The sequence below is a fragment of the Dromiciops gliroides genome, chromosome 4 (genome assembly GCF_019393635.1).
Source record: "Dromiciops gliroides isolate mDroGli1 chromosome 4, mDroGli1.pri, whole genome shotgun sequence".
Lineage (NCBI taxonomy): Eukaryota > Metazoa > Chordata > Mammalia > Microbiotheria > Microbiotheriidae > Dromiciops > Dromiciops gliroides.
The window spans coordinates 436039432-436159822 of record NC_057864.1 but is presented as its reverse complement, the minus strand read 5'-3'; the positions used below and the strand labels follow the sequence as shown (position 1 = coordinate 436159822).

General features: G+C 41.2%; 2 protein-coding genes across 2 annotated transcripts; both read left to right on the top strand.

The window, feature by feature from the left end:
- Positions 1 to 20558: 20558 nt before the first annotated feature.
- On the top strand, positions 20559 to 40312 carry PSMA5 (proteasome 20S subunit alpha 5). Its single transcript, XM_044005518.1, has 9 exons — positions 20559 to 20935; positions 23730 to 23796; positions 26263 to 26389; positions 28244 to 28311; positions 29405 to 29512; positions 29620 to 29678; positions 31789 to 31891; positions 33927 to 34013; positions 40055 to 40312. The coding sequence occupies exons 1-9, from the start codon at positions 20907 to 20909 to the stop codon at positions 40130 to 40132; spliced, it is 726 nt and encodes a 241-aa protein (XP_043861453.1). The 5' UTR covers positions 20559 to 20906; the 3' UTR covers positions 40133 to 40312.
- Positions 40313 to 45245: 4933 nt separating this feature from the next.
- On the top strand, positions 45246 to 118786 carry SORT1 (sortilin 1). The gene is given in 24 exon segments (XM_044001550.1): positions 45246 to 45665; positions 76835 to 76894; positions 78276 to 78349; positions 83485 to 83587; positions 84220 to 84384; positions 88140 to 88213; positions 95001 to 95050; positions 97555 to 97658; positions 97660 to 97686; positions 100810 to 100954; positions 101537 to 101614; positions 101617 to 101691; positions 105047 to 105156; positions 106823 to 106925; positions 107245 to 107413; positions 108081 to 108271; positions 109615 to 109631; positions 109633 to 109680; positions 109682 to 109806; positions 111290 to 111406; positions 112057 to 112165; positions 113450 to 113556; positions 113991 to 114114; positions 114328 to 118786. Coding segments are annotated over 24 exon segments (2508 nt in total). The 5' UTR covers positions 45246 to 45347; the 3' UTR covers positions 114343 to 118786.
- The last annotated feature ends 1605 nt before the right edge of the window (positions 118787 to 120391 follow it).

The window sequence follows — 120391 nt, the reverse complement described above, 5'->3', positions numbered from 1 at the left end:
AGGGTCACACAGCCAGTGAGTGTTAAGTGTCTGAGGTCAGATTTGAACTCAGGTACTCCTGATTCCAGGGCCGGTGTTCTATCCATTGCGACACCTAGCTGCCCCCATTTCTCATTTCTAATCAATGACCAAATGCTGTCTATTTCTCATCTGAAATATCTCTTGCATCTATCCCCTCCTCTCTATTCCCATTTCTACTCCCCTAGAACAGGCTTTCAGTACTGCCTGCCTGGACTATTACAGTTGGCTGCTAATTGGCTTTCCTGCCTCCACTCACTCCTTGCTCCAATCCATCAAGCATACTGTTGCTAGAATAAGCTTTCTTACGCACAGATATAGTAATGTCAAGCCTGTGCTCAAATATCTTCAGTGATTCCCTATTGCCTACTGAGTAAAATTCAAACTCCTTTGCCTGGCACGGGTCTAACTTTCCAGATTTGTTTCCAGCTCTACTGCCCAGATAAATTGGACTATTCTCTGCTCCCAAACACACCCCAGGCTCCTCTACCTCCATGCCTTTATCTACACACTGTTATCTATGTTTGGAATGTACTCCCTCCCCATTTATGCCTGTTGAATTCTTACCCATTATTGAAAACTGAAGCCCAAGTGTTTCTCCAGTGAAATCTTCTCTCATCCCCTTGGTCGATAATGACTCTCATCTTCAGACTTTACAAAGCACTTTGTTTTGCAACCCTTTATTTTATCTCTATGTTACAAGCATAATTGTATGGACCATAAATATATGTTTGTATCTTATCTTCCTGGGAGACTACAGCTCTGTAAGAGGAGGGACTATGTTTAAGATAAACTTTTCATATCACTGAGTAGAACCGTTCTGCATTTTAACAAGTGTTTGAAGACTGACTGATAAAGGCAGGGATTGTCTTCTCTAAACTTTCTATCTTTTCCAAAGTAGTAGAGGAACCAGGGTTATTTAGCAGGAAGAAGAGAAGACTTGAGGGGACATGACAGGTGTCTTCAAGCATCAGAAGGGCTGTCACGTGGAAGGGGGATTAGATTTGTTCTGGTTGGCCCCAGATGGCAGACCTAGGACAGATGGGTGGAAGCGGCAGAGGAATATAAGCTCAAAGTAAGCAAAAACTTCTCTTCAGAATGAGAGTTATCTCGAAGCAGAATGGGCTACCTCAGGAGGGGATAGGTTCCCATTCACTGAGTGTCTTCAAGCAAAGGCCAGATGACCACTTAAAGGGGATATTTTTTAGTATGGTACAGCCTAGATAGCAATTGAGGTCCCTCCTAACTCTAAAATTCTGTGATTCTATGATCTAACACAGTGCTTTGTACCTGTTTATAGGCCTCTTTGTAGGGAAGAACCAGTAGAGAGGGAGGGCTGGAAGAGTCATAAGGTGGTACAAGGTCATGGAGGAAACAGGATGGGAACTATGGGTTCAAGGATACAGGTAAAAAGATTAGCTTTGGTCAGGTGGGAGACCAGTTCTTCCTCTGAGTCTGAGGGAGAGGAGCTAAAAACACTAGAAGGCATAGAGGAGGGAGGAATTGAAAAAGTTTACATCAATTGACCTCATTTTACTTAAGAAAACCATCTTGGGGCAGCTAGGTGGCACAATGGATAAAGCACCGGCCCTGGATTCAGGAGTACCTGAGTTCAAATCCGGCCTCAGACACTTGGCACTTACTAGCTGTGTGACCCTGGGCAAATCACTTAACCCCCATAGCCCTGCAAACAAAACAAAACAAATAAGAAAGCCATCTCTCTTGGGGTTTTTTGACCCTCAAAAAGATCACCCAACTTTTTCTTTTTTTGTCCATGAGACATGTTCAAAGCAGATTTTTCATTTGTAGAAAATTCTACCTAGCTAATTGATACTAACAAAATTCAAGCTTGGTGAACAATTACATTCAATCCAGCAGTCTATTAAGGGGACTTGCCCTCTGATTCTTCACAGAAGCTTGATTTCATTGGTGTGCATAGCCCCTCCACTGTCCCATATTGCATTCCTTCCATACTACATTCAGCAGATTTTTTGACCACGATTGCAATGGCTGAAAAAAGGTGCGCCATCTTTTTTTTTTTTGGCCCTCCACCTGGAGATGATCTGGAACACACAAATAACTCCACATAGGAGCAGTATATAAAGGAAGGCACAAAGTGATATGTGAGATCAAGAAGGGGAAGGTCATTATTACCTGAGCTAGGCAAGGGGAAATTTTTAAAACTTCATAGAGAAGGTGCCATTGGAGGTGGGCCTTAAAGGGTGAGTAGGAACTCAACAAGTAAAGAGAAAAGAAGCTGACATTCCTGGTATAGAGAACAGAGGGAACAAAGGTATAGAGATAAGACAACAATAGAGGGTAGTTTACTTACAGGCTATAGAACAGAGTAGGGACTCAATCTGGGGTCCACAGACCCCCCCCCAACGGGGCTTAATATAGATTTTAAGGGTTCCATGAACTTGGATGAAAAACAAATTATGCCTTTATAACTTTTCTTTTTCTTTCTTTCTTTCTTTCTTTTTTTTTTTTTGGTGAGGCAATTGGGGTTAAGTGACTTGCCCAGGGTCACACAGCTAGTACGTGTTAAGTGTCTGAGGTCAGATTTGAACTCAGGTTCTCCTGAATCCAAGGCCAGTGCTCTGTCCACTGAACCACGTAGCTGCCCCCTCATTAAGTTTTAACTGATTTTAAATTTCCTTTACCTATTTTTTTTTGGTGAGGCAATTGGGGTAAAGTGACTTGCCCAAGGTCACGCAGCTAGTAAGGGTCAAGTATCTGAGGCTGGATTTGAACTCAGGTCTTCCTGACTCCAGGGCTGGTGCTCTATCCACTGCACCACCTAGCTGCCCCAATTTCCTTTACCTATTGCTATTGCTATTATTATTATTATTATTATTATTATCATCATCATTATCATTATCATTGTTATTATTATTTTGGTGAGGCAATTGGAGTTAAGTGACTTGCCCAGGGTTACACAGCTAGTAAGTGTCAAGTGTCTGAGGCTGGATTTGAACTCAGGTCCTTCTGAATCCAGGGCCAGTGCTCTATCCACTGCACCACCTAACTGCCCCTCCAGTATTCTTCTGAGAAGAGGTCCATGACAATAAAGAAGGTGAAGAGCCCCTAGCACAGAGTATGTGGACATATGGCTAAAGGGGTAGGCCAGTATAAAATTATGAGAAACCCTAAATTTGAACTTTTCCTTATTAGGCAATAGGAAGACACAGAAAATATTTGAAATTGAAAAGAGCCTCATGTATTAAGATCCTATATTAAATAGTCACAGACTAATATATGCTCATTAAATTATCGTGTTGTTTAGTGAGGAAGGGGAGAGAGATTGTTTTAAACTCTTCTCTGGGTCATTGAAGCTGTTAGGTGTGACCTCCATACAAGTAAAGTGTTCATTGGAATCTGATATCAAAAAGGAATATGAGAGGGGTGGCTAGGTGGCACAGTGGATAGAGCACTGGCCCTGGAGTCAGGAGTACCTGAGTTCAAATCCGGCCTCAGACACTTAACACTTACTAGCTGTGTGACCCTGGGCAAGTCACTTAACCCCAATCGCCTCACTAAAAAAAAAAAAAAAAAGGAATATGAGTTAAAAATGGAGGGACAGAACTAAAAATTACAGCTGCAGGTGCATCATTGGCAGGTGGCCTGGCTTTCCTTTTAGAATAATGTAGATCATTGAGAGCTGGCCATAATCAAAGTTGCTCCATAACCTCATAATTTAGTTTCCCAAATGATGAAATAAGATTTGAATCATTTATGATTGTCCAAGGGAGTTATCAAAGCTGCTCAAACCTTTTAAGATACTTAAGAATGGGAGCTTAAGATTCTGCGATTGCCTCCTTCTCCAAATGGCTCTCTTAAAAACCTCAAAAAAAATTTCCATGGATAAAGTCTCTCTATTTTATTTCACCAAAATATTTGACAAAGCATTTCATGCCATCTTTATGGACAGAACAGGCATGTGGGTGATGATAGTAACAACAACAACAATAATACATTTGTGTAGTGTTTTGAGATTTGCAAAGCACTTTTCATACATTAGCAGTTTTGATCCTCACAATAATTCTGTGAGTTAGGTGTTATTATTGTCACAATTTTACAGATGAGTAAACTGAGGCTCAGAATGATTAAATGACTTGTCTATCACCATGCAGCCAGTAACTGCCTGAGACAGGATTCACCACCAGGTCTTCCTGACTTCAAGTTCAATGCCCTAGCCACTATGCCACGATTCTGGTCAGCTCTACTAGGAACTGGTTGAGAAAACTCAAACCCAAAGAATAGTGATTAATTAGTTGATGCCAGCCTAGAGAGGTTTCTAGTGGAGTGCTTCAAGGATCTATTCTTGGACCTGTCATCTTCAAGGTTTTTTATCATTGATTTGGATGAAAGCGTGCTTATAAAATTTGCATATAACCTGAAGCTGGAAAATCTAGTTAACACAATGAGTAATCGAACTAAGATTCAAAAAGACCTCAACAGGCTTAGAATTATGGGCGGAATGTGATAAGATAAATTTTAATTAACAGTGTAAATGTGAGTAGTTCCTTATGCAGTGACCAACAAGTAGACATATTTCTGAGGAAACTGAATCATATCAATCCTGACATTCTTTATATAAATGAAGCTAGAAGATAGAAAAAAAAAACTGTAGTTAAATGAAAGGATGACTCACACATTCTCCTTAGAGAAGAAAATAGAGTAAATTACAGAGTTGGTTTCATCATATGTCCAAAGGTTAAAAAAAAAAAGAAATACCATTTCACTCAGTCCTCTCATATTGCTATAGTCACAATAAGCATGTGCAAAAAGACCATCAGGAATATAATTGCAGCCTCTACACGGTTCATCTATTGTTAATTATGAAGATATAGAGAAATTCTAAGAATTCATTAAAACATCCAAATTAAATCAACATGCACTTTAATAGTTGGTGACTTTAATGGAAAAATTGCATGGAGAGGATGGCAAAAAAAATTTGAAAATATGGTTCAGGAGAGAAGAAAACAGAGACAGAAACAGATAGATATAGACAAGAGAGAGACACGGATGAAAAGACAGATAGTCACACACACACACACACACACATACAGAGAGACAGATAGAAAGAGGCCAAAACCTTGCATACTATACAGAAGCCTCATCTATAATATAATGAACAATTCCCTTAAGAAAAGCTTTGATAGATATTGGATACGACAAATGTCAAATAATATCACAAGTAACTAAATTAAGTATATTCTAAGTGACAGAAAATGACTAATTATTGGCACAAGAGTAATTTCCAAATCAAGCTACCTTATTTTTTAATATAAAGAGAATCTAAAGGCTTCCAACTGACCAACTCCAATCTGACCGAATTAAGCAAGCTGTTGATGCAAAAAAAAAAATGGGGAATAAATATAAGAACAGACATGAAAACAGACTAATCATCGTTTCCTAAAAAAGTTTAACTGATATAAATACATTGCTACAATGAAGAGATTAAAAACAGATAACAAACACTTGATTTTCTTGCTAAGTAAAGAGATAACAGCTAAGGACAACACTAGTTTAGCACTTTGCTTATAACAACTTACAGAGAATGACGGTGATGTATGATAAGCAATATTTCTTTAATAAAAACAGTGTATTCAGGATTTGGAGCTTGCCTATACCACCTAGGATGGCATCTCTCTATGGGGAAGATTTAAAGGAGCTGCTTCTGGTGGCGTCATTATGAGATATAAGACAGGCTGTGAAGCATGTGTAGACATTCAGTAACTGGTTCTGGTCAGCTAACCACATGTTGAAGAGGAGGCTCTTTGGCTGTGGAGACATTCAAAAAGACCTGTCAACTTCAGCTATAGTCTTTGTGCCTCATTCACTTTTTTTTGTTTGTTTTTTCTTTTTTGGATTTTTTTTTTTTTTTGGTCTGGGCAATGAAGGTTAAGTGACTTGCCCAGGGTCACACAGCTAGTAAGTGTCAAGTGTCTGAGGCCGGATTTGGACTCAGGTCCTCCTGAATCCAGGGCCTGTGCTTTATCCACTGCGCCACCTAGATGCCACCTAGCAGCTCCCTACCTCATTCACTTCTATGGGATCTTGGTGCCTCCTTAGTTCACCATGTTCAGAGGAGGAATTGTAGTCTCTGAAGAGATAAAGTGGGGTTTAGGCACTTTTAGGCCCTAGTACTTCTCTCTTCAGGTGCTAGCATACCTGGAGGAGTTGGGGCGGGATTGTACTGATAAATGTTTGACAAATGGCTCTCCTGAAAAGAAAAAGTTTACAATTTAATCTGCTTCATTAACATTTTCCCTATCACTTTCTTAAGTCTAGACAATCAACAAAGCAATCAACGGGTACAATAACAATCAACAATACAAATAAACAAAACTATTACCCAGGCCTTGATTGATAATGTTTACTGACATCTGAGGTATAAATGCTCACACTGAGGCAGCTAGGTGGTGCAGAGGATAGAGCACCGGCCCTGGATTCAGGAGGACCTGAGTTCAGATCCAGCCTCAGACACTTGACACTTACTAGCTGTGTGACCCTGGGCAAGTCACTTAACCCCCATTTGCCTAAAAAAATTATAAAAAATTTAAAAATAAATGCTCACACTGAAAGTGTGTGATTTAACAATCAGCTCTTTTGAGAGCTTGAATCCAGCATGCCCCCGGGCTGAGATGTCTTTCTTGCTATTGGCTTTAACCCCCAAAAGTTATATTTTCCCTGTTTGTTAAGGAATTAGTAACTAGGACCCTCAGTTCCATTTAATCACTTAATGTTAGATTCACTTAATGTTAAGATCCAGAAGATCTTAAGTTCAAATACCTACTCTGCCACTTACTACCTGTCTAATTTGGGGCAGATTGTTTAACTTCTCCAGATCTGACTTTCCTCATCTTTATCATAAGTGGATTGGGCCATAACAATGAAACCACGTGGACTTAAACATCACTGTATCCAATTTCTTCATGAAGAAGCAGAAATGGCACTAAATAGAACATCCTGGGCATGGGGGACAGCCAGCGATAAGGTACAGAGTCAGGAAATGGAGCATTATGTACCAAGAACAGCGAGGAGGCCAGAGTCACCGGATTGTAGATTAAGTGATATGTAAGATTAGAAAGATAGCCAAGAACCGTGTCATGAAGGGCTTTAAAATCCAAGCAAAAGATTTTATCTCTGATCCTGGAGTTTGATAAAGAGCCTTTGGAGTTTACAGAGTAGGGGATGACAGGGTCAGACCTGTTCTTTAGGAAGATCACTTTGATAGCCAAGTAGAGGATGGACTACAGTGGGGAGAGACCGGAAGCAGGCAGACCCACCAGTGGCTAGTGCTATGGTCCAGGTGTAAGGTGATGAGAGCTATGTGAATGGAGAGGAGACATATAGGAAAGGTGTTGAGAAGGTAGAGACAACAGGACTTGGCTACCGATTGGATTTGTGAGATGATTATGAGTGAGGGGTGAAAGATGACCCCTTCATTGTGAGCCTTAGTGACTAGGAAGATGATGGTGGTACCTTAGATAGAAATAGGAAAGTTTGGAAAAAGGGGGAAAGTTTGAGGAAAGAAAATGAGTGTCATTTTGGTCATGCTGAGTTTAAGATGTCTATAGGACAGTTGGATATATAAGACTAGAGGTCAGCAGAGAGGTTAGGGTTAGAGAAATAGATCTGAGGGAGCTAAGCGGTGCAGTGGATAGAACATTGCATCTAGAGTCGGGAAGACCTGAGTTCAAATCCAACCTCAGTCACTTATTAGTTACTTAACCTCTGTTTGTCTCAGTTTTCTCAACTGTAAAATGGGGATAACAGCACTTATTTCACAGGATTGTTGTGAGGATGAATGAGATAATATTGTATTTATTTATTTTTCCAATTACATGTAGAAACAATTTTTTTTTGGTGGGGCAATGAGGGTTAAGTGACTTGCCCAGGGTCACACAGCTAGTAAGTGTCAAGTGTCTGAGGCTGGATTTGAACTCAGGTCGTCCTGAATCCAGGGTTGGTGCTTTATCCACTGTGCCACCCAGCTGCCCCCCATGTAGAAACAATTTTAACATTCATTAAAAAAAATTCAAATCCCAAATTATCTCCCTCCCCCACTCCCTGAGATGACAAGCAATTTGATATAGGTTATATATGTGTAGTCATGCAAAACACATTTCCATATTAATCACGTGAAAGAAAACACAGAGTCAAAAAAAAAACCCATAGGGAAAAAATAAAAATAAAAACCACTATGCTTCAATATGCATTCAGACTCCATCAGTTCTTTCCCCTTCAGAATTGGATTTGGATTTTGGTATTGCTATGAATAGCTAAAACCATTCACAGTTGATCATCATACAATATTGTTTTTACTGTACGATGTTCTCTTGGTTCTGTTCACTTCACTTTGTATCAGTTCATGTAAGTCTTTCCAGGTTTTTCTGAAAACATCCTTCGGTAAAGATCCAGGAAGGACACCAAGAAGGAACAATCAATGGGTAGGAGAATCAGGAGAGAATAGTGTTAAGAAAATTTTTAAAACTAGAGGATCCAAGAAAAAAAGAACTATCAACAATGAATGTCAGAGCAGCTAGGTAGCGCAGTGGATAGAGCACCAGCCCTGGACTCAGGAGTACCTGAGTTCAAATCCAGCCTCAGACACTTAACACTTACTAGCTGTGTGACCTTGTGCAAGTCACTTAACCCCAGTTGCCTCACAAAACCAAACAAAAAAATCACAATGAATGTCAAAGGCAGCAAAAAAGTAAAAAAGGTTGAAGACTGAAAAAAAGCCCATTAGATTTGGCTATTAAAAGATCATTGGGGGGCAGCTAGATGGCGCAGTGGATAGAGCACCGGCCCTGGAGTCAGGAGTACCTGAGTTCAAATCTGGCCTCAGACACTTAACACTTACTAGCTGTGTGACCCTGGGCAAGTCGCTTAACCCCAATTGCCTCACTAAAAAAAAAAAAAAGATCATTGGTAGCTTTGGAGAGAGCAGTCTCAGTTGAATAATAAGGCTGGAAGCCCAGAATGCAAAGGAACAGGAAGAGTGATTCAATTATATCAAGTATACAAAAGAAGGCCTATGCTAGAAATGATGACATTTTGAGGGCATGGAGATATTGATTCTCAATATCTGAAAGAGGGGAAGATATATGCTTAAGGAAAAAAAACAGACCACAGACCTAATTATTACTGAAAAAGGCAATTGGGTGAATATCAATAACTACCAATTAATATGCCTACTTTTCCATCTTCATAAAATCTTTAAAAATTATTAATTAACAACCATCAACAAAGATAAACACTGAAACATATAAAGAACAAAGAAACTCTATAGGGATGGACTTCTAACACTATTATATTTCTTTGAGGCTCCACCAAAATGCTTTTCATTAACAGTCAATCAATAAGATTAATGTATGTGAACAGATAGTTCTCAAAGGAAAAAATTAAGCTATCAAAAGAATTATGAAAAATCTCCAGATTACTAATAATTAGAGAATACAAATTAAAACAGCTCTGATGTTCTATCTCACATCCATCAGATAAGCAAAAAATTACCCCAAAAGGGAAAATGACAATTGTTGTAAGGAGGGTTACAGGAAGGCAGGCATATAAATACATTTTGATGGAGTTGTAAACGGGTTCAGCCATTTTGGAAAGCAATTTTGAACTATACTAAAAATATCACTGAACTTTGCATACCATATGACTTAGAGATACCATGCTTAGGCCCATACACTAAAGGGATCAAAGAGGAAAAGAACCCATATGTATAAATACATTTATAGCAGTTCTTTATATAGTGGCAAAGAACTGGGAACTAAGAGAGTAGCCATCAGCTGAGGAATGGGTGAACAAGTTACAGTATATAAATTGTCTTATGGCACTATTTGGAGTATTTTGGAATAATTATTTCAGGAGCTCTGAGCACTTACTGCCTTTCCTCTGCCATCTTGGCTCTGCCTCCCATGGTATATAAATTAATGAAATATTATTACATCATAAAAATGGCAAAAAGGAATGGGTTTAGACAAATGTGAGATATGAACTGACACAAAGTGAAATGAGCAGAACCAGAAGGGCAATTTATACAATTATGACAACAACCATGTAAAGAAAAACAACTTTGGAAGACTTGTGAACTCTGATGGGTGCAATGACCAAATATGGCTCCAGAAGGCTGGTGTTAAGAAATGCCACCCAGGGGCACTTAGGTGGTGCAGTGGATAGAGCACCGGCCCTGGAGTCAGGAGTACCTGAGTTCAAATCCGGCCTCAGACACTTAACACTAGCTGTGTGACCCTGGGCAAGTCACTTAACCCCAATTGCCTTACTAAAAAAAAAAATTAAAAAAAAAAAAAGAAATGCCATCCTCTTCTGTCAATCATGAGATGAACTCAAGGCAGAGAATGAGACGTGTTTTTGGACATGGTCAATGTAGGGATTTGTCCTGCTTGACTACATATATTTGATACAAGGGTTTTGTCTTTCTTTCAGTTTGGGGGAGTGGGGATGAAGAGTTGGAGGAAAGAGGGGTGGGAAAAGGAGAAAAATAAGAAAAGTGAGCCATTGAAACATTTTTTAAAGAACGGAAGGAAGGTTAGTAGGAAACACAGATTAAGTATGACAGCTTTGAAAAAAAAAGTTAAATTGTACACAGTATCAACAACACTGTGTGATCAACTGTGATAGACTTAGTTCTTCTCAGCAATACAATGATCCAAGACAATGCCAAAAGACTCACGATGGAAAATGGTCTCCACATCAAGAAAAAGAATTATGTTGTTGTTTGGGGGTTTTTTGCTTATTTCTTCTTTCTTGTGCTTTTTTCTTTTTGTACTGATTCTTCTCACAACATAACTAATGTGGAAATATGTTTAGCATGGTTGTAATGTATAACCTATATCAGATTGCTTGTTGTCTTTAGGTGCAGGGAAGGGAGGGGAAGAAGGGGGAAAATTTGGAACTCAAAATCTGACAGAAATGAAAGTTGAAAACTACCTTTATGTGTAATTGGAACAAAATAAAATACTATTTAAAAAAAAGAAAGAAAATAATATGTTATTTGTTTCTACTTGGAAGGAGAAGCAAACTGTTTACATGGTGCAGATTCAGACTTTCTTGTGCAATTCTCTTTTTTTTACTTTGTTTTGTATGTGGAAATTCTCATCTTTTTGATAGTTATTAAGTTCATAATTTAAAAAAAGACTTAATTAGCTTGGGCAAAGGCATTTACTAAAACAGAAGAGTAAGAACAGCTGGTATAAAATATATCCTCCTATAAACCCCTCTCCCACAAATACACACATTGTCCATGTGAAGAGTGGGCTCAAACTTAAGAGTAAAACACTAGTGAGATTTACATTTAAGGACTGTATGTGGAAACAGGGCAACTTACCACTTCTGGTAATGCTTAAAGTCCTTTTTCCCTTCACAGAGTCCTCCCTCCCTTCCTAGGTATGTCTTTCTGGTGGGTAGGCCTCTCTACTGGGTTCTAAGAATAGGTTCAGTTATGGTGTCTGTAACTGGTACTTCTCTCCTCTGAGAGCAGGCACATTCTCTGACTTCCCTTCATAGCTCTCTTCACATCTGTCTTTCCTTATTTGCCTGTCCACCTTTGATGCAGATGCTTCCCCTGCTGGGGGATACTGCAACTGCTGCCTTGCAGACCTCTCAGAATCTCTGAACCTTTTAGAACTCAAAAGAGTGCCTGGAAACTCTGTTTTAAGATTCTTGTTCACTTGAAGTCAAGAAAAAACAAACACAAAGAGACAGAGATGGCCATGTACTCACAGCTGTCCTGGCTGAGTAGGGAAATGAGACCAGCTATCTCTCTTCTACCTAGCCCTTGGGAGGCAACTCAAACCAGAACTACCTTCCTTTCCCCCTCTCCAAAGAAATAGAGAACAGAGGGTCCAGTTGTCCTTTTTGTATATCCACCAAGTTCAGGATCAGAAGCCAATTAGGGAACTCTTTATTATCACATAGTGCAAGTCCCTATGTGTGGCTAGAAATAGGGTCCCCTCCAAGATTTTACATGGTAGATCAGAAGTAGGCAAGGGATAACTGTACATGCTCTAAGGACTAACCCCTAGAGGCCAGGCTACACACATTCCATTTTCTTTTTCTTTTTTTCTTTTTTTTAAACTTCTATTGTTTCCCACTAACACACTTTCCCCACCCAAATAGAAGCCCTCCCTTGTAATAAATAAGTACAGTCCAGCAAAATAAATCAACACATTGGCCATGTCTGAAAATGCATATCTCATTAAACACCTCTAGTCCATCACCTCTCTGCCAAGAAGCAGCAGGTATGATTATCATCATCAGTCTTCCTAAATGATGATTGTTCACTGCATTGATCGGAGTTCTGAAACCTTACAAAATTGTTTTCCTTTTTATTTTTCTACAAAAATGTTTGTAAGAATAGTCTTCCCAGGTATTGCGTGCATGTTTGATGAAGGTGTAAGAAGGGAACTCATAGGCTTTCACAAACAATATTCTACAGCAATCCACATCTTTATAGACAGACTAAAAGGTCCAGAGAACAAGGTCCCAGGGGGGCTTGTCATTTGCTGACTACAATAAGCATATTTGATTTAGTAGAGCTAAATGGCTCATCAAAGGCTCTTTTCCAACAATGTATCTCATACATGTGCTAAAATATAGAGGATTCCTTGAAAGATAGGACAACAGAGGTAAGTTTGTTTGGCAACTCTCTATTATTATCAAGCAAAGCATAAGACAAGGACATGCATGCTTGCCAGAAGTGTATGCCCCTGTTATGGAAAATGTCCAGCATATATTTTAAATTAAAGAGGGATTCCTTGCTGATGGTGTAGTCTTCCAGCAACTCCTGTTGGCAAGTGAAATAGCGGAGCTTCTTCAGTGAGATGTATAATTAGAGAGTTCGGCTTTGAATACCAGAGGACTTTATATTTTATCTTGGAGGTTATAGGGAACCCCTGGAGTTTATTGTGTAGGGTGGGGCTGATACAATTAGATATGAGGTTTACTTTGGCAACTGATTGGAGGATGGGAGAGATTTGCAGCAGGGAGACCAACTACTAACCTGTTTCAGTAGTATAGGCATGAAATAATGGCCTGCTTTAGGTTGATGGCAGTATCAGAGGAGAAAAAAGGATGTATTTGAGAGATGTTATGAGAATAAAATTGATAGTTCTTGGCAATAGATTGGTTATGGGGGTATGAAGCAGTGAGGAGTTGAGGATAACACCTAAGTTTATAGAGTAGGCAACTGGGAGGATGTGATACTCTCAACTGCAATATGACTTCAGTTTTGGGTGTGGTGAGTTTAAGAGTCTGTAGAGGAGATTCAGGGAGAGATGTATAATAAATAGTTGGAGATGTAAATCTGGAGGTTAGGACTAGAGAAATAGATTTGAGAATTATCAGCACAGAAATGACAGTTGAATCCATGGGAACTGGTGAGATCAGATGCAGAGAGAGTAAAGAGGGCCCTGACCAGAGCTAGTAAGTGTTAAGTGTCTGAGGCCGGATTTGAACTCAGGTACTCCTGACTCCAGGGGCAGTGCTCTATCCACTGCGCCACCTAGCTGCCCCCTTACTCATCTTTTAACTGAAACTTCTCTCCAAAGTTTCAGTTAAAAGATCTGGCCTCAGACACTTAACACTTACTAGCTGTGTAACCCTAGGCAAGTCACTTAACCCCAATTGCCTCACCAAAAAAAAAAAAAAAATGAGTAAGAGGAAAAGAAGTGGAAGCAATGATTATGGAAAATCTTCTTAAGGAATTTTTAGCCACAAGAGGGAGGACTGACATGGGTTGATGGCTAGTAGGGATGGATAGAGTGGTTTTTTTTTGAGGATGGAGACATGGGCATATCTATAGGCTGTCAGGAAGCAGCCAGTAGATAGAGATTGAAAATAAATACAACTGGGGATGATAGAGACAATCTGCTGGAGAAGACAGAATGGAATGGGGTCAGTTGTGTTGGTAAGAAGGAGGGAGATGAAAAAGTGAGAAAAGGAGGCTCTTGGTAAATGCCTTCAATTTTCAATGATATATGAGCCAAGGTTCTCAGCTGAGTGGGGGCGGGGGAGGAGAGGGAGCTATGGAAGGTTTAAGGAAGGATGGAAAGATTGGGAAGAGCCACTATGCTGAGTGAGATAATGAGTTAATTAGGAATATGTAAAAGTATTGCCTTTCTACAGTGAGGGCCCAGTAGAGATTATGTAAGATAAATTTTTAGTGGTCCCAGGCAGCACAATTTTATGATTTTCTCCAGCTTCATCCAATAGCACATGAGTGAGAACAGAGGCAGCAGATGGGGGGAGTAATCCAGAGCTGAGGCTTGGCAAGGCAAAATCGGCAATAGAGCAATGTAATAATTTGTAAGGGATTCAAGAGAAAAGGACAGTGTAAAGTTGAACTGGTTCACATTTTACAAAGGAATGTTGAGCCTAGAGAAGAGTGGACTTGGGGTGGGGGTGGGGGAACATAATGGTTCACTTCAAGTATCTGAAGTATTGTCATGTAGACAAAGGATTAAGCTTCTAATAGTTGGCCTCAGAGGGCACAATTAGGAGCAATTGCAGATTGCTAGGAGAATTGATAGAAGTTGCAGATTCAATTTAATTCCATTTGGTTACTAACAGATGGATAACTGACAGGTCTCAAACCCATTGGTGAATAAGAAGGATGTCTACCCCAAGTATATGAAGACTTTCCCTGGTGGAACAGACAAATGAGAACAATTTGTTCCAACAGTGGCTGAAGCAGATTCCGTGGAACAGTTACAGCTTGGTCTGCCATTGAAGATACCAACATCATTCACTGCATTCCAGGCCTTGGTTGCTCATCTTTACTTTTTCCTTGCCATTGGGCTTTTTTTTGGTTGTTGCTATTGTTGTTGTTTTGTGGGGCAATGGGGGTTAAGTGACTTGCACAGGGTCACACAGTAATAAGTGTCAAGTGTCTGTGGCTGGATTTGAACTTAGGTCCTCCTGAATCCAGGGCTGGTGCTTTATCCACTTCGCCACCTAGCCGCCCCCTTCCATTGGACTTTGATGACCCTGGAAGAGTAAGACTGACAACTTTGCATAGCTCTGCCTCACTTAAATCCAATTCACGCATAAGTCAAGACATCACCCCATGATACCATAGGTCCTCTGAAAATTAAGGACAGATGCCTGTTATCACCTCTATTATTTAAGATTGTACTAAAAATATTAGCTATAGCAATAAGAGAAGAAAAGGAAATTAAAGGAATTAGAATAGGCAATGAAGAATCAAAACTATCACTCTTTGCAGATGACATGATGTTATACTTAGAAAATTCCGGCATTATTGGTGAAGTTGTGAACTGATCCAACCATTCTGGAGAGCAATTTGAAACAATGCCCAAAGGGATATGGGGTTATGCATACTCTTTGACCCAGTAATATCACTACTAGGTCTGTATCCCAAAGAGATCATAAAAAAGGGAAAAGGATCCACAAGTACAAAAATATTTAGAGCAACTCTGTGGTGGCGAAGAATTGGAAATTGAGGGGATGCCCATCAATTGGGAGATGGTTGAACATGTTGGGGTATATGAATGTAATGGAATATTATTAACTGTGATAGACTTAGCTCTTCTCAGCAATACAATGATCCAAGACAATTCCAAAGGACTCATGATGGAAAATGCTCTCTACATCCATAAAAAAGAACTGTAGAATCTGAATGCAAATTGAACCATACTATTTCTACTTGTTTTTCCTTTTTGAGGTTTTCCCCGTTTGCTCTGATTCTGATTGCAGAAATATGTTTAATGTGATTGTACATATATAACCTATATCAGATTGCTTTCTGTTTTGGGGAAGAGGGAGGGCAAGGAGGGAAAGAGGGATAGAATTTGGAACTCAAAACTTTAAATAAAAATGTTTATTACATATTTTTAAAAAGAAAATGGACTAACAACAGTTATTTCTGATATATCATTCTCTCTCCCAATGGTCTTATACTATAACAAAGGAAAGTAATTAAGCAAAACCAATGAATACTGATCACTTCTGACATCATGTGCACCATTACATGCCTATAGTCCTCTGTCTCTGATGGATAACTTTTTAAAAATAACGTTTTATTGATTTTTTGTTTGTTTTTTACATCAGTTTTTTATAGCATCCTTTCCCCCTCTCTCTCCCAGAATGTCATTTCATATAACAAATGGTTTTTTTGTTTTGTTTTGTTTTGTTTTTTGGTGGGGCAATGAGGGTTAAGTGACTTGCCCAGGGTCACACAGCTAGTAAGTGTCAAGTGTCTGAGGCCATACCCGAACTCAGGTACTCCTGAATCCAGGGCCAGTGCTTTACCACTGTGCCATCTAGCTGCCCCCACAAATGGTATTTTTTAAAGACAAAAAAGAGGGAAAAATCAGCATAACTGATCAACACCTAATGATGTCCTAAAACATGTCCAATGTGAAACACCTGTGGACTCTGACCATCAGAAAGGTATAGGTTGGGAATGTAACAAATTCTTCCCAAAACAGTTGTACCAATTCACAGCTCTACTAACAGTGCATTAGTGTGCTTATCATCTCATTAAAAAAAATTTTTTTTGCAGGGCAATGACAGTTAGGTGACTTGCCCAGGGCCACACAGCTAGTAAGTGTCAAGCGTCCGAGGTTGGATTTAAACTCAGGTCCTTCTGAATCCAGGGCTGATGCTTTATCCACTGCACCACCTAGCTGCCCCCAAGATTTTAGCTGTGTGACCCTGGGCAAGTCACTTAACCCTCACCGCCCTACAAAAAAAGAAAAATATTTATAGCAGTTTTTTGTAGTGGCAAAAAATTCGAAGTTGAGGGGATGCCCATCAATCGGGTAATATTTGAACAAGTTGTAGTATATGGATGAAATAGAATAATATTATATGATGATGAGCAAGCAGATTTCAGAAAAACCTCTGACTTCATCAGGGTTCATCATGGTGTGGTGGTTTCCTGAAAAAGGGGTGATCGAATCATCATGAATCTGTAGTTCACTCCTTTGGGGAAACATACAAGCCTGTTGAATAAATTAGTTTTGATGGCAAAACCTACACTACCTTCACAGAGCTGCCCATCACGGTGGCTACTCCAGGAAAACAAACAAACAAACATGTATTCAGCTCTGACTTTGATAAGCTGGCCTTCATTTGCCAGCCTTGTCTCACTCAGGGATGCTATCTGGATGTGATACCTGCCGAGTTCTCTTACAACAGGTGCTTTTCATTTTTCAGGTCTACTGGATTTTACTATGTCCATAAGTGTGCACACATTCCATGTACCAGCAGTGAATGGAATCATCTTCATAAAAGTTTTTGCACTTTTTTGTGTTTCAGCTGTAGGTGGGATCCCGCCTACCACAGCAAGCAGACCAGGGTTTAGTGAAGCACTTTTAAAAGCCCCTTTTCTAGCCCCTTCCTCATCCCAGGAGGTGAGCAGTATAGACCATCAAAAAAGCTACTAACACACTCAGGGGGCTGCTAAATCCCACTGCTCCTTCACTTTAGTGAGGTGACACAATGTGTGGAGGGTTGTGGCCACAACTCTCATCATATCCATACCTGATGCTTCATCACTTGCCTGTTGCCACAAGACTTTGAGGTAATTAAAAATAAAATGGTATGGGTGATGTCTTTTAACTAACAGATAAATTGCATTTAAGTGAGGTAGAGTTGTGAAAAGTCATTGGCCTCACCCTCAGTCATTGAAGTCCAGTGGCAAAGCAAAAGTCAAGACAACTGGTCATGGCTCGGGATGCATCGGCTGACCTTGGAGTCTTTGATGTCTTACCAAGTTCTAAATGCTCCATAGCACCTGATTCTGCTGCCTTCATGGCCATTGGAACAAATTGTTCTCATCTGCCCATTCTGCTGAGAGAAGTCTTCACATGCTTTGGGTGGACACCCTCTCCACTCACTGATGGGCTTGAAATCTCTCAGTTACCTTAAACGTGGTTTAGGTCTTCTGTGGTGTGGCTATACACTACACATGCTACAGCTTCTTGTAGCCACAGGTGAGAGTTGGGTGAATAAGACACACACCAAAAGTAGAAAGCAGCCCTAAAAAAGGGCTCAGCTGCACCTTGCTCCCACTACTCTTCCCTGAATACCCTACTCTTCAAAATAGGACAGAATGATAGAATGGGGAAATATGACTAGAGGGTTCTTATGAAAAAGATCTGGGGTTTTTGGTGCGTTATAAGGTCAATACAAATCAAAATATGAAATGACGGTCAAAAGAGCTACCTTGATCATAAGTAGCATTTGATAAGGCATAATATCCGGAACAAGTGAGGTAAGAGTTGCTTTATATTAGTGTTTCATGGTGCTTCACATTTGCATGTTTTAGGACTCTTTTAATGTATTCACCAGTTGTGCTGATCTTTTTTAAATTAAAAGATACTGTTATATGAGATGGCTTTTTGGGAGACAGAGGGAAAAGGGATGCTGGGATTTTGTACTCTGCTGTACAAAGATTAGACCACATATGAAGTATTGAGGGTTTTTTTCTGACTACCACATTTTAGAAGGATATAGATCAACTGGAGTGAATATAGCAAAGAGCAATCAAGGTGGTTGGAGGACTGGAAATTGCCTTTTGAAATTGTTTGAATGAACCAGAGGTATTTAACCTGTAGAAGATTAGACTTAAGTTGTATGTTGTGCATCTACCTCACATTTGCAGAAGGGTACAATGTAATAGTTGTCTTCAAGTATTTGAACATCTTTCAAGAACATGAAAGGGAGATTAGACTTGTATTTGACTACAGAGGGCAGAACTATGATCAATAAAAAGAATTTGCAGAGGCAAACTTAGGCTTGATATAAGGAAAAACTTCCATCTAGTTAAGAGTTGTGTAAAAAAGTAAAATGGGCTGCTTCACAAGGTAGAGTTCCCCTGTCACTGGAGGTGATATACTCTGAGAATTTATAGGGAATGTTGAAGAAGGGATTCCTATCTGAGAAAAGATTGAACTAAAATGATCTTTGAGGTCTCTCGGAACCTTGAAATCCTACAATTTGGTTACCAGAATTTGCAATTTTGAAAATGACATTATATTTTTTTTTAAATTTTTTTTTGGTGGGGCAATGGGGGTTAAGTGACTTGCCCAGGGTCACACAGTCAGTAAGTGTCAAGTGTCTGAGGCCGGATTTGAACTCAGGAACTCCTGAATCCAGGGCCTGTGCTTTATCCACTGCGCCACCTAGCCGCCCCCCCCCCAAAATGACATTATAAATTGGTACAACCATCTTAGAAAGCAATTTTAAATTATTATTTTAAAAAGTGACAAAATGTGCATAATTTTGGCCTAAAGATCTCACTGCTAGTCATGTAGTCCAAAGAAGTCATAGAATGAAAGATCCCATATATATAAACATATTCAAGGTAGCTTTTTTTTTTTTGCAGTAACAAAACCAAAATAGAAACAAAGAAGATATCTATCAACTGGGAAATGGATAAACAAATTGTGGTACATTCATAAAATGGAATATTATTGTGCTGTAAGATGTGAATAGAAAAAATATAGGGAAGCATGGAAAGATTTATATGAACTGATGTAGAATGAAGTAAACAGAACCAGGGAAATAATATACAATGACTACAACAAATGCAAATTGAAAGTCAAAAGGCTAATGCAATGCTCTAAAACTCATCTATTAAATGGCACTTCTTATAGTAATGTGAATACAGCAATTTCACAATATTCCTAGGGGGTTGTGATGCTAGTCTCCCATCTTTCTGGATAGGCTACATCAAATAATGAACAAGCATTCATTAAGCACATAGATATATTGGTATCTTTATAATGTTTATATATACATGAATATATGTACATGTATATATATATCTATGTATATAGATGCACACATGTATATACACATACGAAATAAAGTATCTTTAAAATGTATTCAGAGCACCTAAGAGACAATCTGAAGTGGGGAGAAAAGGAAAGGAAGGCAGCTTGTCAGAATTGGTGGAATCTTGGCATTGTGGGGAAAGAACTGGATTTCTAGAACTAACGCTTGGATTTGAGTTCAAGCTCTACTACAGATGTAAATTGAGTACACTGTAGTGGACGAACTCCAGCTCTCAAACCCAGGAGCCTAAGCGTCCAGAGGACACACTTCCCAAGCCTGTGTCCCCCAAGGGTCTGCGGCTCATACCAGGTCTGCACAAGTTTTTTGTTTGGGCTCAAGTACCCACGGGGCCCAAGCGCATGCGCCATGAGTCAGCTTGGGACTAACGGGACTCGTTCGCCTTTAGCGACAGAGCCGAGCGTCCGACTCTTTAACGTCCCAAAGCCAGCCCCGGTGCCTTTTATCGCCGCTCCCCACTGAGCTCGTAGCCGGGAGGACCAAGGAGCCCGAGGCTCGAGGAGCCTCTCCCAGGCTTCCCCGTCCAGGCCTTGTTCGATAAACCATGGCCGGAGGAGGAGGTGCAGAACGAAGTCGAGTCCTGGGCATGTCACCGGGTAAGGAAGCCGCAGGAAAGCCAGCATGGGGCCAGCGAGGCACGCGGCACTTCGCTTCTTTCCAGGCCTGGAGGTTGATCCATCTTGGGCTTCTCTAGAGTACAGGAATCTTTCCCATCCTTCCCAGGCCGGGCTTCCCTTAGCAACCACCCGCTCCTCTAAGCGGAAGGACGGTTCTTGGCCCGCCCCTCGCCTGGGTTTCCTAAACTAATCGGAGCCATGCCGGGAAGACCGGGACCCAATCACGTCGGGAAGAACTACGTCCAGCCAATGAGAGGTCGGAATTAGAGGGCGGGCTGTAGGGGTCGCGGGCGCCTGCGCTGTTTGGGCCCAGGGCGCTCCGTGGGGGATTTCTCGTACGTCCGGGGCCGGTGGAGGCACGTTGGGCCTGAAGAGTGTCTGTGTGGCCGCTGATTCCTGCCCCTCACCATGTTCCTCACCCGGTCCGAGTATGACAGGTTCGTGCTGGCGGAGGAGTCCCAGGGGCAGACGGGTGGAAAGAGAGGCTCGGAGAGGGGCAGGCCCCGAGCCTGGCCTCGGTTCTGCCTTGTCATGAGGCTCTCCAGGAGCTGGATCGGCGCGGGCCCGGGAACATACAGGCCGCCGGCCTTAGGCTCGGGGCGAGGTCCGCGCTTTGTGCCTCCGGCCGCTGCTGAGTCATCGTAAGCTGTGCGGAAGTGAAAAGCCCCGGCTTGGGCTCCGGCAGCGGGGCAGAGGACCCGAACTAGCCTGTGCCCCGGAGGAGGGCAGCAGGAAGTCCTCCCGAGGGCCCTCGGCCCAGCGGGTAACGCGGTGGAAGTCGAAGTGCAAATGAATGAGAGCTCCGTGGGGTGGGCTGGGGGGTCCCAAATCCCTCCTCCCCTTCAGAATACAGCAGGGCTTTTCTTTCCTCCAAGGGGCTCAATGAGCCCCTCGAGCTGCACAAGATGGAATAGTGCATCCAGGGATCTGTAGTCCTAAGCATAGCCTTGTATCCGACTGATTTAATCTGAAAAGCAGGAGTTTATATACATGGTTTTCATCATGCTGGTCCTTTCCCTTTGCAACCTCTAAGAGTGGACTTTCATTTTAAAAAAGCTGTTTTTCCTCTAGTGAAAGTTAGGTCAGATTATAGGTAGGACACCTCACAACCTTCATTTTTACAATTCCATTTACTAGGCTCGGGAAATCGGGAAAGGGGATCTTAAGAGACAACTTAGCTAGGCCGAAAGAGGGAAGCCAGAAATGCAACATTATGTTTGCCACGGGAACTTTTGCTTTCAGTTTCTGGTTTTATCAGTTTTGTTTTGGCACAATATGTTTTTCTGAAGTCCCTTCCTACTTTTAAATTCTGAGTTTGTAGAAGTAGATGTTTTTTTCCTTCTACAAGTCTGAACAATAGTAAAGTTGAGAAGCGAGTTTGATGTAAATATATTTGCTGTTCTGTCAGTCGTATTAAAGGAGGGTAATTTTTCCTTCGCTTTCTTTATTCTGTAAAAAGATATGTGTGAATGTACAATGTAGAAATGTGAAATTTCACAGACTTAGAGGCTATCTAGTCTTTCTGCCCCCGTTTTACAGAAGAGGAAACTGAGACCCAGAGAAGTGACCTGCCCCATGGTCACAATGGTAGTGACAGAGACAAGATTTGAATTTAGGTACTCCTGTTCCAGGGCAGTACTCTTTCCACTGTATTTTCTTCAGCTTTCAAGACTTGCTTTTGTCCAGGCTTACATTTTTTCTTTTCTTTTCTTTTCTTTTTTTGTCTCTGTGGTATGACATCAGTGAGGTGAGCACATTTTAGAAAATCATTATCTCCACTGACCTTTATTAAACTCCTATTTGCAAATGATACACTCTTTACTAAATGTTATGTACATTGAGGAGAATGCAATGGCAAAACCATCTTATGGAAAGTAATACTTGTATATACTTAACTATAATTCAGGACAGACTTAATAAATATAAGACAGTAAGAATTAGGTGCCACCAGATTTCAAAGGGAAAGAAACCATCTGGTTGAGAGAAGGTTTGTGGCGAAAGTAGCATTTGACCTGGGCTTTTTAGGGTAAACGTGACTTGGCTAGATGCAGGTGGGAAATTAAGGCTTTGTTTAGGGACCAAGGTAGTAGGAATTTAGGTTAGATTAAGAGAGTAATGGGTGATAAAGGTAAATAAACTATCTTGAGGTCCACTCCTGGAGTGCTTTTAGTACCAAACTAAGAAGTTCAGATTTTGTTTGGTAAGTAGTGGAGAGCCACTGAAAGTTTTTGAGCAGGGGAATGACATGATGACAGCTATAGTGCAACTAATAATCTCTGGTGCGTAGGATGGATTAGGTGTAGAAAGAGACTGAAATCAGGGAGATGATCTAGGAGACTATTAAAATAGAGGTGAAAGGTAAATAAAAAGTAAGGACCTAAACTAGGATCATGGCTGTAAGAATGGGCTGGGAGTAGTGGGGGTGGGATAGGACTATTTAAACTTAGGAAGCACATTTGTGTGATATGGTATAATGGGGCACTGTTTATAGAGTCAGGAATCATGATTTTTAGCTGTACTGTGCCATTTATCTAATTCCTTCCTTAGTTCATCTGCAAAATGGGAAGAGCAGTACGTGCAGCCCAGTTTACCACGGGGCGGGTGTGAAAAAAGCACTTTGTAACTGTGAATTATTACAAGAATGCTGGATTCAGAATTAGAAGACTTAGACTCAAATCAGAGTTACACTATTTACTATCTCTGTGACCCTTTAGGCAAGTTATCATTTCTCTGGGCCTCAGTTTCTCCATCCATAGAACGAAGGGGTTACTAAAGTCTTTTTCAGTTCTAAGATTCCATGACCAAGACCCTGGACACAGACACATTCTCTGCCTTCTAGAAGCATGCAATCTAAAACATATAACATGATGGAGGCAAATGGGTAGAAGGAATAACTAAAGCGGATCTAAAAGTAACGTCACCTGTCTATAAGGAGTAATTACAACTTAGGGAGCAGGGCAAGAATGAGATCATAACATTTGGAGATTGCCTAGTGAGATATGGGGGCATAGAACCAACCCAGTTAGGGTTAAGCAGTGGAAGTCATTGGTTGAGTCTAGAAAGAGTCTTCTCTACTTACAGGTCTCATTCTTTTGAGTGTGTTATTTAGTATGTGGTGTGGTTGTTACCTATGGTAATATGGAAGAGAAAAGCATACCATCCTAACTGAGCAATTGATAGAGACTCAATTTTACTGTCTGCTGACACTTCTTAATGACTCTTTCACTGCAGGGGTGTAAATACTTTTTCTCCTGAGGGAAGATTATTCCAGGTGGAATATGCAATTGAAGCCATCAAGGTATGGTAACACTGACCTGTTTGAAACATCTCTCCATAGTTATATTGCAGAGTATTTTGAAATTGTTCTTTGCTTAAGATCTTTTCAAAAGTTCAGCTGCAGGCCCCAAACTCCTTATTGGAAGAGCATTTGGGATTTACTTGACAGTAGCAGCAGCTCCCATTCATATAAATCTTTTTGTCTGTTTGCCTTTCTCAGAATTTAGTGTTCTTTGTGTGTGCCTTGAGCAACAACATATGGGAAAAAATACCTGTAACCATTTCAGGCCCTTTTTTTCAGCATCAGATGAGGAAGGCAACTTCATAATGACATTAGCAGGTTCTTGGTGGTATTTTGATACGTGCAATCAGGGCAGATACAAGATATTAACATTTCTGGCATTGTTAGTCACTATGGGGAGGAAAAGTACAGTTATCCCCAGAAAGAAAGGTCAGAATGCAGAAGAGAATGTTCTGGAACTTAGACTGGATATTTTGTATCTTTAGAGCCACCTGAGAATTGTTATTTTTTATTGAAAAGAAAACCTACTGAAGGAAAGCTATTTAGATGTTTGACATTTGAGGATAAAAACCCAGTCCTAGACACTGGCCACTGAATTTCTTCTAGTATTTGTGAGGACTTATGTCCCCAGAACTGTGCTAAGTGCTTTCAATGGGGTGGAGGAAATAGGAACATGAGATACCTACAGCCTTAAACTTATTTGGGATTATTAATATACATTAAACAGTAAGGGGGCAGGGAAGGGAGGTAGATAGAGAAGGGGATAAGCATTTATTAAACACCTACTATATGCCAGATACTTTGCTAGGTCACTTGGATACTAACCCAATGATGTGATGAAGATTTTTAAGTGCATTTGGAGTTGAGAAGGGAGATAGTGTAGTCAAAGAAGGCTTACTTGAGGAGATTGGACTTGAGCTGGCCCTTGAAGAAGCAGTAGGATTTGGATGAGGCAGTAGACTTTCCACACAGGAAGCAACATTAGTGAAAACACACTGTGTGCAAGACACTGAGGAAATAAATGGCTTAGATTGCAGTTGAGCTTTTGAACTGGGGAAGAATAGGAAAGTTTGGGCATGATACCAAAGGGAATTGAGAGCCATTGTTGGTTCTTCAGGTAGGAAAGAACAGGAGGAAAACAGTGTTTGAGGAAGATGAGTGGAGCATCCATATGCAGGATAGATTGAAGTGGAGAGAAACCAGAAGGAACATAGGCTGCTGTAGCAATCCAGTCATGAGGTGGTGGGGGTCTGGACCAGTGGGGGCAGATAGAATGGGAAGAAGAAGAAATCTGAAGAAGATTATGGGAGAGACGATTCATGTCATTTGAGTTACTGTGTTTTGTTCTTTTTGGCAGGTTTAAAAATCCAGTTTTGTGCCAAAAAAGAATTTTGTCACTGTGCTCACAAACCTAGTGAATATCATTGGATCAGAACAGCAACAGCTGAGGGCAGAAAGACTGTCTTAGGGAGACAGCGCAGAGTTTGGCTGAGCTCTCTCATTTGGGCTCTTTAATCCCTGTTTCCAGTTTTCTAGGGCTGGAACCTTCCAGTTCATTTTTGTTTTTGTTTTTTTTTTGGTTTTTGCAGGCAATGGGGGTTAAGTGACTTGCCCCGGGTCACACAGCTAGTAAGTGTCAAGTGTCTGAGGCCGCATTTGAACTCAGGTCCTCCTGAATCCAGGGCCGGTGCTCTATCCACTGCGCCAATTAGCTGCCCTCTCCAGTTCATTTTTTAATTTAGAATATCCTCTTGGGGCAGCTAGTTGGCGCAGTGGATAGAGCACCGGCCCTGGATTCAGGAGGACCTGAGTTCAAATGCGGCCTCAGACACTTGACACTTACTATGTGTGACCCGGGGCAAGTCACTTAACCCCCAATTGCCTTAGAAAAAAAAAGAACATCCTCTTAAATATTAGCTTAAAGTTGATCCCTTTTCTGGTGTTCTTCAAACAGTGGTATGACTTTATACATCTTAGAAATATTAAAATAATAATAATAGTAGGATCCAATAATAATATAGCACTTTAGAGTTTATAAAGGGCTTTCCTGCATTGGCTTATTTGAGGCTCCCAGCAGCCCTGTAAGGTAGATGGTCTTAGTATTATTCCCATTTTACAGATGAGATTTACTAAATGCAGATGTAGTCATATTCTTCCCATTTTCTGCATCTACTTGACTTACAAAGGTTGGGTATTGCCCAAGGTTGGAGAGGCTGTAAATGGCAGGGCCAGAAGTCAGAGCCCAGTATCCTGAGTCTCAAGTGTTCTTTTCATGACACTATATAGCAAGTATGACCCAGGGCAGATATAGACCTTTCCCGGGAGCTCTGGTTCCTCTTCATGCAGAAGTACATTTGGTTGAAGTGTCAGTCTAACCAAACTGTGTAGGTAGTTTTGTGCCAGTGAGTGTGTTAGGCTGTTGTTCCTATTTACTGCTGTTTATAACTGGAGCATCTCTGTCCTTAGCTTGGCTCCACAGCCATTGGGATCCAGACGTCAGAGGGCGTGTGCCTCGCTGTGGAGAAAAGAATCACCTCCCCACTTATGGAACCCAGCAGCATTGAGAAAATCGTAGAGATTGATGCTCATATAGGTAAGGGGTGGGGGAAGACTCTCCCATGAGATCAGGCCTGGTTAGTCAGTCTCCCACGGTGCTCCAGGGCAGATTCATGAAATGTGGGTTCATCAGGGTAGACCCTGAGAAGTATAGAAATTCTCCTCTCAGAAGGTACTGGCTTCTGATAGCTGGTTTTCCAGGCATCAGGCCAATGGGGCATAACTGGAGGAGCAGGAAGCAGCAGCTGCAGCACTCATTTGTGTTTAACTTACTCCCCAAAGTGCCCTTCCCCCTCAAATTTAGACTTGGCAGACCAGAGAGTTGTTGAAATGTGTAAAGGATTGGTCATAGGCCAGCTCCCTACGGTGGCTGTGTCTTCATTGGTGCATAATGTTAGCCCTGGAAGGGGGCCACTTGCTCTAAATGGAGACGCTCAGAGACAGTAGGCCAAGACTGTCCCCTAGGAAAATTGGGGGCTCTTAAAACAGATCTTCTGCATGACCAAGGTTAAGAGAATGAGCAGAATAGAGCCTTCCACTGAATGTGGCTTTCCTCCCTTTTCTGGGGGTTCTCTTATTTAACCCTGTCCCTGTTACTACAATCCCTTGTATGTAGCTCCTGGCATCTCTGTGGTACTTCAGTGTGAACAGTTCTACTTATTTATAGCATGGCATTTGAATTAGCTATCCAAAGGCAATTTTGTGGTGACCTCTCTACTTATTGGCCTAATGTCTCTCAGGTAGGACAGTTGGTTGCCTTGCCTGGGTGGCTTTCAGACTACAGAATTGGGTTTTTCACTTGAAAAAGCTCTCCTTGAGAGCTTGATACTGGGTAGTATTTATAGATAAGGAAACTGAGCCCTAGAGAGGAAGTGACCATTCAAGGTCAGCACAGTGACTCAATTAACTAAATATTGCATGTTCCCTTTTCGTGTGGTCACTGACTTTATGGAGGTGGCTTAGCAGTCACCTTTGCCTCTTATTTTGGTGTTATCTCCTGTTAGCGCCTCAGCGTATGTATCATTTGTAACTATTCATTTCTAACACAGACACCTGGTCTGAATTTGGGACTGGCAAGTGGAAAGGTCCTTTGCTATAGCCAGGGACAGAACCATTTTGTCCAGTTGACATGGGGACCTTTTTCAGGTGTGGGGAGAGAAATGTTAATTAACTTCTTATAAGTTCATCGTCACTCACGAAGTCCTCAGATTAAAAGTGCTAAAGAAATTGCTCAGGAGTGTCTTGTAGATGGAAGTTTTCCTGGTGTTTTCTGTGTGCACTACCACCTGGTCCCCTGTGTCATACATGGTCAGGAACTAACTTCTTAAGGGGCACTCTGGCATGGTGAACAAGTAGTGTACTGGACTTGGAGTCAGGAAGACTTGGATTTGAATCTAGCTATTGACACTTAATAGCTATATGACTATGGGCAAATCATTTAATTTTTCGGAGCCTCAGTTTTCTTTTCCGTAAAATGAGGGTAAGTGGTTGTTAGAGGGTTGTTGGAAGACTTAAATGAAATGTCTGCAGAGTCCTTTGCAAACCCTTAAAACATGTAAGCCTCTTAATCCTTTAAGGTAGGTACCCTAGACATTACCTGTTTCTTTTCAGAGTGTTACATAAACGGCAGCTTTTAGTGTTGACAGCTGGCCTTCAGTTCTCATCTCTGCTGTGGGTTTTCCCCCAGTTTTTTGGAACGTGGTTGCACTTGGATACAAAGTGGTTTGCTTATCCTGTCTGTTGGGTAGTACAGCCTGAGGGTCACTGAACAGCTGCCATTGTTCCACTCCAGAAATTGCAGCATTTCATTAATAGGTGAAATGTTAGGAAGCATCCAAGAGAGAAACTGGAGAGATTTACCCAGCGGGTCACTGTTGCTTCTGCATTGCAGGTTGTGCCATGAGTGGGTTAATTGCTGATGCAAAGACTTTGATTGATAAAGCCAGAGTGGAGACACAGGTAATGAATGCTTCTAGACATCTCTCCTCTTTAGCATGTGGCCAGCATTCTTTCCCTGGGGGTGACGCTGCCACCCCAGACTGTACTGCACTTCTTTCTATTGGTGTCAGATACTGTGCATGGGGATTCTTTGGGGTTGAACCCACAGTTGTCACTTGCCTGAGGCTCAGAGCCCCACTAGCCAAACCTCCTTGCTGAAAGGATGCCCCAAGTGGAATAGCTGTTGCCTGCATTTTTGTTGCCCTTGCTCGGATATGAAGTAAGAAGTTGCATTGTGTTTGGTACCAAAGGAGGGGGTCAGGAGCTGAAGGACTCGCTTCCTGGGCGCTGGGTGCAGGCTTAGACTCCAGTTGGGACTGCCCTGTGCAAGATAATCAGCCTTCCTAGACTTGGCTTTCCACCTGTAAAGCGAACGTTATCTCCAAGGTCCCTTTCATATCTTACATTTGATCCTTCGGCCTTCCAGATAACACTTTTCTTTTGGTGAATGATAATTTGTGTTGAGTGTCTAATCAAAATGCTGATTTATTGGGATTTTCTGGGTTGTTTTTACTCTTTCTGAGTGCCTGCTTGGATCAAGTGAGATAATGTATCTAAAATGCTTCATAGAACTTAAAGTGTTATGTGTCACTTGCCATTTTTATTGTTACTATCTGAAGGACAAGCTAGTAAGAAAAAGTTATGAACTTAAAAATTCTTTGAACTTATTTATAAGGTTGCTTTCAGTACCTTTGTAAATAAAGGTAAATTTTTCTTTTAATATTTAAACAAGGGTAAATGTGAGGACCTCTAGGAAGTCCTTGCATTCATTCTCTAAAGATCCAGAGTTTGGTTTTCTGAAATTAGCCCTTTGTATCTGGATTGGGGTGAACCATGACTCATTGCTTGGAGTCCCGATACGCTTTCTGTACTAAGATTTTTGGGATACCTCGTATTTACTGATTATTTCCAAAACAGTTTGTTTCATTTTCATTAAGTCCCAAGAAACTGAGGCCATGTCCTCCTGGTTCCATCAGCCAAAGGTGTTTACAACTGTAGCCACCTAGCAGTATGGTTAAAACAAAGGTTATACCATATTTTGCTGTTCCCTTAGAACCACTGGTTCACCTACAATGAAACAATGACTGTGGAGAGTGTGACCCAGGCTGTTTCCAACCTGGCTTTGCAGTTTGGGGAAGAGGATGCAGATCCTGGTGCCATGGTAAGTATGTTGTTAGTGTTGAATTTTCTCCCTGCTCTATATGACTTAGGACACTGTTAAGAGTCACCAGTTTCTTATTTCTGTCATTCCTCCTGCTCTCATTCTAGTCTCGTCCATTTGGAGTGGCATTATTGTTTGGAGGAGTTGATGAAAAAGGACCACAGCTGTAAGTCATTTTTTGGTTCCCTTATAAGGGATTCTTTTTGTTTGGCAAAATAGCAGTAGCTTTCAGGCACCAGAAGGAGATGTTCTTCAAGCCAATACAGAAAGTATTCGGAAGTTGTTGGAAGAGAACTTCTCAGAACACAAGAGACCACTGCTACTGTCTAACCTACCTCGATTGCCATATCTTTCTTCTCAGGACTTAAGATGAGTTATGAGGAAAATCGCACTCAATTAACAAGTCAATGGGAAAGTGAGGAATTCATTAGATTATTGTCCAGGGAAGGTCTGTGGAAAGTATCTGGGGTTGTCGGGGTTTTGTTAGTTTTTTTCTGCCATGAGCTAATACCTTCATAATACTGGTGTCAGGAAGATAGCACAAACACATCTTATAGGCTATTGGTGTTCTTTCAAGCTTTTCCTATATGCAGTTATGTTTTGGAAAGTGCCATTTGACCCATGGCATGTGAGAGTCAGTGTTATAATTGGGTTCTAGTCTGATTTCATAGCTCACACACTATACAGTCTGGGAAAGGGAAAATCCTGGAGGCATACTTGGCCATGGATGGAAGATAGGCTCAGTGGCGGCATAGTTCCAGCAGCTTTTGGCTTTGACACCACCCACCTGAGGGTCTGCATTGGACTTACTGAGATATAGGAGAACCTGATATTTGGGTGTTTGCTGCAAGTCAGGGGTGACTTTGGCCAAGTTGTATAACCTCTGTGGCCCTCAGGAAGGTTTGGCCTAAGTTTAAAACTATCTCTAGTTTATCTCTCCCTTTCTCTGCCTCCCCCCCTACCTTACACACACACACCCGCGTGTGTACATGCATACAGATCTGTACATGTATATACACACACATGGAAAAGAGAATTGAGAGGGCTTTTGTGCGAGCACTGTTAACTGGGATCAATCCTGTTTGGAAAGAGATTGTATTTCAATTTAGTTGTAGTTTTGTATCTCTAGGCAGCATGATGCAGTGAATAGGGAGTCAGATTCTTGCTCTTGAGAGAGTTTTGTATCCAGTAGGTTTCACATGGACCCTTTGGAACCTTTGTACAGTGTGACGCTTGGTCAGTTGGCTCTGCTTCAGAAGGTACCCAGAGCTCCTTGCAGGAAGTCTATTGCAAGAGAGCTAGAGGCCAGGACTAGCTGGGGTCAAGTCCCATCTCCAGCCCATACTGTAACTGATCAAGTCACATCCCCTCTCGGTGCTTGAGGTCAGTGGTGTCAGCTCAGAGAAAACCACATGATACATAAGGATCCCTCTAGGCCACACTGACTTTGAAAGCCGTGTATTAGTATTATCTACATTTTATTATGTTTTTAATCTGGTTCAGGCTGCACTTAGCAGTGTAGTGGGTCATATGTTTGACTCCTCTCTTCCAGACAATTCCATAAGACTATTCTAAGTTGCAGAGAAGGTACTGACCTAAATTGGTAGAGGAAGTTCCCTCTACAGATGAAATCACAGGTCTATTCTCTCTCCTTCCCCCTATTTCTTTGTATCTTTAAGATACAAAATTTCAGAACATCTCTTTGAAATGACTTCATTTGGAGTCCAAAGGCCCTCGATTAAAATAGGGCCCCATATTTTTCTAGGGATGTTTTTTGTTTTGTTTTTTTGGCAGGGCAATGAGGGTTAAGTGACTTGCCCAAGGTCACACAACTAGTAAGTGTCAAGTGTCTGAGGCCACATTTGAACTCAGGTCCTCCTGAATCCCCAGGGCTACTGCTTTATCCACTGCACCACCTAGCTGCTCCAGGCTTCATATTTTTCATGTGAAAAATGAGAGTATTGCACTAGATCTTCTCTAAGGTCCTTTTGTTCTAATCCTATGATCAGTTATTTGCTGAGCACCATCAAGTGTTATACATACATGAAGACTTTTTTTCTTCTAAATCCTAGTCACTGCTGTTTGTTTTCTTAAGAACCCTAGATGCCTTTGTTCTCTTGCCTGAATCTCTGTCCCCCTGTATCATTTGGATTTTCTTTTCCCTTTATTACTTGACTGGGTATTTAAGAAATTGTGCTTGAATTCCATAGAGTTGTGTGATGTCAAATGCTTATCCAGGTGATGCATTTTAATTCTCATCTTTTTACAACTGGTAGGTTTCATATGGACCCTTCAGGAACCTTTGTACAGTGTGATGCTCGAGCAATTGGCTCTGCTTCAGAAGGTGCCCAGAGCTCCTTGCAAGAAGTTTATCACAAGGTATGCAGACTTGATCAGGGTGTTTTCTGTGTAGACTATAGCTGATTCTTAAAGCAACTGGGTATTCAACCCAAACACTTTAGGGTCCTAAGTTTATTTGAAATTTCTCAGTCTCAGAGAAAAAACTAACCAAGTTTGTTTCCTTCCACAGTGGGAAAGAAACATCTAATATCTGTGCTTCTCTATGCTTCTTTTTTCTCTGCACTATCATTCAGGAGGTTAAGGGCAGCGATCATCTCACGTAACCCCCAGTAGTATCTCTGAATTACGTGAGTGTCAAGTAGGCTTTAGTTTATGGTTGGACACATTTAGGTTGCAGAGATAGATCACAGCAAAGTAGGGAATGCAGTTTGTATTCTGAATTATGAAGCTCCTTCTTAAACTTAATGGGCATAATCTATTGGAGGTCACCAGAGAACATAAACTTCTTTTTAAAGTGAACTTAAAGGGGCAGCTAGGTGGCGCAGTGGATAAAGCACCGGCTCTGGATTCAGGAGTACCTGAGTTCAAATCTGGCCTCAGACACTTAAGATTTACTAGCTGTGTGACCTTGGGCAAGTCACTTAACCCCAATTGCCTCACCAAAGAATTAAAAAATAATAATAAATAAATAAATAAAGTAAACTTAAGTAACAAAAGATATAAAACCATTTTCCCAAATTTCCTCTAAGATAAAGAACCCTAGAGGAATTATCTGTAATTGTTCTGGTGCTTTAGATTAAAGCCCCATTTTGTGAATATGTATGTATATATTTAAATATTCATTAATTCATTTTACTTGTTATCCTAACTAGGTTTTAACTTTATTACTACTTAAAGTAATGACAGGTTTTTTTTCCCCTTAAAAATAGTACAGACTTTTAAAACCAATTTTTCCATTGATTCTTTTGGGGGGATTTTCATCATTGTCACTTCCAAGTTTCTACCCCTTATCCTTAATAGAATCCTTTTTAGTGATAAAGACATGAGAGCTAAACAAAATGGGCCAACGTGATGACTGTGTGCACAAACATAGGACTCATTCCTCACCCTTAGTCCAGTCCAGTGCCCTCCTCCTGAAAGGAGAGAGGTATGTTTTATCTTCTGTTCTCCAGGGCCTAGATTCCTTTGTGTGTAATTTAAGATTCTAAATGTGGATTCTAATCTGTTCCCCCAGTTTGGGGGAAACTGACTAAAAATCACTGATAAAACGAGTTTAGGTTTTTAAGGGTTTATTGGAAAATAGAAAGAAAAAGATTGAGAACAGAATTCTAACAGCCTGGCATTCCTATCTTTCCTCAAATCTCCTGTGAAGTCCTCTGCCGCCACCACCATCAAGTCTGGAAGCCAAAAAAAGGGCCCGCGCTCTCTGCGCAGGCTCCCTTTCCTCCTTCCTGTCTCCTCCCAGACCATAGGAGGCTCCTCCAGTTGATTGGCTGGTAGACTTGATAGACAGCACCCATGAGCAAACGTCATTTCCTGACGCCAAGGAAAAGCCACAATGCCTCTGAGGCATTTTCCTCATGGTGGAGCTCTCCATAGCAAGTCTCCAGTAGGTGGCGTCATTCCAATCATTACAGTCCCCCCTGTTGTTCCTCAAGAAACAAAATGTTTCCTTGACGGAACATTTGTCTTTTAGTGTTGTTTGCCTTTACACTAAGGTGGTTGCTGTGTTCTTTTGGTCTTGCTTATTTTACTGTGTATCAGTTCAAATAAATCTCACCAAACTCCTATGAATTCCTCTTATATTTATCATTTACATGATACAGTATTTTTACATTCAAAAACCACTATTTGTCCGTATTCCAACTGATGGGTACCCACTTTCTTTCTGGTTTTTTGCCATGTTGTTGTTGCCATGTTTATTTGGTATATACGTAGGGCCTTTCTTCTGTCTTTAACCTCCATAGAGTACACGTGCAGTGATTGCTTCCACAGCAGGTGGGGCAATTTGCACTTCCCACTAAGGTATTAGGACAGCCTTTTTAAAGGGAGGGTGATTTGCTTCCTGAGTAGTACCTTATCTACAACCCTTCCTCCCTTTTTTTCCCCCAAGGCTATGACCCTGAAAGAAGCAATCAAGTCATCACTCATAATTCTCAAGCAAGTGATGGAGGAAAAGCTGAATGCAACTAACATAGAGGTACCCTGGGGGCTCATGTCTTTTTCTTCCTGTACTATAGCTCTGTAGGCTCTTATTGAGAACTTGGGGGATATCATCAACAGGCCCTGCTTTTCACCTCTGCATTTCTCTACTCTACTCATTTAACAGCTTCATATATAGGAAAGATTGTCGCTGAAATATATTTCAGGCCACTTGGACAAAAAAAGGAAATAGATGAGAATTCCAGGGGAGGATTACTAACCCAACCCATAGGGTAGGGGTCTAAAGTGATCCACATATCTATAAGAGTACTCTCACTACTCAAAGCAAAACACCTAATAATTCGTAGCTAAGAGGATAGTTTAGGTGGGCTGTGGATAGAGTGCTGGCCCTGGAATCCAGACAGTGTGAGTGCAAATCCAGCCTCAGACATGGACTAGCCGTGTGACCCTGGGCAAGTCACTTCACCCTGTTTGCCTCAGTTTCCTCATCTGTAAAATGAGCTGGAGAAGGAAATGGTAAACCACTCCAGTATTTTTGCCATGAAAAACTCAATAGGGTCATGAAGAGTCAAGCATGACTGAAATGACTCAACAACAACAAGATCATTTCCCCTTCCAAAGGGTAGAGGGCCTAACAATGGCAGTCTCTCTCCTAGATCTGATTCTTACCAGCAAATTCTTCAGGGAAAAAGACAGGATTGTAGGACATCCTAGGAGGGATGAAAAGCTGCCAAGAATGAAATATGGACAGCCATTCTGATGAGGAGAGGTGGTCTGGAGAGACCGACATAGATACAGAGAGGATTTATTGGCCGGAGTTTTTTAAAATACCCCTATGAAAGGTAGAAGCAAAGACAGTAACAAAGGAGAAATGCAGAAGCAAAGTTTAGACCTGTGATATTAGGAATGCTGAAGCTCAGAATAAGTTGCGGCTGATGAGGACAACTAACAACAAGAAAGGTTTGTTTGATTTGGATTTTTAGCTCAGTTGAGGGTAAAGAGTCTCAAAGAAGGAATAGTGCTTTGGGCACGTGTGGAACATGTGCCCTTTTTTGATATTGATTCCATTTTCTTGATTAAAGGAGAATGATATTTGAACTAAAAAAGAACAAAAATGATTACTGCAGAGTTAGTTGTAGAGAGATATGGCACACCTAGTTTCCCTGGATCAGATCATGAGGCCCTTATGAACTAAATCCCAAGATAATGAAAGAGCTGAAATGTGTGATTGCTCAGTCACAGTCAGTCATCTTTGGGAGGCCATGCATAGGAGAGGAGAAGAGTAAATGTTCCGATTTTCAAAAGGAAAGAGAATGGAGTCCACTAATGATAAGCTGGTAGGCTTGACTTTGACTCCTGGCAAATTACAGAATGTCTTATTAGAGGGATGGGTAGTGAGCATGTAAAAGAAGAAGCAGTGATCCAGAGTCCATGTGATGTCATCAAGCACGTATCATTATAGGTATCAGCCTGGTAGATCAGGGAATGCTGTATATATATCTAGATTTCAGCAGAGTATCTTGACAAGTTTTTATGTTGTATTTGTAGACAAAATGAATTTGAAATTAGATGAATTGTTGTATCCAAAGAGTAATCATTAATAATTTAATATTGGCTTGGAAAGAGGGCTCTAGTGGATAGCCACACTCAAAGAATAGTCATTAATGTTTCAGTATCAACAAGGTGGGAGCTCCCTAGGGATCTGTCCTTGACTGTGCTTTTTAACATTTTTATCAGTGACTTAGATAAAGTCACTGGTTGTAGGCTTGTCAAATTTCTAGATAACACAAAGCTGGAAGGGGTAACTAATACACTGGATAATAGTCAATATCCAAAAAGATCTTGATGGGCTAGAACATTGGGCTGAATTCATTTGGGATAAATGTAAGGTCTTGCCCTATATACCAAAAAGAAAAAAATCACCTCCACTAATATCAGATGGAGGAGGCATGGGTAAACAGTTATTCTGAAAAGGATCTGGGGGCTCTGGTGGACTCAAAACAAATCGTCAGTGTGACGTGGCAACCAATAGCTAATGCATTAGGAGAGGCACGGTTTTCAGGAATAGGAAGGTGATGGTCCCACTGCCCTTTGCCCATGTCAGATGTCACCCGGAGTATTGCATTTGGTTCTGGGCACTACAGTTTAAGAAAGATATTGATAAACTGGAGAACGTCCAGAGGACGAGCCATGAATTCATGACATGGGGATAGTTTGAAAGCTCTGGGCACGTTTAGTCTCCAGAAAAGATGAGTTGTGTTCAAGTGATGTGATGATGGATGTGATTGGGTCCATTCTGCTGGTCCTCAGAGGGTCAAATCGGGAGCAATGGGGGAAGTTTCAAAGACACCAGTTTAGGCCTGATGTCAAGAGAAATTTCCAATTCTAGCTTTCCAGAAAGGGAATAGCTTGCCCAAGAGGTGACAACTTTCCCCTCCTTGCAAGTCTCCAAGCAGAGGATGGACAGACACTTGTCAGACATGTCAGCGGAAGGATTCCTTTGCTTAAGGGCTGTGGAGATCCCTTGCTTACACCTTTCATATTCTGTGATATGCTTATCAGATTAGGGACAGCAATGAATGGAGTGCTAGACTTGGAGGCCAGAACACCTGAGTTCAGATTCTGCCTCAGATACTTAGGAGTTGTATAACTTTGGGCAAGTCACTGAACCTCTCTCTCGCTGTTTCCTTACCTATAAAATGGGGATAATAATAGCACCTACCTCACAAGATTGTTGTGGAAATCAAATGAGACAACAGTGTAAAGCACTTTTCAAATTTTGTAGCGCTAGATAAATGCTAGTTATTATTTTTTGCAGACCAAAAGCTGGCAGGGATAAGTAACACACTGAAGACTGTTAGGATCCCAAAAGATCTTGACAGGCATTAACATTGGGCAGAATCTAATGGCATTTATTAGGGTTACATCTAGAGTCATACTTGGTATCAAAAAGTCACCTTCACAAATGCAAGGGGGGGATGGTCTGATTAGAGAGGAGTTCATCTAAAAGATGCTAAGGGTATTGGTGGCTGTGGTGGCTAAAAGTGGAATCTGTGCATCTCATTAACAGAAGCACGATCGTTTGTGTTCTGCCCTGATCAGAACACCTCAGGAGTGTTATCTGTATTCTGCTGTAGACACTACATTTTAGGGAGGACATTGATAAGCCGAGCAGTGTTCAGAGGAGAGCAGTGAGGTTCGTTGAACCTTGAGATAATGATTGAGGATCAGTGGGAGGAGCTGGGGATGTTTAGAGGAGAGAAGACCAAGTTTAGGAAGGCCATGATGGCCACCTTGGATTTGAGGGGCTGCTGTTCCCCCACGCCTCCTCCATCTGCTTATCCTCCCAAGAACCAATGGGCTGTACTGGCAAAGAGGCGAACAAAGGCTTGATGTCAGGAAGAACTTCCTCTCGTTGAGAGCTGCCCACAAAAGGAACGGGCTGCCTTGGGAGATGGTGAGCAGGTTCTGCTATATGAGAGGGAGGCAAGGTGACCCTTATCTGGTGTGTTGGGGGGGGGATTCCTGTTCAGGTCTAGCTTAGACTAGGTGGTAGTGGAGACCTTTCCAATTCTGAAAGTCTGTGATTCTGTGAATTTTGAGCAAAGTGGTAGATTTGACAACACTTTGAAAAAGTGCAACCTTTGTCATGTTTATGTATGTTGTCGTATACATTAATGTTACATTTTTAGCCTACAAAAGTAAGGAATTATTATTTTTACCAATTCATATTCAATCCAACAAAATGAGCATGGACTGTGCAGAACACTGGGCTAAAATCTAGAGAAAATGCAAAGTGTAGATAAGATGTGATCCCTGCTGTCATGGAGCTTACAGTCTAACCTGGGGAGATGATGTACAGACTAGCACTCCCTCCCACAATATAGAATGCAATCCATCCATGGTTACCTATTCTCTGCAACCTTTGTCCATGTGGCTACTCCCAAATAACTGCAATAGACCATGAAATAAACGATGGTGATACTCGTAGTGGTGTATTTGTGACTCAGAGGAGAAAGTTGCCTAAAGGATGATGTCTTTGCTGTGAATATTACTTGTCATTTTAATGCATTTTTGATAGCCATCATTTTGCAGGCTGGTTGAGTGTCTTCTCTCTCATCCAACTTCCCACTTCGAATTCCTCCTATCTTTTCAGTACAGTGGTTTCCAAACCTCCTTATATGCCTTACCAAAAGTTTCTGGTAGATTTGATTATCCTTCTTTCCCCTGGCTTTCCTCTTTTCCTTTTTGATGTACCTGAGTGGTATTATTAACCATGAATAATTGAGATAAGAAAGATATGGGGAAAAGAACAGAAAGAAATGAAATTTTAGCACCTGAATTTTGTAATTGTGAAAAGAATTCACTGTTTATATGGGCATTCTTAATTTACATACAATTATTTTGCAACTAAGAGGGACAGGATGTGACACTGTAGATAGAGAGCTGGCCTTGAAACCAGGAAAACCTAGGTTCAAGTCCCACTGTTGAAACACTGACTTGATAATCCTGGACAAGTCATCTAACTTCACAATGCTCGAAATGAACAGTTTTCAAACTTTGACTCTTAAAAACTATTGCGAATGCCCCAAAGAGTTTTTGTTTCTAGGGGTTATATCTATTACATTAGAATTTAAATATCTTAGCAATATTATGAAAATAGCTTTGATCTCTGGGACCCCCTTTGAAAGAGTCTAGGGGATCTCCAGAAGTCCCTAGATCACACTTTGAGAGCCACTGCTCTAGGCAAATTTCTAAGATTCTAAGTTGCAGAAAAGGTGCTGACCTTCATTAGTAGGAGTTTCTCACCTTGGGGTTCTCTATAATAATGGTGGGATAGGTGCAGGCCCCACATCCCCTCTCCCTATTTTTTAGATATGTTGGTGGCTCTTATATCCAGGCACTGGATGTGGTTCTTGAAACTCTGGTGGAGACTTTGGGCTGAGGGTGAGGGGAATACTTCCTTTCTTAATCTAATAATACAAAGTGAAATCTTCAGGTCTCCGTGATGTTCAATTCCAACTTTATCAGACCTTCCAATACAGATAGAGATGGATCCAATGAGGTTATGACTGGAGCTTGGAAGGGACCTTTGAGATAATCAGTTCTACCCTCATCCTTTTTCAGGAGAGGAAACCAAATACATAGGGCAGTGAAGTGACTGGTCCACAGTCACAAAGGTATCAAGGAGCAAAACCAGGTCAAAATCCAGGCCAATCAACTGAATGCCCTTGGCCCACCATTCTAACAGTTGTAAAACTAAGTCCCAGTAATCCCCACTCTTCAGATAATACAGTGGCATATTCGAGGAAAAAGCCATTTAGTTTTTAAGTTTTAAAAGCTGCATGGTCTGATTCAAATGGAATGATTTAAAAAACTAAATACAGGATCCGATTGGAACTTCAAGATGGTATGATAGCATTTGTCCCTGGGTATTGATGGTAAACTTGGTGCTTATAAAACTAAAGAAGTGCTTGAAAGCTCCAGTGGTCTAGGCCATCAGAACATCTCAGCTCCCTCGAATGTACCTTGATGGGCAGAAGGGATCATGACTGCCCATTATCACTGAGTTCCTGTTTCATTGGCTAAACGACATCATTTTTATTATCGGAATTGTAAAAAGAAAAAACTAGATTTTGACACTAGCGAAGTTGTTCTGTGGTCCATAATCTTCAAAACCCACAAAAGAAGCACTGTGTGCAATATGTAGACGTTCTTCAAATCCACTAGAACCATGTTGTCATATCGATAGCCTGGGGGCATTCTTCTTGTTGTAGGTCTAAGGAATTAGACTCCCCCATAGTATTTCCACAAGCTCCTAGTCAGCCAGCAAATGGTGAATTCATTAAAGGAATAAGAAATTTGGCCAATAAAAAGCCCAGAGCTATTTTAGTGACCTGCAGAGCACTGTTCCAGCCTGGAAAAGATATCTTTGGGACAGCAGATCCTTTAGCCCCTAATGAACAGCTGCACTCCCAGCGGCCCCCCTCCTTCCCATGCTGATGTGCCCTGTGCTGAGCCCTGTGCTCCACGGGGTAACCAGCCCAGCTCTCTAACTCTGGCCTTTTTCTCTTCTAGCTGGCCACAGTGGAGCCTGGCCTGAAATTCCATATGTTCACAAAGGAGGAGCTTGAAGAGGTTATCAAGGATATTTGAAGAAAGAAGGATTCTCAAGAGTTTCTACATGACTCTCTTTAACTTTCAACTTTCCTGATTGCAATTTTTATTTGCGCTCTCTACCCTCTGGGAAGTGTCTCCCATGGTAGTTGATGTATGTGTGTTTTTTACAATTTATGTACATAAAGGAAGACTGAAATAAAGAGAAACTGAAAACTGGTTTGTTCTACTGTATCTCATAGTATAGTTTTGTGTCTGTGTGAAGTGCTTATGTTAGAAGGTAAGAGAAAAGATGACATTAATTTTCCCATACTGGGACTCTTTGCTAAAGTCGTGTGCTCTCTCAAGTGTCTTGAGTCTTCTGGCACTTAGAACAACTCAGAACTCATGTCCGTGTAGCCCTTGGAGTTTGTAAATGAATTCAAATTAGTGAAACTCCCCCCTGTGGCCTACAGGGAATAGTGCCACAGAACATCCTTGTCAATCAAACAACTTCTCTTTAATGGATCTTAGGAAGATGATAGTACTGCTCTCCCCGTCACCTCTTCCCCCATACCCCCCAAATAATCATGTTGGGTAGTGATGAGCTATATACTAATTTGGGACTTGTTTTCCCTTGTGACCAACAACATAAGGTGGCTATCTAGTGAGAAGAGTACAGTTGGGTAACTATTTCTGGGAAATACTAATTGGCCCCTGAGATAAAAATTTATGATTCTGGTCTTGCTAAGCATTAGAATATAATCAAACAATGAAGTTTAGAACTAGGTCATTCTTCAATTTTTTTTTTTTGTCGGGGCAAAGAGGGTTTTAGGTGACTTGCCCAGGGTCACACAGCTAGTAAGTGTTAAGTGTCTGAGGCTGGATTTGAACTCAGGTCCTCCTGACTCCAGGGCTGGTCATTTATCCACTGCGCCACCTAGCTGCCCCCTATTCTTCAAATCTTAACTATTAATAGAGTAGAGCTGTGGATATCCAAAAGTTTTTGGGAGGAGACCCTTGCATTTGGTAGAAAATAGGATGAAAGGATGAAAAGTTAACCCGAATAATTGTAGATAAAGAAATGTTGATTGTAATTCACCTCTGAGAGCCACAGAATTATTTCCTTGTCTCTGAGATAAATCTTACTACTTAAAGAAGGAAGTATCAATGAAGAATGTTAGACCAGTCCTAATTGTTGGAAGTAGAATGGTATATTGAATTAACTGCTGGTCAGTCATACCTCTAATTATACTGGCTTTATGACCTTGAGCATGTTACTTAAATTCAGTGTTTTAGGCAACTCAAGACTATAAATCACTAAATTGCTGCTCTGAGTTGATATTTAGAGTTTTTTCTTTTTTTTTTTTTTGTGTGAGGTAATTGGGGTTAAGTGACTTGCCCAGGGTCACACAGCTAGTAAGTGTCAAGTGTCTGAGGCCGGATTTGAACTCAGGTACTCCTGACTCCAGGGCCGGTGCTCTATCCACTGTGCCACTTAGCTGCCCCATATTTAGAGTTTTTTCACCAGGGAATACTATCCACGGATGAAATCACAATCCTGGGGAAAATAATTGGTGAAAAATGTTAAGCTGGTTCTGATTGTTGGAAGAAACTAAATCCAGTTTCTAGCATAAGTTATAATAGGTTACAGAAAGGCCCTTAAAGATCATTTGGCCCACCCTTTTTACTTTACAGTTTAGGAAAATTGTGCCTAGAGAGGTTCACTTGCCCAAGTTCACAACAATTAATAGCAGAAATCAAGTTGTTATATACAGGGACTTTTATTCCATTTGGAAACTAAAGGAATTGAACTAATTTGGAATCAAAAGGACTGAATTCTAAAGAGATACAATAATATGCTATGTTAAATTTACCTTCTGGATTTCTCAATGTTCGCCTTCATTTCTTGGTAAATTAGAAAAAAGTTGGAACCTTTAGGTTATCTTAACATCCTTATTCCTATTTGGTTGGTAACTTTATGGCTTTACAATTCAGTAATTCATTATGCAGATGTTTATTCAATGAAGTGCCTTCAAAGAACCCTAGTTGTAAGCCACATGAGGGCAGGAATCCTGGCTTAACCAAACCTTTCCCAGTGCCTAGCTTAGCTTAATGTATTCTATTTGATGAATGAATGAATGGATGAATGAATCCATCCCAGTTGTAGAATGCTGTGAGCAATACACAGATGAATGAAAGCCAGAATAGAAATTCTCAGTTGTCTCACCCCCCTGAGGAAAGGTGAGAAATTTTGAGAGAGTCTGTGATCTTGTGCTTTAATTTGGGAAGAAAACAATGAGCTAGGAGTAACACTTAACCCGTAGCTTTAAACAGTATGTCGATGATGTTTTATGAGTTTCCTTTGAGTGCCTGGTGTTTTATTTTTATTAGAGTTCAACCACTAAATCCAAAGTGAACTTTAGAACTTAAATAATTACCTGGGCTTTTTGACTAGGACAAACTTTGATGTATTGTTAAACAATACCACATTTAAGATTTTCTCTTATGTCAACTCTTGGAACTATTGAGGTAACAGAATTATACAATCTCCATTAACTTTCAGCATGTTAAAGCTTTTTGTTATCCACATCTGCCATTTATTCACCTGGCAAAATTATCTTGGAGAAAATGTAAGTTTGAATGGAGAATAAAATACTTTTATATCTTTTGACTGGGCAAATGAAGAGAAACTAGCAGTATTACTGAATAAAAGTGGAATTAATTTCTGACTCCAACTTTTGTAATGAATAAAAAATGTTGAAGAGAAAAATAATATTTACCAAAATCTAGTAAATATTTATTAACCATCTATTCTGTATAAGGCAATGTTGGGAAGACAGAAGTAGATAATGTCCTTGCCCTGGAGGAGTTTAAATTCCTTCTGAAGGAACAAGTTAGATACTACTATTGTTACCTTTTTATATGCATTTGATATATATATTGTGTGTATGTGTATATGTATATATATGCACATATACACATGCACACATACACACACACACACACACACACACACACACACATATATGAGAGATCTGGAAGGGACCCCAGAGGCCTTCTGATCTAATCCCTTTATTTCACAAGGCAGCTGAGGCCAAGGAAGGTTATGTGACTTGGTCAAAGTCTAAGCATGAGAGGCTGGATTTGAAATATCTCCACAGGAAAAAAAGAACAAAAAAAGAAAGAAAGAAAGGTCGTAAGGTCTCCACAGCCTGCATACCCTCCCTCTGTCCCTCCTCTGTCCCTCCCCCCTCCCTTCCTCCCTCCCTTCTTCCTTTCCTCTTTCCCTTCTTCCTCTCCTCCCTCCTTCCTTTCTTCCATCCCTTTCTCCCCTTCTTCTCTCCTCTCCTTCCCTCCTTTTCCCTTTCGTTTTTTCTCCTCTCCTCTATTTCTCTTTACACTGTACCTTGCTGTTTGCTAAATGTCAAATAAAGGTACAGATAATTGTAAGATTCTTGAATTTTAAAGTAAATATTTTCTCACTGTAGGGCTAAATTTGTGCAGAACAAATGAATTCCTGACTTTAATAAATGATCTTTAATAAAAAGTAAGCATGTGCGTTGGTGATTTTTCCAGGAGGTGGCACTGTTTTCCCCCCAAGACAGACAATAGCCCATTCATCCTTGAGTGTCACCCAAACAAAGAAATAATCCTTTATACCCTCCATTAATCACATGGCTACTAGTACTGGCTGTCTTGTGATCTACTTCATAGTTGGTACAGATTAAAAGTGGTAGATGGGGGGAGGGGGAGAGAATAAGAAATAGTCAATCACAGTGGTGTTATGGAAAGGGACAACGTGTTCTGTTTTTCAGGGAGTCTCTTGTCAACAGGCATTATCTTTTTAGTGCCTTAGCAGCTGGAAACTTTGATTCAATTTTCTTCAGTTCTCGGTTTGAAAGTATGTCTTCCCACCAATATTCCATTTCTGTTATTTTGGGAAATTCTCGTACACAGTTTTTGTTTTCTAGTTAAACTACTCCCAAAGAATCTTATTACAAACACCAGGACGACGTAGTATACGTTCTCTAGATATGCTCTTATTGTTTCTCACTTAGATTTACTGCTAATTGGAGTCACCTTTCGCCAAGAAGTTATCTTTCCCTAGATGGTAGTATGGTTAAATGCACGTTTTCCACCGTGGTGCACTTTTCCTATTGGGAAAGAGGGGAAGCATCTAAAGGCTCAGCAACTTTCTCACTATAAGGGTGGAGTCGGTAGACAGAATGACCTGGAACAGGTTCTACCTGAGATGCACCTTTGAGCATCTTGCTCATATGAGTAATTCCTGAGTTGAAGTGGTGCATTTTTTTTGTTGTTGTTCTGCAGTGTCCTAGATATCCAACGTGGACACGGTGGACTACGGGACGGACGGGGCATTATGTTTGTAAGCGAGCGTGTAGGCATGGAGTTGTTCGCCCAGTAGGGAAAAATGCAGGCGATCCCTTTCCCCCATTTGTACCCCAAGCGCTATTCCCGAGTTCGGGCTTCCTCCTGCCTCCCCGCAGGGAAGGAAGGCAACCCTGGAGTCTCAGGGCTTGCTCTGGTGTCGGGGATGCTCTGATCGCTATCTGGCTGGGCAGGTAGGCTCAGGCCTACACGGCGCTCCTTCACCCCAGTAAGGCAGCCCCGGGCTGCAGCGCAGCAGCAGCTGAGGACGGGCTGGGGTTCAAGTGCGCGGGGGTGGAACCTGAGGGTCAGGTCGCGAGCTGGCCGCCCCCTCCAACCTACTACTGGCTACTCGACATTCCCTAGGGAGTGTTTTGTTGGCTGCTCTAACAGCCCGCACCCTCCACCCCCACCAGACTTTGCCCTGGAAGGAAGTTAGAGATGTTCCAGGCCGGCGAGGGGCTTGGCTCCCAAGTCGAGGGGGCGAGGGGAGGGGGAAGAGCCGCCACGGCATAAGAGCTGCTGCCTCCCCCGGGTCTCCTCCAGCGCTAACTCTGCGAGCCTGGCCACGAATACGCTGGACAGGGGGAGCGATGACCTCAGTCCCTCTCGACCAATCAGAAAAGCCCCTGGAAAACCTCGCTGCTGGGCCAATCGGCTCCGCGCCTCGGCGTCCGAATCGAAGACGCCCGAAGCTGGAGGCACAGCCGGCCAATGGGGAGTGGCACCGCAGAGACGGACTGGCAGGCTAACCTAACGGGCCGGAGAGGCCTGGCAGGCAGCAGCCAATGAGGACGAGGATCAGTGGAGGGGGTGTGGCGGACCGCCGAAGAGGGGAGCGGGCGTTTGAGGTTGCAGGTGTCGGCGTCGGCGTCCGACAGCGATGGAGCTACCCCGGGGAGCTGCTGCAGTCGCCGTCGGTGGTCTCTCGCTCTGGCTCCGTGGCCTCGGCCTTCTCTTCCTCCTGCCCGCCGTCCCAGCCGTCCCCGGCCGGGATCGGCTGGACGCTTTGCAGCCGCCGCCGGCCGGCGCTCGGACTACACTGTTGGCCAACCCGCGGAGCCCCTTGCCGGGGAGCCGACTGTGGGGAGCCGAGGTCGGCCCCGGCGGCGGCCGGCGGCGGCGGAGCCCGAGCGGGGAGGAGGAGGGCTGCAGCCCGCTACAGGGCTTCGAGGCCAATCTAGTCAACAACACGTACCAGGTGAGTTCCCCCCCCCCTCCCCGCCCCACGACCCCCGGCTTTCTCTTCTGCCGCCCCCGCGACGCCTCCCGCTGGCGGGGGTGGGGGGGACGCTTGACGTGTCAGCTTGGGGCCCTCCCTGCCCCTCCCCAGATTGGGAAGCCCTGGGCCTTTAAACTCCCCCTCCTATCACCCAGCTCCCCACCCCCAGCCTCGAGACTTTGAGGGAGGGAGCGCCGGATTCTGGAGGCTTTGCTCCTCTTCCTCCCTCCTGCCCCAGCAAACCACAGAACCCCCAGACGTCCTGTCGGGCCTCCCACGTTGGTACCCACCCGCTCCTGCAGTGCGCTACCGAACCTCGAACTGGGCATTACTGGGGGTGGGGGTGGAAGGGGAGGGGTGCGAACAGCTTCTGGTTTCATTGGTTTTGTTTCGCCATTGGGGTGTCATCTCGTGTCTTTATTTTCTCATGTGACCTTTTGGTAATTTGTGCGAATCTTGCAGGGGGTGGAGGGGTGGGAAGCATATTTTTTCCTCCTTCCCTATCTCGCCCCTCCCCCAGTAAATTGATGCGAGGATGCACTTCACCACCCTTCCCCCCCGCCAAGATTCATCATTCCCCCCCCCCCCAAAGTTGAGGGTAATAGTTACTCTTTAAGTACTAGATCCTAGGTGAAAGGAGCTTCGGGGAAACAACTGTTCTGTCAGTTTGCTAGCTTTATTACTGTGATAGTCCTTCTGAGTGCTTTTACTTGGGTATTCAGAAGTTTAAGGATAGTCGTTTGAAGTTATTTTAAAACTTTTTTTTCTTTTTTTTCCAAAAACAGAGGAACAAAATTACTTAGTAATAAAAGGTTGGTGGCTTTATTCTGTTCCATGATATCTGATCTCCCCAATTACTAGGAGTTTTGACCAATATGCCCAGAGTTGGGTTGAGAATCTTTTACACAACAATTTTGCAAACAGGATACATTCAGAACGCCAGTTCCTGATTAGTGCAAAGGTTCCTAGATTGTGGCAATTACTATATTCAGGAGGCAAGGGTTATACAGGACTTGATTAACTACATTTGTATGGTGTTTTACGGTTTACAAAGGCCCTTTCCTCACAACCCCGTAAAGTGAGTAGTTTACAGGTAAGGTAACTCGAACTGAGAACTTAACTAGTTACACACCAGTAGCAAAACTCAAATTCAGGTCCTCTGATTACAAGGTGTGTGTGGTGGCTACTGTATCATGCTGTCCCTCCATAGTGATAAGCAACAGCACAGTTTCTCTTTGGGAACCCAATGCCTACTTCTACTCAGTTCAGTACAACTTAGTCATCCCTAACTTGTGTTGTTAAAAAAAAAAATTAGTGAAGTCAGTAATACTATTTTCAGTGCTTTCATTTTTATTTTCTTGACTTTGGTATTCTTTAATATCTTGATTATTTAATTTTCACTCATTCTGGAGAAAAACTTGTGCTCACTATTACGTTCTTTTCCTCAATCCCCATCTTCCATATAACCAAATCCTCAAATGAGAATCCACAATGTTCTCTATTATTGCTATGACAATTATCTCACTGTTTACATACCATTTGTCTCACTATTTCCCTGTGTAGTAGGTAGGGAAAAGAGGAAACTGCAGGTCAGAGAGGTTGAGATTTGTCTCACACAAATAAGGGTCAGAAGCAGAACTACAATTACAATTCCAGTGCTTTTTCCATTATGTCATGTTGCCCTTACATGTCTTACTGATCTGGAATACTCAAAGCATTCACAAATTTTACATGCAGAGACAGTCAGACTTAATATACAGTCCATGTGGTTGCTTGAAGGTATCAAAATTGAGCTTTTAAGAAGGCAATCGATATTCTATTTGGGAGTGGCTGACAGTAAAATGATATTACTGTTAGAGATGTGGAAAGTCATCCTAGCCTGAGAGAGAAAAGATGTGTTTGTCATCCTTTTCCTCCTTAGGTCTGCTGAGAACTGTGGTTTACATCTTTTCCACTCTTCTTTCTTCACTGCTTCTTTCCTTGGGTCAACTAGTCTTATGCATTCCTATTCCACATTCCTAATTCCTCCCTTGGTGGTTGCCCCACCTTCAAGTCGGCTGCTGTTGCTGCTGCTTGGGTGTACACTCTTTCAGTCAAGGATTTCCCCTTACCAAACCACAGTACCTGTAAAAATGTCTGGTCTAGGCAGCTTTTGTTTGTTCATGCTTATTTGCCCACTGTGCAGGCAACTTTTTTATTTGTTTATGATAATTTACCCATGGTGAACGGACCATTTTATCAATACTGCCCTTCAAAGCAACAGGTTAAGAATTAAGAAAGCTGGGCTGAGAGTCTGGAATCTCTTATGAAAAATTAATTGAATAGAAGATGTAAGATCGTGAGGACAGGCCATGCAGTTTTTTAAGGTCAGCTATTAATATACAGTCCTTCAGCCTTTTAGTTTAATTTAATCATTATAGTCTTACTAAGGTATTGTCCCTTCTCAGTATCCTCATTTGTTATTGTCATTTTACACTTATTATCCCTGGTTTGTCTTCAAGGATCTTCTCTTAAACTTATTTCCTACTTATTTGCTGGGTTAAAAAGTAGGTTTTGTTAGTTGGATGTTACTTGCTACTTAGGGATATTTGAGCAGGACAGCTCTTAAGCAACTAACTTCATAGCCAAGAGTTGCTGTCTAATAATCATCCCTTTTCTACCTTTCAGTAGCCCCAGATTTCATAAGATAGACTGATTTTAAGCTCATTAAGGTGATCCGGTGCTTGGACATCATTGTAACAGCAGCTGTAAAATAAAAATATTATTGGAGTGCTAGAACAGAGGTATCAAACTCCAACAAAGGCAAAACTGGCAAAATTCTGAGAGTACAGCCCCAAACAAATTAAAATGTAATTGGGGAATGTTTAACAAAATAAATAAAAATTCAGCACAACATAGGTAATGTTAATTTGTGGTTTTCTAAGTTAATATGAAGCCCCAGGCATGTGTATTTTTTGGGGGGGGTTTTGAGTTAGACACTGCTGGGTTGTATCCCCAGCTATATAGATGAAAGAGGACAGAAAAAATTTTTCCTGTCTAAGATCAAATTGATTCCTTGGTAGAAAATGGGAATTGAATCACAGTATTTTAGAGCTTGGAGGCAATCTTGGAGATCATCTAGTCCAACCCCATTCTTTCACAGAAAACTGAGGCCCAGAGTTCATGTCCAAGGTCATATCAGTAGTAAATCTTGGAGCCATATTTCAATTTCAGGTCATCTGGCAACAAAGCCAGTGCTCTTTCCACTATATCACTCTGTGTCTGGATTCCATTATCTAACTTGGCTCAAGGTTTCTTATGATTTCTTACTGTACCATGAAAAAGGACAAAATCATGCAGAAACCAAAAAAATTTTAAACCCCAGAGGGTCTTATCAAGTTATATACCTTTAAAATGTTAATTTTTTTTTTTTAGTGAGGCAATTGGAGTTAAGTAACTTGCCCAGGGTCACACAGCTAATAAGTGTTAAGTGTCTGAGACCGGATTTGAACTCAGGTACTCCTGATTCCAGGGCCGGTGCTCTATCCACTGCACCACCTAGCTGCCCCAAAATGTTAATTTTTAATGGCTGTTATTAATGGTATTATATATCATAAAACTGATTTTGCTTTTTAGAATTTGACAAATATGGAACCACATCTTTCCACAAAAGTAAAATCGAATGAAGTATTGCAATCAATTTTATTTATTTATTTTGCAATATAATTTAAAGAGTTGATATCTGAGCGGCTAGGTGGTGCAGTGGATAGAGCACCAGCCCTGGAGTCAGGAGTACCTGAGTTCAAATCCGGTCTCAGACACTTAACACTTACTAGCTGTGTGACCCTGGGCAAGTCACTTAACCCCAATTGCCCCACTAAAAATAAAATAAAATAAAAATAAAAAAAGAGTTGATATCTAATATTCCAGATTTTTAGAAGACTTATGGATATAGTTTATAATTTGTCTTCCCAACCATTTCTCTTTTCCTGCATTTTACTCAAGATACTGCTTTAAATGTATGCAAAAGTATATTTGGTAAATTGGAATTACTATTTCTCTTTCTCATGAAGGAATCATTATAAATTTCCTATGTAGAGAAATAAACATGTTGAGTCTTACTAAGAATCAGGGGAGAGTTGCCCAAAACAAGTAGAAATAATCACTAAAATTTCTTAAATGAAAAGCAGGAAAAAATTAATACCTAAAATATTGGAATCCTGTGGTTTATGTACTGTTCTCCTGGGCCTAATACTTGTTTTTATACTATGCTTTTGATTGTTTTTCAAATGACTGATAGGGGAATGGCTGAACATGTTGTAGTATTTGATTGTTATGGAATACTATTGTGCTGTAAGAAATGACAGGATGGCTTCAGAAGAACCCTGAAAGAGTTATAAGAATTGATGCAAAGTGAAGTGAGCAGAACCAGAGAATACATTAATAGCGATACTGTGGGATGATCAATTGTAAATGACTTAGCTATTCTGATCAGTGCAATGATCCAAGACAGTCCCAAAGGATTTATGATGAAAAATGCTGTCCATCTTCAGAGAAAGAACTGATGGATTCGGAATGCAGATTGAAGCATAATTTTTTCATTTTATTTTTCTTGTTTTCAATATGACCATTATGAAAATATGTTTTGCATGATTTCACATGTATAATTGAAATCACATTTCTTGCCTTCCCAATGGTTGGGGGAGGAGTGAGGGGAAGGAAGAGAATTCAAAACTCAACATTTTTAAAAAATAAAAATTAAAATAAATACATATATATACATATATATATTTAGAAAGTGGCTGATAGGAGCAAAAGTTACATTCATGGCATGTAAAACCTTTGTACATATGAAAGAAAAATTGAGTAAGTTTCAGATAACTTAGTAATATCTGCTGCTTAAGTTGTGTTGCTTCGAAACATTCCTCCTTTAAGAACTCCTTTGGGGAGAGGTATTCATTCCATCTTAAAGGTGTGAAATGCCTTGTCCAAAGCCATAGCATTATCTGAGATATTTTTCTTAATTTCTGAATCTGCACTCAGATCATTGGACAATTTCCATAATACTTTCTGAACTTCTGATTCATGTAGCTATGATTCCTTATTTTGTGTTGTTGTTTTTTTTTACCCCCATCCCTGTTTCTGTCACTAACTTCTTTACACATAACTCCACAACTTCTACAAAAAACATCAAAGCATTTGGTTTCTTAAATAAACAGGCCCTGGAGAGAAGCTGTGTTGTGTGGCGTGTCAGCACAGAGAAGAATGTGTGTGTTTGTTTGCTGGTGCTGGCAGGGCTGAGCCCCAGCCCTTTCAGGGACTGAAGGTGCCTGTTGGAGAATTCTGGGTTCCTCGGCACTCAGCCTTTTATCCTGGATCACCAGACTGCCTTCCGGGCTGGGAAGCCTGAAGGTCTTTGCTGTCTTGAACTGTTTTGGTGGAAAACCTTTTTATTTTAAATAAACCTTTGGTGTAACCTTGCAATAAAATCATTGAAATTAATGTTTTTATGCTTACTATTAATAGTCCCATATAACATAAGAACACTATTTTTAGCTGCGTTTTCAGATCAGTTTTATTCAAAATAGTGGGGTTCAGTGGAAAGACTACTGACTAGAGACCAAGGAGTGGGGTTTAAATCCTTCATCTGGCATGTAGTATACTTTCTACCTATTACACCTTGAGCAAATGACTTAAGGTTCCCCCAGCTTATATTTCCTCCTAAACAGAAGGGGCTGGACCATTTGGACTACTCTTAGCTCTATATCTAAGATCCTATGCAAATTTGTTAATATTAAAAACAAAACTTAACGAAGTGTTATGTCTTCCTCACTATTAATTTTTTCTAATTGGGAACAACTTTGGATGTGATAGCTCACCCAGTAAAACATTTTACAACAATTTTCATTTTTTTTTTAAATGTAAACACATCTTTTAGGGAATTGTTTTTTAAAAAATCACATTTTCCCCTTGTGAATTTTTGTTTCTAAGAAATTTACTTTTCTCTAGGTCAATGCTTCTTATAACTTTGTCACAAACTTTTCTTAAAGTTTTGGCAGTGTACACTCCGTTTCAGGATCACAAGAAGTAAATACAGATTATAGTTAATTGTAATGTTTGCGTTTCTTTTGTATTTGTGATTTGAACAAGATTTATGAATGTTTGTTTCACCATCAAGAGTCTGGGTTTAATAATAAAAAATTACTAATAAAATTAAGAATGTAAATGAATACATATTAACTTTATATGCATCCTGATAAGAATTGTCAACTCTGCCTCTGTATTAGTAACTGTCAGTGACTCTAGGCCAGGGCTTTCTTAAACTTTTTCCACTCTCGACCTTGCCAGAGAAATTTGTACATGACCCTGGATATATAAGTATATAAAATAGGTATACGTAACTTTTTCCTGTTGTCAGATTTTTCCTGACCCCCCACATTTAGTTACTTGACCCCATATGGGGACCCACAGTTTAAGAAGCTTTGCTCTAAGCCAACTTTTGGTCCCATAGATTTAGATCAATTTCTGATCAATCTCTGCATGACTAACAATGGTTTTTATTGGTTTGGGGCATATGTGCTTGTCTTTTCATTTTTTTTCTCCTTCACAGAAACACTGTGACTGTTTTGCAGAACATTGTAGGGTTCTTTGGAACATAGGTTGAGAAACTTGGCCTAAATTATTGAAATGCTTAGCTTCTCTTTTCTTAAGGCCCTTATCTTGAGGTAACTCCCCCATTAATCTTTTGGCAGAGTAGAGTTCATACAGTACCAGCCTGATCATTTTTCCTTGTTGAGCAAAGCAGTCCCTACTGACCCATCTTTATGACTCCTTAAACCTGTGCTGTCAGTCCTTCCTAAGCAAGTCTCCTTACCATGATTCTGACTGTTCTTTTAGTGGTACCAGAGGACCTTTGAAGTGGTTTATTTAGGTATGAACATTCAGCAGACCTGCAGGAGTAGAATGTAGTTTATTTATAAAAAGAAAATCTTAGCAAGGAAGTTGGGGGTGAGAATGTAGAGCTACCTAATGTTTTGTTTTTTGTTTTTTGGGTTTTTTTTAGTGAGGCAATTGGGGTTAAGTGACTTGCTCAGGGTCACACAGCTAGTAAGTGTTAAGTGTCTGAGGCCGGATTTGAACTCAGGTACTCCTGACTCCAGAGCCAGTGCTCTATCCACTGCGCCACCTAGCTGCCCCGCTACCTAATGTTTTAACCAATGACTATAAATTTATGCTTTGTGGTTATTGGCTAGGTTTTTTGTTTTTGTTTATGAGTGTTTTGTTTCTGGTAACTTGGTTAAACTATCAGTTTTGTGCATGATGATTTTGACTCTTTTGGCTTCTGATTGATTAACAAGCTCCTTCTGAGTATGGGTTTACAGGCTTTTTTATATTCCAGAAATTCTTATATTATGGTCATTGTCCTGTTCACAAAGTGGCATTCCTTTCTACTTTTCTATTTTGGAATTATAATCTTTGTGCTCCACTTTTTTCATTCATCCTTAATTTCAAGTTCAAAAGCTAGCAGAGGGGGCAGCTAGGTGGTACAGTGGATAGAGCACGGGCCCTGGATTCAGGAGGACCTGAGTACAAATCCAGTCTCAGAAACTTGACACTTACTAGCTGTATGACCCTGGGTTAGTCACTTAACCCTAATTGCCCCGTCCCCCCCCCCCAAAAAAAAGCTAGCAGAATTGTTTCTCCATTCTGCTAATTTTACTCTAACCCACTGGGTTCTTGATGGAAGTCTGCAGAAATTTTTTGCTGCCCAACTTACTTTTCTATTTGCTTCTGCTGTCAGATCCAGGGTTGAGTTTGCCACACCAGGAGACTAATGTTCTCTTGTTGCAATATTCCTTTCTACTCTACCTTTGAGTAAAATAAAATTGAGAAATTGCATTGATTTAACATGATCAAGAATTAATATTAGAGCAGGCAAAACCACCCACCTACCTTGATGTCTAATTGGACTCAAGGTCCAACAAAGAGCTTTGTCTGAAGATATTTGTGCCTCTCTCTGCTGACATCTGGACCTAGAGGACTGAGCTCAAAGGATGGTGAATTACCTTCCAGTGCGATCCCAGTTATGAGGAGCTTTTGCATGTTATTTCTTTTTCAGGCCTCTTTTTGTGCTTAAATGAAAGCAGCTCAGTAGTTAGTATTTCTGTCGCATCTTTCTTCTAGCACAATGACAACTTCTCTTAGGTAGCTATGGGGTGGTCTCTAGGGAGTTTTCAGGCTTTTGATTGGCCCTAGAGCAGAAAGGTTCTTAACCTGGGGTATCCAAACTTGCTTGTTGTTTTTATTTTGATAACTGCTTCAAAAGAATTGGTTATGCCTTCTTCTGAAAAGGGGTCCATAAGCTTCACCATCTGCCAAAGGGGCCCATGACACAAAAAAGATTAAGAATCCAGAAGAGAGGAATAAGCTGACCAGTTCTTTGCAGAGTTATTTTGTTAATACAGTCATTAGCACATGCAGTGTCAGATGCAATGTGGCTTAAAACTATCTGGGTTGAATGGTTCATCATGATAAAGACTTCATACCCATAAAGGCTTATTAGGTGAATTCTGGAAACATGACTTTTTTTTTTTAGTTTTATTTATTTTATTTGTATATGTCAAAATACATTTTTTCCAAAATAGTGGGTGAGACATGACTTTTTAAAGTTTGAGGTTGGGAGTTTTCTCTTTTTCCAAGAAACCCACAGTAAATACTAAATCCTTGTGTTCATGCTTGTGGTATTCAACTAGAAAGGTTATTTTTGCGTGTGTAAATTTTATTTTGCTTTTCACTATCCTTATTTGATAAAAAAAAAAGAAACCAAAGGTTGCTATCACGAATGTTTAATGGCTGATCCAGCATGAGAAGGGAATTGCAGCTGGTCTGCTTTCCAAGTTGCTGAACTTGAACCTAGTACAGATTTTCACATCTGGGTGTAATTTGTTGCCACCTCCTGATCTTGCTTCACTGAAATCTGAGCGTTTAAAAAAACAGAAATATTACTTTCCTTGTATAAAAGAATACTTGACTTTTTTTTAAAAAGTAGGTGATTCTTCAGTCCTTTTTGTATAAAATAAATTTAATGCTACTAATAAAAGCTATTAGGTTTGACAGACCAAAAGCTTCACATGCTTAGTATAAGTAGCTGTACTTTTTTTTTTTCCTTTTCATACAGACTTCTGCCAAAACTGAGGATATTTTCTTCCTGGATGCCTGTGTGTCTGAAAATAGGATGATGAACACATACCATTAGTGTGCAGTAGCATCTGTACACTAGGGCCTCTTACTAGACTTACTTACTTACTAATTGGCTCAGTTTATTTATGTAAGAAAAACCTACTTTATGCTTTCTCCCTTTCCAAGGTTTAAGATTACTATCATTTTTGTTTGTTTTTGTTGGTAGTTTTAGTTTTTTCCCTTACTACTGTAAGGGGGCTAAAATTCTAGCTATACTATCTCAAATCTAATGAGTGGTCGCCAATAAATTATAAGCTTTAGCAAGAGTATTTAAGTGTTTAAGTATTTATTAAAGAGCATTAGGATCAGATAGAAAGGTAAAAATCTAACTATTTCTAAGAGACCCTATCATCTAACCCACCATGGCGAGGTCAGGAAGCAAAAGAGCCAGAACCCCTCCGCCAGCGTCCGCTTCCTACTTTGTGTCCTCCTCCCAGAAATGGGAGGCTCCTCAAGTTGATTGGCTGGTAGCCTTGATAGACAGTACCCACAAGCAAATGTCACTTCCTGACACCAAAGAGAAGCCATATGGCCTTGCCCTCAGAGGCCTTCTCCTCATAGCGGAGTTTTGCTACAGCAAGTCTCCAGCAGGTGGCGTCATTCCAATATTTACAGTCCCTGCTTTGTTTCATTGGAAGACCGGAATGGATTTGCTCAACGAAACAGCCAAAAAAGCAGAATATGATATCCTATGCTAACTAATAATATGATAATATAAATATAGAAAAGGGAGAGAGGAAAGTTTTGTCCAGAGGGGTTGTTCCTCATGAACTGGTGCTTTGATGGCCTACAGAGGGGAGGGCCACTGCAGAGAGTACATGTTACAGATGGTGTATATAATAACAGAAGGAAAAAAGAAAAACAGCAAAACAAAACTGTTAATTTAAAGTCTCTGAAAGTCTTTTCTCAGAAGACCTTTACACTACTCTGAAAGCTCAAGTATAATTTTCCCTGTAAGTGCCAACTTGCAAGTTTGATACATTGTTAAGACATACCTGAGGAAAGGGGAAGAGAGACATCAAGGGACTAAGCATTTACGTACTGCCTACTATGTGCCAGGCACTGTGCTAAAGACTTTTTTTTTACAAATATTATTTCATTTGATCCTCACCACAACCCTATGAGGTAGGTGCCAGTACTAGGAAAATAAATGAAGTTAGATTTTGTCTAGCTGATATTTAGCAAACATGATAAATCAGCTTATTTATTAAGCACCTAATTTGCAGAGAGTACTGAAGTGGATAGAAGTAGGAGACTCTGACTTGTAAATAATTTTTAAATTGAGATTCCTACAATTTTAGAGCTCAAAGGGACCCTAAAGATAATATGGTTCATCTTCCTCATTTTACAGAGGAGGAATCATGGACAGAAAGTGAAGCGATTGCCTCAGGTCACACAGGGAACAAAAGTAGATTCAAATTCAGGTCCTCAAACTCAAAATCCTGTGTTTTTTCTACTATACCACACTGACTCTCAGTGCCACTATTTTAAGAGGCAGCATGGTATGATGGATAGAGTGCTTTGTGTCAACAAGACTTGGGTTCAAATCCTGCCTCAGACACTTAATGGTTATGTGACTGCAGAATCCTCCATTCCTCACCTGTAAAACGTGGCCAGTTCTTTCAGTGCACCTGTCTCACAGAGTTGTGTGGAATCCATGAGATTATGCACGTCAAACCCTTTATAAAATGTACATACAGAACAAATCAAATTAATCCCTTTTCCACATGACACCTCCCATGTCTCCCCATAAGTTTTCTCATCTTCAGGCTAAACACATCTGGTTTCTTCACTTAACTCCCCTTCAGCATGGCCTGCTGGTCCATCATTTCTGGATGCTTTAGAGGCTTTTCAGGGCTGACAACTGAACACGGTTCTTTGCATATGGCCTTTGCATGCCTCCTGGGCATGGTTCATGGGCTCATCATCTCTCTTCAGGACTGTTACAATAATCGGTGTCCCTGTGCCCAGACTACCCTTCCATACAGCTGTGAAAATCTTCCCAATACACACCATCCTCTGCTGCAAAACCCTTGCTGTCTTCCGACTGCCTGTGAGATGAAATGCAGATTCCTTACCTACCTTTCTCGCCTTGCTTCACATTATTACTTTTTAAATATTCTGTAATAACTGGCTCAGGTTACTAGTTTTTCTTCATATCTATCTGCTTCCTTCTTTCTCTGTGCATCTGAGCAGGCCTTCCCCGAACCTCCTTACCTCCTTTCTGTAGGGCTCAATTCAGTCACTGCCTCCTCTCTGATGCCTCTGGGTGAAATTATTCTTTCCTCAAAGGTTCCTACATGTCTCAATTATTTATCTGTCTGCATCCCACTCTACCTTGTATTCTGTATCACTTCTTAGCAGAAGGACAAGCACTGCTACATTTCATCTTGGTATTCCCTGTGGTAAGCATGAGATCACGTGTGCTCAGCCTCTTAGTCAAGCCAGTTTTTTTTTTTTCCTCTCACTATTCTGCAAACATCCCATTCACCTTCAGATCTCTGATGACATTCATGCTCCTTGTCCAACCTGGAAATTATGTTCATACCTGTCCAAAATGTACTCCTCCTTGAGAGCCTGGCTCAAGGCCCACCTCATTGATGAAGCCTTCCTTAACTATTCTGCCTACGACTCATCTCCCTTTCATCTCATCTCCTTCGGGCTCTTATCTGCACCCTGATGTCCAGCACCTTAGTTACAATGTGTTTTATTTTCTGCTCTTTCATGTGTGTAAGTTTTCGTTCTCCCAGCCAGGGTCTTAGGCTACTTTTGTGCTCCTCTGGTGCTCATTAAATAAATACTTGATTGGGTTGTAGACCTTTAATAGATCACTAATTCACCCATGCAACCTGGCACTAGTCACTCCTCCCTAGATTCATAAGTCCATAGAGCAGGAGCTAGAAGGGACTCCTGAAGGCAGCTAATCCAGCCTCCTTATTTACATATAAGGAAAGGGAAGTCCATGCAACTTCAACGAATTTACCCAAGGTCACATGGATAATAATCACCAGAGATGGGATGTGAACCCAGCTCTTCTGTTTCTAGAGCTTGTGTTCTTTCCACTGTTGGGGGGGGGTCTCTTATTTTTCGTCCCATAAGATAAAATTAAGATGCCAAAGTTAAAAGACAGTATGATGTTTCAAGACTAAGGTGATTAAAAAATAGAAGACAGCAGTCCCCTTTTATGGTAGCATTGTAAGGGACAGTCACTGTTGCTTCTAAGTGACATTTCAGATTAACTGAAATATAACCTTTTAAGTGGTGCCAAAACTTAGTTTTACTTTTCCCCAGTAGTCTGTTGACCTTTGTATTTCATCTGCAGCTTCTGCAAAACTCCCCCAAAATTCCCATTTAATTTCTTATGCTGACCCATGTTATATCAAAACTTTGTGGGGATAATCTTGATGTGGAAGGGATAACTACATGTCAGTTCTTTCTCTGGATGCAAACAGCATCTTCCTTCATAGGACCTTTGCAGTTAATTTGGGTATTTATAATAGTCAGAACAACTTATTTGATCAAAATTATTCTTAAACTATTGCTCTTGCCACATACAATGTTCTCTTGGTTCTGTTCATTATTGGGTTTTTTTGGTGGGGCAGTGAGGGTTAAGTGACTTGCCTAGGGTCACACAGCTATTAAGTGTCAAGTGTCTGAGGCTGGATTTGAATTCAGGTCCTCCTGAATCCAGGGCCAGTGCTTTATCCACTTCACCACCTAGCTGCCCCCTCTGCTCATAATTTTGTCCAAGTCTTCCCGTGGTTTTCTAAAATCATTGAGTTCATCATTTCTTATAGCAGAGTAATATTCAATCAAGAACATATACCACAAATTGTTTAGCCATTCCCCAACTGATGGGCATCCCCTCTCTTTTCAATTCTTTGCCACCACAAAGAAAGCTGCTATAAATATTTTACAACATACAGGTTCTTTTCTTTTTTCCCTAACCATTTTGAGAAACAGACCTAATAGCAGCATTTATTACTGGGTCGAAGAGTACAGGCAGTTTAATAAATCTTTGGATCCTGTGATTTCAAAAAACACTGAATTTGGAGTTAGTCTAGCATGGTTTCTGAATTGAAATTGGGGTCTAGGTTTAGAGTCACACAGGTGACAGAATCAGGATTTGAACTGAAGATCTGACTTTGAATCTAGGACACGCTTTGCGGCACCATGAGGTAATAGCAGCCAAGGGCAGGGGAACAGGCTTGTCTGCAAAATATTTTACAGGGAAAGATGGCAGTGGAAAGCAACAGAGTTGGAAAGGAGCCTGCAGAAAGCTTGGCCTGGTATGGAACCAGATGTGATTATGAGTTAGTCACTCCTGATGTTATCAGCCCTGCACACAGCTAGTAAATATCATAGGCAAGATTCAGACCCAAGGAACTCCTGACTCTTAAGTTCAGGCTTTTTCCAATGCATCACACTCAGCTAAGTCATCTAGTATAACTGTTTTGTTGTTGTTCATCTGTTTTGGTCCTGTCCAACTCTTTGAGGGGTTTCTTGGTAAAGATACTGGAGTGGTTTGCCATTTCCTTCTCCAGCTCATTTTACAGATGAGGAAACTGAGGCAAAGAGGGTTAAGTGACTTGCCCAGGGTCACACAGCTAGGAAGTATCTGAGGCAGGAGATGCACTTGGGTCCTCCTTCCTCCCCGCCCAGCAGTCTATCTACTGTGCCACCTAGCTGCCCAGTATAACTTAAAAGTCCCAGGGAAATGAAATTGGAAGTTCTTAGAATTTCACAGACTTAAGGGACCTCAATAACCATTTGTAGAGTTCAAACCATGTCTGAAAAAAATCCCCACTATAATCCATCTGGACAAGTGATCATCTCACATTAGCTGGATGAAGAACTGCAGTAAGGGGGGAGACCTGTGATCTCCCAAAGGACCCAGTCCCACTTCAGATAACTCTCATTGTTCAGAGTTTTTCATTGTTCATATTTCCCCCCTGACATCAAGCTTAAATTTGTATCTTTGAAACTTAATTCTGTTGCTTCTTGTTCTACCCATGGGACCAAACAGAACAAGTTGAACCCTCTTCCTCTTTTTTTGGGGGGGGGTTCCTCTTCCTCTTAATAGCCCTTCCTTTATATACTTGAAAAAAGCTCTCCTGTCCGCCACAGCCTCCATCCCGTTTCTCTAGGCCAAGCATCCATGCTTCCTTGGTTGTCACATGGCAGGAACACCAGGACCTTTATCATTCTGATTTTTCTCTGGATGTTCCCCATTTTGTCATTGTCTGTCTTAAAATGTGATGGGCAGACCTGCACACAGTATGTGGTCCATGAACAGAAGAGGTCCCCTGACCAAGGCGAACCATAATGAAATTATCCCCTCCTTCCTGGCAGCCGCCTGCCTCTCTGTGTTGTCAGAGACTGCATGGACGCTGTTAGCATGCTGCTGACTGAAACTGAGCTTGCAGTCCACTACAGCTCTACGTCTTTTTCAAGCAAAAGGCCCCCTAGTAGGCTCTGAAGTCAGAGGACCTTCGTTTGATGCTACCTCTGATGTTTGGGGTTTGTGTAACCTTGGGTAAGTCATTTAGACTCCATGGTGCCCAGGGTGTTCTGCATTGCAGAATCCATCTAATTGTCTTGTCATCTAACCTGGTGTCAAACAGAAGTGGATCCGGCAGGCAGCACTGTGACGTAGGCAACCACAAAATAACATTATCCAGGATGTGTTTTTAATTATTTTGTTAGACATTTCCTAATTCCATTTCTATATGGTCTGGCCATACTTAGTGGACTGGGAGTTTGAGACTTCTAATATAGCCTGCATCTCTCCATCTTTTCCAGGAGGATAGTATGAGAGTATCAAATGTTTTGCTCAAATTTAAGTAAGCTGTGTCTATAGCAGGCTCCTAATAATACAGGTTTAATGGCCTTTGCTTAGTCTGACACGAACTGTTCTTGATACCTCTTTTTCTAGATCTGTTAGTAAAGAGAATAAGAATACAGTACATGGATTGTCAAACAGCCACAAGCACCTGCTTGGGGTTATGGCTTTAACTCAGTTTTGTGACTCCCCCCCCCCTTTTTTTTTTAGTGAGGCAATTGGGGTTAAGTGACTTGCCCAGGGTCACACAGCTAGTAAGTATTAAGTGTCTGAGGTCGGATTTGAACTCAGGTACTCCTGAATCCAGGGCCGGTGCTCCATCCACTGCGCCATCTAGCTGCCCCGTGACTTTTTTCCAATGAAGTGACATTGAGTAACTTGGAAACTATCCAGAAAAAGTTGGGGTTTCCTAGGAAGAAAGGTTGGCAGGTAAGGATGGTTGGAATGTACGGAGAGGAGGAGGAAGGGATTCTGGGCTAGGGAAACATTCAAGTGACAGACCTTGTATTGAAGCTAAGCCTAGCTAGGTGTTTGTAATGGGGGGATATTTCATTCATGGATTTATTGCGTTGTGTTTTATTTTAAAAAGTGATGTTCTCATATATTGAAGGTGTTCAGGGATGTTTGCCCCAAACAAAATGTTTGTGGAGTTCTTCTGACTGCTTTTAGAATATTTTTCTCTTCTTTCACTGCTTCTATTAATATGTCAGCCTTCAGAAGTTTCTTCTTTCTTGGATTGATTTCTTTTGCTCTTTTGTGGACTAGGGATCCAGGTAACTAAAGCTTATTAGAATGGTGTCTAAAAGAAGAATCAACAGGCTCTAAGTGAGGGCCTGAAGTGTTTCCTGTTGAACCAAAGTTCTGCTTGAAGATTTTTTTAGTACATGGATTGAAACCATCCGTTTTAGCTGCTGTTCATTTTTGCTTTTCAAGTTTTTGGCTGTGTTCAGATGGAGATGAGTTTGGTTGCAGTAGCTGGATAAGTGTAAACATAGGTGGGACTCTTTTACAGGTAGCATTGAATAATCAAACTCTTTGCTGATGAAATGATTGAAAAAACCCAACCAGTTTAGAGCTAGTTGGTGTCTTAGGCTAATCTATTCCATGCCCCTCCTTTCACAAATGAAACTTGGACCCAGAGAGGTTCATTGATTTGCAGAGCTTGCTCTAGAACCCAGATCTCCTGACTCCCAGTGCAGGGCTCTTTCTGTTGTGGAGGATTTTGTCTCCCATGAAAAGCATTACTTAAAATGTTTTGTATCTGGCTTTTCATTTCTAAAAATAGTCTCTATGAGAGCTGGAACATTTGTGGTCTTATTTTTAGCTCATGTTTTATGAACTTAGCAGTGCCTTGTCATTTAACAGAGCTGTATTCTAATATTAAAAACCACATTCCTGCATTTTTCCCCACTTGCAAGAACACCATACCCACCATGCTTTAAGCCTTTTTTTGCCTACCATCCTGTTCTCCTCTTACACTTTCCAGCTGAAATTGCAAACTCATAACCTAAAAGCCCTGTGCTAGCACTCCTGGAATTACAGTATTCAACATCTTTATGGTGCTTTGCAAAGTATAAAGTCTTTTCACTTATGTTATCTTGCCATAACCTAAACATCTCTATTAAGGATGTAGGGCAAGTAGTAGGATCCCTGTTTTACAAAGGACGAATTGAGGCCCAGAGAGGTTGACTTAACCCAGCCCATTCATCCAGCCAGCTAATGTTAAGTCAGGACCAGAACTTGACCCTCATCCTCCTAGTGCCCTGTGCACCCAAGCAGTCTGCCTCCTACAGATTAAGTGCATGGGAGGGTGAATCATCAGCTCGCTATCTCTGCTTTTACACTGTTTAACAAAAGAAATTTTCTTTCTATGTTCAGTGATGGCGACCAGTCGCAGAATGTAACCACTAGTTTGCTTGTCAAGCATGTTATTCCTGATGCCATATTGATCTGGCCATTTGCAGGCTTTAAACAGGTGCCACCCATGTGAAAATAGATCCACTTTCACTCATTCGAGCCTGGCCTCTTTCAGGGGTTTTATTTTAGGTTACAGGTATATAACTAAAGCCAGGCAGGAGTGTCTCATTACTAGGTTGTTGTTTTTTTTCTTTTCAAGCTGCAGTTGCTCCAGGGATCAACTCCCAAGTTCTCCAAACTATAGTAACACTTATTTAATTAGACCTCTAGTTTAATTACATGTGAAGCTCAATTAAGTGTTATATGGCTGTTCTACCTTTATTAACACTTAGGAATTGTCTGGGCTGTTCCATTAGATGCCTCAGTTAATCCACAGTCCACAAAAACGTATATCGGTTGCTTCTCATGCTGTGTGGCCAAGATGGTGATGGTAGGGTAATCACAGTCTTTCAGCATGACCTGTTGTGTTGGGGAAAAAAATCTCAGAGGAGTCCATGTGTCCTCATTTACTGAGTTATAGGCAATATTGGATAGTCTATTATTATAGTATATTTATTATTACTGAATAAATCATTTATTATGCATAACATGTCTCTGTATAGCACTGTACAAATATGGTTTATGTGTGGTGTTTGTACTGCACTATTTCTCAGTTTTACCTTGCTTTTACCTTACATATTATCTTAGAATTGTTTTTTGTTGTTTGATGCAGCCACTATGGCTCTTCTCCCAGCTTGATTCCAAGCTCTGCAAGGGCAGGAACTGTGTTTTCCCCTATCCCCTATGCTGGGCTTCTAATAAATACATTTTGATTGAATGGCTTTACAGCTCAGCAGTCTAAGATTCTTTGATGTGATATAGGATTCCATGATTCTTATTAAGCTATATATTTATCTTTTTTTATATATATTTATCTTTTGATAGAGAAATTTAAAAATATTTAACAGATGGGGAAGTGTCTTTCGAAATACAATGATTAGGGCAGCTAGGTGGCGCAGTGGATAGAGCACCAGCCCTGAACTCAGGAGGACCTGAGTTCAAATCTGGCTTCAGACCCTTGATGCTCACTAGCTGTGTGACCCTGGGCAAGTCACTTAACCCCAATTGCCTCACCAAAAAAAAAAGAAAGAAAGAAAGAAAAAAGAAATATGATTAGATGACTGAGCCAAGTTTCTTCAGCTTCATGTACCCAGAATAATGAATCACTCTGTTAGACCAGGATCTTAGGTGGCAGCGGATTACAGAAACTGGGAAGAAAGACAGGTTGTTGAATAAAGATAAAGCCAGGAATAAAAACTTAAGGGCCAGGCATATGTAAAGGACTAGAAGTTGGTGGAGGTAAGTGGTCAGAAACCAGATAAAGTCAGAAAGATGGGAGCACCTTCGGTGCCAGGAATCTAGACAAAGCAAAAGGCCAGAAAACCATGCACAGGGGCAGATACAAGGTACCATCCATGAGGAGAGACTGGAACAAAAGTAGATTCTGTCAGTTTCCACTTTGCCCATCAGCTCTAAGAGATATAGACACTTTTCTAAGATTTCTTGAAATATGATGTCTTCTCTCTCTCTCTCTCTCTGTCATGGCATTCAGGTAGTCTAGTGATTCTGATTTTTTTTTCTCATGATCTGTTTTTCATGTCAGTTGTTTTTACTATGTCAGTTTTTACCTTACCTTTTTAAAAGTTTTCTGTCTTTTGACTTTGTTGTAATATTTCTTGTTTTCTCATAGAATTATTGGCTTCTATTTGGTCCATTACAATTTTCAGAGAGTTTGTTCTTGGACAAGATTTTGTCCTTCTTGTGCCAACCTGTTAATTCCATTTCTAGTTCTTCCATAGCTCTCATTTGTTTTCCTTTTTTTCTCTAGCACTCTTATTGCATTGATAAATCGTTTTTAGAGCTTTTTTTTTTAATGGCATTTCTTTCAGAAAATCTAATTGAATCTGTACCCAATCTGTATTTTTCTTTGAGGCTTTGCTTGTTGATGTTTTGGAGCCTTTCTCGTATGGGTTTGTGTCTTGAGCTTCCCTCCCACCATAATAGCTTTTTATGGTGGGATTCTTTTTTTGTTTGCTAATTCTTCCAGTCTACTTCCTGATTTTAGGCTTGATAGGGCTGGACTCTACAAGCATTTCTGGAGGGAACGTCTGGGCAGCTTCTGTTGAAGCTTTCTTAGGGGTGATGAATGGTGTGCTGTCCCAGGACCGTGGGTACCTGCGGGCTTTTAGTGCTTCTCCCAGAGTAGTCAGATCCAGGAGGAAGGCTGCCCTGTCCCACTCCTTCCCCTTGCCATCTCCCCAGCCTAGGTAGCTTGCTTCTAGACTCTCAGCCCACTGGAATACTTTTCTGCACTCCTGGGCTCTCTGGAGCCACTCTGCTGCTGCTAGTTTCTTCCCCTGCTTCTCTTCGGTACGCCACCTCTGGGTGCAGGGGAGACCCCCCTCACCCCTTCTGGGATCTGTGTCCTCTGAAAAAGCTGCCAGGTGGCCCATATTCCTGCTTCAGGAGCCTAATACAGACCTGGGGTCTCCTCTTGCCCTGCTGCTACAGTTTCTCCCTGCACTCCTGGCCAAAGCCTGTCCCCAGCAGCTGCAGAGCTCTGTGTCTCCCTAGCTTGAAATGGGCTGGGAAAATGACACCCTGTGACTTTTTTCTTGAACTTTCCCATTAGCATTCAGTCTGGTGCATTTATTTTCTGGATCCATTTGGGGAAATCTAGAAAGGAACTTTCTGCTACTCCACACTTCTGGTTTTTCCTCTGCTGATCCCCTTTTAGTTCAGCAAGCATTAAGTGTCTACTGTATACAAGACACCATGCTAGGATCTGGAGAGAAAGCACAAGAGTGCCTGCATTTGAAGAATTTACATTCTCTGGAGTAGATAAAACAGGGACTGACAAATATTAACAACTGGGGACTGAGATTTAGGCAGGAACGGCTTTAGATCCAGCATTCCTGGCTTGAGATCCCAGCTCCGGCTCTGCTCAGCCTCCATCCACTTTGAGCATTTTCCCACCCAAAAAAGGATTCTCCTAATTCTTTTAGGCAGGTATTGGTCTCTTCCCCCTACACCCTCCTCATGATTACTGGAGACCGATGCATTTGGTTCCAAACCATGGTTTAGGAGCAGGCCACCAGAGAGTGTAGTTTTCCCTTATCTGAGGTAGTCACCTACTCTCTGTTACAATGAATAAAGACTTTTGGTTGGCTGGCCATGAAAAGAGCAAACTCACCACTTCTCTCTTAGCAAACCTGATGGACTGGTTTCTTGGTGACAGCTTTGGTAAACTCCATGTTAGTGGATTAGGATTGTGCCTTCAAAGCCCACATGGGCATTGGTTTACAGAATTAAGACACGTTGTGGTAGATTTGCAGCAGCTCTGTATTCACCACCTGCATAAAATCTCAGCTCATCACTTCACATATGTGGGTCTAAGTTCTCATCTATAAAATTGAGAGGCTTGGGCTAGATGAAGTATAGAATTCCCTTCAACTCTAGCTCTAGGATCTAGGATCCTTTAAAATCTTCGTTTCTCCCTCACAGAGAATTTTGGTCCCATCTAATGAATGAGAGTGACTACTCCAACCTATTACCATTTTTAAAACGGAAAGAAATTAACTTTGCTGTATAGTTACCCTCAGCCATGTTGTGAACCGATTTATTCTTAGTTTACTACTATAAATTTCTTATTTATAATATTTGATATCATGGACTTTTTGACAATAACATCGTGTAGGAAGTTTGGGTTTCAGTTTTTGGGCAGGGCAATGAGGGTTAAGTGACTTGCCCAGGGTCACACAGCTAGTAAGTGTCAAGTGTCTGAGGCCGGATTTGAACTCAGGTCCTCCTGAATCCAGGGCTGGTGTTTTATCCACTGTACCACCTAGCTGCCCTGGGTTTCAGTTTTAACAAGGGAACTGCTATGCCTTCCAGTCCATTTTTGCAAGTTCCGAAAATGTCTCTTCCCCCTTATTAGATTTCTTTTACTCAGTTCATTCTACCTTGATTAGATCAATTGAACCATGACTTGTTTGCCAATTATGTACGGCTGTATATTATTTGAAACCTTTTCTGCTCCAGTTGAGTAATCTTGTGGCTTCACCTCAGCTTTGTTTACTTCCTCTTAGGCAGAAGTAATTTTCTTGAACTAGAGGTAGAGCAAAACATAGGCTTAAAACCTATATTCCCACAAGGTTATCTCCCATTCATGTAAAGTTATGTAAGATTTCTTGAGAAATATAATGACCGATAAGTTTGTTCAGTAATCCTCTGATTTGACAGTATCAGGTGAGACATAAAATATAGTCTCAGCAAAGTTATTTGCATAAGTCAGGCAGTTTGTCCTGTGTAGCCTCCAATAGAAGAGAGATCCTCTAGAGATGGTGAGGTTTTCCAGATGGTCCTATTTACAAATGGCATTGAAGAAGTTGCTTTAAGCTCCTGAATGTTACAGGGCCTCCTTAATAAGATTCATAACCACTTAAAAAGAGATTGACCTGATAAAAAAGAAAGACCTCATATGGACCAGAATATTGAGAACAGCTCATTTAAGAAGGAAGTGGAACTAGTGAACATCCATCAGCTGGGGACTAGCTAAACAGTTACCGTACATGAATGTAAGAAATGATGAATATTATAACTGCAGAAAAACATGGGAAGATGCAAAATGCAAGGTGGTTCAGTGGATAGAGCACTGGCCCTGGACTCAGGAGTACCTGAGTTCAAATCCGGCCTCAGACACCTAACACTTACCAGCTATGTGACCCTGGGCAAGTCAGTTAACCCCCAGTTACCTCACTTTAAAAAAAAAAAAAGAAAAGAAAAGATGCAGAAGATCCCGTACTGTCCCTGGATACACTAGTGCTCACTTTGCTTAAGAGGCACCCCCTTTTCCATTGCCCACGGGCTTCTGCTTGACTTTATGTGTATTTTGGGGGTAGAAGAAATATCTCATTGGATTTCTTGATCATTTTTTGGTTGGATGGAAACTTGAGGGTTTTATTAGTAGTAGTCGTCGAAGCATTTATATAGTGCTCTAAAGTTTGCAAGGCACTCTACAAACATTTCATTTTATATTCACAATCCTATGAGATAGGTGCTATTATTATTTCCATTTTAAAGATAAAGACACTGAGGCAGGTAGCAGTTAAAGAGTGATAACAGCCAGATTTGACACAGTCCAGTCACACAAGTCAGATTTGAATTTGGGTCTTCCTGACTCCAGTTCAGTGTTTTATCCACTGCACCATCTAGCTGCCTATGTATTTTGTTAGAGTAGGTACAGGGAAACTGGGTAGCCCATCTCCTGTTCAGGTATCCATCTTGGCAGAAGGCAGACATACCTTATAGATATGTGACAGTTGTAAAATTATCCACAATGCAAAGAAATATTAAGTGTCATATGCCTGGAATAGATAATAAATGCTATATGAATTAAGGGATGAAAGGATGGAGGGAGAGATTCCAGTTAGGCTAATTAGAGAACGCTGTGCAGGAATTACACTTAGTTGGGCTTTGTAGGTTGGATTTTGATAGGTGAAGCAGAAAGAGAAAGGTATTCAACCTGATGAAATGACAAGAACCAAATACCCAGAGGTCAGAAAACACAAGGTATGTCAGACTAAGAGACATCAACTAAAGGGTTCAGTTCACATAAAGGGCGGGGGTAGATAAGACTGAAAATGTAAATCAGGGCCAAACTGTAAAGGACCTTGAATGGTGCCCTAAGGAGTTGGACTTTATTCTAGGGACTGTAGAAATTGTTTGAACGGAAGAATGACATGCTCAAAGCAGTGCTTTGGAAAGATACACTTGGTGATGATATGCAGGATGGTTTGTATGGAAGAAATACCAGGTCAGTGAACTTAGAAACCAAATGTAAATAGGTACAGTTTAATTGAGATTATGAAGACTTAAACAAGGGTGGTAGGGGCAATGGTAGGAAGCAGTAGGTTTGAGAAACATTTTGAAGGAATAATTAATTTTTATAGGCTCAAAAGAAAATTGTATTTTATAGGGTCAAATTCAGAGCTAGAAGGAACTTTTAAAGCTCTAACTTTCCAAAGAAGTTTTTATTGATAAGATTTGTTTTTATATCTCTCACATTTCCTAGGGTACCTTCTACTGGAGAGCCATCCCTAATAACAAAAAACAAACAAATAAAAAAGTTCAGCAAAACTATTCAATATATTAAAAATGTCTTTCCATAATACCAATATTCCACACTTCTTGTCCTCTGCCTCTGGAAAGAAGAAAAGAAACTGGCTTCTAATATTTTCTTTAGGGCTGAGTAAATTTGGTCCTAACTTTAGAGCATTTAGTTTCAATTGTTTTGCTACTATTCTTTCCATTTAGAAGGTTGTTCTTTGTTGCTTAATTTTTTTTCAGTTGTGTCCAACACCTTGTGCCCTGGCATTTTCTAGGCATAGATATTGGTGTAGTTTGCCATTTTCTTCTCCAGCTCATTTTACAGATGAGGAAACTGAGGCAAACAGGGTTAAGTAAATTGCACAGGGTCACACATCTAGTAAGTCTCTGAAGTTGGATTTGAACTCAGGTCTTTTTGACTCCAGATCTGGTGCTGTATACACTATGGCACCACCCATAGTTGTAATCATTGTGTGTCCGTTGTTTTCTTCACTCTGCTTACTTCATTTTCCATTGAGTAAATTCATATAAGGCTTCCCATGTTTCTCTGAATTCATCACATTCTTCATTTCTTACAGCACAGTAATATTCCATTCCGTTCATGTATCACAACTTATTTAATTGTAACCCAGTCAGTGAAAGTAATATTACTGGATTGTGAAAAACGATGAATGATGAACACAGAGAAGCATGAGAAGCCTTATGAATTTTCAGGACGCAAAACGAAGTAAATGCGGCCAAGGAAACAATATACACAATGACTACAACAATGTAAATGGAAAGAACAGTAACAAAAAAAATCAAAAGTGAATGTTGCAAAATAATAAGGAGCAAGTGTAGCTTGAAAAACAAGATAGGAGAAGACACCCCACCCCTTTGCAAAAGTGGAAGGTCAGCAAGTGTTGCACATGGCCTTTTCAGAGTTTCTCAATGTATTGATGCTGTGTGTGTTTTTCCCCCTCTTTCTCTCTCTCTCTCTCTCTCTCTCTCTCTCTCTCTCTCTCTCTCTCTCTCTCTCTCTCTCTCTCTCTCTCTCTCTCTCTCTCTCAAAAATACTATTTGTTATATTCCAGGAGAAGAAGAATACTAGGGAAACTATGGTGATGGAAAAAAACCCAAAAGATAATAAAAATGTATTTTTTAAAAAGTGCTGTTGTAAATATTTTAGTGTATGATACTTTCTTTTTATCACTGACTTAATAAGAATAGCTTTTATATAGTTTTATATAGTTGCTTTAAGGTTTACAGAGCACTATTTATATGCCACCTTATTTGATTATCATCATAACCCTTTGGGGTAGATGCTATTATTATCATCTTCATTTTGTAGATTAGGAAACTGAGACGTAAAGGGATTAGGTTACTTAGTCAGGGTCATCACCCAAACTAGTGTCATACTCAGGATTTGAGCCATGGTCTTCCTGACCCCAAGTCCTGAGCTCTAGCCACTGTACTACCTAGCCTTCTCCACTTCTTTGGGATATATGCCTACCAGTGGAATGAGTCATAGGGTAGAAACATCTAGTCACTCTTTTAACATAATTCCAGTGCTTAGCACAGTACCTGGCATATAGTAAGCACTTAGCAAATCTTTGTTGATTTATTAATAATTCCAAATTACTTTCCAGAATGGTTGCACTAATTAACATTTCCACCAACATTAGTTTGCTAATCTTCCCACAACTCCTTCAACACTGACTATTTCCTTCTTTTGTCATTTGCCAATTTGCTGGGTATAAGGTGAGACTTTGGAGTTGTTTTGGTGTGTATTTCACTTCCCTTTGACCACTTATTTATTGGGCAGTGCCTTCTGGGCTAAAATATATGGGTCAATTATCTCTGTTTTCTGCATATTAGGCCCTTGTTAGTGATATTTGATGCAGAGATTCCCCCTGCCCCCAGTCAATAGATTCTCTTCTTATACTAATTTAATTTTGCTTATAGGAAAAGTTTTTCAGTTTTATATAATTGCAGTTATCTGTTTTATCTTTTGTCTAATCACCTTTAGTCTTTGTTAGTTAAGAATTCATCCTCTTACCGTCACTGTAAAAGATATTGTTCTGGTTCTCTTCCCATTTTTATAATTCTAAATATTCAAGTTGCATAATAGCCAGTATTTATACAGTATATTATAGTTTACAAAGCATTTATGTACATTCTATCATTTGATCACATCCATTGAGGTAATATTTATAAAGCACTTATTACAGTGCCTGGCATGTGGTAGCTGCTTAATAAATGCTTGTTTACTTCTTTCCTTTCATGTGGAATTTGTGGTGGTATGTCATGTAAACTGTTGGTCTAAACCTAATTTCTTCCAGTTTTCCCATCAGTTCTTGTCATATAGGGTGTTCTTATCTATGTAATTTGTTTGGGGGGGGTTATTGTACATTGGCTTACTGAGTTGATTTCAAATTATTCCTTGTCTACTTGCTTTATTAACCTCCTTTTCTATTTTTTTTTAACCAGTACAAAATAGTTTTAATTATTGCTTTATAGTATAGTTTGAAGTCTGGAAGTGCTATTCCTTCCTTATTCCTATTTTTAAAAATTGTATCCCTTGATAATTTGGATTTTTTTGTTGTTGTTCCTCCAAATTTTACTGGGTTTGGTGTTTTGGTTTTTTTGTCTCACTTAATAAAATATTCCCATGCTAGTTTGGCATAGCACCAAATCTGTATATTATTCTAGGTATTATTTTCATTTTTATCACTTTGCTATAGTATATTTTAAAATCATATTGGCATGGTTGTTTTTAAAAAATATTCCATAATTCCCAAGAAATATGAGAAGATATATAAACTGATACAGTGAAGGAAGAAGAACCAGAAATACATTATTCTCAATTACTTGCAATAGTGTAAATAGAAAGAACAACGAAGACTGAATGCTGTATAATTATAATTATTAAGCTTAACTTGGGAGAAGAGATGAGAGAATGTACATTTCAATTCCTTCTTGGTACAGAGGTGGCATGGACTCTGGGTGTGAGCACTGGAATAGTGATTGGTGTACTTTTTAGTCTTTCTGAATTGCATTTTTTTTTCTCTTTTTTTAATCTTTTATTACAAATGATGGCTCCCAAGGCAAGAGATAGGGATATATTTGGAAAATAAATGTTAAAAATTTTGTAAAAGCAAAATATCAAGAAAAAATTGTATTTAAGAAAAATGTTCTGTTATTTGGACAAGCCTTAACCCTAGGTTAGTGATGTTTTGCTGTGTATTATACAAAGTCATATAAGAAGCCATGAGCATTCTTGATAAGGCAGCTCAAGTTTATTTTCCATCCTTGGAAATGAACAAGACCAGAGATCAGTTAGATTTGGGTATTGTTCTTGACTTTACTACTTGAAACATCCCCATGCCCATGTTACTATACAGGAACTATGTAACTTTTAGAACCATAAGGACAGTTCCCTACCCTTAAGGAACTTATTCTTTTTCTTTTTTTTCTTTTGTGGAGCAGTAAGGGTTAAGTGACTTGCCCAGGGTCATACAGCTGGTAAGTCTCAAGTGTCTGAGGCTGAATTTGAACTCAGGTCCTCCTGAATCCAAAGCCTGTGCTTTATCCACTGTGCCACCTAGCTGCCCCAGGAACTTATTCTTTAAAAACATTTAAGGGCAGCTAGGTGGCGCAGTGGATAGAGCACTGGCCCTGGAGTCAGGAGGACCTAAGTTCAAATCCAGCCTCCGACACTTAACACTTACTAGCTGTGTGACCTTGGGCAAGTCACTTAACCCCAGCTGCCTCACTAAAAAAAAAAAAAAAAAAAAAAAGACCACACAAACAAAACAAAAACATTAAAAAAAAAAAAGGAGTAGGCAAAGATGGATTGTAAAATACTCCGTCCCCATCTTGCATTAATTTGTTTTTATTTTTTTTTTCACTGTTAGGTGCCAGGAAGACTTGTAAGAAAAGTGGGGAACATCCGGTGAAGTGGAGGTTGAGGAAGTAAAGACAGAAGACCGAGGGGAGAGGCTAGACAGTGGCTTGATACAAAAGATGGAGATGACCTAAAAGTAGAGGAAGGAAGCAACAAATGGAGGAATGGATGTGGAGCTTATAGAATGGGTTTAAAAAGAAAAGATAGCTGAGCTTATCAGCACCCTCCCTAGTTCTAGGTTAGAGGTGGCTATCCCAAAGGAAAACATGTCATGATTCATGGCATGGCTATATTTAAAGGAATTTTCTGTTCTTTGAAAGTTTTTAAATGTTACTATACAGAAAGGAAATGTCACTTTTGCCCAACATAATAAACTCCAGGGTTAGAATTTTTTTTTTGGTGAGACAATTTTGGGGTTAAGTGACTTGCCCAGGGTCACACAGCTAGTAAGTATCAAGTGTCTGAGACCAAATGTGAACTCAGGTCTTCCTGACTCCAGGGCCAGTGCTCTATCACTGAGCTACCTAGCTGCCCCTGGTGTTAGAATTTTTTAAAACATGATTTCAGACCTTTGAACCACTTTGGAAGGTAGGTTGACTGCCTTTTCTCCTAGGTGGTCTGTATTTCTTCTTCTCTTGAAGATCTGGAGTAAAGTGTACCCCTAACATAGTGTTTCCTTGGGATTATCTCTGGCTCTGACCCTTCTTTGCTCACAAACCTTTATTCATTTATTAAAATTTGCATTCATTTTCACTGTTATCCTAACCAGTGTGTTAGAACTAAAAATATAGGTGAGTTATATTTACTGTGAAAACCAGATCTCTCTCGTTGATGGCTTTATGTTTTAAAAAAGAAAATACTAAGAGGTATTGAAGTTAAGAGAAAGATAATATGAGGGTAGAATGCAAGAACAAAAATAATTGTCTATAAATTCAGACTGTGTTTCCAAGGTGAATTTTTGGATGTTGCTTTTTTCTTGTATAATCAATGAACAGAATTTGGTTTCAAACTGTTTCGATGCAATTGAGAGCTTCTGACTCCAGAAGTGTTATCTTATAAGGCAGCACTCTAGGATATTTGCATGATTTAGTAATAGCAGGAGTGGGCGTTTGGGGGCTACATTGGCCTTGTCTGGGTGTGTAGGAAGTAGCTAAGCTGTAGGGCGTTGCCTAAAAATGAAAGGCTATATAGATCCTGGCAGGACCAAGACTGACAGTGAGTGTTAAAGCCAGACCAAGTCGACCACAAATCACAGAACCACCAATTGGGGAATTTTTTTCTTCTGACCTAGTCAGTTGTTGCCAGTAAGACCCTCCTTGGAAAGATAGCCTGTGTTTTAAATCAGTGCTAACCCATGTGGTTTGGATGTCAGTTTTTGTGGTAGCCTCTGCACATTCCCACTGTTGAGTCTCAAGTGATTGCTTCAGATGATTTCAGTGGCTTTGGGACTGATGGAGTGAGCATCTGGCCTTGTTGTGTGTGGAGCCAATGTAAATTGCTGGACAAGTTTCAAGACTTTAGATCCAGATAAACCAGGCAGGCTGTACTTTCCTTCAGATGCATAGTTTATAAGCAAAACTGAGTCTTGTGTTCCCCAAGACTCATGAAATCCACTCACAGCATCCACTGATGGTTGGCCAACAGGATTTCCTGTGTGCAAGACATTGACCTTGCTGCTTAAAGCATATAGAAGACAAAGTGGGGGAAAGCTTAAGCTCACAATCATAGGATGAAAAGCCAGAAGCAACTTTAGAGATCACATAGTCTTTTGACTACTAGGTGTTTTTTTGTTTGTTTGTTTTTGGTGAGGCAGTTCGGGTTAAGGGACTTGCCCAGGGTCACACAGCTAGTGTCAAGTGTTAAGTGTCTGAGGCCGAATTTGAACTCAGGTCCTCCTGAATCCAGGGCTGGTGCTCTATCCACTGCACCACCTAGCTGCCCCAATCACATAATCTTTTAAAAAATGATCATCTTTTGTTTTTACATCATTTTGATTTCTGACTGCTCGTCTTCCCTCCTGGCTTACCAAAGAGCCATCTCTTTCACAAATAATTTTTTTTTTTAAAGAGGTGGGGGAAAAGCAGTCTATCATAACCAATCAGAACATCCTCCTGGTCTAACTGTGTACATGGTGTTTCACACCCACGCTCCTAACGCAAGGGAAAGGTTTCTCTTAGGCACTCTAAATAATGCTTTCAGTTTCTTTTGGTGGTGTTCTTTCTATTAACATTGATGGGGTGAAGGGGCTTGTCCCAGTTCTTTTATTTCACTTTACATCCTTCATATGGTTGTTTTCTTGCTCCTCTGAATTCTTGATGGTCATAGTTTTTAGCACTGTAATATTACATTATATCCCATGTAGCACAATTTGTTTAGTCATTCCCCAACTTTATGGATATCTACTTTATTTCCAGTGTTTTTCTGCCACACACACACAAAAAAAATGGAATTGTGGTTATTTTGGTATATATGGGATCTTTCTTTAACCTTTGTAGGCTATATGCCTAGCAGTGGGATCTCTGATTCAAAGGAAATAGGCATTTTAGTCACTTGTTAAGCATAATTCAGAATTACTTTTCAGGACCAATTCACTGCTCCACCAACATTATATAAGTATGTCTGTATTTTTGCAGCTCTTCCGTCATTGAAACCATCTAGCCTTAACGTGATTAAATAAAAACCCTCACTTTACAAATGAGGAAACTGAAACCATGTGGGAGAAATGACTTGTCCAAAGTCATGTAGGTTATTAAGTAACAGAGCAGAGATTTATCTTCTGAAAGACCAGGTCTCCTAGCTACAAGTTCTTAAAGCAAAGAATACAGAAACGTAATGGAAGGAATGTGGTATTGATAAATATAGGGTCCCTTCTCAAGAGTAAGTGCAGGATGATGAAGGGAGAGTGAATGAGACAGTTCTGTTGTTTCAGAATTTTGGAGGTGGTGGTCTTGAGGCAGCAAAGTTGTTGACAGATCTGATATTTTGTAGGTGAAGTATTTAGGAATTAGAATAGGAAGTAAATTTATTTTCATCATCATGAATTGCAGTCCTGCTGTGTGCAAGACACTTTAGGCATTGAGGGTATGAAGAAGTTAGGACGACATGGTTCCTGACTAACCAAGGAGCTAGTTGAAGAGTCAAGAAATGTGTTTAAATAGCAACACCTAAATTTCTAGTTTAAAGGGATAAAAGAATATCAACTTTGAATGAAACCTAAAATAGTCAGGTTATTATTTCCACATTTCAACATGCAGACCACATTTTGAGGTCTAAAGAAGTTTTAAGCCAGATGAGTGATAATTGCTTTCCCTTCTGTTAGCAGTCTACAGCGTACTAAGGTTCTGTGGTTTAGTTTGACCCTAGATTGAAAGTTCTGACTTACAAAAATTTTTATACCTTCTAAGGACCTTTTCTTCTGCCCTTGTCATCTTTTTTTGTTTGTTTGTTTTTTGTTTGTTTTTTCGGGGCAATGGGGGTTAAGTGACTTGCCCAGGGTCACACAGCTAGTAAGTGTCAAGTGTCTGAGGTCAGATTTGAACTCAGGTACTCCTGACTCCAGGGCTGATGCTTTATCCACTGCGCCACCTAGCCACCCCATGCCCTTGTCATCTTGAGTCAAACAGAAAGCAAAAGGAATTCAAAGAGTATTTAATTGCATATCCTAGAAAAACTAGGAAGATTAAAATTGTCCTTATTGGATTAATAGGCTAATCAAAATTAGGTGCAATAGGTTAATTTTTTAGGTTAATCAAACTTTAGTGCTTGATGATCAATGTGGGTCCTTTTAAGACATCTTCAAAATACTTTGCTATATGTGTCATTTAAGATAATTAGATACAAGCAACTAAGTTATCCCAGCTGGTACAGGTAGAAGGCTCACCTGCATGGCTTGTTTGGGGGGGAAGGGAATGGAATGGAATGGGGAAATAGAAATTTAAATTTTTCAGGCCACTGAGTATCAGAATTAGCCAGTTAAATCCCCATATTCTGTTTTTGGAATCAAGGTTTCCCTATTGCAATTCTTTTAATTCTTAGTAAGGAAAGAATTGTTTTGAATTGTTAGAATAAATCAAGGACTGGATGGGATTGTTGTAGTTCTTAAACATATTCATTTTATTTTTATTTTATTTCTTGCAGCATGTATTTGATGATCTCAGTGGCTCAGTATCTCTGTCATGGGTTGGAGACAACACTGGGGTAAGTAACCTAGTTGTCCCTTGTATGGTTAGTAAACAAGTTCAGTTTTAGGATTTTAAATCTTGTGTGTCATTTCATGACATTGTTTTTAGAATTTTGCCCATTTGTGAAAAGTTCATCTCATTTAAAATACAAAATAACAGGGAGCGGGGCAGCTAGGTGGCACAGTGGATAAAGCACCAGCCCTGGATTCAGGAGGAACTGAGTTCAAATCCGGCCTCAGACACTTGACACTTACTAGCTGTGTGACCCTGGGCAAGTCACTTAACCCTGATTGCCCCACCAAAACAAACAAACAAAAAGAAAATAACAGGGAATTATAATATTTATTGTCTCTGTAGAAATGGAAGAATGGAGTGGTCATTCACTCAGTTCTTCTGCCTTCAGGATGGCCATCACCTAAACCAGCTTTCTACCTAACATAACGCCCCCCCCAAGATTTTCCAATTTAAAAAATGCTCTCTCAAGAACTGATTATATATCTTGAGACTACTTAGTATCTGAAAGATGGCGACTTTAACAAACTCAAGATCTCTGACCAGCATACCTCAGACTGGTTATCTTCTGGCACCTAGAGACTGCTTAAGATTAAAATGAGTAGGCAGAAAGGGAAATAATATGTTAGGGGAACCTCCAGAGAAATTTGGATATTGGCGAAGATAGCGGAACACCTGATGAGACAGAAACTTCAGTCCCACTTGCCATATCCCTGTATGTGTGTCACTATTCCTCATAAGACTCGACTGCTTCTGCTGAATAACTATTGCTACCCATTTGCACCCTTGATCATGAGATGCTGTTTGATGTCCCCATCACAAGCATGGTGGCAATTTTCCAAAACAGGCATTGTTGTTAGTCACTGGGAACAGAGAAGTAATTAGAAATACTTCCTCAGTCAAATGACCAATACTACTGTCCCCCCTTTTCTCAGTGCAATAGTAAACTGATTTTCCAACAGTGATTCCGGGTTTTCCATCCTGCCTAACACCTGTCCTAAAGTTGTAGCACTCTCAGCTCCCATTGTAGATACATTGGCTTCATTATTACCCTGTTTAGCTGACAGTAATGCCCATGTCAAAGCAGTGGTGCAACCTGAAGGAATATAGTAGTATCATATAGAAGTACAAGTAGTATATTTCCTACATTAAAATCTATGAGTAATCCCAATTTCTCCCGTGTAGAAGCTAGAAACCATTCCAACTTCATGATTTAAAGTCATCTTAAATTTTGGTGAGGCCCTGTATTTGGCTCAGAGTAGCTCTTGACATAGTGGTAATTTGAGGTTTGACTATTGACATGTATTATTTACCAGTAACTGATTTATTTCTGTAATAAATCCATCCGAACCAACTGTTGATAGCTTGCTTTTGTCTCTCTCCAGGTCATTCTAGTCTTGACCACATTTCATGTACCATTGGTAATCATGACTTTTGGACAGTCTAAGCTTTATCGAAGGTGAGACTTTGTATCTGAGAAATGAATACACATTTGAATATTGGCAGTCTTCTAACTAAGAAGGACCTACTGGGCTGCCCAAATCTTCAGAAGTCTGTGCACACCCCCCATTCTGATTGTGCTTGCCTTCCTGTCAGCCTGAGAGTAGTTAACATCATTTAAAAAAAAAAAAGAACTTCTTCCAAGGGGACTGACTAATCCTGGGGGAATTGGTGAGCTTGAGTCAGGAACAGAACAGTGAAGATCTGGTGTCTCTGGGAACTGTGCTATATGTGTAAGGTCTCATGTTCAATGTTTATTTTAAGGAAGGAAGTTTGAGATTTATCTAGGTTTCTGTTTTTGTTTATAAAATTCCATTCATGCAGGGGTATCCCTAAATTTTTAGAGCAGTTTTAAGGTCCTAAAACTGTTCTAGCTTAAACATGCTACAAAAGCTTTTGCCTTTCAGCCATGAATGTCAGCTCCCACCAAGGGATCAGAGACATAGCACCACAGATGTTTCAGAGGCCATCTCAGCCAAAGAATCCTTAGAAAGTCATTGTGACTTCCTCTGAGTCCTGTCCACAATATACTGTGATAGGTTCCCTGTGAAGCTCAATTCCAATCTTCTGGGACCATGGAGAATCTGTGATAGACCTTGACCCAGACCATGGGCTCCTGAGTAGATAGATGAGAACCTCCATTCACATTCACCCTCAAACCCCTGCTTCAGGATCAGGAGTCAGCTTTCATAGTGCCCCTTCTGGCAGAGTGATAGTTTGCAAATAATAAATACCAGTATAAGATCAAGAAAGGATTATTAAGAATTCTTAGCAATTTACAGGAAGATGATCTGTTTTGTTTTGGAGAGCAACAACAAATGATTGTTTGTTGGGGCCAGAAGAAGACTTTTAAGGTCACTTACTTTGCTTTCCTAAGTTGTAACCAACATGATGCAAAAGAACAGGCACAGAATTTGAGGTTGGAAGATCTGGAGGTAGATCTGAGCTCTGCCCCTGTCACCTTTGGGATTTAGAATCCTTGTCAGTAAAATGCAAGTTTGACTTAAATGACTTCTAAGATCCCTTCTATAAATCTTCGATCCTAGGAATCTTCCCAAACAGATAATCTATACTGCTTTGGGGGAGGGGGCAGTTTCTGTAAATACTCATTTCATTCCAGGGGATAAGATACCTTATGGCCAAGAAATTTTTCCTCATGTCTATCAAATTTCTTAGGAAAGGGGGCAGTTAGGTGGTATAGTGGATAAAATCCTGGTCCTGGATTCAGGAGGACTTGAGTTCAAATCCAGCCTTAAACACTTGACAGTTACTAGCTATGTGATGCTGGGCAAGTCACTTAACCCTCATTGCCCAACAAAAAATTTAAAATTTTTTAAAATTTTCTTAGGAAGTTTAATCCAGTTTTGAATTCCCTAGTTTTCATTGGCAATTGAACACATCCTCTTTATAAATAACCTTCATGTTTGTGAAAATCAGTAAATTCTTTTCCAGCATTCTCCAAATTGAATCATCCTAGTTCATCTTTGTGTTGAATTGAACATCTCATTATTTTTCATTCTTATTTTTTAAAAGAATTAATAAGCAAGTATTAAGTTACTACTGCCTATCAGGTACCTGCTAGGCACAGAGGAATGAGAGAGCCTGTGCCCTCAGTGAATTTCTGTTCTGTGGGGGAGAAGGATACAGCATAATCAGAGAAGTAAATGTAGAACAAATGAAAATCAACAGAAGTCGATTTGAGGGTTGGGGGCATTCAGAGCAATGGGAATTTGAGAACTCTTGAGCTGGAGTTAGGGGATTCAGGGCATGAAGGGGAACATTTCGGAAACAGTAGGCAACCTGTTGGAAGGCTCAGAGACAGGGGTGGAACATCCTGTACAGCCAACAGCAAAGAGCCAGGCTGGCTAGAGCCTAGATCTGATGATGCGTAGTAATGGATAACGGCCTTGAGAGATGGGCTGGAACAGATGCCAGCAGGCTTTCAGCACTAAATAAGGCGTGTAGCTAGAGGCGGCAGGGAACCACTAAATTTGGTGTAGGAGAATGGCATAGGCCTGCACCTATGGAAGAACACTGTGATGATTCTGAGCAGGAGGGATTGGGGCTGGAGGGTACGTGGGCCAAGCAGACCATATGGGAGTTAGCTGCTTTAGCTGAGGCCAGAGGTGACAAGGTCTACAGGGAAGGAGACTGAGCGCCACCTCAGGCAGGATGGGCTTTAGCTGACTTCAGGACAGTCCCTTTCAAGGTTTGCGATTTAAATGTAGGGCTTCCCTAATCTCAAGTTCAGTGCTCTTGCTATGTATACCACTTGGCGGTCTCCTCCCACTGCCTTCGAAACGGTTGCTTTATGGATTGGGCCTCCACTCCTTACACCTGACCAGCATGGCTGACCAAAGGACAAAGGAATGAGTTCTCCTGTTTTTTTTAAAAAAAAAAAACAATTAAAAAATTTCGTAACCAACATAAAAAACATTCAAATAGGGGGCAGCTAGGTGGCGCAGTGGATAAAGCACTGGCCTTGGATTCAGGAGGACCTGAGTTCAAATCCAGTCTCAGACACTTGACACTTACTAGCTGTGTGACCTTGGGCAAGTCACTTAACCCTCATTGCCCCACCAAAAAAAAAATTTAATTAAAAAAAAAACACATTCAAATAAATACAAACCACACACGGTCTGCAAAAACAAGTTTTAAATTATTTAGAATTTGTTGGTTTTTACAAAAAAAATATTCCATTTCTTCTTACGGCCATTTCTGGGTTTTTCTTCCGCATATTTTGTTGCTAATGTTGTTTTAACATTGTTATAGTCAGAGCTTATATTTCATTTCTATTTCCTTATCCTATTAGAAAATTTTTCTTGATTTTCATGTTGGTCACTCTTTGGCATGATAATATCCTGTTACACTTATATAACACAGCTTGTTCAGGCTGAACATTGCATTTTTTTCTACCTCTTCTGTTACTAGTTTTTTTGTTTTTGACATTCCTATTTCATTTTGTAGTCCGGAAAAGTACCTTATATTCTTGGTTCTAACCATGTAGAGAATATAATGAGAGAATCTTTGTTTTTTCCTCTTTGTGGTCTCTTTTATTGTGGTTGCTTTTAAAAAACAAACAAAAAATCAAATGCAACCTTAAGAGAAGACAGACAAACATCCTTCCTTTGTTGCTTGAACATCAGCTGCCCCAGACCTTTCCTATCTCTTATTTGTGTGGTTTCATATAAATTTTTTTTTACCAGTATACACTGTTCCTGATTGAATCGAAGTTCTTTTTTTCAGATACATTGTCGCTTTACCAAGGTCATTTTGAACTCTAATTGTATCACAGAATCATAGTTTGGGAGCTGGAAGGGATCTTAAAGGTCTTTTAGCTCAAACCTTCATAGAAGAAACTGAAACCCAGAAAAGTTGCGTGACTTGCCAAAGGTCATCATATAGGTAGGCTGAGGGGCTGAGGAGAGATTTGAACCCAGATCTTCAATTTCCAAATTCAAGGTTCTTGCCTTCTGTGGGATCCAAAGATGACCCATCAGGGTTCCTACTCCAACTATCCAAATTGATCTTTGTCCTCTATTTTCCTGCTAACTAGTTATAGTGCCGGTTTTATTTTGGTTTTGTTCTTTGCTGTTCTGAAGGGCAGGTAGATCTATTTGCTGTGCCAGGCTCTTAAGAAGTGAGCTGACCTGAATCACATTCAAAGAATTTTCTGAGGTGTGGCACAAAGGAGGAAAGTTTTAAAACAGTGTAATTCATGCCATCACAAGGTCATAGGACTGTTAATGATTGCACTATACAACAACCAGGAACTATTTAGCCCATAAATATTCCTAACCCCTGGATCTCTGCATAAGCCTGCTGTCAAAAGAGAAATAATGATCTTAGAGTCACAGCCCTAGAGACAGAAAAAGGAATGTCTCTCCAAGCTCCTTTGATCTTATTCTTATGTTGTATTGACAAGAGAAACAATTTCAGATTTCCATCTGCTCCAAAGGAAAGGGGAAAACATAGATAATACCCAGTATGTGTGGACTGGTAATCTCACCCATTAAAAGGTAGAATGATTCTATTTATGTCTTTGTATGCTCTGGGGAAGGCAGTTTTGGGGAACTGGTATAGGAACTTCCTCTAGCTGACACAGATCAACAGCTTATCCATAACTTAGGGTCTCAGAGAATCTCTTAGAGTACCAAGAAGCTCATTGACTGCACCACTGTCCCCCAAGCAACACACAGCAGTAACCAGTCTTTTGTGACTCTAAGACCTGTCCTTTGTCCACCTGGAGATGTTGCCTTTTCAGGCACCCATTAGGTGCTTAATAAGAGAGTCGAATGGTGACTGGAGTCAGAATCAGCCGCATAAATAATGCATAGACGCCCATTTTTCTTTCCATTCAATTCAACATACATTTTCCTTGATCCTGCCCAGGTAGAGGAAGACCTCAGCTTATAATAAATGATCTACTCACATAAATTAAGACTTGAATCAAGTTCAGGATTAAAAGTCTTCCATTTACTTAATTTGACCCTTTTGTCTCTTAATTTCTTGATCTGTAAAATTAGGTTCCTTACAGTACTATCATTTTATAATTCTTTGCCTATAATGTCATTCATAGAACATTTACTTTTGTGCCCAGGGTTGTATTGTTAGCCACTGAAAAGGACCTCTTAATTACAGATTAGTTATTGTTTGATAAGAGCCTCAACTTTCCACTGGAAGCTTAAATTCTATAAAAACTAGTGATCTGATATTCTGTAGCAAGATGTGGATGGAGGTAGTATTAGTATTAATAAAAATAACCTATCTTTACAGCAGCTTTTCAGGGTTTTTGGATTGCTTTCATCATAACCTTCTGAGCAAGTATTTATTTCCCTATTTTGCAAAGGAGGGTCACCTATGTCAGGTGATTTACCGTTTTATTTTCCTTAACTCCTGGGAGTGTCGTCAAAATGAATGTCTAACTTTTTAAAATGTTCTCAAAGTTAGCATGAAGAACTTGTGTTTCTCTAGATGTATTCTTTCTGCATTATAGAATTTTAAAAGCCTCTGAAAAGATTTCTACCTTGGATGGGAAAGAAACTATGTTCTAAATGATTTGGTTTTCTGTCTCTCTTTTCCATCCTCATTCAGTGAAGACTATGGAAAGAACTTTAAAGATATCACAAATCTCATCAATAACACTTTCATTCGGACTGAATTTGGAATGGCTATTGGACCTGAAAACTCTGGGAAGGTTTGAGTCTTTGCTTTCTAATACTAGAGGATACACCCTATAAACTGTGCCCTGGGTGGCAAATTTAGTTCATGTAGAAGTCCATTCAAATATCAGTAGACTTTTATGTGAAGAGCAAAATGTCTGATTTTATAGTGTGTTTAATGTTATTTGAATATAGTTGAACCTCACTATAATACTATTCTCTTTGTAATTGGTTTCAGAATAAAGAAGGCTCTGTCTAGGATGAAATTCCATCCAAGTGGGTTTAATTATTGAAGTACCAAAAGACTTTTATTACAAGGCAGTTTTGGCTATAAGTTGGTGCCACCAAATGAACCCACCAAAGGCGGCCTTTTAGTGAAAATACAATGTAAAATCTGAAGATTGACATGACTTAATCCCCATTTATGGAATGCTTAGAAATCATCCAATTAGTGCTTGATAGTTTCAAGTTTGTAGTTGTCCACACATTATGGGCTAAGAACATAAAGGAGCAACCGTATTTATTTTAACCTGTTGCTTTTTAGTTTTCTTCAAGATGTTTTCTGGTGCTTGCTTGTGAACTCCGATTGTTCTCAGCAAAACTCTATTGGAAGTTCTCATGTTGTCAGCAGACTTTGTCCTCATCTAATTATCCGTTTTCTTTCTAGGTGATTTTGACAGGGGATGTGTCTGGAGGAAGTCACGGAGGAAGAATCTTTAGGTCATCTGACTTTGCGAAGAATTTTGTTCAGACAGATCTGCCTTTTCATCCTCTGACTCAGATGACCTACAATCCCCAGAATTCTGATTACCTTTTGGTTGTCAGCTCTGAAGTAAGTCCAGCCAAGTCTTACACATTTATGATCTCAACTTAAATAAACTGAAAAGGGTTTTCTGTATTTGAGTGCGGGTTTTGTGCTGAACTTCTACCACTGACACCTGGGGGTCTGAAATATGTAGTTCTACCTTTCTCTTTACTTACTGAGTTCCCCATTTCCCCGATCCGGGACAGAAAATGCAGATGTCTCTTAAACTGTGTTTTAGAGTATGTCATGGAGGACTGGCTTTTAAAAAAAAAATTCCACAAGTAATTATGATGTTTGCTGTTATATTCTTAAGTCAACCATAAACTTTGTTTTATTAACAAAGAATTCATTCAATCAAGCATTTATTAAGTACCTGTTATCTGCCAGGTTTTATACTAGGCTTTGGGGATACAAAGATAGAAATGAATTACTCCTGCTTTCCAGGAGTTCATATGGTATTGGAGAAGACAATATGTGCATATAAGTATGTACAAAACAAATAGAAGGTAATCTCTGAGGGGAAAGGCATCAGCAGCTAAAGGGACTCAGGAAGAGCTTCATCTGGAGCTGAGGATCTTCACCTTTTTTGTGCCCTGGCTCCCTTAGGTAGTCTGCCAAAGCCTGTGGACCCTTTCTAAGGAGAATGTTTTAAAAATGCATAAAATAGGGGCAGCTGGGTGGTGCAATGGTTAGAGCACCAACCCCGGATTCAGGAGTATCTGAGTTCAAATCTGGCCTCAGACACTTATCACTTACTAGCTGTGTGACCCTGGGCAAGTCACTTAACCCCAATTGCCTCACCCACCCCACCCCCCCTGAAAAATGGGTAAAATAAAATACATTGGATTAAACAGGAAGTCAGTTCTGTTGAAATAATTATCAAAAAATTTTAAATAAATTCATTTCCAAATTAAGAACAGCTCTTTTAGAAAGAAAACTCACTTGAACTGAGTTTTCAGGAAAACGAGGGATTCCAAGAGACAGCTATGAAGAAGGAGCATATTCCAGACATGGGGTATCTACAGCCTGGGCAAAGACTGAAAGGGAAGAGATAAGAGCACTGTGTGTGAGGAGCAGCTGGGAGGCCACTCGGGCTGGAGCATCAAGTACTTGGAGGACAATAATGTGTAATAACGCTGGAAAGGGGAGGGTGCCTGGTTGTGAAGGGCTTTAAAGTCAAAGTTTGTATTTGATCATAGAGATAATGGGGAGCTACTAGGATCTATGGAACCGGAGAGCAAGATGGTCAGACACATGCCAGGGTGGTGACTGGAAAGGATAGAAACCCCAGGCAAGGACACCATTTAGGAGGCAATCATCTAAGGGAGAGGTTACGAGAGCCTGACATAGGGGGAGGACCAGAGAGGAGACAGACACATGAGGGGTTATGGGAGCAGCTAGCTAGATATGAAGGAGGAGGAAGTTGGAAGAGTCTAGTTTTGACTCTGAGGTTATGCACCTGAATGACTTCAAGGATGGTGATGCTCTCAGCAGAAATAAGAGAGTTAGGAAAAAGAGAGGGATGGAAGGGGGAAGATAATGATGTCTGTTTTGTACATGTTGAGTTTGAGGTGCTTTCAGAACATCTCATTCAAAATGTCTAATAGTCTATTGATGATGGAGAATTGAGCTCCTTCCCACAAGGAAAACCAAGAAGGGTGGTCATACAAGTAGAAAGAGAAAACCTGGGGGTAGCTAAGTAGCACAGTGGATAAAGCACTGGCCCTGGATTCAGGAGGACCTGAGTTCAAATCTGGCTTCAGACACCTGACAAGTACTTACTAGTTGTGTGACCCTGGGCAAGTCACTTAACCCTCATTGCCCCGCAAAAAAAAAAGAGAGAGAGAGAGAACCAAAGGAAAGCAGTATGAAGACGTGGAGGCAGCAAGTGTAGACAGTTGTTTTAGGAGTTTGGCTGTGAATGGAAGGATGGCTCTTTAGGCTTATTGTTTAAGGACAGGGAAGACTTGGGCATGTTTATAGGCAGCAGAGAGGCAGCCAGCAGGAAGAGAGAGACTGAAGATTGAAAGAGAGTTTCAGAGATTGTGGGAGGGTGGGAAGATCAAGGGTTCCTATAGAGGGGCTGGCAAGGAGAAGGGTCACCTCTTCATCAGAGACTACCGTGTATTAAGGAGATGGTGAATGTCAAGATGGGGGAGAGAGGTACCAAATAGCCAATGGCCTCTATTCTCCTCCCAGCAGAGGAGTGGAGGGGGTGCTATGGAAAGCTTGAGGAGAGAAGAGGTTTAGAGAGAGGCAGAAGAAAAATGCCTTGATCCAGGAAGTACCCAGTTGAGATGAGTTAACATAATTCTATAGTGGACCCAACTGGCCCAGTGGCATGACTTCCTTCAGCTTTGTCACTCTCTTTTTCGCTCCTATAAGTTCAGTTATGTATGTATGTATCATACTCTTAAGATCTTTCCTCCACTCCAGCAAATGCCCAGCTGCTCTGCCTGAGGTAGGTAACTCGCACTTGATCCATTCCAAACAGAATTCCCTTTTCTTCTCCCCTAAGCCTGCACTCCTCCAGACTTTGCAGCCTCCTTCCATTCACTCAGGTAAATTGCTTCTGAGTCCTCCTAGGCTCTTCTTTCTCTCTCTGTCTCTCTCATATTGTCCTTTTCTCAACAACTACTCTTGTTCGGGTTCTCATTGTCTCTTACCTCCTTACTACTGTGACAGCATCTTCACTGGTCTCCCTTCTCATCACTCCTCTCTGATTGGCTCCCCACAGCTGCCAGAATTGTCTCTTTATGGCCCAGACCTGACCCCATCACCCACTGCTCACCTCAAAACCCTGCAGTTTTCCTTTGCTGGGGATATAAAACACAAACTCCTTAACATGACATGTAAGGATCCCTCAAGCCTGGCTCGCCGACACACACTCCTAACCCCAGGCCATTCATGCTGTTTCCCTTCATGCCCTCCACATTTCAGCCATATTGGACCCCTAGACACATTCTCTAAACTTGGCACTTTTATCTGCCACCGCCCTGGATGCTCATCCCTCATGCTTGTAGTGCGTTCTCTCCAAGCCTCAAAATCCCTGTCTTCCTTCAAGACTCAACTCTGGTGTCTATCCCTGATTTCCACCCCTGCTTACCACAAACTAACAGTTCTCCCTCCCTCCTTGGTATTCTGTGCTAAGTAGAGTGTTGTTGCACCCTAGGGACGCCTGGGTTTCATCATCCTCTCTAGTGCTGTACCCTAAGGACTAACTGGCTTTTCCAAATGCCCTGCCGGGGAAGCCTCCCATAGATATGTTTTAACTCCCCTCATTAGAGTGGGAGCTCCCTGGGAGCAGGGGCTTGTCTGTTTGTAAGTATCCCCATTGCTTAATGCAGCACTCGCCACATAGTGCTTAGTGATTGTGTTTCCATTTATTTCTCTTCCTCTCCACCCACATAAAATCAAGGTTCCTTGAGGGTAGAAATTCTCATTTTTCTGTTTATATTATCAGTGTCTAGCACAGTACCTGTCTAGAAGAGGTGCTTAATAAATGCTTGTGGAACCCCTCATTGAGAGAATGCTTCAAATGCACAATTCACAGAAATTCATACTAGTTAATGACTTGGGGCGGAGGGGAGCAGGAAAAGGGAAGGCACTGAAGAGATTCTGCCTGGGGCTGGTTGTTCAGATGTCGGGAGGCACAGGAAAGCCAAACAGCTTGTCCTCTTTGCCACAGTCCAGTGCTGGGCTTTCTGACCAGAGGTCGTGCCTTTAGCTAGCTGTGTAAGATAGACCTTGGACTGGGCTAACAGTCATTTGTGATCTTTCAGAATGGCCTGTGGGTGTCAAGGAACTTTGGGGGAAAATGGGAAGAAATCCACAAAGCAGTATGTTTGGCCAAGTGGTGAGTAAATAACTGATGTGTGTGTGTGGGGGGGGTGTGGGTGTGTTTTTCTGGATGACTGATACAGAAATGGCATATAACTCTAATCCATCCTTGGGGGAGCGGGGCTTATGGTCTGGTGAAGGCAGCTACACTTTTTGTTTTGACCTGTACAGCAGAGCATGAGCTATTCCAAATACTTCACTGAGATCACTGGGTGACGAGCCTCTGTTTCTCATGCTCTTCATGCCACTGAGAGTGAGGCAAGAGCCTTTTCTTCATCATACTCACAGAGTCCATTCATTCTACTTAGGCTGGTAAAGCTAATGAGGCAGACCACCTTGGTCAGCCTTCTTAAACATCCCTGGTCAGTGGAGCACCCTGCTCTGTCCCTTTCGACTTTCTTTTCTCTCTCTTTACAATGAAGCAGAAAGTTCTGTAGTCATGTGATCACCCTACTCAAAGAAGCCCCTGTAAGAGCATCTTTTCTGTAATGCTCAGTATTTCTGCCAGGCAGATCTTACGTGTTCTATTTGAGTAGAGTCCCACTTCCTATCTGTTCCACTTAAGTGGGGATCATGAAAAATAAAATAACATCAAGTGATACAAGCTGCCTTTTAAAGAGACTCTGGTCCCTTTCTAGCTGCAAGTGGGTAAAGAGTATCTTCATGTAAGATGCAGATCTGCTATGCACTAAAGCACATTTCCATTACTCATAGCCAGTGAAATGAAAAGAGCAGAGTGCCTGACTGCGATGCAAGAGACCTGGGTTCTAATCCCAATTCTGCCCCCATCACACTATCAAACCTTGAGCAAATGACTTTCTATTGGGGGAACCTCAGTTTCCTCTTCTGTAAAGTGAGGCGATGTTGAATGGAGTTGAAGACATTGGACTAAGTATTTAGGATTCCTCTTAACTCTTTGAATCTTATATCATTTAATCTCTCTGGGCCTCGGGCTTCTCATTGGTCAAATACGGGTTTGTAGTAGAAACTAGTCTTTTTCAGCTCTGTGATTCTCTGGCAGGAGAGGCCTTCAGGATGTTGCTAAAACCCTTTATACCCAATTCTTCTAAATTTAGTTACCAGATTTCCCAGTCCACAGCAGGTTAGAAGAGAATGAGCTCTGAGGGCAAGTATACTGACAAAAGGAAAATGCCATCATTGTGACATAATGTAAGAGAGAGAAAAGAGCAAATGCACAAACTCACAAAGTGTAGCAATCAGAGGTCATATGGTATAAGGGGGAACAGCTTTAGATAGCTCAGTAACCAGTAAAACCATCATTGTTTCTACAAAATGATCCAAGAATTTAACATGTCCAGAAAAGAGATTTTCTGCCTATTATTTTTAGAAGACAGGGATATATATTAATACATTTTAGGAAGATTTTGATTAAGCATGGCTAAAAACAAGAAAGACTTTGATGTGAACTTCAGTTTCTGGAAAATGCACTTAGAGACCATCAAATTCCTCTATACTAAATAAGGATTAGTTGAATGCACATTCTTCTTACTATTGTGGCATAACCCTAACTCATTCCAAGTAATTTTTAAAATTAAAAGCAGTAGACATTTTTAAAAGCAACTAAATAATGAGGAAAGGGATTATCCTTTCAAGATAAATCAGATGTACAGGATGTGTTTGGATGAATCTCTGTCATGCTTGCTCATTCCTAATCTTTAAAACCAAAGTGCTTTGTATAAATAAATAAATAAAATCCATTAGACCGTGTATCCAATGCAGGGATTTCCCTCTTTTGAGGCTATTTCTAAGTTCAGTATTCCAAACTTGTTTGAATGCCTCATGCCCTGATGATAGCTGCTTGCTAGCTTTTTTGTTTTATTATAAACCCAGCTTAAACAACAAATACAAATAAGTAGAATGTGGAGGATAACTTTAAAATGTACACTGTTAATATTTTTATGAAAATAGAAAATATATTTAACAAACACTTTGACCGAAACACCACTGATTTGCTCTTTCTGACCTCTTTTCTGTTAGCATATTTATAAAGTTTTATTGCTAAATAGCAATATAGTCATGGTCATAGTAAATGTATATGTTCTTGTTCCTTCTTTGCTTTGTTTAATTTTGTGTCTTTCCTAATTTTAAAAATCCATTTCATATTTGTCATTTTTATGACTATCAAACACCATCCACTGAGTTATGGAAAGGTGGCAATCTCTCCCAATGGGAATAGTACCCACACCACCACAATTCTAGATCCTTTAGTACTGAAGTATTTCATTAACATTGATATGCCGCAGTTCATTTAGCCATGCCTTAGTGCTTAGACTACTCTCTTTCCAGTTTTTCATTCTTTCCAAATAAAGTTGATGTGAATATTTTTGTACAGATCGCCAATTTTCCCCCTTTAACAACATGATATGATAATAACACAATAATCACATACTTGGTTTTTGTACTTTTGTTCGCTCTGGCCACATTGCTCTTGCCATAAATCCTGCATCAATGTATAGCCCTACCAAGAATTTAGAGGAGTACCTATTTCCCTATAACCATGTTCACAATTTTTTATTACTTTGCCAATTTAGCGATATGATGGGATCTTTAAGCTATTTTAATTTACATTCATACAATTACTACAGAGTTTGAACCTTTTTTTTAGTGTTTTTTAATATTTTTCACCTTGCCCTTTGACCATTTCTTCATTGGAGAATGGAAGTTGCTTTTATGGATTTGTATCCTTTAGAATGGAGATGTCAAGTTTTTGTCAGCTATGTTTACCACAAAGATTTTTTTCCTTAGTTTCTTGTCTTTTCATTTTCAAAACATATACTTTTTTTCAGTGCTTGTAGTCGTTCAATCTTTTCAGTCATTTCCAACTCTTAGTGACCCCTTTTAGGTTTTTCTTGGCAAAGATTCTGAAGTGGTTTGCCATTTCCTTCTCCAGTTCATTTTACAGATGAGGAAACTAAGGCAAACAGGGTTAAGTGACTTGTTCAGGCTCACGCAGCTAGTAAGGGCCCGACAATTGAACTCAGTTCTTCCTGATGCCACGCCCAGTGTTCTATCCACTGTCCCAGCTAGCTGCCCATGTCAGAGTTTACTAACTTAATTTTGTCTGCTAGAAATCATGTAACTTTTATTCCAAAATGACAGGTTTAAATCTAACACCCTCTTTTCTTTGATGGTCTCTAATTGGACAACTGGATTTCAGTCTTGCACCTGTAAACTGAAACTGCAGGTAATTGCCAAAAGCCTTAGATTGAAGTCACATGAGCACTACTTGTTAATGAGCAGTTCCACTAAATCTTTTTTTTTGGGGGGGGGGAGTGAGGCAATTGGGGTTAAGTGACTTGCCCAGGGTCACACAGCTAGTAAGTGTCAAGTGTCTGAGGCCAAATTTGAACTCAGGTCCTCCTGACTCCAGGGCCAGTGCTCTACACTGCGCCACCTAGCTGCCCCAGTTCCATTAAATCTTGCAGCAAAAGATTTAAACACAGAAAAAAATAAACCCTTGACATAAAATTACAATTTTTAGTCATTCATTAATTATAAAGTCCTTACTCAGCCTTAAACTGCCCCCCTCAAAATGTTTATTATCCATCCCTTTACATGGGCTAACTTTTGTTGAAGTAGGGTCATCAGTGTGTACTCTTGGCTGAAGTCTTTGTTTCAGGGGAATACCTTAGAAAGACTGATCTTCTGTGCTTATAATCAGCATATGATTAACTCTGGTTTGCAGCCTTTGGTGGTCCCAGAATATCTGGGGGTACATTTTGCATCCTGATATTTTGGTACATGTTCTAATTTTTAACTCAAGCAGGCATGACCTTGCGTGACATTTCCTCCAGTTATCTCAGCTTCTCACGCAGACTCCCATATATAAAATTCAAATATGATTTCAACACTGACTAACTTACACATGCTTCTAAATTTTCACCTTTCTGGTTAGATATATTGGGCTCATGTTCAGTATTACTAATCTCCAGTATTTATATCCCATGACACTGCCTTTTGCAAAAGAAGACTCATTTAATCATGGACCTGGGCCCCTTATGGGCCACTTATTTAAGACGGGAAAGTTGATGGATCCTTTCTGAGGCCTGAGCATGTGCATGGGTCTGTATGGAGCCTGACAAGGAGCACAAAGAGGTGGCACCCATGGTGAGGAAACTCAGTGTACTTGAGGAGGGAACATATGAGGATATGGAAAGGAGATGCCAGGCTCTGGAGATAGAGAGACAAAAGTGTAACAACCTTATTCTTGAGAAGCTTACGTTCTGTCAGATGGTCAAAGAAGGAAGGGTCTGTGGAACAGCTAGATTTCAGCTGGTTTTTTGAAGGATAGGCGAGGACAGTTCAGGGAAAGGAACAGAATAAACAAAGAAAGGATGCCAGCTACAGTGAGCTGATTAAATTTGACTACAAAAGAGGTTTCCTTAAGGGAAAGAGTTAGAAATATAGCTGAGTAATAGCTTCAAGCTGTTACTATTGTGAGAATAGTATTAATATTACAAGGGCCCCCTGCTGTGTGAGCATGTGACCATTCTCAACCAATCAGCTTGAAGCAGTATGTGAGGTAGTGGTTTTTTCCCATATAAATATTTTATTATTTTCCAGTTACATTTAGAGATAATTTTCAACATTTGTTTTTATAAGATTTCTAGTTTCAAATTTTTCTCCATCCCTTCTCTCCCTCTCCCGTCCCCAAGACAGCAAGTAATCTGATATAGATTATATATGTACAATCACATTAAACATATTTCTGCATTAGTCATGTAATGAGTAAAGAATCAGAGCAAAAAGGAAAAACCTCAAAGAAAAAAAAAACAACAACAAAAACAATAGAAATAGTATGGTTTGATCTACATCAAGATTCAATAGGACAGCTAGGTGGCACAGTGGATAGAGCACCGGCCCTGGAGTCAAGGAGTACCTGAGTTCAAATCTGGCCTCAGACACTTAACACTTACTAGCTGTGTGACCCTGGGCAAGTCATGTAACCCCAATTGCCTCACTAAAAAAAAAAAAAAGATTCAATGGTTCTTTTTTTTTTCTGGATTTGGAGAGCATTTTCTATCATGAGTCCTTTGGAACTATCTTCAACCATTGTTTTGCTGAGAAGGATCAAGTCTATCACAGTTGATCAACGCACAATATTGTTGATACTGTGTACAATGTTCTCCTGGTTCTGCTCATCTCATTCATCATCAGTTCATGCAAGTCCTTCCAGGTTTCTCTGAAATCAGCCTGCTCATCATTTCTTACAGCACGATAGTATTCCATTATATACCACATTCACATACCACAACTTATTCAGCCATTCTCCAATTGATGAGTATCTCCTCAATTTCCAATTCCTTGCCACCACAAAAAGAGCAGCTATAAATATTTTTTTATATGTGGGTCCTTTTCCCTTTTTTATGATCTCTTTGGGAAAAAGTCCTAATAGTGGTATTGCTGGGTCAAAGGGTATGCAAAGCTTTATAGCCCTTTGGGCATAGTTCCAAACTGCTCTCCAGAATAGTTGGATCAGTTCACAGCTCCACCAACAATGCATTAGTGTTCCAATTTTTCCACAGCTTCTCCAACTTTTATTATTTTCCTGTTTTGTCATATTAGCCAATCTGATAGGTGTCAGGTGGTACCTCAGAGTTGTTTTAATTTGCATCTCTCTAATCAATAATGATTTAGAGCATTTTTTCATATGACAATAGATAGCTTTGATTTCTTCATCAGAAAACTGAGGCAGTGGGTTTTGTCAGTTGGTTTTGGAACCCCGTGGGGTTGGTAGAAGAACCAGGAGTGGTGGAGGTGGTTAGGATTTTCCTCTTCTTAAATTCTTTCAGAGACACTTGTTCTCTCTTTCTTAACCTCTAATATATTTTAATAAATGTTTAATATTTAAATTGTTAAACTGTTGTCCTAGTTAGCTTTCCCCACAAGGGGACAGATAGGGTGGCCACTCATATTTAGTTTTACCTGTCACACTATCTTTAAAGTTCAAAAATAGAGGCAGGCCTGTACATATAGTAGGTACTAGGCTTAGAGTCTAGAAACCTGGGTTCAAATCCCTCCTACTTGTTTGCTGTGTAACACTGGACAAGTCACTTAAATTTTATGTGCCAAAGGCATCTCCCAAGGATTTATCTGCTGCCTTAGAATTGCCTTGGTGAAAGGAACCCCGCAAATGAATGAAATCACAAACCCTTTTCAAGATTTAAAAAACTCTCCAAGATGTTTTGGGGTTTTTTGGGTGTGTGTGTGTGTGTGAGGCATTTGGGGTTAAGTGACTTGCCCAGGGTCACACAGCTAGTGTTAAGTGTCTGAGACTGGATTTGAACTCAGATCCTCCTGACTCCAGGGCCAGCTCTCTATCCACTGCGCCACCTAGCTGCCCCAAGATGTTATTTAATGAAGTAGATTGGGACCCTTTTTGGTTGGGAAGATAAGAGCTTCTCACTGTATGATTGAGGAAACTGAAACAGCATGATGGGAAGCAGTTAACACAGGGTCACATGACTTATGCAGGTCTCAGGAAGACTCCACCCCAAGGCTTCCTGACTCCAAGCCCAGGGCTTCTCGACTACATTCTGTGTTTTACTTCTGATTGTAGAAACTGAGAACCTAAGATGTTAAGTGACTTGCTCAGGGTCACATTGGTGGAAAGGCTGGGAGGAACCAGTGGAGGAGGTGGCTTTGGGAGAAGCTGTTTTACCTGGGATGCGACCTTTTAAATTTGCATCATCTCGTTCATAAAACAAACAGAACTGAACTGCGATCGGACAGTGGCCCACAGGTTTTAACTGCAGTATTTTTCTGTCTTTGCCTTGTTTTAGGGGATCACGAAACACCATCTTCTTCACTACCTATGTGAATGGCTCCTGCAGTAAGTATGTTTCATTTCTGGAAAAGGGATCAGTGGGGCAGCTAGGTGGCGCAGTGGATAGAGCACCGGCCCTGGAGTCAGGAGTACCTGAGTTCAAATCTGGCCTCAGACACTTAACACTTACTAGCTGTGTGACCCTGGGCAAGTCACTTAACCCCAATTGCCTCACCAAAAAAAAAAAAAAAGAAAAGGGATCAGAATAGATTGCCTTCTCAGCCCCAGGAAACAATGGCTTCTCATCCAGCCTCTTTCACCAGTTAGTGGTTGTAACCATGACTAAATCTCTCATCTTGCCTGGACCTTAGCTTTCTCATCAGTTAAATAAGGGAGCTAGCTGGACTAGTCAGTCTCTGTGATTCTGTGCCCAGTGGGAGATAGAAACTTGGAAGACACCCTAAGTCAATTCAACAAACATGCATTTTTATGTGCCGGGCCCCCAAAAGAAAGCTGTCTTGGTCCCAAATCAAACCCAAGTCTCCTGTGTTGCAAGCAAGAATCTTACCACAAATATATTGGTATAAAATCTAAGCTTAATATGTTAGAAAGTCTTAAACCAAATTATGATATAGTTAAGTTACTTTTTGCAATAACATATAGACCAGGTAATTTTTTGTTGTTTTTGGAAATGCTTAAAGCAAATATTTGGTATTTTCTATGTTTACTAATAAGAGCAAAGTGAATTATTGGAAGAACATTTTTATAGTTTTGTAATAGTATAGTTTCTTTTAAAAACATTTTTATTGATGTGTTTTATATCTCCATTTCTAAATACATCCTTTCTCCCCTCCTCACAGAACACATCCATGTAACAAAGAATTAAAAAAAAGAAAATCCAGGCCAGCAAAACTCATCATTGACCAAATCGGATAGTATAAACCATGTTCCAAATCTGTAGGCCCCTTCCTTTGTAAAGAGAGGGACATGTTCTCTTCTTGAAGGCCATGCTTGACCACTGTCATTACACAGCAGTTCATCTTGTTGTTTTCTCCATGTATATTATTGCAACCATTGTCTGCCTGGTTCTCTTAGTTTTATTTTACTTACTAAATGTAAGTTCACAGGGAAGCTAGGTGGCACAGTGGGTAAAGCAGCTGCCCTGGAGTCAGGAGTACCTGAGTTCAAATCCGGCCTCAGACACTTGACACTTACTAGCTATGTGAGCCTGGGCAAGTCACTTAACCCTCATTACACCCCCCCCCCCCACACACACACACAAAATGTAAGTTCACTTCAGGCTTCCCACCATGACTCTTCAGAGTGATTGCTGTTATGGTCAGTAAGGTTTCATTTTGCCTGTGTAAGCTGTTGTCCAGTGATTAGCAAATGTTCCTGTGGAAGTGGAGCCCCTGCCTGATCTCCCTAGAGTATGTGTCTAGCTGTGGGATCCCAGGGTGAAAAGATGGCCCTTGTCAGACCAGTGCTCAGCTTCAAACTGGCAGACCCTCCTTCTGCAGTCACTCTGTGTCTCTGACCGTTCCACCTTTTGTTGTCTCTGCCATGTTGCTGGCTGGGAGGTGAAACTTCAGAGTGCTTTTGATTTGCATTTTTCTTCATAATTGACAAGTTCTAGAAACAGAAGCCAGACTTTGCTGCTGTGACTTCGAAGGACAGAATACTTATTACTTTGTTTTGTTTTTAAATATTTTTCTCTCTTTTTACATCAGGTCACTTCCCAAAGGCACCTCCCCCTTTAGCCCCCTGCCACTCTCCCTTGTAGCAAATAAGTAACAGCAAGCAAAACAAACTGAAACATTGGTGACACCAGAAAAGCATGCATCCTTCCATACACTCCCAACAAGAGGGAAAAGATGTATTTTGCCATTGGTCCTCTAAAGTCACTCTTGGGCAGGGCCTTAATCTAAATTCTGAAATCTTTCAGTGTTGTTTTCTTTTGTGGATATTAGTATAGTTGTCATGTAAATTGTTCTCCTAATTCTGCTTCAACTCATACAAGTCATCCTAAATTCTTCCTAATTCTTCATATTTTTTATTCCATATGGCACAATAATACTCTGTTACATTGATATACTGTAGTTTGTTCAGTCATTCCCTAATAGGTCAGCATCTGCTTTCCTTTGAGTCCTTTGTTCCTTTTTAAAAGGTACAGCTATGAATATTTTATATGCAGGAATTTTCTATCTTTGACCCTACTGAGCTCTATGCTTAGTAGTATTGCTGAGACAAAAAGTTTTTATAGTTTACTGTGTTTTTTAGTACAATTCCAAATTGTTTTCCATAATGGTTGGACCAGTTGACAGTTCCACCAACAGTACATTCATGTATGCAAGGTACTTTTGTGACACATATAAAACGTGATGCTACATTACTTTAGTATTGTCACATGATCATTTCATACTTATCCCCAGTAGACATTCTGGAGCTCTAAGCTGGGAGCAGCCCAGGAGTGGTTAATTTTGTACTACAAATTGTTGCCTATAAGAAGAATTCAAAAACACTTGAACATGCTTGGCAAGAATGTTAATTCACATTTTGTTTTCTTTAAGAAGCTGATCTTGGAGTATTGGAATTAAGAAGAACCTCTGATTTTGGCCAAAGTATCAAGACATTGGAGTACAAATCTATTCTGTTTGGCTTGGGGGGACGGTTCCCTCTTTGCTTCAGTAATGGCTGATAAGGTATAGGACATAATCTTGAAAACCTTTTCTATTTAAAGTACAGAGACTTCCTTGTGCTATTTACATTCAAAGTCATTTAAAAGGTTAAGAGTCCAAAGAAAAGCCTTTCAGAGTTTGTGTAATTCCTCCTAGACCCTAGACTTTCACTTTTGGTGATTGTCACCAAGCTGTTTTGCAATTAATAAACTCAACATTCTTCAAATATGGGTAACTGAAAATTGCAGATATATAACATATCCATTCGATTTGTTGCCTACAAAAATAATTTTGTTGTTTTTGTTATACTAAGAGCATATATTTTGAACTCTTGATTCTATTTTCAAACTGGAATAAAATGTAGAGCAAGGTTCAAAATATCTTAACCCCTGAGTATGTTATTAACTCTTCTCACTAAACTTGCTGTTGTTTGTCAACTAATAATAACTACCATGTGAGCTTTAAGGCTCACAAAATGCTTTCCATATGTCAACTTATTTGATTTAACTAAGGGTTACCTAAAATTTTCCTTGGCTTACTGATCTGCCTCGGTACTTATCCTCAGGTCTTGTCTCATTGTACTTCATAACTAATGTTTGTTGCATGAGTGAAATGTCTACTCCAGGATCTTTACTGGAATATAGATATTAATGATGTCTTTAACACTCAAAGCGTATTCCTACTCTTTGCTTTTAATGTCTATCAGCAGCTACTATAGTTAGGCAGCTTTTCTGAACTCACAGCCTCTGTTAGCTGAGTTCTAGATCTCCAAAATGAAGATGTGGCCCATTTCTTTCTTTCTTTTTTTTTTCTTCTTTTGGTTTCTCCAGTAAGAGAATGGGAAATGACAGGTCCTGTTTTGGTAACCAAGCCCCGATGAGACTTCCAAAGAAAAATGTAAAGGTTTCGTCCTTCTTGAAGATAATTTACAGTTGTTGTTGTTGCTTTATTATTGTGTTCTGCTGAACACAGTAGAACTAGTAAATCCAAACAAAGGACGTGTCTTCACAGCTTTAAATACCTCGGAGGTCAGAGAAAGAAGTAGGAAAGTAGGTCCTAAGGGGAGTGGACTTGAGGCTGAGGAGCTGTCCTGGGAGTCAGGAAGACTTGGGTTTGTGCCCTGCCTCTCACCCCTGCTGGTGGTTTGACTTTGGACAAGTCACTTCATCTCTCAGTGATCCATCTAAGCACTCTTCTGCCTCCTCGTGTCATGTTGACCCAGAAGAGCATAATCTATGTCAGATCACGGAATTTGAAAATGAGAAGGGACTTCAGTGACAATCTAATCCAGCACATTCTTCTGAAAAATGTCTTCTACAACATATCCACGTGGTGATATCCAGTCTTTGTTTAAAGACTTGCAGAGGAAGGGAGGAGAGAGTGGAGCTGCTAATTCCCAAGACAATCCCTTCCAGTTTTGTACAGCTCTCATTATCAGAAAGTTTTTCCTTCCAGCCAGCCAAAGTCTAGCACGGCACTAGTTGTGAGTGATTCAGAGACAAAGCAAACAGTCCCTGTCTCCAGGAGCTTAGGGGTGAATCCCACATTTACGCAGATAGACAGGTTAACTTTAGGGAAGCAGAAGTGCTCTAAGGGCTGGTGACTCAGGAAGGGCCACCCGCAGAAGATCCCATGGGAGCGGGGCCTTGCTTGGAGGAGGCTGAGGTAGAAGAGGAGAGATGATCCAAGAGGTAAATCTTTTCTAGGCAGATGGTAAGATCAAGGGTGTGGCTGTTTCTGAGTTGTATTAGTATGTGCCAGGGAGGCTGAGGAAGTTGATGAACTGAAATGCCAGGGTGTGGAAAGTGACATCTGCATGTATAGTGAACTCCACAGTGCACAAGTAGAATTTGGGGGGCAGCTAGGTAGCGCAGCGGATAGCGCACCGGCCCTGGATTCAGGAGGACCTGAGTTCAAATCCGGCCTCAGACACTTGACGCTAGCTGTGTGACCCTGGGCAAGTCACTTAACCCCCATTGCCCCGTCAAAAAAAAAAAAGTAGAATTTGGGGGAAGAGAAGAACTGAAAAAGGCAAGAGGCCCCCCCCAGGGGCTGGGCCCTTTATGGTGTGAGGATCTCAATAGGGTTTGGGTTTTGTTTTTTTTTAGTTTTTTTTCGTGAGGCAATTGGGGTTAAGTGACTTGCTCAGGGTCCCACAGCTAGTGAGTGTTAAGTGTCTGAGGCCAGATTTGAACTCCAGGTACTCCTAACTCCCCGGGCCAGTGCTCTATCCACTGCACCACCTAACTGCCCTTCAATAGGGTTTTGTAGATGGGCAGAGTATAGCTCAAAGAGGAAGATTGCAAGTGTTTGACCAGAGAAATGTCCAGGAGTCTCATGAGGAGCTAAAAGTGTGTGTCTGCTCCTTCTGGTCCCATGAGTCGGGGCTATGAGGAAAAGTACACCAGATAGAGGAGCGAGACCAGATGCCCTGTTTTCTTGTATACAAGAGAACCTGACCACCCCGAAGGGGAAAGGAGTGTGAGAGGACATGGTCTAAGACCAAAGGAACGTGTGTTAACAATAGAATGGGATTTGGAGAGGCCATCAGGGAAGGAGGAGGCGTTAGGTGTTGAGACGAATGGAAATGGAAGAGGCTGGGAACATAGCCAGAGCTGTGGATTTCTCTTGCTTTGGGCATTAGAAGAGGAGGGAGGTGGGTGCTGTTTGCCATAGACTGGGGGGGTTGTACTGTTGATAAGAAAGATCGTGAGACCCCCTCCTCACTCTCCTGGACAATCTGACATCCCAGATGAGCACAGTGCTCCGGGGCAGAGTACAACAGGATTGGCCTCCTCTCTTCATAGGCTATGCCTGCCTTCTCGACATATTAGCACTTTTGTCTGACCTGTCACCTGTTGACTTATATTGAGCTGCAGTTTACCAAAACCCCTAGATCCTTTTCCCAGACATGAAACCCCCATGGTGGTGTGGGTTACCGTGTTGCACTACTCCACTACTCTTTTTCTGACTGATGATTTTTCAAATTACTGACTTATCCCCCTTAGGTCATTCAATGTTCATCTGAAGGAATTGAGACATTGCTCGCGTTATTGTGTGTGTGTATCTGCATGCATTCATCCACACCACACACACACACACACACAGAGTAGGGATTGAAAAAACAAATGCTTGCCTTTTTTGTAGGGTGCAACACGAAGGATTCATGTGTCCACAGATGAAGGAGAGACCTGGAGTATGGCCCAGCTACCTTCTGTGGGACAGGAACAGTTCTACTCTATTTTAGCAAGCTATGCTGACATGGTGTTCATGCATGTTGATGAGCCTGGAGGTGAGCTCATTTTCATCACAAGTTCTTCACTCCCTAGGGGGAGAGCTGGGGGGTGGGGATGGACTACAGTATGGATGAATCTGTGATTTCATTGTCTAGGAACTTCTTTGTGACATCTAGCCTTAGAGGGCTGGCTGGGGTGCTGAGAAGTTAAGTCACTGGCTTGTGTGTGTCAGAAATAGGGCCTTGAGCCCATTTTGTCAAGTATTGATTATTCTTTCCTTCTCATAGCCCATCAGAAACACACTAGCTTCTCTTTTACACATCAGCTAACCACTCGTTAGGGTGTTGTAATGTGCTTGAAGTGGGTTTGTACATTTCTTGGGGAGCATAAAGCTTAAGAGATGGAAATGAAGCTTCTGAGCTTAGCGCCATGTGGTACCAAAATATGTGTCTGCCTGTTTTGTTGTGGCCTTTTACATCGTATCTGATGAAAGAGAACGTGTAAAGGTCCTGAGCATCAAGCTTTCATTGTCACTGCTCTGCCTCTGTGTCAGCAAGAGGAGGGATTCTTTAGTGTTTGCGGTCACTGGTATGACTTCTCTAGTATTTCCTTCTAAGAGCTGGTTCTGTTTCTTTCAGATACTGGATTTGGCACAATCTATACCTCAGATGATCGAGGCATGGTTTATTCAAAATCATTGGAGAGGCATCTTTATACTACACTGGAGGGGACACGGCCATCACCAATGTGACTTCCCTTCGAGGCGTTTACATGACCAGTGTTCTCTCAGAGGGTGGGCTATCTATGCATATCTTTGTCCATTGCTGTACTCATCAAAGCCTAGGCTTTCGAGGGATGGACTCTTTAATCCCCTCAAATCTAAAGAATCTTAGCTGATATGATAAGACTCTAAAGGGTGAGGCCTTAGCTCTAATTCTGATTTATAAGTCTTTCCTCCTTTGCATCTACCAGTACTCTATCCCAAAGCTTCTTAAATTGTGGATCTTGACCCCATTTGGGGTCATGTAACTGCATGTGGGGGTTGTGAAAAATTTGGCAACAGTAAAAGGTTATGTATACCCAGGGTTGTATAAAAATTTCTCAGGCAAAAAGGGGTCACAAGTGGAAAAAGTTTAAGAAGCCCTGTTCTAGCCCTCTGAAGTAGGTTATGAAGGAGAGGCTCAGGTGAGTGGAGAAGTGGGCAGAGGTAGACCAAAGGAACAGGTTTGGCTGTGGCCATCCCATTGAGAGCCTGTAGGCTTTAGGGCTGCACCAGCCTGACTCACCCTACCTTGATTTCTTGGAAGATGGCTGTGGGATGGAGGGGAGATAATATCAATGACCCAAAGAGTTATTGTATAAGGCAGAATGTTACCATAAGACTCAGTAACTCCTAGAGGTTTGTTTATTTTAAATTTTAAGTTATTTCAACTTGCACATTTGTATATAGTAAAACTAAAAAACTAGTGAATAAATCAATCAGCTGTTATTTGTTAAGTTGTTTCAGTTGTGTTGACTTTTCCTGACCCCCATTTATGGTTTCTTGGCAAAAATACAGGAGTGGTTGCCATTTCCTTCTCCAGCTGATTTTACAGTGAGGAAACTGAGGCACAACAGGATTAGTGACCTGTCACAGTCACACATTTAGTAAGTGTCTTGAGGCAGATTTGAACTCATCAAGATGTCCTTCTGATGCCAGGCCTTGCTCTCTAACATTGTGCTACTTAGCTGCCCCTCAATAGGTAGTAGGCATTTATTATTTGCCCAGCACAAATTGTAGACACTTGAAGTACAACGACGAAATAAAATGGACCCCTGCAAAAAAAAAAAAAGGGTCAGCTAGGTGGCGCAGTGGATAAAGCACTGGCCCTGGATTCAGGAGGACCTGAGTTCAAATGCGGCCTCAGACACTTGACACTAGCTGTGTGACCCTGGGCAAGTCACTTAACCTTCACTGCCCCACCACAAAGATAAAGTAAATAAAAATAAATGGACCCTGCCCTTAAGGACCTTGAATTGTATTGGCAGTATAACACAAAAGTATCCATGTGGACACAGTAATTTTGATGGGATGGCAAGTCAAGTTAGCAGCTGGAGGTTATGAAACGCCTGACGTAGGAGGTGGCTCGGGGTGCTTTGAAGGATTCTCCAAAGTGGAGGTGAGTAGAAGTGGCTCCAGGCTTGGGGGGAGGCACAGAGATGGCTTGGTATGTTTGAGGAGCCCTGAGTTTGGGTAGTCTGGCTGGAAGGTGGAGTATGTGGAGAAGAAGGATTTGAAATAAGCCTGCAAAGATATGCTGGAGCCAGCTTGTGGATAGCCTTAGATGGAATTTGTAGGTTATGTGGAAGTCCTAGGGCCCCACCAGAGCTTTTTAATATGGGAGTGACATAGCTAAGCCTGTGCTTTAGAAATATCCCTGGCATGTGCTTCCCTACCTCTTTCGCTGATAGGGAACACTATGAATGTGGCACCCAGGGTACACTCAAACTCTATTGATGTGTTAGTTTTGCTGAACGGTTTTTTTCTCCACTTTGTCACAAGGGATAGTTCTGGGTAGGAAGAGAGGAGAGGAATATATTTGTGTGTGTTTTTTTGTTGGGGGTGGTGGTTTGCAGGCAGTGAGGGTTGTGACTTGCCCAGGGTCACACAGCTAGTGTCAAGTGTCTGAGGCCGGATTTGAACTCAGGCCCTCCTGAATCCAGGGCTGGTGCTTTATCCACTGTGCCACCTAGCTGCCCAGAGGAATATATTTGTGAATAAAGTTGATGTCAGAAGAGAAGACAACAGTAAAAACTGTAAAAAGAAAAAAAGGGAAATCATGGGCAGCTCTGTGTGTATAATAGGACAGATTGGAAAGGGAGAGACACCAGGTAGGAAGCTTCTGCACTGACCCAGGTCAAAGGTGATAAGGCCAGACCTTAGGACAGTGAATGTATTAATGAAAAGGGAGCAGATGGGAGAGATCTGGAGAACAGAAAAGATTGGATGGCTGAGTAATGTCAGGGGGGATGACAATGAAGAGGGGTGACTCGGGTTCCTGGGGACGGGAAGAATGCAGGCCCCCTCAACAGAACAGGGAAGTCTCCTGATCATCTCTCCTTGTCTCTGCTCCCAAGGCCATCAGCGCTCACACTCTCCGCATCTCTCCTGGCTTCCCAGTGGACCTCCTTGTCTCACGTCTCTCCCGCCTGGATCCCCCATTTACTCACATGGTTTCATTCAACTGTCAGTCCTGACCCTTGTGGCTCTTGGAAACTTCCGTGACTCCCTGTTAGGTCAGATAGAAGTCCTCTTGGGGCACTTCCAGCCTTTTGCAACCTGCCCCCCAACGTCTTTTCCGGCCTTAATCTCCTCATGCCTCTTCTTCAACTCTGTGCCACCCCCCTCTGCCTCCCACTCACCTGCCATTACACGGGCTCTTCTCCATGACTCACACTCCCTCTGATTTCCTTCTACCCCAAAGCCTTTTCCTGTTCTCCTTACAAAACAAATCACCTTCTGTGTAGTCTGTATATTTTGTATGTTCCCCCTGGGGCATAATAACACGGGTCTCATTTTGTCTTTATATCCCTAGTGCCTGACACTTAGTGGGAGCTTACTGTGTGCTTATTGACTGATCATGAAGGATGATGAAACGAGGAGGACAAGGGCAATAGATGGAGAGACTATGCAGTGTGTCTAATTTGTCAATTAGAAATAATGACTAGTCCTAGGGAATCTTTGGAGCCCCATCTGGTGCCACAGAACTGCTGGAATAGAGAGTTGTGATGGTTCTCCTGGATGACTTCACCTCTAAGACAAGCATGAGAAAGGCTGTATGTCTGTTTGTTTAGGGATTGGGGGGTACGGGAGAGATTTTCAATTTAAGGTCTTTCAGAGAGCTTTCCATTGATCAATTGATTTCCTTTGGGAATTCATCATTCTGTAGTACTGAATAGTAGTTCAATAACTAAAATGAAACTCTGTTCACTTACTAGTGAACATTTAACTAGTTAATAAATATTTGTTGGGATCTGGAGGCTAGGGGACTCAAGGAGATAGAAGGCCTTTATAAAACTGTATTCTTTTTTCTTAGAGGAAGAGCTGTAAAATGCATGCAATCGATTTAGGCCCTTTTGGCCATTCATACTAAGTGTCTCTTTCCCAGATAATTCTATCCAGTCCATGATACTTTTGACCAAGGAGGACCGATGGAAGCTCTGAGGAAGCCTGAAAAACAGCAAGTGTGACTCAACGGCTAAAATAAAGAGGAGGTTGGTCTGAAGCGTGTCTGCTCCGCGGTGTGTCACAGGCTGGGAAAACCATTCTCTTTGGTATCTAATTCATTAGGATGCCACAACTTCAGGTTGGAGAATTTGGAGGTGAAAAATGCTTGTCTGATGGAGGCTAGGGACCTCAGAAGAATGGCGAGAGCCCTTGCAATTATTCATCTAAGGAGGAAAGAGGTTGAGGGCTACCAGTTGGCCTTGTTGTCCAGTTATAAGTCTATTTCTTTGGAGGCCGGCTTAAGCTTTTCTTTAAATCTGCCTCCTTTGGGGGATAGACGTGTTAGGTGCTGGATTCTTTGAGTCGGTTCAGAACATACATTCTGTTCCTGTAGTGAATGGACAAGTGTTTTAGCACAATTGATGGCAACAAGGTTTTAATATGAAAAGTTAAGTGTCTGGCCAGATTTCCCAGTGTTCTGTGAAATGTAAGAATATTTTGTTAAGTAAACGTAGAATAAAAGTTACTCCTCTCCTCTACCTTTCATAGCTGGTGATATAGGGGAAATAAATCAGTAAATATATATTTAGCACCTACTGAGTGCTTTTAGGGGTAGTCAGTGGAACAAACCTGTGTTAGAAAAGAAGTTTTAGAAATACAAGGCGGCTAACTAGCTGAGATCCCAGAAGTGGACACGTTGGTGCTAAGAGATTAGAAAAGGAAAAAACAGTCATTGGTTTTTTATTCTTCAGATCTGCTGAGGTCTTCTATGGCTTTATGAAATCTTTCTTCAAAAAATGACCAGTTAAGTGGTTTTTATTCAAGGAGTTGCTAGAGTTTATCACACAGGCAGTGAAATGGTCAGACCTTCCCTTGAAGAAGATCATTTTAGCAGATGAGGTGGGGAAGGGCCTGAGGAGAGACTTGGGGCAGGGAGACCAGGTGATGAGGGCCCTACCCCAGGGTGATGGCATGGCTCAGGGTGAGAAGGGAACATAGGACACAAGTGAGAGATATTGTGAAAGTAGGATTGACAGGCTTGGCAGTGGATTCTCTATGGAGAGAACAGTGAAGGAGGGACACTGAGGTGGTGAGCCTGAGAGCTCAGGGAGCTGCCCCTGGCAGTAACAGAGAAGTTAATAAAAGTGTAGGGTTGGGGCGCTAGGTGGCGCAGTGGATAGAGCACCAGCCTGGATTCAGGAGGACTTGAGTTCAAATCTGTCTGCGACACTTGACACTTACTAGCTCTGTGACCCTGGGAAGTCACTTAATCCCCATTGCCCGCAAAAAATTTTTTTAAATAAAAGTGTAGGGTTTTCAGGGGAAAGCTGGTAAGTCCAGTTTGAGGCATAGTGAGTGTAAGGTGCTTATGGGACATGTACTTCGAAGGGTCCAGGAGATAGTTGGAGACGATATGAGACTAGTAGGTCATGTTGCCATGCCACATAGCAGCTAGGACAATGTCAGAGGCAGAACCCCAATCTTTCTGACACCAAATCCAACATCATGCTACCTTCTGGGAGCTGCCTCGGGAAATCAGCTATTGCCCTGGCTTCATTATTGTTCTCACTTTATATAGGTTCTTGTGTGATACAGGAGCAAAAAACATAACAGGCCTCACCTTTTAGCCCTAAATGGCAAATGAACCTGAGCTGTTTTATCAGTGGCAGGCTAGCCCTTTGGTCTCAAACCTGTTCTTCTGGGCTTCTGTTCACAGTGCAGTCTTCACATCCATGCCTCCTACAGTATTTCCCAGAAGCTGAATGTTCCAATGGCACCCCTGTCAGAGCCCACTGCTGTGGGCATAGTCATCGCTCATGGTAAGGAGGGCAACTGCAGGTAACTGGACTGACACTCCTGTCGATCACATTTTTCTTTGTGTTCCCTTGAGAAATGCAGCCCTTTAGAATGATTTTGGCCTGTGCTCAGGGGGGTTTTTAGCAGAGTATTTCACAAACACAGTTTGTTGAGAATCTGGCCAGAGATCACCATGCTTTTCTACCCACACCTGTCTCTTAAATAAGCACCATTGTTTCTGATCTCGAGATCCGATGAGATTCCTTCAGAGTTGCTGGCAGTAGTCCCTCTCCACTCCCTGCCCAGGTATGCTAATGAGAAGTGGCGTGGGTTGTATTGCAGGTAGTGTGGGAGACGCCATCTCAGTGATGATCCCAGACGTTTACATCACCGATGATGGGGGCTACTCCTGGACAAAGATGCTAGAAGGACCTCACTATTATACCATCCTGGATTCGGGGGGCCTTATCGTGGCCATTGAGCACAGCGGCCATCCTATCAATGTGATTAAGTATGCATGAGCTCAACTCCACTCACTGTCCCCATACAGGGCAGATATGGGGAGAGTCTCCAGTCTGGGGGTGGGGAGGGCAGAAGAGGGTGCGGAGTAGGAAAATGATAGGACTTCAGACCCTGCAGAACATCAGGGAGGATTCCCGAAGGCATTTCTGACATGTCTACTCTGAGTAAAAGTCATTGCTTTTCTTCTTTTCCTTTCTCCTTCCAATTCCCTAAGAGTTTTTACCAGTTTTCTTTAATATCCTTACCCTCCTACCTCAGAATGTTATAAAGCTGTTCAGACAATCTAGACTGAAAATAAATTTTCCAAGTGCTAAGTTAGGATGGAATCATTTATATTTGTTTTTGGAGCCTATCTTTACCTTAGGCCATGGCCACATGCTCTCACCCTCCCTTTCCATTAAGAGAATTTTTCTGGACATTCTCCATTCTAACCTTATTTGTAGATGAATCACTGAATGAACCCCCTGTTCCTGTCCCATTAACTGTGGGCAAGAGAGTGAAGTTGGCAGACAAGCAGGCCTCGGCCCAGCTTGAGCTGCTTCCTCCTGTTTTGGGCCTGCCAACCTAAGGTGGCTCCTCAGTCTTCCCCACTTATGCTGGATTCTGCTGTTAACTTTCAGAACCTCTGTTGTAACTCTCAGCTAATGTATGTTTAGGTTCTCCACGGATGAAGGACAGTGCTGGAACATATACACATTTTCCAAGGAACCCATTTATTTCACTGGCCTAGCATCAGAGCCAGGAGCCAAGTCCATGAATATCAGTATTTGGGGTTTTACGGAATCTTTCTTGTCCCGGAAATGGGTCTCTTACACCATCGATTTTAAAGACATCCTTGTCAGAAACTGTGAGTGTTTCCTATCCTTTCCCTGTCCAGCAAGGACCTGTGACCCACCCAGCCAGGGAAGAGGGGGTGGGTGAGAGGGTTAGCCTCTTTGAGCAGAAGTAAGCCATTGCAGAAAGACGCCGCCCATGTTCCCAAGCAGTGCTTCTCAAAACCAGAGTGGAAGAAAGGTTCAGAGTTAGTTGTTAGGGCATGTGAGAAGACATCAATTTACTGGAGCTTTTCAAGAAGCTTGCTTGTAGTCACAATTAGTTGTGTGAGAAGAGATTCTGAACGTGGCAGTCACTTTCACAGAGAGCTTTGATTTAGGTGCTCTGTTTAAATCATTTACCCCAGGACCAGAGCTGGGCAGGCTTGAAGCTTCCTAGCTTAGGAATAGTTTTAGATTGCTCTCCAAGAGCTACATCTTCAGGCAAGCGACACAGCAGATGACAGGCTCAGAGTAGAGCCTCAAGAATGAAGATGATCCATGAATGACATGGGTTGTTGGCAGTGTATGAGACGGCTTGATAGTGAGCTGGCAGCTGAGTACCTGGCAAGAGGATTTGATCAAATCCAGGCCTGACCATTTCTAAGAGGTTTTTTATCCAGTCTCTTGAAATCTTAGTTCAGTGAGGCCACAGAGGCAAAAGACTCTCTGATTTGCTTTAGCACCTATGGGTCATGCTCATCTGAATTCATTGAATAGTCTGTGGGAGACGACTTGGACTTTTCCTGGAACTTATAGCTGTTCTGTTTTCCCTAAAATGTGACCATTGTCCAAATCGTTGAAGTTAAATTGGTGCTAAATTAACAGTGTTTGTGTACAAGACGATCGCACTACCCACTGTCATCAGGACATGGCCTTTGAAGTTGGTTTTCTAGTAGTGGCCGTAGATTATTCTGAGCCTTAGATCGTCTCTCACCCAGTCCCCTTGTGATCTGCAGCACACGTTTGCAAAATGATTGGCTGAGGTTGGGGATGTGGGCCGTGACCACAACCGAGCTCTTCCTCTGCATCCCTAACCCCCTTTGCTAGGAAGCTAACTGACGTCTACTAGGATTGGACTCAGGATCTTGCCTCATTGACACTGGGTTCTAACAATCAGTTACCAGGCCCTGAGGTGAAAAGAGAGTCAGCTTGTACACTCCAGGTGCTAACCCTACATTAGGGGCAGGAATGGACAGGTTACAAATAGCTGGAAATTCAAGTGATTGTGTTGTAATTCCCCACGAGAAGCTAAGGTGATGTGCTCCTCCTCTCCCCCACTTCCCTGTCTGATGTCTCTCACTAAAGTATGGCAGTTGCTGCCCATAGCACGGCTCCATCACGTGCTTCCTTTCCAAGTCTCCTGTTCTGTCCTCAGGTGAAGAAACGGACTATAACCATCTGGCTGGCTCACTCCACCAGACCTGGGGACCACGATGACGGTTTGTATACTGGGCTACAAAGAGGAGTACCTGCGACTGCGAAAGTCTTCAGTCTGCCAGAATGGGCGAGACTACGTGGTGACCAAACAGCCGTCCGTCTGCACCTGCACTCTAGAGGACTTTCTCTGGTAGAGACTTCCCTCATATTTGTCCTGTCTGCCCTTTCCCCTTCTTGGCATGTAAGACGGAGGGAGGGGTAGCTTCCTCCTTGCTATCTTTCATTTAACAGATCTATCTGTATCTGAGGAAATTTAAATAGTTTTCAAATGTTTGTGTATCTTCCTCAGAGCAGGCAAGTTGCTATTTGTAGAGGAGATGCCTCATAGATGCAGGAAATGGAGAAATAGAGGAAGGAGGATGTTTCCACCGACTGAGTGAAGTTGAAGCAGGGCCAGGAATTTAACTCAGTAATTCTGGCTTGCAAAAAGTGAGAAGAGAATGAAGCCAGAAATCTGTAGAAAAGCCCTAAGATGGTCCTGTAACATACGAGACTTAGAGGGAATTGCAAAGGCCCAACAGCAGAGGTAGAAGCAGGTTATAGAAGCCTCCTACAAAATGGACAGTGGTTGAGTCCCTGCTGTTTAGTGGGACGAGGAGGCAGCAGCACCTTGTGAGATGGCTCCGTAGAGCCGTCTTTTAACTTGTTGGAGCAGTTGCTTCTTGTGCTAAGATGGGGAAGCACCTGTAGTCCTTGAGCCTGATCGTTCTAGGTCACACACAAGGGAGTGCCCCTTCACACACTGTAGGTAGTGAACCTCTTGAGCTCAGACCTTCTGATATAGGCAGGAAATGTGAAGAGATCCAGTAAAGGTTTGAAGGCAGAGTGATAGCCTCTACAAAGAAAACCAAAGCTCCCTAGTCTTTCAGGCTGTTGCTGGAAGGGCAGTTCTCTCCTCCTGTGTAGGTGCCATTGGCTGAATAGACTATGGCTTCTACTCAACTTGGAAGCTCCTGTTTCACCGTTTCCTTTTTTCATAGACTTATAAACACCACCCGGATAGCTCTAGAGAATCATTTTGTTGTTTTAATTAACAGTGGTAAGAGTACTTTACTTTTCTGAAATATTTTCTCAGAAACCTAAAAGTTCCATCTATGCTATTGGAAGGAAAAGATTTTTTTCAAAATTTTGTCATAGAAATGTGGAAATACAGCCAACATCCTGCTTTAAAACACCAATTTTATGTAGAACTCATGCCCCTTAGTGAAGATTTCCTCCTTAGCTGCTGCTTTTCTTGTGTGGGTACCCCCATCGTAATTCAAAATTGATGGCTTAGTCCCTGTATTTTTGCTGACCCTGTAAAATACCCTGCCAGCTCACACTGAAGTGCTTGGCTAAGGAGGTATGTGTTGTATCTCGGTGTCTCTCATACCCATTCCAGTTTTTCTTCTCTAGAGGCTGAATGTTCCCCCCCGCCTTTTTTTAAAGGAAAACAGGTCTTCCTCGGTGATTGCAGTTATTCTCCCAGATTATTCTTCTAGTGAAGCAGGACTAGGGTGTCACTCTGCCCCTACCCCTCCAAGAAAACAAAAACAAAAACTGTTCCCTTGCTGACCACTTCTTCTTCTCCACAGAACTGCGGGCAGCTCTCTTATTTATTCTGTCTCTTACAGTGATTTCGGCTACTTCCGTCCAGAAAATGATTCCAAGTGTGTGGAACAGCCCGAGCTGAAAGGCCATGATCTCGAGTTCTGTCTATTTGGGACCGAAGAGCATTTGACAACAAAAGGGTAAAGGGGATCCATCCGATGTGAACACTTTGCATTCCGAAGTGAAGGGTGCTGGGATTGAATCCGTGAGCTTAGTCTCATTTGTGCCTGTTCTGACAGCCAAGGTACCTGCCCCTGAAATGAAGAATTAGCCCCAGTTTTCCCTAGAACTGTTTAGTGCTCCCTGCCCCAGGAGAGATCTATGTGCCTTCAGCTTTTCCGGGATTTGTTCAGTGTTTTAAACAGGCTAATGGGTTTTGAGCACAGGTTGGCAAGCACAGAACAGCCCAGGATTCTGGTTCTTCACAGGCTTGAAACTGAACGGTGCTAGCCAGTGTTTCTCCCCTTGTGGCGCTAGGGCCAAAGAATTAGGTGGGACTTTAAAACTTTGGGTTGGGGGCAGCTAGGTGGCGCAGTGGATAGAGCACCAGCCCTGGAGTCAGGAGTACCTGAGTTCAAATCCGGCCTCAGACACTTGACACTTACTAGCTGTGTGACCCTGGGCAAGTCACTTAACCCCAATTGCCTCACTAAAAAAAAAAGAAAAAAGAAAAAAGAAAAAAAAAAACTTTGGGTTGACTGCTGAGATTTTAACTTCCCTTGAATGAGTAGAAGCACCAGGAACATGTTTTCGCTTTCTTTCTATCAGAGCTCCTCTTTTGAAATTTCAGGTACCGGAAGATTCCTGGAGATAAATGTCAAGGGGGAATGAGTCCAGACCGAGAGGAAAAAAACTTGAAAAAGAAGTGTACCAGCAGTTACTTGAGTCCGGACAAGCAGGTACCAGTGGGGTACTGTCTTCTCCCTAGAAGGTCAGCCATTCACTGGGTTTGGGAGTGCCCTTTAGCCAGACATTCTGCCCAGCAATTAAAGGGCTAGATTGCATAATAACACATTGGACTCCTCTTGCAGCAGAAAAAAAGCTTTGGTTGGTAAAGTCGAAGTACTGGAAGTATAGAGATTACTAAATTTATGGAACTCATTTGGGAAGAAAGAAGGGCCAAGAAGCTGGGGTCATAGAGGATCATGTTACAAGACATAGTGAGCTGGTGAAGGCTATGAGTAGAAGGAACTGATCTGGATTTAAGATCAACTTACAGGCCTGGTTAGTTTAGAGCTGTAAATGTACAGAAGAATTTTTTGACTAAAAATCGTGCCACAGTAAGGAGGGTCAGGCAATTTAAAACCAGACAAGGCAGTATGAAGATGTTGGGGGTGGGGGTTGGCGGGGGCAGCAGTGAGAACTATCATGGAAAGCTTGGCCCTGAATCGTATAATGTATATATAGAAAATACACACTCCCAGTAAGGCACTGAGAACCAGTAGGTCAGATGCTAACTCTTACATTAAGAAGTTACAAAATACAGCATACAGTGAGTGAGAGAAAACAAAAGCACTTCATGTTTCATACTATACAGGGCAACACTGGTGCACCTATTTCCCAAGTAGCCTAAATATAGAATTCATAGCCTCAGAAATTATCTAATTGAACTTCCTCATTTTACACATGAAGATATCAAAAAGCTTAAAGACGTGTCCAGTGTCACATAGATTGAAAATGACACCACTAAAAACAGTTGACGCTTAAATAACACAGAATGGGGTGGGGGGCATTGCAGCCATTTGTTTATTACATCGATGGGTTCTAGCGCCTAATCTTAATAGTGTAACCCTGATTCAAACTGTGGTCCTCAGTTTTGAGAGGCTCTTTCCTTAATACTACATTGTAATACAGTCCCAGATCCCACCTATTTCTGTGTCATAGATTCTCTGACTTCACCCCTTGAAGCCACTGTGTCAACAACCAGAAACAGCCTGGTGTAGTTCTTGTCTCACTGCAGCTTGATGTAGGATATTGTTATTGCAGGAATATAACTTGGACATTGCAGCTGCTGAGTTTGCAGGGCAGTAGGGAATGTCCCCTCTGTTTAGCACAGGCTTAGGCACTGGGAGGTTCCTTTGCAAAGGTAAAGAGGGGAACATGCATCATTGTTGGAATTCTGCTCAAGGATGTGTATGTATGATTATCAAAAGCATTCATCTGTATGTTTTCTATTTTCCAAGAAATCTTCATCAAATTCTACTCCAATTATCCTGGCCATTGTAGGACTGATGTTGATCACAATCATAGCTGGAGTTCTCATTGTAAAGAAATACGTCTGTGGTGGCAGGTAAGGACCATGGAGCAAAGAAAAGATACTAATTCAAATGGAGAAAAGAGCCAGAAAATGGCTTATGGGCCATGAGTTCCCGGAGTCCATCCTTGAAATCATAGTGATACATAGTGATCTTCTTGAAGAATCACAGCCAGATCTTTCTATGATTTGCTCTGTTGAAGTGTTATCAGCCAGTGAGTCACCAAGAATTGAGGAAGCACCTCTGGTATTCCAGGCAGTGTGCCGGCCAGTGCAGATAGGAAGATGTCAATGAAACTTAGGCCAGCCCTCCAAGAGGTGCCATTCTAGGCATCTGCAGAACAGAAACTCCGTCATTGTAGGTGTACTGTGTTCTCTTTATGTTTCCCCCCGACTCTTCAGGTCCAGAAATGCTTGAGGTGTCCTGTGCCTACCTCAGCAGAAGGTTGACAGGAGTCTTTTGTTTGCAGGTTTTTAGTGCATAGATATTCAATTCTACAGCAGCATGCAGAGGCCAATGGTGTTGATGGAGTAGATACTCTGGACACAGTCTCCCCTAGCAATAAAAATAATTACCATGATGACTCAGATGAGGTAAGGCCGTCTCTTACTTACTTAACCAGTAGGGTCATGGGGAGAGATGGGCCAGGGAGGAAACAGTGGCTACCCAAACACCACACGTGGCTCTTGCTCTTCTGTTCAACATGGTGGCATAAGCTGGAAAGTGCATGGTGGTAGCAAGACTTGGTGAGTCCAGAGAGTGAGTAACTGTCTTGAGACATGAAGCTTTCGTTTCTTTTTCCTCAGGACCTCCTGGAATAGTTGTTTGAAGCAGTCGGGACAGAGAGGCTCAAGTGCTGGTGTCATCACATCCACCTGTTTCTCTGATCTGGGGAATGTCCTTCCCAGTATGATGAACCCAGCCCCGTTTTTTGCTGCTTCCAGACCCAAAGGACCTTCACAACCTAAATGCAAGATGGGGATGGAAAACCCCCAAGACTCTTCAGGATTCAATGACTCTGAGAAGAGAAGAAATTCTTAAGTCATTTCTTTTTATTTTAATTTGTCCTTCTGCTGAGTGTGGTGGGTTTTTTTTAAAAAAGGGAAATGAAATGGAATTTGAAGGGAATGTCTCACTAATGCTATTATTGCTGTATTTTTACATGGCGCCTACCTCAGGGTAGCTGCCCGCTTTAGCATAAACTCACATTGTGCTCCCTGCCATCGTTGAGCTTTCACATAAAGCAGCTGCAAGGAAGAGAATGGAGGCTGCAAAGACTGACATAGGCCTCACAGGTTTTCTCCATCTGGGGACAAGGCTGATCCCAGACCAGCAGGCCCTGGCCCAGCACAGGACTCTCCCCCAACCCCAGGATCTTACAGAGGCAATAGACCACAGTGGTTTTTATTTCCCCCATTTTCATCAGGCATTATTACCCTTATTTGTTGCCCTCTGAGTTTAAACTGAGCCATGAGCTTCTGAAGTACTAAATCAGGAAAGTTTAAAGGGGAATATTCTTAACTGGGCAGGGCGGGGGGCAGAGGGGGGGGAGGGGATGGAGGGAGTGGGATAGAAGGGAATATATTAGATTTAGAATCAAATACAGAAGAAATTATTGTTCTTTTTGAGGCATTTGTCAGACATGCTTTGTGTATGTGTGTGCTGATGGGCTTGCTGCAAAGTATGTACTCGATATGGATGCTTAATTAGGTTAAATGATTTCTTCAAGAGCTAATTTTCTGAGGAAGCAGCGCAGCTATAGGGTTAGGCATTGCTGTATTCCATTTCTTTCATTTCTTGGCCCTTTGGTACCTCACTGAACCATTCAATTGAATTGTAAAAACAGATACCTATTTTTTCTTCTTTTGAGTTGCTGTTATCTATCCATCAAGTTAGGACCAAGATTTTCAGACTTAAAGGCTTTAAAAAAATAATTTTATTCCTGGATTGCCCTCCTCATCTCTGTTCCCTGTTCTGCCAAGCAATTTGTTAGCTCAAAGGTTTGGCTATAACCTTGCCCATCTGGAGCCATGCTTCTTGGAAAACATCTTCCAACCTAGATGACAGATGCTTTATGATGCGTTTAAAAATTGGGGGGCAGGGGGAGTACCCTTTCTCTGACATTTTTTCCATAGTAAATGGATTAAAGAGTTAGTAGTGGATTTTTTTTCTTCCTCATGTAGTAAGGAAAATTGCAATCATTAGTTATGCTGTAGCTTAAATATTTGCTGTACATGATACAGTCTAGGAAGTTCAGTTTATGTATACTGTGCCGGTCACAGTTCCTCGGTTTTCCCTTTAACGGTGATTTGGGACTTTTCTGTCCTTAGAAGCTGCTGTTTTACTGCTGGGTCAGATTGTGGTTAGGAAGTCAGTAAAGATTAAATGTGCCAAATTAACTTTTGTTGACATTCATGAACAGATGGCTAAATTCTCCATCACCGGCATGGATTAACAACAGCAGGGAAAGTAGAGAAGAAAAAATCCAAGAGACTTTGCAACTGCAGTAAATTAAATGAGTCAGGATTGCTTAGGGAGAAGATGAGACAGAAAGTTACCAATTTTTATAAAGGGAGCTAGCATATGTTAAGGCTAGAAAGCACCAGGCTTTTAGAATGAAAAGGGTTTTTAGATCATTTTAACTCTTACATCATCCCAAAAGTATACCAGATCCCAGGTTACAGTATTTTCAGCAATTCATTTTCTTCCTTCTCGTGCTCAAAACTGATGCTCAGAAAAGACTTATTTATATCACATTCCCCATCTCCTCATTATATATTAAATTAGGAACTGGCACTATCTTCCCTTTAGTGTAAATGTTCGAAAATACACAGATTAATTCCAACAAATATATATAATAGAAAAGTTAATATTTTTTACTAGACTACTGCCCATTCTTGCATTTACATATGCAAGGCACTTCTGAACATATTCACATTTCAAACTGAATTCCGGAAATATGTAGGGCTAGGATTATCCCCATTTTGCAGGTGATAAAATTGAGCGACAGGAGTGACTTGCCCAAGGTTACACAGCACTTAGGGGCAGAGCTTGTTGCAGTCTTAAGATAACCTTGGACGTTTTACTTTATGTAATCCTATGCTGAACACTTGTTTTATCTTTAGCTTCAGATGACTCACTATAGGTCTCCATAAAAGGCTTTTCTTTTTACAAAAAGGATTTCTTTTTATGTCTGGGGGTAGGGGATAACCCAGTGATGCATCACCCAACTTCTCCCATTCTTTTTCTCTGACTGATTAGCCCAGTTGGTTAGAGAACTGTGTTGGTGAAACCTAGGCCATGGGTTCATTTCCTGTATGGATTATTTAACTGCTGTTTTGCAGTTGCAAACTTCATACCCCTTTCAATATTGTTTGGCAGATATGGATCCTTGTGCAGGAGAGAGTTGATCCATTAGCAGAAATTTATTACTGCTTCTAGGACAAAAAGGAACTTGAAATTTATGGCCTCCTGATGCTGGGTCAGTAGCATCATTTTCCCTCGTGAATACTCTTGGTGGCAGAGTTGTGATTTCTGCAACTTTTATTAGTAGCATTTGTTGAAGATATGCCGAAAGTGTGTAGGACCAACCCCAAGATAAACTGAGCCCTTCAATCTTGGTGGAAAAGTTGCCCTCCCCCAGGAACCGGAAGTATCCTCTTTGCTGGAGGCCAAGTGCTTTGGTTTCCCCATCCAAGGGCCAGGATGTGGATACACATGGGATGGGAGTGAGGTTCAGATATTTTAGAAAAGACTTTGGTAGAATGAAGCTCCTTGAAAGGAGTTCTAGCAGACTCGTTGTCTTCCATCAGCCCTCCTCGGCTCCTAGGTGGCCCCAGAAAATATTCTTGCTCAGCTCGAGCTTTCTGTAATTCTTCACTGTAACTCTGATTTGCCTCTGGGTTCCCTAATCTTCCTAACTTGGTCTCTCAGTCTACTGACCAGTGTGAACTAGACACTTCGTTTTTAAAGAATGCTGCCCCATCCTGCTATAGACACTAGTCTGTAAACCATGATTTGTTCTCCAGTGACTTTAGGCTGGAGGCCCTAGACAAATACAGGAAGCCTCGTTGCTTTCCATTTGGCCTAATGACAGGCTGGACTAGCCTGGCCCTAGTCATTTATTGCCCAGACGGAGCGGGGAGAATGTCTGTCTCCTGTCATGAGAACCTGACAAAGCAATGAATCAGGTTGCTTAAGCAAATCTTCCTGAACACCAGCACCTCCCTTCTTCAGTCAAGCAAGTGAACACATGTGCTTCAACATCTTTTGAACAGAACCAAAGTTAAGATTCTCTGCATCTGTCAGCACTTAGATGGCTTACAGGTCCCGTCCCGCCATTGGCTCTCCCATATCTGGCCAGCCTGAGGAGTGCTGCTGCCCTGTCATAGTGAATTGATAGCCATACCTACAAGTGCTCCAGGGCTTTCTTCCCCGTGGAGAATGACTGTCATAACAGGATCTTCTGGATTTCTCTTAAGTTACAATGAAACTGTCAGGATTGAAATACTAACTTGGAATTATCCACAACAGCTTTCTATGTGCATTTTTTCAAACTGGTACATTCTTAATGGTCCTTGTTTATACATAGGTCTCATAAAGCTAATCTGTACCTTTTATATATATATATATGTATGTATGTATGTATGTGTGTATATATACATATAAAAACTGTATATTCTACATAATAATGATTTATTGATGTGCCCCAGAATTTTAATGAAATTTCCTTCCTTAGTTTTCTTTCTGGTAATATGAACAACTCCCTGGGAATTCAGTTCATTTACCTTCTTTGGAAAGTCTAGGAGCACAACTATTGGTTGGACTCTCCTTTTGTCCTGGTGGACAGAAGTAATGAGAGTCACCCTGTGTTGATGCCTGGGCCTATTCCTTGTCCCTTCGTAAGTAAATGGTCCCAATGCTTCCCCACCTGAGAGGCAGCTGCTTTCCTACTGAGGCATGAGGCCGTACTGGAGATGTTGTCACTGCATGTGCTCTAATACTCATTTTATCTTCTTTTGGCACAGCCAATTGCATGTAGGGCAGGAAAATGATGTTCCAGTAACCCATGTCAGTTACGCAATAAAGCCATCTCTCTCTCTCTCTCTCTCTCTCTCTCTCTCTCTCACACACACACACACACACACACACACACACACCAACTCTTCCATATTTAGTACCTCCCAAGAAAGGGTAAAAAAGATTGAAATGAAACTCAAAATTTCTTTAGCATTATGTAAATAAATCTGGATGTGTTTAACTTTGTACTGGTATTTTTCTGTATATTTGCAATATTTGGGTTAGAAATAAAACAGAATGGACTTTGTGTTACCCAATCTATTGAGATGACTGAGCTACGGTTTGTTAAGATGATTGTTTTTCTTGTTTTCTCATCTTCAAAAAATTAAACTGGCAGCCAGAAGGGAGGCTTCTTAAAAAATCAAATCGGTGCAATCATAGCTTTGTCTTGGATAAAATATGGAAAGTGGCATATTCAAGGATCCTTTGGCTCTGGCTGGGTAAATGGCATTGGATAATGTGTCTAAGAGCTTCCTTTAGCACTTTGTTGATGTCTATACACTGGGCCCTATCCCCAGGTATTCTAAGTCCAGCTGCCATCCTGTTCTACCAAGAGGCTACATCTTGTCCCCTACTCCATAATCCTATTGGGAGTTCCAAAAGATGCTCTCCTTCCAAGGGATGAAGTTACTAGCTGCTTGCTTCTTTGTCCCAGAAATAATTATTAGACATGCTTCGTGTATAAGGGCTGATCTCGGGCAAAACTGAGATGAATATGACAGCACTAGGGCTTTGCTGCCTACATCCTTTCCCTACTCCTGAGTCCTTTTCCCACAGGGCCTCACTTCCACCTAAATGTTAGCTAAGGTACCAGCTGAGCTTGACTGACATATCAGAGAGTGTTTGTATTTGTAATGACACCCTTGAAGATCCAAAGGAACAAATCCCTAACAGTAAAATTCGGTATAAAGGGGAAAGATTTTGATGGCAGAGGGCCCTAGCCAGTTTAGAGAACATATTACGCCTGCCCTCTCGCAGATTAACTGCACCTTCATGGGGTCCTACACCCTCAGTCTTGTTGGGCCTTCTGCCTTTCACCATTTTGTCCAGGTGAGCTATTTATTTGAGGTATGGCTAAAAAGGAAGTCAAGGATGAGAGAAATCATGAAGAGAAAGGGGTTGGGACCATGATTTGTTATCTAAAGCCATTCTCTTTGCTAATTTGCTGCTGACAACCAACCTTGTAACTTCTTTGGTATAGATTCCTTCAAATGTTGGGGTGAGGGGATGGCAGAAAAGGGCTGTGAAACAGGAATTCAAGGGAGTTCATTGTATGAGCCACTATTTTGGACACCAGGTCCAACTGTTCAGCTAGGAAAAGGGAATCCCAAATAGCCCCACTTTGACAGATGCCACAAGGAAAGACACTTCTGCCCTCCAGAAAAGGCAGGACCTGCTTGACCTTGTATGACCACTGGGTGGTAGCAGTCAAGAAGGGAAAACAATTTGATGCCAGCCCCATAGTACAATAAAGAGCTAAGTCGGATGGCATGTTTTTGTGGTAGGAGCTGAAGCCAAAGGGAGCTTGTTTTCCAGAAAAATGGTGTCCGAATTTTGTGTTTCTAAGGCCATGAATGGTCACTACCATCTCTCAGGAGCCTGGACAGTGGCAGGGGAGACCCTCAAATTTCTAGTGCCCAACATGTAGCACTGCTTTCCTACCTAGCCATCCCAGAGACCACAGGTTGGATAACATTCTGAGCAAAAGTAAAGACATAAGGGCATACAGAAAGGGGAAGAGAAGAGGAAGCCAACCAGTTTGGCTGGAGTTTCACATACGGAGTATCTGAA

Excerpts from the sequence above, each read along its gene's own strand:
- PSMA5 (XM_044005518.1), top strand. The coding sequence starts at position 20,907 with ATGTTCCTCACCCGGTCCGAGTATGACAG. Across the intron at positions 23,797-26,262 it reads ATGCAATTGAAGCCATCAAG|CTTGGCTCCACAGCCATTGG; the intron begins GTATGGTAACAC and ends CTCTGTCCTTAG. Across the intron at positions 26,390-28,243 it reads AGAGATTGATGCTCATATAG|GTTGTGCCATGAGTGGGTTA; the intron begins GTAAGGGGTGGG and ends TCTGCATTGCAG.